We start from the raw sequence: 144,179 nt of genomic DNA on the forward strand, positions 1-144,179 counted from the left end.
GGACCTAAGAGCAGTCAATGAACGGGTTAAGACTTTGCACCCTCTTGTTCCTAACCCGTATACCTTATTGGCTTCTATAGGGGGACAGTATACCCATTTTTCAGTCCTCACTCTGAAAGATGCTTTCTTTACCATCCCAATTGCCACCCTGTCACAGGAGATTTTCTCCTTTGAGTGGGAGGACCGCAAAAGGGTTAAAAAGCAACTTTGCTGGACAGTGTTGGCCCAGGGATTTAAAAACTCCCCCACCCTCTTTGGCCAGGCTCTGGCCAGGGACCTAGAGGAGTGGGATAATGAGGAGGCCCTCCTTCTGCAGTATGTAGATGATTTGTTAATTGCCACTGTGGGCCAAACCCCCTGCCTTAAAGCCACCGTGAGCCTCCTGAATTTTATTGGACTCTGGGGATATCGGGTAACATGGAGTAAAGCTCAAATCGCCCTCCCAGAGGTACAGTACCTCGGGTTTCACATAAGGCAAGGGGAGCGTCAGCTTTCAAGCGAAAGAAAGGAAGGTATCTGTCAAGTTCCTACCCCAAGTAATCGTAAGCGGCTCAGGGCATTTCCGGGTATGGCAGGCTTTTGCAGGATATGGATCCCACAGTTTGGACTGTGGGCTAAACTCCTGTACGACTGTGTAAAAGGAGCAGATCATGACCCCTTCTATTGGACCCCAGAGGCTGACAGGGCATTTAAAATCCTGAAAAGAAAATTGATGGAAGCACCAGCTCTGGGCCTGCTGGATCTCTGTAAGCCGTTTCAGTTGTATGTACATGAACGAAAGGGGGTGGCCCTACGAGTGCTCACACAGCTGTTAGGAACATGGAGTCGTCCCGTGGCTTATTTTTCTAAGCAACTGGATCAGATTGCAAAGGGTTGGCCGGCATGTTTACGGGTGGTCGCAGCTACTGCCCTAGTGCTTAAGGAAGTCGAGAAGCTAACATTGGGAGGGATTATGCAAATCTATACTCCCCATATGGTCCGAGCCTTATTGGATGCAAAGGGAGGGCTTTGGCTCACCCAGGCTCAGATTGCTCGGTATCAGGCTAAGTTGTTAGAGAACTCTGAAGTCACCTTACAGTCTTGCCCCTCCCTTAACCCAGCCACCCTCTTGCCAGAAACAGAGGAACAGAAACATGACTGTTTAGAGATCATAGATGTCCAGTACTCCAGCCGTCTGGATTTAAAGGATGTACCCCTCCCAAATGCAGATCATGAGTGGTACACTGATGGTAGCAGTACTGTAATAAATGGGCAAAGGAGGGAGGGTTATGCTGTTGTGACCCTCCATGACACTGTGGAAGCTGAAGGTTTGCCTGCTGGGACCTCTGCCCAGCTTGCCGAACTAACAGCCCTGACTCGTGCACTTGAACTGTCAAAAGGAAAGCGGGTCAACATTTTTACTGATTCAAAGTATGCTTTTGGTGTGCTACATGCTCATGCTGGCCTATGGAAGCAAAGGGGAATGCTGACAGCCCAAGACTCCCCAGTCAAGTATGGGCCCCAAATCCTCCGGCTCCTAGAAGCCGTACAACTTCCCTCGGAAGTGGCGGTGGTACATTGTAAAGCCCATCAAAGGGAAGATCAAGATGTGGCCAGAGGTAACGCCCGGGCAGATAGAGAGGCTAAGCATGCTGCCACCCTGCCATCCCCTCAGACTGAAAACGTCCATATGCATGCCCTTATCCCATCAGTAGGGGAGCTTCCAACCCCTCAGTACTCTGGGGAGGAGAGACAGCTAACTGACAAACTTGGTCTCCAGGAAAAGGAGGGATGGCTCCATTCCCCGGAAGGGAAGGTCCTCTTACCAAAGGGCCTGATCCGGCCAGTGCTGCAGAAACTACATCAAACCACTCATGCTGGCAGGGAAGCACTTATCCAGCTAATGGGAAAATACTTTATCACTTCCGGACTCCGACCCCTGGCTGCCCAGGTACAAGCGGACTGCTTAGTCTGCCAAAAGAATAACCCCCGACGGGGACATCCTGTGCCACCAGCTGCCCTAGAACCCACTCCGGACCCCGGACAAGTGTGGCAAATAGACTTTACTGAGTTTCCCCGGACCCAAGGGTTCAAATATCTCCTTGTCATAGTGGATCGGTTCAGCGGATGGCCAGAAGCCTTCCCATACCGTAACTGCACCGCCAGAACAGTGGCCCTCAAGTTTGTTAAGGAGATCAGTCCTCGCTTTGGACTCCCCCCGTGGATGGAATCTGACAACGGGACACACTTCACGTCAAAAATCATTCTAAGCATCTCACATGCCTTACAGATCCCCTGGAAACTCCATACGCCCTGGAGACTGCAAGCCAGTGGGGTAGTGGAGCGTACCAATCAGACCCTTAAACGGCATCTCTCAAAAGCGTGCCAAGAAGCCTCACTGCGATAGCCTGATGCTTTGCCCCTCGTCCTATTTCATATCCGTGTTCTCCCTAAGGGTAGATTAGGGCTTAGTCCCTTTGAAATTATGTTTGGAAGGGCATGGCCTATGAATGGCACCCCGGTTCTGTCAGGGGAATGGAAGCTGGGTAATGGTTTTTTGTCACAGTACATGTGTTCCCTGTCTGCTGTTCTCTTGTCTCTTCACAGGTATACTAAGGATTCCCAGCCTCTCCCCTTGGACTCTCCCGTCCACTCCTTACAGCCTGGTGACTCCGTGCTTGTTCGTACCTGGAAAGACGAGCCTCTCCAGGAAAAATGGAAAGGACCCTATACCGTCCTGCTGATCTCCCATACAGCAGCAAAGATCGAGGGACACAAGAACTGGATCCATCACTCTCGTCTGAAGGCAGTACCCGCCCCCTCGTCAGCAGAACAGTGGACCGTCCAATCTGCTGACTCCTCATCTAGTGACGATCTTGGGCTAAAGCTACTATTTAAAAGACACAAATAGTGGGCACCTTTACGCTAAAATGGGCCCACCCAGGTACTGGAGACCCTGGGTTAAAAAGACTCTGGCGATAATTAATTGGGTAACATTGTTATTCTATGTATTGGTATTTCCAAACTGTGCATATCGGGAGCATAACTCCTTTGTTTCGCTTGCACACCATGTTGCTACTTTAACAAACCAGACTGATTGCTGGGTATGTGCTCCAACTCCACTGTCCCCCAAAACGGGAATGCCCCTTGACATGCTGCCCTTGACCCTAGCAGAATTAGCCGCCACCAAAGAGTAGGAAAGAACGGACTCGCCGTTCTGAAATAAGACCTCTTTACAGCAAGCCACCTATCAGGACCAGGAGTATTCAGTTGCAGTACTCACTGAGGGAGTGTTATGTTTTACCCAAAACCAATCTGATCACTATGGGCGTCCTGTGGGAAAAAGCTCCTGTGTTATTACACAGTGGGCTGATGGGTATTGGATAAAGACCAAAAGGGGAAGACAGCAGTGTGGGTGTAATGGTTCCTCCCCTTTTAGGGAAACTCTTACAAATAATCTTACCACAAAAGAAAGATTTGGAAATATAACTTGCCATCCACTTAATATCTCCAATGTAGCAAGCCAATGGTGGGTTTGTAGTGGTCCCTATGGTGAGTGTAATTTGAACGGCACAATTAGAAACGCCCCCACTTGTACCCAATCAGGAGGATAGGATGCCCCCTTAGGGGCATATGAACTGTTTGAAAAAGCACCCAAAGCAGCTTTAAATATCCCAGGAATCCCCTTAAGAAACAGTCCTTACTGGGCCCTACAGGGTCACTATTTTGTATGTGGCCGAAAGGCTTACAAGGTGCTGCCAGCCAACTGGACAGGTAGCTGTTATATAGCTCATGGAGTTCCTCATCTGTCAATAACTGCCACACTGCCCAAAGGAAAGATTAGAAATGCCCGAGACACCTCTGTTGAGTCACGAGAAAAGACCCTGCGGCGACTGACTACGGCATTGGAGGGCAATATGAAGAATTCCCTCACAACCGAGAAGCTTGTAGGGTGCTCTGTACTGGGAATAGCGCCACTGTTTACCGGGCCAGCCATGGCATGCATAGGCCGCTATACTGTAAGGCTGCAAATGGTACTTGAGAAAGTGGCCTTAGAGTTAGAGGACTCGGTTAGCGATTTAGGATCAGCAGTAAAAACATTAAATAAAGAGGTACAGCAGCTCAGGACGTTTTCCCTCCAAAACAGGCTGGCTTTGGACTATCTCTTGGCATCCCAAGGAGGGGTTTGTGCCCTCGTCGGGCCCCGATGCTGTGTATATGTAAATGATAGCAGTTATGAGATCTATGAAAAGGTGGTACAGGCTAAGGCCCATGCCGGAGCACAGGTTGCCTATACTGCCCCAGAGAGCAATTGTAAGTAATGTCCTCCTCCCCGAAACTGGTTAATTGCTTCTAAATTGCAAACCTTGTTTTCAGGCTGGGATTTGTCGTTTTGGCTTGGTGGTTTACCACCCAGTAATGTCCTCCTCCCCGAAACTGGTTAATTGCTTCTAATTGCAAACCTTGTTTTCAGGCTGGGGTTTGTCGTTTTCACTTGGTGGTTTATTTAGCCTGTTATTGAAACTTCTCTTTCCTGTATTGCTTGTATTACTGGTATTATGCTGTGGAGTATCATGTGTTAGGGCTCTTTTGCAAAAGTTAATATGTCATTCTCTTCAGAGCTATCACAAAGTACTTATGCAAAGTCCTATTGTAAAGAAATAAGTAGCTCAAGTGAGAAAACTCAAAGCCAAGGTTGTTGAGTGTTCTCAAAGGAGGGAGTTGTTGGGGACACTGAGGCATGGCCTCTAGGTAACTCGAGGGGATGGAAGACCATGAGTGTCGATGAAGCCCCCTCGCACTAGGCCCAAGTGTCCTTAGCGCCCCCCCAACCCCCCCCCCCCCCGCCTGGAGTCACTCGCAGCAGCTCTGCGTACTAGGCCCAAGTGTCCTTGGCCCCCCCGCCTGGAGGCACTCGCAGCAGTTATGCTGAGGATCTGCAACATGTTGCAGCGTGAGACTGCCTGAAACTAAGTAAGGCGAAACAGGGCAGATATGGAAGAACAATGCTGAATAAAGCAGCTTTATGTATGGTTTAACAAATGATACAGAGAACAAGGGAACTAGCTGGGAACTGGATTGGCTGGCTATATGGATACTTGGGGCAGCTTGCTATTGGATAAGTATGCTGGGAAAAAGGATGTATAAAAGCCTGTGTAACTTCCTGCTCTGTGTGCAGGATCTGAGATTCTATTCTCCCTGTACCTTTTTGCAGCTGCAAATAAACTTTTCTGCTTCTCCACCCCGTTGTGATTATTGGGTGTATCATACCGGGTAGCGAACCAACTCCAGCTGTTGTTTAGCCTCTCGGCACTGGGTGCCGGCAACAATCTCTATTCATTCAGAAACACAGAAAAGGTCCCAACTAATCAAGCTGTAATCTATTACCAAGCAGAATTAAAAACAAGACAAAAAACGAAAATCACATTTACTTCTCCAGAGTAACAGCCTGGATAACACCATCTCCCTCTCCACACATGCCCAGCTTGCAACACCAGGAGGAAAAAAACAATCTCATTAGCAAAAAGAAAAGGAGTACTTGTGGCACCTTAGAGACTAACCAATTTATTTGAGCATAGGCTTTCGTGAGCTACAGCATCCGATGAAGTGGGCTGTAGCCCACGAAAGCTTATGCTCAAATAAATTGGTTAGTCTCTAAGGTGCCACAAGTACTCCTTTTCTTTTTGTGAATACAGACTAACACGGCTGTTACTCTGAATCTCATTAGGACTCCTGTTAGCACTAGCTAAATGTCAGGTTGACATTTCTAGTTGTAGAAGTGCCACAAGGTGCTTCTTCAGCTACCCCAGTGAGCAGCGCTGCTTAGCCTGTTTTCGTGGTCTCTCAGGCTGTTTTCTTTCCAGCACCCATGTATTTAACCTTCAGTTTCAACACATAACAAATCATATGAAAAGTATACAGTTAGAGGAGATTTCCACACAGCTTCCCTCTTCTCCTCAGCTCACCTTCTGAACTCTCCAATGGCTATTAGCCAGGATGAGTAAGGAATGGTGTCCCTAGCCTCTGTTTGTCAGAGGGTGGAGAGAGATGGCAGGAGAGAGATCACTTGATCATTTCCTGTTAGGTTCACTCCCTCTGGGGCACCTGGCATTGGCCACTGTCAGCAGACACGGTACTGGCCTGGATGGACCTTTGGTCTGACCCAGTGTGGCCATTCTTATATGACCAGATGTCCCGATGTTATAGGGACAGTCTTGATATTCGGGGCTTTTTCTCATATAGCATCAGGACAGGTGCCTATCTGGTCACCCTAACTCTCCATGACTTTCTCTCCCCCAAATATGTATCTGCCCTGTTACTGAGTGAACTGTCTTGTTATTAGCCTAGCAATTACCACCCAGTAATGTCCTCCTCCCCGAAGCTGGTTAATTGCTTCTAAATAAGCCTGCAGGCTTCTCTGTGCTGCAGAAATGTCAGTGACTAGGTTGCTACTACAGCTAGCATTGTCACAAGATGTCAGTTCATAAATACCTTTGTCCGGAGGAGTTAGCTGTCTGGGTGTTGCTTACCTAAACTTTCTTCTATATATATAAAGGGGTAATTGTTGATTTAACGCTCCCAATGGGCCCCATACTCCTTACTTACACCTTCATCAGCAAAACTGCAATTTCCCACAACTTTGAAAATTTAAATAGATAAAAATATAAAAATGCTTTAAAACATACACCTATATTAACCATTTAAATTAAATTAAATTATAAAACACCTACATTAACCATTTAAATCATAAAACAATTAAAATCTAATTCTGCCAAGCCTACTTACACTGGAATAAGTGTCTACTTGGCTGGGGTTTACAGATATAACAATATGGATTTAAATTCACTTTCCCATGTAGACAAGTCCCACATTTTCAACCAAACTCTGGTAATAAAAACAAACAAAACAAAACAAAAACAAACAAACACTCACTCGACAGGCACCCAGCCACGCTAATAATGAGTTAGGTAATCTCTCCTGCTCCAGAAACTGTCCAACACACAGTTTACCTAACTAGTTCCAAGGCTGCAAAGGTAATTAATCAAGTTAATATTGCACAAAAAACTGCTAATTGTTCTTGATTATGACTCTCCTTTGTGCTGGAATCTTCATTCTCATCTTAAATGCTTCTTAGCTATTTAAATTCCTTCATCTAGGGACTTCCTGAAACTCTCTCTCTGAACTTCAGTGCATCCTGAACATGCTACTTCTCTGACCCATCCTTCAGCATCTTAACCAGAGATGGGTCTGAAGTAAAACTCACAATCCAGAAACCACAGTGGGGGAGGAATTCATGGAAAATTTCATTTCACTTTCATTTGGATCTAAACTTATGGGATCAAGCCCACCTATAATCTCTGAGGTTTCCTATCAGGTATCCCGATCCACTTGGTTTTGGTGTTTAAAGTTTCTGCATAGGCCTCTTTCTATCCACTTTCCCATCCAGAAAAGGAGTACTTGTGGCACCTTAGAGACTAACAAATTTATCTGAACATAAGCTTTTGTGAGCTACAGCTCACTTCATCGGATAAATGCATCCGATGAAGTGAGCTGTAGCTCACCAAAGCTTATGCTCAAATAAATTTGTTAGTCTCTAAGGTGCCACAAGTACTCCTTTTCTTTTTGCGAATTCAGACTAACATGGCTGCTACTCTGAAATCTTTCCCATCCAGGTATCTGTGTAGTACCTGTGTGTGTGTTGGGGGGCAGACTTTTAAAATTATGCAACCTTATCTATTGCAAACTCTGCTCTAGTGGATACTTCCCCTCCTCAGAAAACCTTTTAAATTTTAGTTCCTTTTAGTGCTGTTTCCTCTGTGACCACTTCTTACATCCAATCAAATTCTTAAAAGGAGGTGTGACTAGAGTGGCTACTGGCTCATTGTTCCCCTTTGGAAAGACAGCATCAGCTTTTAAAGATGCGATGATATTAAGGGCATGGCTACACTTGCAGATGTAGAGCGCTGTGAGTTAAACCCGCCTTTGTAGAACGCAGTAGGGAAAACGCTGCAGTCTGTCCACACTGACAGCTGCAAGCGCACTGACGTGGCCACATTTGCGGCACTTGCAGCAGCATTGGGAGTGGTGCATTATGGATAGCTATCCCACAGAGCACCTCTTCCCATTCTGGCACTGTGGCTTGTGGGAAGGGGGCGGGGAGTGTGGGGCATTCTGGGTCCTGTCCCAACGCCCCGTGATGCATTGTTTTGCATCCCAGCATTCCCTTTGCTTCTGTTCACGTTTGGCGCCATCTTTCAACGTTTTTTGTACTGCGCGCTCTGTCTTCCCTTCCGGTCTGCGGGAATGGAGCCTGAACTGCTGAGGAGTATGCTGACGAGTCTCGCCAATGCATCACATTTGGCAATCGAGTTATTCCTTACGATCCAAAGTGACAGTGAGGGCTCCGATGATATCGACTCAAGTAACACATATGACAGGAAGGGATTTTTCAAAATTCCCAGAGAATGTAAAGGACAGATCTGACGGTTGGTCACCTGAGGGCAGGGCAGTAGAGTTCAAAGTGATGACCAGAGTGGCTAGCACAGGCATTGTGGGACACTTCTGGAGGCCGGTCAGAGTGCACAATAGGACCAGGGCGTCCACACTGGCGCCGCAGCGCTCCAGCGGAGGTGCAGCAAACGTTATTCCGTTATTTGCCGAGGTGGAGTACCAGCAGCGCTGTAGCCGCAGAGTCAGAGTGCTCTACCTGCCTTGCCAGTGTGGACGGGGAGTGAGCTAGTGTGCCCGGGGCTCCTTCATTGCGCTGTAACTCGCAAATGTAGCCAAGGCCTAAGTTTTGTCAGTCAGAGCTGGGCTACAGTGATCATATTCCTATGTCCAGAATCTGAAAATATTTTTCATCTTTATAAAGAATTACTCTATCTATTATATAAGCACAAACTGTGATTTTGTATTAGGAGAATTGCACAAAGATCGTAGAGTAAAAAATATGTAAGTCATTTTAAATATTGATAGTTAATGTGGTTTTCATTGTGGTTCAGGATTGTAAGTTTGCTTCAGGCCCATCTCATCAGAGTGCTTTATAAAAGACGTACAGCACCACTGAAATGCAACCACCTCTGGAATGGCCGGAAGCCTTCAACAAAGGGCACACACACAAAAAAAAAAATGCTGCAAAACTGAGAGGGGGGAGAAATTTTGACAAAGGACATTTGCATGAAGTGTGATGGGATCTTTAATTCACAAAAATAAGACAGAACCTTAGTTATATATTGATTTTGTTTTTAAATGAATCCTGACTCACATCAGCTCTCCTATAGAATACTATAAACTATTTTGCGCGTTGAAAGAAAATAGCAGCTGTATGCAAGAGACTCATTCAATAAAGATTAATGGATCATGGATGTTTAACTAAAAACCATGATTAGCAAAACCATTGTTACTTGCCACCAGTCTTGTATGTATTAAGCAGAGGAATTGTTTAGCATGTCATACAACAACCCTCCCCCCCAAAAAGAACACCCCTACATAAAGCTTGTCTGTTTATTACACAACAGTTTAATCTTCCAGTTTCTTTCACTCTTTCTTGCTAAATGCTATTTTCCCTTCCCTCCTAAGGACCAATATGGGTTCGAACATAATATTTAACAACAAAAACCATACAGTGTATGTGCAGATAAGTCTTTAACAGATCAAGAATCAAATAGTTCCTGCAAGCATGAAGCTTGTTTTACACAGTGATCAGTTTGTATATACATTTAAAACAGAAGTTGCATAAACATATGTTCTTCCAATTTCCCTGTAGAAATCTAAGACCAGGTAGCACATCTTTTCCAACACCAGTTGGGTAAGAAAGGTCTCTTATTCCCTTGCTGTATTGCTCAAATTGCTTTATTTAACTCTGCAAACAGAATATCTGCTTCACAAAAAAAAAAAGAAGCTGTAATTCTCTATCAGAATTGGAAGATGTTGTTAAAAGGCAAGGCAGAGAAAGGAGGCTGCAAAAACAGCCTCACAATATGGAGCAGACTGCCACCAATTCAGAAATAAACAGCAATGCAAAATGGTCACATTATAAAGGACCACAGCTACCCCATTTCTAGCGCAGGTCAGAAAACTGGATCTAAGACAGAAATTGAGGAAATCACAACAAAAATCGTTTTTTGGTGGTCAAATTTTCATTTTTGTCCATGTTTTCTAACCCTATTCTATCCATTATCGTTATGAACCTCTTGTAATACATTTTGCAACACGTATATGCATACTGTTGCTTAAGACAGGATTTATATAACTGATTATCTGATTTACTTATTGACTCTGATCTGTTTCAAATCTATGTTTCTATTCCAATTAGAAACCCGATTATAATATAAATACTCCTTACCCCCTTCTTTGCTTGTGGTTCCACCCAGCTGAACTCTTAAAAGTACCAACAAAACAGGCTACTTCAGGCTGGTTAAAGTTCTTTTTAGTCTTTGCCACTCCCTCAGGAGTTACATATTAAAGCTAGTGTCCAATCACCTGCATGTTCTCTCAAACATCACATGGTGCTACACAGCTGGATTGGTGCAACTGTTTCAAACCACCAGCGAGCTCATGAAATAACCATGACAACCACCACCCTATGAATATTTTACAGAAAAAAATCTAGACAGACAGGGATGCTGGAACAATTTGTATAGCGGGGGGATGGGGGGGACTGCTGGGAGCCATTGAACCAAATTGTAAACCCTATCCCAGCAGCACCCTCAGCACTCCGGGTTCCAGCACGTACGTAGATAGATAAAAAATGAACTATTTATCTTTTAATCTGAGCACTCTATCACTTGCAGTATTAAGGTTAGTTCGAAGTAGTGCATTTGTGTCTGTGCCATTTATGACTGCAGAAGAGATCTTTGCCTGCGCATTGTGGTGCAAATTTTAAGTTAATGATTACAGGAATAATCCATTTAATTTTTGAAGTCATCATACTTTGCACATCTATAGCACCTTCCATCTGAGAATCTCACTGTGATTTACAAACAATTAAAAAAGTCTCACAAGACACTTAACTATGAATAAAAAAAGTAACATAAAACTACATTGGTGTTATTAACCAGTTGAATCACAGAGAGACTAAGTCCTACATTTTATGAAGTGTTCATTAAATTTGGGCACCCAACTGGTGCCCAACATTAATGGACATTTTGAAAATGCTGATCTTCACATATAAGAGATTGGTGACTAGGGAAGCTGCTGTTTTCTGTGTTCATCCGTGACATTTTGTGCTTCACTGAGTCCCTTGCAAGCTGCTATGTTCTTTCAGCCTGCAAAGTATTTTACTGTATTCTACTGGATAGCAGATTTGATTCAGAATTATTTAAACAAACCCTCAAAATCCAAGGATGTGTCTGCTCTGTGTGGATTAAAGATCCCATAGCATAAATCCCAGTCTAGCTGGCCAAAATTTCCACTGCCCATAATCACTCAGTTGTGCAGCATACTTTGTGCTAGTTGGTTGTTGCCCTACACCCTAGAACTGGCTGCATTTCAGTGGTGCAGTTTCAGTGTTGCTACTTTTGCAATTGTATCATGAGCCCTGCGACATTTGGTGTTTTTCTTAAAGTCACAACTTCTGAATTAAAGTGATTGCATGAGATTCTCAGCTTTCATTAAAAACCCTAGTAAGTTTCTAGCCTTTATAGTTGCAGAGAAAAGTCTGAAAATGTGACCTGAAGAGTTTTCAGCCTCAGAAGGCAAATATGAAGATCTCCAAATTATTAATTTTAAAAAATCTTATGGTTTTTACAGTAATCTAATGATTTTGGGGGCACAATTCATGATTTTTGAGTGCTTGGGTTTGGCAACACTGTTTGTATGTAATTTATAAAGTGCTTTAGGATTCTTTGGGAATGGATACCATCATATAAATGTAAAATATTTTTAAAATAATGTTTACATTGCTATTATTATTGTTGCTATTATTACAGTAACATGTATAGGTTCCAACTGAACGTATGTGTGCTAGGGGCTGTACAAACACATAGAGAATGTCCCTGCCTCAAAGAGTTTAGATCAGAATCTAAATTGACAAAAGAGAGAGAGGAAACAGAAGTGAAGTGACTTTCAAAGTCACATAACAAGGAGAGGCAGAGTCAATTAGACCTCAGTTCCCTGACTCCCTCTCTCCTGACCTATGTAATTGACTACAGCACACTGACTCACTACAAAAAGAAAAGGAGTACTTGTGGCACCTTAGAGACTAACCAATTTATTTGAGCATGAGCTTTCGTGAGCTACAGCTCACTTCATCAGATGCATACCGTGGAAAAGTCTGCTGCAGTTTCCACGGTATGCATCTGATGAAGTGAGCTGTAGCTCACGAAAGCTCATGCTCAAATAAATTGGTTAGTCTCTAAGGTGCCACAAGTACTCCTTTTCTTTTTGCGAATACAGACTAACACGGCTGTTACTCTGAAACCTGACTCACTACAATGTCTTTTCCACTACAAACTAAGTTGTGTTCAGAAGGTCACTCAGCTAGGGAACCAGGAGAGATTACTTCCATATCAAATGAAGGGTGAGATGAAAACATAAACCACACCAAACTATACCATTTTTTCACTGGACTGTAACTATGAAACTAACATAACTTTATAATCAGTCCATACCTAAAAAAATCATAGTTTATACTTTTGAAATAAATAATGATGCTGCTTCCAGATTTGACGGCTGAGCTGATGGCCACTACAATCCTACCATCCACAGAGTTGGCACATTACAATACAATGGCTACCTTAAGGGCTTGATTCAATGTAAATAGCGGTCAGAGGAAAAAGCACTGAAAGGCGCAAAGGTTTTAAGAGGACAGAAGTGATAGATGGGACAGCACAATGTAGGGCTTATCTATGGGGTGGGGGCAATGCACTCTACAAGGGTGTGATTCCTAAAGCGCACTAATGAGTTGCACATTAATTGATCTGTGCAGACCCTGCTGATGCACACAAAAACTTCCCTAGTGCACTTCAACATACTATGGAACCTTCAGTACACACCAGCAGGGTCTACACAGATCAATTAATGCACAACACATTAGTGCATTTTAGAAACCACTCCCCCATACAGTGCATTACCCTACCATGTGGACAAGCCCTCAGAGTGACCCCCAACTGTAGAAGAGAGGATGATAATGAGATCTGTGGGGGCTTTGAAAACCTAGTGGGCAACTGGACTGAGAGACTGATTAGAAGCAACAAAATTAGTCTGGGCCTAAGCCCCAAACTTCTGGAATCTTGAATTGCTCCCAAAATCTGGAGCCTTTGGATCTTAGGTTTTGCTTTGGGTTCATCTCTATTAAAGAAGCTAAAGGACAAGACAATGGAGTAGTATTGTCAGTGTTCTGGGCCCAGTGGACTCAGGGAGCCCCTATGTGAGGGAATTACAATAGCTGAGAAATAGTTAACACATGAATAAAGATTCTAGCAGGAGAAGAAGTCGCACTCAGGATTTTGGCTGCATTCTTCAATAAGGTGCTATTGCACAAACCACTTTAATACCTAATAATTGGTCATGTAAACTGCGTGAGAAACTTCATAGAGCAAGGTGTGAGATGGGAGTACAATTAAGTTTAATAATTCTGTGATCTTCTGAACACCCATATCAACTGCCACTTAACTTAGTGAGAATTGGGTATGTTCAGCACCAATCAGAGGGCACACAAAAGAAAAAATGGACCCAATCCTGTTCCCACTGAAGTCAAAGGGGACTTCTGTCTTTGATTACAATGGGAGCAGGATTAGATTTAGTATTTTCAATCTTTCACCTTCATTTTATTTGTTAGAAATGTAAATGTCAGTGGCCACCACTAAAGCATTTAGGTGCCTTACACCTTATATTTTAAATAACAAAACATAAGCTTTTTCAGTTGAAAAGCTCTATAACAGAACCTTGTATACACTGAATGAATGGCACAACCCCAAATATTACATGGATTGGTAAATCAAGCAAAAGCATGCTTGTTTTAAAGGGGCCCCCTAAAATAGTTTAGACCCAAAGCAGTGGGAATGGGTCATTTTAAAAAAAATTTACTAAAACCTACTATGAATACAAACGTTTTCATGAACACTCCCGCCCCTCCCGATACAATGTGCTTGGAATCCCTTGCGGCGTTTAGATCCCTTCCCAAACATTGCAGCCTGCTGCTAGGGCATGAGAGCTGGAAACTGACGCGAGCAGCAGGGGAAGACAAGCCCGACAGGGCCCCTTGGAGGCTGTGCTCTGATCTGGGGGGAGGAGGGAAGGCAGGAAGGAAAACGTCAGCCTTGCCGGAAGCGCTTAGGGCTGGTGCAGTGTGTTGCTGCTGGCCGGGCTGGAGCCGCTTCGCGTGCGGCCAGCTGCAGGGGAGGAGCGGCGCCCCGGGCGGAGCTGCAGCCATGGGCAGGACCGTGACAGTGGCTACCTGTGCCCTCAACCAGTGGGCTCTAGATTTTGATGGCAATTTGGCACGGATTTTAAAAAGCAAGTGGGGGCACGTTAGGGGCAAGGCTTCAGCCATCACCTAGCGGGGAAGCGGTGGCTCCCTGGCTTTGGGGGCGGGAGATTTCTCTCAACCTCTTGGGGCTGCAGCTGGTGCAAAGTGGGTGGTGACTAGAGAACTGAGCCCCACGCAGGCGGTCCATGAACTCTTGAGCCCCACTGGTGTCCAGCTAAACTCAGCGCAGGGGGTGATGTTGTTGCCCTGATTGAATTAAAATGGGATATTTTTTTTTTTTGAGCCAGAGTGGGTCAGCCGACAGTTTTAGGCTTTTTGGTCCCCAGTGTGGCTCCCTGTGTCCCTTTCCCATGACAGGGAAGAGAGCCATGGGAAAGTGACACCAGGAACTGCTCTGAGGACCTGGAAAGCCTAAGATTGTCCTGCCAGCTGACCCACTCTGGCTCAAAGTGGGAAAGGAAGAATGGGGGGAAAAGAGGAGGGTGCTGCTTGGAAGGAGAAGAGTGAAGATAAAAGCCCAGTCCCTTCCTGACCAGGCAGAAAGGACCCTTTCTGAGCAGCTCAGAGATTGCCTCTATGATGCCCTCCTTTGTGGCAGTGCACAGAGGCAGCTGAAGCTCTCAGTGGTCAAGCCAGCATCAGTGTTCGCACAGTAGATTTTCAGCCCTGCTTTTCCAGGAGTTGATCTGTTGTGCAAGGCCTGTTTCCTTGTTCTTGCACCTGTGGAGCTCTCCCAGTATGGTATAGTTGTGAGGAGGAGCTGCTGCAGCCTCACGTGTGTAGAAGTCACTGAACCGAACCACTGCTTCAGTTTGTACAGCCCCTTCTGACCCATTTCCTTTTTTCTTAGCTTCCCTTTGTCATTATAAGGTTCTAATGGCTAGATTTTCAAAAGAGCTCTGCTCCCAGTTAGGTATGTAAATGAATGATTATTGCTAAGCACTTTTGAAAATCTGGCCATTTTGTTAAGGTGCTAAATGGAAACTGAGCTCTTCTGAAAAATCTGCCTCTAAATAAACTTGAGCCAAAAAGGATGGTGACACTTCAAAAGGACTAAAAGATTACAGGATGACACTGTTATATGGATGGAGACTATTAAAACCAACCTGAGACTTTATGTCCAATACTGGGATCCCCTCTGCACGCTGACAGGTTAGATTACCATTTAATGTTTTCTGTTTAGAATGGACTCATCTTCTCCCCCCCCACACCCTACCCTACCATTTTATAGGTATTGAAATAGCAAAATACAAAGGAGCAAGATACAGACTTGGACCAGAGCTTGAAATTTGGTGAGACCATCTTAATTCCTGTATATTTGGTATCTTTTCAAGGGGGAGAAGTGTATATTGCTCATCAACAGAATAACTAAACAACAATGAATGGTCAAGAACAAATCGTAATGCAGAATACTCTGTGTAATAGTATGCAAATTGCAGTTTAAACCCCAGGGTTGGCTTTATGAGCAAAAATGTATTAATGGTAGTGAAGGGTGCAGGATTGGGTCCTTTGTTTTACAACTCACAGTGGCATCAATTATTAAGTGTATTATAATGAAAATTCCAGATGGTAAATGTAATGTTCAGTTCTGTTCTTAGTTTAAACCATGTTATTTTTTTGTGAAAAAGAATACTTCAACAACAGTACTGTAGAATTTTAAATGCTGCCAATGTAAATGGTAAACTATATAGTTTGTTTGTACTCTGTGTAATTTCCATCTGTTTGAGAGTTGTTTTTATTTATTTTAAGTGGCAGTGGCTTACTGATCTCATCTGAATTTTTTGCTTTGTAACTTTTTGTACACAGTGGCTATGGCTGTTCAGATCACTATTATGAGTCCGATACACTCTTACATTCATTTGAAGTTCTGGCAAAGCTTTTGGAATCTCCTGCCACTCAAGACATCATCTGTGATGTGGGAATGTAAGTGTTGTGTACTTATTATGAAGAGGCAGCTGCACAGGAAAAAGGTGACCTGGGTGCCTGAGCAGACACTACTGCAGGGGTGGCCAGCTTGATCCTGAGAAGGAGCCAGAATTTATATGTCACTAGCTCCCGCCCCTGCTCCTAGCGCCTCCCACCCACCCACCCACAGCCCCACCAATCAGCGCCTCCCCCTACCTCCCCGTACCTCCTGATCAGCTGTTTCGTGGCATGCAGGAGGCCCTAGGAGGGAAGGGGAAGGAGCGAGGGCACGGCAGGCTCAGGGGGGGGGCGGGAAGGGGTGGAGTGGGGGCAGGGTCTGTGGCAGAGCCAGGGGTTGAGCAGTGGGCAACCTCTGGCACATTGGAAAGTTGGCGCCTGTAGCTCCAGCCCCGGAGTCGGTGCCTGGACAAGGAGCCGCGTATTCACTTCTGAAGAGCCGCACGTGGCTCCGGAGCCGCAGGTTGGTCACCCCGGCACTACTGGATAGTAAGTACTCTAGAGCTACAGTGGCCCAGCCATAGCATTGCTCTGCACTGTAGCATAGACACTTAATACATCAACAGAAAGGGGTTTTCAGTTGCTTTAGTAAATCCACCCTATCAAGAGGTGGTAGCTTGGTCGAAGGAAGGGTATACAGTGACGGTTAGGTTGACCTAACTACATTGAATGGGATGTGAAATTTTTCATAGCCCTAAATGATGTAGCTAGTTGACCTTAGTTGTAGGTGTAGATACGAAAATTTTTCAATAGTGCCTTAATGACTTAGACTCCTAAGCCCCAATTTTAAAAGTGATTTAGGCTTCAAAGTGCCTAAGTTATTTTAAAAATGGGACTTGGGCTCCTGAGTCACAAAGGCACTTTTGAAAACTTATCCTCTGTATTTAATGTTGTTGTCCAGTACTGTTGCGGTTCAATGACAAGACAGCACAAAGCTTTAAGCAAGCAAACAGGCTGGTCTGCCAACGGACTTCTGCCTGTCAGCTTTCCACTCTCTCCTTTATTCTTTTCTCTCCCCCCGCGCATTACATTCTCCAACAGATAAAAGGAATACACTGGCTTTGTTTAACATTCTTATTTACCAATTTCTATCTACCGCATTCCTTGCTCTCGGGCCTTGAGCCCAGTCCTGGGAGGCTTCCCACGGTTCATGTCATCTGGGCGAGATTCCAAGGTTCATGCCCTTGAGAGGAGGTGTGTGTGCACAGCTCCTATACAACACTCTGGGTGTGCCCTGAATGTTGCCAAGCGCATGAACCCTGTATGAATCCTACACAGTACCAGGAGTTTTGCTCCTGCACATGAAGTTTTTACATGGGAAGAGCTGTAGTATGAAAGTAAAAAATAAAAACCTGGGGTTTTTATTTTTCAAACTTAAAAATAGTGAAACGACCCTGTTTGTATCCAGAAGAAAAAAAGAGATTTCTGATGATTCTTTTTTTAAAGAGATTTGAGTGGAAGGATCACTAGGATTTAGAGCATACTCTTGGGAAACGAAAAGTCTGGGTTCTATTTCTAGGTGATCATGGACTCATTGTGTGATCATATACAATTCTTTCAATCTTTCTGTATCTCAGTTTACCCATCTGTCCAATGGGATTAATACTTGCATCTATCCCAGGAATGTTGAGGCTCTATTTATAAATATATGTCAAGGGCTTTATGATCCTAACTAGCTATCACAGAGAAACTACTTTCATGAGTAGAAGCAACCTTACATTGACATTAGGGAAAATGTTTTCAATTATGTGCTGTATTAGGTTAAGTGGTTCTGAATTGCATCATTTTAAAATTAAATATATAAGGTCAGCTTGTCTACTCTGTTGACACCGCTGGAGATTCCACACCAGTCAAATGTGGCAAAGGATGCTAAAATATATATCACATTTGCAGCAGATCTCCTGGAATGTGGTAGATATTTTTAATTGGAGTGTTTTTCAATAATCAGCTTGTTTTATTTAATAAACTTAGCTTCAGGTAACACTGATTCTTTTTTTGTACAGGCCTGTTATGTGCAGAAATGTTCGCTACAACTGTAGAGTGATCTTTTTAAACAAGTATGTATTTCTTATCTAGATAATACCTTTTATAGTCACAGGTTAGGTTAACTTCTTTGTATATAGTTATCAATCGAAAACAAATCATATGTGAACACATTTATATTTAAAGGGGCAACGCCAGCTTCATACCTGTTAATTTCAAAGAGATGGGCAATTTTTGTGAACTTTCTATTTACAATCACGTCTTACTTCTTAATGTAAACATCAAAGATTCCCACTGCTGTGTGATGGACCTACGAAGCCAAGAGAGGAAGCTGAAACAGGCCGACTATGCAAGGGGAAACAGTGAAAATGACTGTATATTAATTGCTGTCAAATATGCAAAGTAAACATACTGAAAAAATAAATAGAAACTTGGCATTTCTTAATACTCGTTTGCCTTTGTTGCAGTGTAAGTACTTAAACCCTCTCTCCCACCTTTTTTTTTTTAAAAGGAAAATTCTTCTGATCAGGCCAAAGATGATACTGGCAAATACAGGAAATTACAGGGAACTTCGATGGTTTACCCCATGGAGCAGAGCACGGTGGGCTGTGTACAATGTACTACTGAGGCTGCTAAAAAGCATGGATTTGCCATTGCAGTTACAGCAAAGGGATTGAAATCCCCATGCCAATTCATTATTTCCACTGCAGGTTCAGCAGCAAGGGAAATTCATTTAAGCCACCTAATGGTATTTCATTTAGAAAGCTCTTTAAATAGGACTAAACTTGTATCCCATACAGCCATGCATGGAGGGGAGGCTCTTTAAAGAATAGAGAATCTGCTGCCAATGTGGCAGTGTCCTTCCCCTCCATACCACTTCCCCTGACTGCTTTCAAACCAAGCAGAATCCTTTCCGTGGAGTCTAGGGTTGGAAGGGTCCCCAGCCTGTTTAGGGATCTAAACCCACCTCCAGCTGGGTATCTTCTCTAGATGTTTACAGAAGATTCTACCTCAAGACTGGAGCATGGATTTCTGGCCGCCTCGCGGCACAATCCACATGCATTGATATAATGGTCCCTTCTGACGAATTCTATGAAACATCAGGTTAGCATTGACTGTAGCATTGAGTTCAAGCAGAAAATTTATTTCTGAGCATTGCTGATTTGTATAATTGTTTTAGGTTTGTGGAAGAATATTTTCTCCCCAGGATGATACAGGAGGTGACAGGACAGGTGAGTTTAAGGAATATGTTTTCTGATTTTGTTTTAGTGTCAACTAGGCATAACTTAATCAAAAAGAACTTAATGACAGTAAAAACTGTTAGGCCAAATTCAGCTGTCAGTGACAATAGTGCAAATTCAGTGGTTTCAGTGAAGTTTGAGTTATTTGTGAGAATGAGTGAATAATTTAGCCTTATTTACTTAAATGTTAATGTTCTGCGGCAAGGCAAGAGGGTCCAAAGTTTGCCCAACAGAGGATCACATTGGCTGCTTACCAGGAGCTGGAGGATCATACCTGAATTTCCCAAAATAGAACAGATTTTTCTCCTTGCTTCATGCACAGGTGCAACCTGCAGCAGTTGCATGTTACAGCACAAAGTGCTCCATCTTGATCTAAGTAGACAGCTCTGACTTATTGCCGCACCTTTTTGTTAAATCTGAGGGTGGCTTCTAGAACTGCATGGGCTACCCCTGTTTTCCAGGATCTTTAATTAAAAAGAGATGAGCCTGAACCAAAACCCTAGCTCCTAACACCACTGGAACTCTGGGAGAGGTAAGAACCTGATCTGGATTTTTCAGTTTGGGCCTATCTCGAAGTAAAATCAGTTTGAGATTAGAGAATGTGCATTGTGCTTTTGCTTTGATACTAATTTTATGTAGTTCAATATTTTTATTTTTTGGGGATTAATTTTTTAACTCCTATAAGGCAATGCCCCCTGTTAAACATGCATGTCTGTGTTCTCTGTTTACTTCAGGAAACTGTTCCCTTTGGTGATGCAGTGCTAGCAACCAAAGATACATGCCTCGGGAGTGAAATCTGTGAAGAGCTGTGGGCACCAAAAAGGTAAGAAAACTCATGGTGATCGGGGGAGGCCCGGATGACTGGAAAAAAGCTATTGTAGTGCCCATCTTTAAAAAAGGGAAGGAGGAGGATCCAGGGAACTACAGGCCAGTTAGCCTCACCTCAGTCCCTGGAAAAATCACGGAGCAGGTCCTCAAGGAATCAGTTCTGAAGCACTTAGAGGAGAGGAAAGTGATCAGGAACAGTAAGCATGGATTCACCAAGGGCAAGTCATGCCTGACTAATCTAATTGCCTTCTATGATGAGATAACTGGCTCTGTGGATGAGGGGAAAGCAGTGGACATGTTATTCCTTGACTTTAGCAAAGCTTTTGATACGGTCTCCCATGGTATTCTTGCCAGCAAGTTAAAGTAGTATGGGCTGGATGAATGGACTATAAGGTGGGTAGAAAGCTGGCTAGATCATTGGGCTTAATGGGTAGTGATCAATGGCTCCATGTCTAATTGGCAGCCGGTATCAAGCAGAGTGCCTGGGTCTGGTTTTCTTCAATATCTTCATTAATGATCTGGAGGATGGCGTGGATTGCACCCTCAGCAAGTTTTCAGATGACACTAAACTGGGAGGAGTGGTATATATATGCTGGAGGGTAGGGATAGGATACAGAGGGACCTAGACAAACTAGAGGATTGGGCCAAAAGAAATCTGATGAGTGCAGAGTCCTGCACTTAGGACGAGTGCAGAGTCCTGCACTTAGGATGGAAGAATCCCATGCACCACTACAGACCGAGTGGCTATGCAGCAGTTCTGTAGAAAAGGACCTAGGGGTTACAGTGGACGAGAAGCTAGATATGAGTCAACAGTGTGCCCTTGTCGCCAAGAAGGATAATGGCATTTTGAGCTACATAAGTAGGAGCATTGCCAGCAGATTGAGGGATGTAATCATTCCCCTCTATTCGGCACTGGTGAGGCTTCATCTGGAGTCCAGTTTTGGTCCCCACACTACAAGAAGGATGTGGAAAAAATTGGAAAGAGTCCAGTGGAGGGCAACAAAAATGATTAGGGGGCTGGAGCACATGACTTATGAGGAGAGGCTGAGGGAACTGGGATTATTTAGTCTGCAGAAGAGAAGAATGAGGGGGGATTTGATAGCAGCTTTCAACTACCTGAAAGGGGGTTCCAAGGAGGATGGATCTAGACTGTTCTCAGTGGTGGCAGATGACAGAACAAGAAGCAATGGTCTCAAGTTGCAGTGGAGGAGGTTTAGGTTAGATATTAGGAAAAACTTTTTCACTAGGAGGGTGGTGAAGCACTAGAATGGGTTACCTTGGGAGGTGGTGGAATCTCCTTCCTTAGAGGTTTTTAAGGTCAGGCTTGACAAAGCCCTGGCTAGGATGATTTAGTTGGGGATTGGTCCTGCTTTGAGCATGGGGTTGGACTAGATGGCTTCCTGAGGTCCTTTCCAACCCTGATATTCTATGATTCTATGAAGACAAAGAGATGAATGAAAAACAGGATGAAACATGTCCTGAAGCTGCCAGAAGGAGAGGTGCCTCTGCAAAGCTCAGTTAATGTTCTTCTATGGAAAAAATCTTTCAGACAGTACCGGCATAACTTGGATTATCAAAACATAACAAGGAGCAAGAAATGCATGTGGGGGAGGGGTCTAAGTAAATGGGACAAAGAATTTTGTTGTCTTTATGTATTACAGTTTCAGTGTTGAGAACTCTGTGTGCCCAAGTCACTCCTTGGGATGACAGATAAACCTGAGAGTTTTAATTAACCAGTTTATGTATCAGGAGTTTCATTGTACTACAGTGTCTTCCAGGATAATACATATGGAACCAAACTTTTCCACTATGGTTTTGTGTGTCTTTTGAAGAATTAGGAAAGATACTCATTGCAACATTCCCACCTGGTGTTATCTAGATCGGTGATCTGCTAGGTCACTCCAATCCTTGACTCTGGGAGCCAGCCTTACCCTGCTTTGCTGTGAGAACCCCCAGTCCTGGGCTGTTCATGCACAGCCTCTGGCATGTAAGCTGCTCCAAGCTACTTGCAAGTGAATATCACTAGCTAATATCTCCAGTCCCAGAAACAACCATAGGAACCTCCGTCTTGCAGCGTCCAGTTATGCCTGCTGGACGCTGCAAGCTTATATAAGTTCGTCAATTTAACAAAGAAATTGATATGTACCAGGCTTGTTCTCCCAAGGGGAGTCTCTGACACGCTTCAAAACAAATGCACTGCTTCAGGTAGAATAAACAGATTTATTAACTATGAAGATAGATTTAAAGTAATTATAAATCAAAGCATAAGAAGTCAGAATAAATAATAAATAAAATAAAAGCAAAACGCATTCTTAATGCTGTTCTTAACCCTTTCAGTGTCCTTACAAACTTAGATGGTTCTCACCATAGGCTGGCTGCTCTTCAGCCAGGCTCTTCCCTTTGATCGGCGCTTCAGTCGCTTGGTGGTGCCTGTAGATGGAGGTGGAAGAGAGAGAGCAGCATGGCAAATGCCTCTCCCTTTTATCATGTCCTTTCCTCCCTCTTGGCTTTGCTGCTCCCTTTCACTCCCCCCCGAGTCAGGTGAGCATAAGGGCTTGTCTACGCTTACATTTTATAGCGCTCTAAGTTGCTGGCTCACGGGTGTGAAAAATGACCCCCCTGAGTGCAGCACATCTGAGTGCTTTAAAGCGCTAGTGTGGACAGGCTCTGAGCTAATCGCCTTGTGGAGGTGGATTACCAGGAGCGCTGGGAGAGTATTCTCCCAGCGCTCGTGCGCGACCACACGCACACTTCAAAGCGCTGCTGCGGGAGCGCTCCCACAGTAGCGCTTTGAAAGTTTCCAGTGTAGCCATGCCCTTAGTCTCTTCAAGCAAGGTTGATCAATTCCCCTGGTGTGGCCTCGTGCAGTTGAGTCATTGCATCGTAGCTCCCTTGCTTGACACCGCACCTGGGCGTTGGTTACTTTCCTTGCTGTTGCCTCTGGGGAGCTAATGTCTGGCTGATTCCCCAACTTACAGCATGCTTTAGTGACCACCATACAACACAATTCTCATAACTTCATATGAATTAATGATATACATATATGGATAGAGAAATGGATTGAGCAGCAGATAACCTTTCCCCTGATACCTTACAAGGCATGCTTTATACGTAAGATCACGATTATATGGAAATGAGGAATATGAGGGTTACAGCACATTCTCCCAAGGTATAGAATGTCACACTCGAATGATGAGCCTGATAGTGGTGTTACTTACATTGGTGTAAATCAAGAGAAATTCTTTAACATCACAGTGGTGTAAGTGAGATTACTATCAGGCCACTTATCTGCAAAGGAGACTCCCAATCATTGTACCATATTCAGAGAACCTAACTAATTTCCACACTGCAGAATTTTACCTCCCTCATGATATCACTTGCACACTCACCTACAGGTGTATTATTCACTCTTTAATTTAGGTTTTATTCATTTTTAATGATCAGTTTTATTTTTTTTAAATTTAATAGTGCAGGCAGTGCATAGCGAAATAGCTGAAGCTAACTCAGGACATGCAAAATTCAAGACATACTATTTAAAGGGTATTCAGTTGAGGCTCTGGAAATTTCTTTCCTGCTTATGGGGAAAGTAAATTCTAGTGCACAGTTAAGTGCCCTTTAAATAGTGTGTCCTGAATTCTGTTGTTTTAATTTTTAAATTCCTTAGACTTTTTTATAAGAGTTTTTTCTGTTCTCCTGTAGAGGTTTAAAATTCTTTACAAGGGAGAAACTACCTAGGGTCCAGGTCTTTTCAGATTAGCAGGCAGGACTGGGGAACTAATTGACATGCAGGGGAAACAGTGAAACTGACTATAATACAAAATGCTGTCAGATGCATAAATTAAACAAATAGGAAAAAAAATGTAAATGTTTCTCTAAACTCTTTCAGTTCTAGTCATCCTTTGTTCCTTGTAGCTATAGAAGGTGCAAAATTTTCAAACGTGTTTGATTGTCCTTTTAATATCAGTATATTTTCAACCAATTTCCTATAAAAATAATTTTTTAAAAAATGCAACATGCTCGTTTTCTCATTTCCATGTCATGTGACTGTAGTCGATCTATTTGTGTTGTGGGGTTTGCTGAGAAGGAGAGAGGAGATCTATGGACCTTGGAGGAATGCTTTAATTCCCTCAATGTTAGAAATCTTCTTTTGTCTCAAAGAAGGATCATCTTATCTTTTTGCTTCGCTGGGATCAAGATATTCAGATATAGGAACAGGTGACTTCCTTTGAATTAGAAGGATGGCATTTGATGATCAAAGCCCCTCCTTTTCTCTGGGAACCAGTCCATCCATGACAAAGGAATAGTGCTATGCAGGGAAATAAATATGATGCTTTAGCAAATATGTCCATTATTTGAACTAACCAAGACACATATTAAACTGGCAGTGGACTACTCTAGGCATGGCAAAGAGTTGTCATTAGTTGCCACTAATTTTAAGTGACACAGAGGAAATGCCAGATGAGTATTGTACTGTTGTTTATTTTTACAGCCCTCATATTGAAATGGGGCTTGATGGGGTGGAGATCTTCACTAATTCGTCAGGGAGTCACCATGTGCTGCGGAAAGCTCACACCCGTGTGAATGTGGTAAATTCTGCAACAGCAAAGGTAGGTCTTTTTAAAGACCAACTCATCTTTTCGTTACTTAGCCCAGTTTTTCAGGGTAGTCTCCTCTACTCTGACAGGGCATAGTGTTGCGCCTGTGCTAGTAATTAAGCTTGATGGCATTGGAAAGCTGAATCTGTCGTCCTCTTCTTTTCATATATATCTACCAAGGAGAGTCAGCAAAATCTTAAACCAGGATGTATTTAATTAAACCAAGCCCCAGGGATGTGAGATCCAAAGATTGGGCACCTTTGATTCTTCTCTATCTTGGTTCCTTTTTTAAAAAAACAAACAAACAAAAAACTATAACAATAAAGAGACAATTCAATGACAAGAGTAATTCAAAGTGACTAATTATTTTACTGTTGAAAGCATGAAATGTTTTATCCACTTTATGCCACCGCACCTTATCCTTTTGCCTTCAGAGGTTTATAACTGCCGTGGAGATGAGCAAGATGATGATTTTTTCTCAAGGAAATTATTTTTTAAAAATAAAGATGTTAAGACATTTTGCATTTTTTATATCTAAAACTCACCTTATTTTAAAAGAAAAAAGACATATTCAGTCATTAGGCAAAAACTAGATTTGTTTTTAATAGAGATTGGGGTGAGGGGGAAACAAACCCATGAATGGCAAGCTAAGCCATGAAAAGTGATTGCTATGTGTATGTGTATGACTGTCTCTTCATAGTAATTTAACATGCTTTGCTTGCTTAACAATGTCAGCTGTGCCCCAAGACATCCAAACATAATTTCTTCCTCATTTTGCCAAGCCCTCTGTTATAAAGAATTGTTGTTTTTGTAACACCCCCACATCCTGAATTTTGAATTTCAGTTCTAAAGTATAGGCCTCTACTGCTTGAACTAAAGGGGCAACTCCATCTGGCGGTAACAGCCATCTGAGGGAGATGTAACATATGTAGCCAGTGTGTTGTATTATTTGTTTTCACAGGGCCCTACAAAGTGCTGAGCACTTTTTTCAAATGAAAAGGAAGGAATGGTCCCTAAATTAGCCACAATGTAAAGACGGAGAGTGGACTTTGGGGGTGGGGTCAAAAGAAACCAGTAGTTTTGCCTTTTAACATTCCATAGTTTTCAAACTGTTATATTTTGGGAAAAAATATAATACATTTTTTTTCTTCTTAGAATGGTGGGATTTATGTCTTAGCCAATCAGAAAGGCTGTGATGGTGATCGTCTGTACTATGATGGTTGTGCCATGATTTCTATGAATGGAGACACTATTGCTCAAGGATCCCAGTTTTCACTGAATGATGTGGTAATAAACTCAGGCTGACTGACACTGTGAGATTCATTTCACTCCTTGGTCTCCCTCAGCCTGGCATTGCTATCCTTTTCTCAGACCTTGTTGCAAGGTGAAGTCAGTGGGACTGCTTCTATGCTGAGGCTTTTCAGAAATTCTCCCGCCATTGGTCTAGCACAGGTTCAATTCCATTGGTGCTAGGTTGGCTGGATGCCCTAATGTAGACCAAGCAAGTACCTTTTTACCAAGTTATCCAACCCTGCTCCAAGGGGGTCTAGATGTCACATTGGTAAAATAATTGCCTGCCCCCAATCCACACCAGCACTTCTTTTTTTGTCTGCAGTGATGGAGCTGCAGGAGGGGAAGAATTTCTGAAAAGCCTCATGTAGACGAGGCCTGGAGGTTTGGATATTGTGCTGAGGAGCAGGCCTTGTTGGTTTATATGTGCTTATTTAAGCAGTTGGACACAAAGGTGTCAATTAGAATGTAATAATTATAGGCTTAATTTTGCAAACCCTTATGCAAACAAGAAATTTGTTAAGTCAGTATGAACTTTCTCATGTAGAGATTGTGGGATAGTTTATTGTCCAGTGCATTCAGTATAAATTGTTCTTATTTCATTCATATGAGGAATCCTATTGAAGTCACTGGTCTTTCACTCATGAGTAGATTGAGCAGGAAATATCTACAGTGGAAATGGCTGTATCCCTTTTAAAACAGTTCTTTGTACCATATATTTGGGTTTGAAAAGCCATTCTGTACCTGTGTCAGAGGTCTAATTTTAAATGCCTTTCCCCAGGAAGTCTTGGTTGCTACACTGGATTTGGAAGATGTTCGAAGTTATAGGGCAGAAATTTCATGTCGTAACTTAGAGGTAAGCATTCTTCAAATGTGTGAACTTGTGCTCTTTGATGAATTTCAATAAGTCATTGAGTCAACACATTTTTAATTATTGAAAGAGACTGTTGAAATACTTTGGTTTCTGCAGTATTCCAGAATTCCAGTATTATCTGGGAACATGCTTTTATAGATAAATGCTACATTAAAACTGATGACTTCCCAAATGTTCTGTTCTGTTAATTAGGCAAGCAAAGTGAATTCCTATCCCAGAATAAAAGTGAATTTTGCTCTGTCGTGTTCTGATGATATATGTGTACCTACCTGTGAGCCAATCCAGTGGAGATATCATAGTCCTGAGGAAGAAATCTGGTAGGCATAAATGAGGTGGGGAAATGAATTTACTCAAAATAAAAATATAGTCTGTTGCATAGTTTATTGGTAAGGTTAAAAAAATTTGGAGACTAAAATTATTTCTTGATGGTGTGTGAAGTCCTAGTGGAGAAGTGTCTAAACAAAGGAGATCAATAAAGACGCATTTTTAAATATGAAATAGTTCTTATCTTATAACTGTTCTGGAATATTTATTAGGGCTGTTGATTAATCGCAGTTAACTCACGTGATTAATTCAAAAAATTAATCGCGATTAAAAAAGTTAATTGCGATTAATTACATTGTTAAACAATAGAATACCAATTGAAATGTATTACATATTTTTGGATGTTTTTCTACATTTTCAAATATTTATTTCAATTACAACAGAATACAAAGTGTATAGTGCTCACTATATTTTATTTTTATTACAAATATTTGCACTCTTAAAATGATAAAATAGTATTTTTCAACTCCCCTCATACAAGTACTGTAGTGCGATCTCTTTATCGTGAAAGTGCAACTTACAAATGTAGATTTTTTTTTTGTTACATAACTACATTCAAAAACAAAACAATGTAAAACTTTAGAGCCTATAAGTCCACTCAGTCCTACTTCACGTTCAGCCAGTGGCTAAGACAAACAAGTTTGTGTACATTTACAGGAGATAATGCTGCCTGTGTTTTACTTACAATGTCACTTGAAAGTGAGAACAGGTGTTCGCATGGCACTTTTGTAGCCCGCATTGCAAGTGTTTACATGTCAGATATGCTAAACAAGGGGTGGTGAATCTGTGGCTCTGGAGCCACATGCGGTTCTTCAGAGGTTAATATGCACCTCCTTGCATAGTCGCTGACTCAAAGGCTGGAGCTACAGATGCTAACTTTCCAGTGTGGTGTGGGGTGCTCATTGCTCAACCCCCTGCTCTGCCCGAGGTCCTGCCACCACTCCACCCCTTCTCCCAAAGTCCCTGCCCCTTCCCCCTAGCCTGTCATGCTCTCGCTCCTCCCTGCTCCGCACCAGAGCCTCCTGCGCACTGCAAAACAGCTGATTGCAGCGGGTGGGAGGGAGTGGGAGGCGTCGATTGGCAGGGCTGCTGGTGGGCGGGAGGCGCTGGGGGCTGGAGGGGGTTAGCGGATGGGTGTGGCTGCTGACATATTACTGTGGCTCTTTGGCAATGTACATTGGTAAATTCTGGCTCCTTCTCAGGCTCAGATTGGCCACTCCTGTGCTAAACATTCATATACCCCTTCATGGTTCGGCCACCATTCCGGAGGACATGCTTCCATGCTGATGACACGCGTTAAAAAAATAATGCGTTAATTAAATTTGTGACTGAACTCCTTGGGGGAGAATTGTATGTCTCCTGCTCTGTTTTACCCACATTTTGCCATGTATTTCATGTTGTAGCAGTCTTGGATGATGACCCAGCATGTTGTTCATTGGGTAAGGAATGGTGTCCCTAGCTCTGTTTGTCAGAGGGTGGAGATGGATGGCAGGAGAGAGAGATCACTAGATCATTATCTGTTAGGTTCACTCCCTCTGGGGCACCTGGCATTGGCCACTGTCAGTAGACAGGATACTGGGCTAGATGGACCTTTGGTCTGACCCAGTATGGCCGTTCTTATGTTCTTAAGAACACTTTCACTGCAGATTTGACAAAATGCAAAGAAGGTACCAATGTGAGATTTATGCAAAGAAGGTACCAATGTAAAGATAGCTACAACACTGGACCCAGGGTTTCAGAATCTAAAGTGCCTTTCAAAATCTGAGAGGGATGAGGTGAGGAGCATGCTTTCAGAAGTCTTAAAAGAGCAACATGCCGATGCGGAAACTACAGAATCCGAACCACCAAAAAAGAAAATCAGACTTCTGCTGGTGGCATCTGACTCAGACGATGAAAATGAACATACGTCGGTCCACACTGCTTTGGATTGGAATGGTGGTTGAAGCATGAAGGGATATATGAATCTTTAGAACATCTGGCAAGTAAATATGTTGTGACGCCGGCTATGACAATGCCATGCGAATGCCTGTTCTTACTTTCAGGTGACATTGTAAGAAGCGAAAAGCATTATCTCCTGCAAATGTAAACACGCTTGTTTGTCTGAGCGATTGGCTGAATGTGAAGTAGGACAGAGTGGACTTGTAGGGTCTAAAGTTTTACATTGTTTTCTTTTTGAATGCAGTTTTTTTGTACATAATTCTACATTTCTAAGTTCAACTACAATACTTTAATGGGGGAATTGAAAAATACTATTTCTTTTGTTTTTTTACAGTGCAATATTTGTAATTAAAAATAGATATAAGTGAGCAATATACACTTCGTATTCTGTGTTGTAATTGAAATCGATATTTTTGAAAATGTAGAAGACATCCAAAATATTTAAATAAATGGTATTCTATTATTGTTTAATAGCACGGTTAATCATGGTTAATTTTTTTAATCTCTTGACAGCCCTAATATTTGTATTTTGTAACTTTCAGCCTTGGCCCTGCATGTTGGCTTTGGGACTACTTAAGACGCAGTGAGCAGGTAAGAACTCTTTTCAACATTGTCTTTCTATGTTTTAACCATAAGAACAGTATAGGTAGCTTGCCTCTACCTAGATCTCTTTAGAGCAAGATTATTCTGGGAGACTTTTCACTAGTATCTTCAGTTCAAGCTTAAAGCACTTATTCAAGGTATGTCTAACTGTTCTCTTCAAATCTGTTAGTGCTCAGTCCTGCTTTCTTTAAATTCAATAACAAAACAAAAAAATTGACAAAGGGGGTTTTTTGGGGGGGTTTTTTTTTGGTAACCTAAGTTGGTGCTCCAGTTTCCTGCAAGCAACATACTTTTAATGGCATGATAAAAAATGGCAACCTTTCTACACTGTCCCCAGAAACAATACACCAGTTTCATTGCTGACTTGCACCCCGGCAATCTGATTAAACTCAATGGAATTGTGTAGGGTGTAAATCAGCACTGAATCTGGCCAGATTGTTTAGGATCCCTCAAGAGAAATTCCTTCTAAGAGCTTCATTCATGAATCTGTTTTCTTTGTGCATTCATGTTGCTGTTGATTTTTTTCTTTTGCTTCTGCTTGGTTTTGGGCCCTCTTTTCATCCCTAACCCTAAGCAAAAAAAAAAAAAAAAAAAAAAATCAACAGCAACATGAATGCAATCCTATCACACAAGTACTGAATTGTGTTGCTTGTATTCATGCCAGTTCTGGGCTTGCTCCCGCATCCATTGAAATCCAGTAGAAAACTCATATTGACTTCTATGGGAGTAAGACTGGGCCCATTATGGCTGTTATGGGGATAAGTGTATTACTCATGCTTTCCCTGTAACATGAAAATGGAGGGTGACTATCATGTAAACTATTGATGAATAGGACAGTGAATTTAAGATTTAACCCACATCACCAGTTTATTGCATCTGCAACCTATTCAACCATTGCTAACGTGCACACAGATGAAATCTCAGTAGTAGTTGAGAGCCTACAGAGACACAGGAAAAAGTACTAGCCAGTTACAGCTCTCTAAAAATAGGAGGTCCATAACTATAAAGAAAACATACAGCATCCATTACAAGGTAACTGCTTTTACCATTCCTTCTCAGGAATGGTAAAAGCACCTTCCAACTTCTCAAAAGCCATTTTAAGTAGATGGACAAAGAAAAGTGCCAAACACGCATACTAGCAGTTTGATTCCAAAGATCGTGTTTTGAAATAAGCAGAGGATCACATTAAGCAATGATCCAAATTAAACAGAGTGGATTGGATGCTAAGAACTCCATCCTTCTTAATTAGCTTTCCTTAACCACACTAGAGAGTGAGGACCTGTTCAGCAGCTTTTTCTAGCCATCAGAGTAAAGGGTTTAACCTGAGACTTGGCTTGGTTAGCCAATGCAAAGTGATAAGGGTGTGAAAGGGTGAAATGCTTTGCTAGATCTGTTTTCCAATGAAGTACTACCAGAATTGACTGGCCCTGCTGGCTGGAGCATGCATAACTCAGCTGAGGGAGGATGCAGGAATAGGCTCAAAATATTGTTTCTGAAGGGTAAAATATGTTTTTACAATGGCAGTTCTCACAGCTTTTCCATTGTTTGCTGTTTAAGGCAGGATTTCTCCTACCACTTAGTGGTGGAATTGACAGCTCTGCTACAGCTTGCATTGTGTACTCCATGTGTCGCCAGGTTTGCCTTGCAGTCAAGAATGGAAGTAAGTTGGGGTGTGTGTGTGTGTCCTTGTCAAAGTAATCAAGCTTGCTAATGGTTAGAGGTAAATGAATATTAGCCATTAGTACAGTACATAAGGTGCAACATACTGGTTATGTGCTTAATCAGAGATCAGGCCCTACCTTTTCAGTGGAGTGTGGTAGCTAATTGCCTTAGATGCCTTTTGAGAAACCCAGCCAAAATGTGGATCCAGATTTCAAAGATCTTCCAAATTGTATTTATGGGGTTTGGTCAGCTATGAAACTCAGGCTATGTCTACACTTATGGCGTGTGGAGTACACATGCAGCATGCCTGCTAGCGGGGGCATAAATAGCAGTGTAAATAGTGAGGCATGGCTTAGGTGAATAGAATAGAGTGCCCAGCATGCCTGAACCTTGACTCTCTATGTGCCCAAGTAGTGCCTCCCATGTCAACACTGCTATTTTTAACAGTGTAGTGTCCCACTGCCTCCCTGCTGCCAGAGCCTTTCCCTGCCATAGTGTAAAGCTGCAGTGGGGGCAGGGAGAAGGGGGAAGAGCAGCAGGGAAAGGCTTCAGCAGGAGATGACAGCAGGGAAGGGCTCTGGCAGAGGGGAGCTACCAGAGCCTTGCCCCACCGCCTTCCACTGCCAGGGCCTGTCGCTGCCGTGTGTAGCTACATGTGTAGTGCATGTCTTCACTTATGGGCAGTGCATAGAATACACAGCCATGGATCTGGATTATTCTTTGGATTTACTATCCAAACTTTGGGATGTTTGGGTCTGGTGTTCCAGTTTATTGTGGGAGAGTTTATTCATTTTGGGTGAAATTCAACTGTGTACGTCGGCCAGCACAGTTCTTAAGCAGCGCTTAAGTCTCACACATGTGCTTAAGGAAAGTTAAGCCCTGAAATTGTGTTGAAATAGTTCATAAACTTTGAGCTAGTCCTTTGTACTGGATTAGCATTTCATCCTTTATGAAGCCTCTTTGTAATACATGGGACAAAACTTTTTTATATTTATAGACGCAAAACCAGCAGCAAACTCAATAATTCTCTTTGATGGAATTGAGAACGTTTGAAATGCCAGCAAATGAAGTGTTACCTTATTTTGTGAGGGGCTGTTGTGAGGCTTAGTTCCTTTATGATTGTAAAGTGCTTTGAAATTCTCTAATGATTCATGCTGTGGAAGAGCAAAATATAATTAGCAGTAGTACAAAGTGTCTGTGATGGTTCATCTCCTTTCTCCTTTTACTGGATTTCCTGCAGATCAAGATGTGCTGGCCGACGTACGTAGGATAGTGAATGATGAGACCTACACTCCTGAGGATTCCCAGGAATTCTGTGGACATATCTTCACCACTTGTTACATGGCTAGCGAGAACTCCTCCCAGGATACATACAACAGGGCCAAATTGTTGGCTGAACAAATAGGCAGGTATAGAATAAGAAATGCTTGGATTAAATAATGTTGCAGTTAAGATTTCATATACAGCTTCAGGTTTTCTAAAAGACCAGTATCTGAGTAATAAGGGTGGTAAGTAGAATATTACAGCCTTAATACCTGAGTGTATGTGTGGGGGTGGGCATTAGAAACATTGGGGAAGAACAGGGAAACCAATCAACTGAACTTGAAAAGTCTGCGCTCCAGGCTCCCCAAGTCTAGAAGCCAGATATTAGGTGGTGGCAGGCTTTAGTGCCTTACCCCTGTGTCCTTGATTTACATGCTAGAGAATTGAGGGATTGCTTATTTTCTTCACATAAGGAAGACAAAGTTAAAATCATTTGTTTTATACTGTTTTACCTAGTCCGAAGCATGCAAAGTGATTTACTTGTGCTTGTAATCTTCTCAGCTATCATATAAATCTAAACATAGATGTGGCAGTGAAAGCCATTGTGGGGATTTTCAGTATGGTGATGGGCAGATCTCCCCAGTTTCGTGTCTGTGGAGGGAGCAGCAGGGAAAATCTGGCACTACAGAATGTGCAGGTATGCTTTTGTTTTCCCCAAAGGATCCAGCCCACATAATCCTTCTTATACTAACATTTGGGGATTAAGTGACACTGGGATGCGGTGTTCACTAGTCACCTGTGGAGACCGCAGTTCTACATGTGGCTTAGTTCTGAAGTATATTGGGCTCATCGTAGTTATTAGTGGATGTTTTAATTTGACTTTGAATTCTGTGTTATGAAGGAGAAAGTAGTTTGCTTTGTAAATCTGCTTTATTTCTCAATTTGATTTGTAGGCTAGAATAAGAATGGTCCTTGCCTACTTGTTTGCTCAGCTGAGTCACTGGGCTCGCGGGATGTCTGGCGGGCTTCTAGTGCTCGGATCAGCCAATGTGGACGAAAGGTGGGCGAATATTGGAAATCTATTAAGTCATCGGAAGTCAAATTCACTGCAGTCTTTTGTAACTCCACTGTATGCCAGTATATACCAATGCCCCAGGAAATATACTTAATTTAAGAATAAAATGAGTGTACTGGAATCAATGAAACTATGAACTGAACCAAATCAGTCGACATTTTTTAGATGCCCATTTGAGAATTGGTGCAGTCATTTGATAAAAAGAACAGCTGTTCCTTTCTCAGCAACCTTCAGTAGCGAAGGTGACCCATATAGTAAATAGAAAACAAAAGTGACACTAATATTTTGTGTCTTTTGATGACTTTGTTATTAGAGACTTAAAAAACAAACAAACAAAAAACCCCCAACAACTTTGGAAGCCATGCCATATATTTAAAAAAATCAGGACCAAGTTTAGTAGCTTGGTCATAGTATGGTGGGGCATCACAAAGGATAAAGGTGACCTGTGACCATGGGAGCCTGGAAAGGTGGGATTTTAGTTGCTATTGAGGTAAGTAAGGCAGTATTTTAGTTGTTTTTGTGTGAAATGCCCTGCTTCATTGGTTGGTGGAGGCATCACAGTTAGATTTACAGTTTGCAGATCCTCAAGTTGTAAATGTGGGAGTTGGGCGTGAATACACTGCAGTGTAATACAAAACAACAGTCAGACATATTTAAGTAAGCCCAGGGTTAGTGGGACTCACGTTAGCTGACTTGTGTTACAGAACCCTGGGCTTAAGTGTCTACATTGTATTTAAACCCTATATTAAGACTTGTCTACCCTATGCTCTAACCTAGGGCTCGGGCATCCACACTGCAGTGCGCAGACCTGAGTCAAAGTTACCATATCCCAAAGTCTCCTAAAATGTGGCCACTCTAGCACTAGGACTGTGCTGCACTGTGGGAAAACTTTACTGCCTGCCCTGCATGTTTTACATGCTGGAGAATTGAGGGGTTGTTGTTACAGGAATAGCCCACCAAACCCATTGCAAACCCAGGAGGCTCTCTGATGGTGTGCTTGTAGATGGGTGATCAGAAGAGAATGGGTTAATGCTGACCTGAGCTGCTACTGTTCGCTAAGGGTAGCGGGGAGTGGCTTCCCTTTTCAGTAGCGTGGACTACAGATTGTTGGGATAGAGAGGACTAAGGAAGTTGTCCCATGGAATTGTGGGATACTTTTGGATGAGTTCCAGGACCCAAGTCAAGCAGCCCTGCATCTACACTGCGAAGCAATAGGGCTTGGACCCTGGTCCTGGTTTGACTAGAGCTTTGACCCTAGAGCTCTGCAGAGTCCTGGGACCCTGGGTCAGCGTAATTGGAGTGCAGACACAAGGAGGCATTGGCTTAAGCCTGGGCTCAAGCATAGGCCTATGTTGCAGTGTAGACATTAGAGACCCCAACCAAGATCAGGGCCCCTTTAGTCCAGGCTCTGTACAGACACACTGTGCATTGAAACTATCCCTGCCCAGAGAGTTTACAGTCCAAACAGAGGCACAGAGACTTTCCCAAAGTCATGGTGAAGCTCAGAGGCGGAGCCCCCAGCTCCCAAGTCCTAGTTCAGTGTCCTATTCACTGGACCATCTTGCCTCTCCACAGAGTAGCCTGTAAATTACTTACCCCACTGATTTCCCAAGAAGGTGAGATCAGGTGAGTCTCTGAGTGGTTGGATTATCCAGGAAAGTTGAGACCTCAAGAGGGAAGGGCCCTAAGAAGTGGCTTGTGCTAGTCCTGGGAGGCAGTCAGCCTACATTGCTTCAGAAAATACAGTCTTCATTTTGTTTTTATTTTATTATTTTATTAATACATACAATGCTAACTGCGGTTGCAGTAGGTATTAAAATATTATCACCTCCCTGCCAGAGACCTAATGATCATTAGAGTAGCACTACCATGTCCGAACATTAATCAGTTTACCCCTTAATGTCCCAATGACTTTAAAAAACGGATAGCCTTATAAATACACATGAAAACATAAAAGGCCCTATTTCTAGGATTTTGGTTGTTATATAAAGTTCCTTATTCTCTTTCAGTCTTCACGGATACTTGACTAAGTACGATTGCTCCAGTGCTGATATAAATCCTATTGGTGGAATCAGCAAGACTGACTTGAGAAATTTCATACAGTATTGTATGGAAAACTTCCAGCTTACAGCACTCAGAAGGTGAGTGGTAAAGTAATGATTTACTGGTTACTGGTGAAACTGTGCTAGCATCCATACTCCTCTTCCTCTCCTACAGTGTGTGCTCATCTGTAACATAAAGGAACCCCAATTCTGAATCTCTGATGCCACTGTAATACATGTGATAAATAATAATAACTTCCGTGTTTAAATGTGGTTGCAGCTAGTACATTTTTCCTTATTAGTGTGGACAGAGATTTTTCTCTGAAACCCAGGCAGCCTAGTAGCACTATTAATATTGGCCATCTATACCTACCAAATTTCTTTTGTCTTTAGCATAGCTTTAAAACAAGGATATATGATGGTTCTTGCAAAATACATCCAAGTGAATATTTGTCAAGGAAGTTGTGTCATAAATGTTCTAGAAACTATATTTAAACATGATTGCTACTAGGGCTGTGTCTACACTAGGGTTTATTTTTTGGCAACTTTTCTTCTATCATTGCTAACGCCAACTGGTCGTAACACCATTGGGGGTGCTAGTGGAGACAATGCTGCCGTGACGGCCTAAGTTTTTACACGATGTTATTTAAATGGGACGGTGTTAATGTGGTCAGCTTCAGGAGCTGTTCTATAATAGCTTTCCCAATGTTGTTACCATCAGGGGAGCTTCAACCGTGAGAGACTCTTGGCAAAAACTCATTGTAGGCAAGGCTAAGCTCTTTTTCAGCATAGCCTGGACAGGGATTTAGATGGATGCAAGACTGTTTGCTGTTTCTGTGAATGTAGCACAAACTATTGAAAACTTCAGTTGCATAACTGATTGTTGCTGTGCTTGAATCCTGAGGTCCTTATTCCATTTATACTCAGATTTGATTCAGGCAAATATATGATGACTATGATTTTACTATAGGCATCACCCTGTGCACCTGGGAGAACTTTTGGCACAAATAGCAGTAGTCTAGTAGATGTCCCATTTTCTTTTCACGGTCATTTTGCAGGTTGTGCTCCCGAAATGGACTTAAATAAAGCACTTGATGTTTAGCAGCTAACGTGATTGGTTTGAATGAATGCTTTTTCCTACACAGTATTATGTCCGCTCCACCAACTGCAGAGTTAGAGCCCCTTGCGGATGGACAACTGTCTCAAACTGATGAGGTAATGGGCAGTGACTTTAAAAAGCTCTGGTAAGCCTTATTCACAACTTGTATTTTTTCAGTAGTGGAGAGGGGCAGCATCGCCGGACTATGACCAAGATAAGTTTCTCTCCCTTTGAATGGTCTCATAAGCCATTCCACAAAACAGCTCTGTAAACATTAATATCTGGCAGAAGACTTGTTTATACAGGCCAAGAGTTTCAAAAGTAACTGGTGTTTTTGGATGCCTTGAGTTTTGGTGCTCCACTCAAGATATCTGTAAGGGGCCTGTATTTGAGAGGGTGAGGGCATAGCCCTTTCTGCAAATCAGTCCGCTTTAAGGCCTCTCAAGGCCCCCCAAAAATGGGAGTCTCTCAAAGTCACTAGTCACTTTTTGGAAATATTGGCCCCAGAACTTTGTTTCCTCATTTTATTTATTTAGTTGCATATGAGATCACTGTTCAAACTTATGAACACCATTGAAATCAAAGCTGGTCTAAATTCTAGGGAACTGTACTGTGTTTCTAGGACGGTGGAAGGTAAGTCACGGCACAATTTAGTTTCTTGTTTTCAAGCAGAAGGCCAACGTCTAGGTTTAGCTTGCTGATATGAAGCCTGTGTTCAAATACCACAGAAGGAAAAATCCTTTTTATTCAAGAAGTGCTCTTGCTAGCTAGATGTAATATATTCCCATACAACAATTCTGAAATTCCATTGCAGTCCTTATTTTAAATGGAGATTGGTTTTTCAATTTAGTATTTCTCTGATTAACTAAATGTATTATAGTCTCCTCTAAAATAATTCATTCTGACTCATGTTATACATTTTCAGTGCCCTTTTTGTGTGTGTGATTTCAGGAAGATATGGGGATGACATACACTGAGCTCTCAGTCTATGGAAAACTAAGGAAGATGGCCAAGGCTGGACCTTACAGCATGTTTTGTAAGCTGATCAATATGTGGAAGGAGATCTGTACCCCAAGAGAGGTAAAAATTAAAAAAATCTTGCGTTTAAAATCCTCCATTAACAGAATTTACGCTTGGAAAAAGATCACATGTAGTTTTCATAACTTAAGAGGAACAGCTTAATCAGTCTCTTGTATTTAGAAATACCCTAGAGAGGTCATAACATGTTAAAGGAGAAAAGACCAAATTTCAAGAGAAATCTCTCTGTGGAAACCTGTCCACCGACACTGATCACACGCTCACTGCCCACTCTCTGTGTTACATTTTGCTGTTTTCTGCTTCCCAGAAGATGTTCTTCTGCTTGTACAAGCTGGCACAGATCCTAGAGTGATTCCAGCCTTTTGTCTATACTGCAGACTATTAGATCAACACTTAGGTATTCTGAAGGGAACTGTTTGTTTAGTTTTAGATCTATACATGCATGGCCAAATTCTGCCTTCCCTGATATGTGCCCAACCCCCATTGAAGCTAATGGATGTGCCATGAATATATTGTAAGAGAGAAGGTGGCTCTTGATTTTCAAAACACCTAAAAGAAATCTACATCCATATATCCTGTGACAGAGTTGGTTGGAGGGATGTCATTTCCATGACATTTCAATGGGCACTTGCTTTTATCCTGGCAGTGCCCTTTCTGGGACCTCTGTGAGGTAGGAAAGTCCTATTATTCCCATTTTACAGATGGGAAGCTGAGGCAAAGAAAAGCTAAGTGACTTGCCCAAGGTCACACAGGAAGCCTGTGGCAGAGCAGGGAATAAAATTTGGGTCTCCTATGCAGGCCAGTGTCCCAAACCCTGGGGTATCCATCTTCTCCCTTATAAGAAACATTTACAGCAAAATAGTATAGATGTGTTTCATTGTGACACTTTTGTGCATTCTGATACTTTAAATGCATATTACATGCCTCACTTCCTCTGTGGTAACATACATTAGTAGTGCTAACTGATATATATACATTTGGATTTGTGAATTAGCTCACTCCAGAGTAACTTGCTCATCTAGAATTGTGTTTCAGTTCTGAGACATTTCAGTTGACCTGAAACTATGTGTTTTGTACACCAGGTGGCATCCAAGGTTAAGCATTTTTTCAGGATGTACTCAATTAACAGACATAAAATGACCACCCTCACACCTGCCTATCATGCTGAAAACTACAGTCCTGAGGACAACCGATTTGACTTGAGACCTTTTCTTTACAACTCTACCTGGTCCTGGCAGTTCAGGTCTATAGATAAACAGGTATGCATGGTTCACTTCTGCTCTAGGTTTATTTTAAATCATTTGTGATATGATAAGCCCAGTTCCAGTATGTCTACATAGACATAGATTCCTATGATCTAATTCTTAGGAGATCTTACCTCTGTCCGGGTATCCCCACCCCAGAGCCTTGCCACAGCTCCCAGGGGGTAAGATGGGGAAGAAGAAACAGGGTGAAGGGGAGACACAACTGTGAAAAGTTTGGGGACCACTGATCTATGCTTATGAACTCTATGCCCATTCAGAGCAACGGGCCAGCACACAGTAACAGGAGTCCATCTACATGGACCTCATTGCAGGATTGGGACCTAAAATGGTGTGACAAATTCAGTAAGAGCTGGGAAATTCAGAGTAAAGGTGTCTGCCCATCTTCCTTTACAGCAATCCCCTCTTTGAACCTTGAAGTCAGTGGAGTTACACCGGGGATTAATTTGACTTTGCATGCTTGGATATAGCAACTGTTTTTAGACTGGCCACTGTGAGGTGTGTAAAGGATCAAGTGGTAGCTGTAACTATGGTTTTGTTGGCTTTTGGGGGGCTTCAGTCACAACCTTAACATTAAGAAAAGGAGTACTTGTGGCACCTTACATTTTCTTTTACCATAAAAGTGCTTGGCTGAGGAATTTTAACACATGGGAGTTTTCACTGCCAAAGATTTTAAATTTCAGTTGCTTTTAAGAATATGTTTATATATGCAATAAAATATTAATTCCCATCTCTATGAAATGTTAGGCATGCTATAATAGTATCTGACTCTCTGGAAACCTAGGATAAAAGGTACCATATGCTGCATTCCCTTTTTAGCCCCACCCTACAACTCATAATTTTGGGCCTTTTCCCATTAAAGTTTAGGGCAAAACTCCTTTTGGCTTCAGTGGGAGCTGGATTGGATATTTCTGTAGGAACAGACTATAAAAATCTGGCCTCTCTCTTTGTGCCTGTAAATATTTATGGGCACAGTGAATATCACTTAGACTTGTAATGACCCAGTGTATTGGCATATGCTTCCTGTGATATTACTTGGGCCTGCAGGTATTTGCCATTGCAAACTGTGTGCAAAGAGGGGGGCCAGTTTAAAAAAAAAAATCCATTCCTTAAATTTTTGTTTATCCAGTAGGTTACAGCAGCAGCCTGTGCTGGTGACTGTTTCAGAAAGTTTTTCAGAAGACTCAAAAATAAGAGCATGTAACAGGGATCACGCCGCACTGTGGTACCTCCTGCTGGCTGTCCTGGGGATTAGCTCTCTTCACCAGTGCACCCTCCTCTGGTGGTGCCTTGCCACTGTCACGTCTGTTCTAGGACCCACATCTCTACAAGGACCACGGCGTCCTCTTTAGTGGCACAACCCTCTGGCCATGCTGTACTCTGTGCTTCCCCCTTCCGGGGGACCTGCAGTCCACTGTTCAGCCACTTCCTTTAGTGGCTACTGCAGTATATTATCTGGCCACTTCCTCGTGGCCACAGCATCCTCTTTATCCTTACCTCAGGCCCTCCACCTGCAAACCTCAGCAGCTAGCCAGGAGCTCTCTCTCGCTCCCCTAGCCCAGTCTAGGGTGCTGGCAGTTCTCTCAGCCCTCCAGGTACACAGTCCTTCCTCCCTGGGTTCCCCGTAGAGAACTGCCTTTCTGGGCCCTGCAGTTCCCTTTTCATATGGGCCTGCTTGGCCCTGATTGGCTGCTCCCTTCAGCCCTTCTCTGATGCAGCCTCCCAAGGGCTCTATTAACCTCTTAGAACCAAGTGTGGGGCAGATGTAATACTGCAAGGCAAGGCTGGTCTATTTTGGGAAGCGAGTGCACTAAGGGTTTCCCTTGGCCTGGAAACTCTGCACTCGCAGGCCACGCAGCTGTAATTCCTAAGAGAATCATCCTTCAGGACAATGTCATGTGTTGACTGTTGTGTTCCTGTATTTGTAGCACAAAGTCCAGAGATAAGATGATGTTAATTGGAAAGAGCTTGAGACAATGGTTTTATTCAGATTTGCCAGACCTGCAGTTACGGCTTGTTTCATCGTCCAGCACAAAGGGGCTGTCGCCCTGGTAGATCTACCAGTGTGAGGGAATTCCCAGGTGGTGCAGCTATGATGCCTCCCTTCTGGCTTGGGAAGAAGGCTGTGTGTCCAGAGCTCTTCTGCACACTACTACTACCTGGCTTCCAAAATGGCCCCTGGGGTCTTGAGCAGCTGGCATAATTTAGAGCAGCTGTGAGGTGATTGGGGCATGGCATGGGCTGATACAGAACCGTCGGAAGGACCAGGGACTAAAGGTGGATGCAAATCCTTTGCATCCGCCTTTCTCTGCTTTTTTTATTGGGCACAGCTGAAAATCTGACCTATGGCTTATTGTTCCTCTGTTCATTGTTGACTACCCCAATTCCTTGTGAGAATCTAAATTTAACAGCAGAAATGAAATGCAAATTTGTTTTTACTTCTGTACCTTGTTTAATTACAGGTTTCCAATCTAGAAAGGAAGGAAGGGAAGCCTGTACTTGAAGATGTGGACTGACTACTCTCCACTCTTATACTACTGACTTAATATGGGTCTACAAACACAACATTCAAGGATAGAGTATATTCTGAAGATCAGCACGGTTCCAGTGTTTGAACAGACTATAGAGCTGGTCTATCTTTTTGTTACCAGTTATATTTGTAATTAATCAAACCCAAATTAGTTTGGACAAATAGTTTCAAGCTGTATTATTCATGATTCTGAATGGTTTGGTTTGCTTCAGCTATTCACTATTTGTTGTTCACGGTGTGTGATTGGTCACAAAATTCAGATGGTCTTCGCTGAAACTTTTAAAATATAAAAATGAAGGTTGGACTTTTGTGTTTTAATTTTTGGATGATTAATCATTCGTGATTCATTAGTATTTTCACATATACCTGAAGATTGTCTGAATATTTGGAAATAACAAGTGATATGACCCCTCCAATCATAGAAACCCAGCTCAGTGCTTTTGTGTGGAAATATGTGTGCACATATAAAATTTGATTGGGCCTAATGAATGGTCTGCATGTGATTTTTATCTAACATGTTGAACTGAAAGCAAAAATCTTTTTAGTCTCTGGCACATGCTGCTGTGAAAAAACTAAATTTTCATTTTATTGTGTAATAAATTCACATTTTTATAATGCTAATTGGCTCTGTTCTTAACATAGTTAATTCTATGTAAATAAAAAATAACTTGTCTGCTTTAGTGATTGGAACAGCAGAGTAAGATCCTAATTCAACAACGTATTTGAGCACTGGCCAAATTGTACATACATGAGTAGTTTCTAATGAGGCCCAGATTGGCACCCCTAAGGTCTGTTTCTGGCTTTGCCATCTTCTTGCTGAGTAAACTTTGAAATTCACTTTAATCTCTGTGAGTTTCAGTTTCCTCATTCCTAAAATAGGGATACTGCCTAGTTGATATAATGCTGAATGTGCTCTGAGATCCTCAGATAAAAGGTACTCTACTATTATCTGTAAAACATTATTTAAAGGTGAGCTGCATATAAAATTGGGCTTGTACCCTTTTTTCCTTCTTTATGATTTATAAAGAAAACTTTGGTATATGTGACATGTAAAATGTTCGCTCAGTGCCTGGCACTTTTTGAAAAGAGATGGGGATAAGCCTGGTGTTCTGGCTAACATTTCTGTTCCCATTTAACCTAGTACTACTGTCCAAGACTGAGCATGCACTGTCATCAGTGAGTGAATAATGGCTGCTTTTACTTGCCTGTGTAGTCATTATGTTATTGAAACTGAGCTTGCTACTCTGTAAAACAGTTGGGGACAGAATGAGCATAGGAGAGATGGATATAGAACCAGCTTCCCCTTAGCATTCAGTAAGGTTGCCTTACCCACTTTCCTCTTGCTCTTCGCTTATTTTAAGCTTCACCATCTCAGAAATGTGTCCTAACTTGTAGACAAACACAAAGGGAATGAAGGCAAGAGTCTTACTGCCACTTTTAACCTGTTGCCTTAATGTTTAGCCACTTCTTACTTGCATTCACTGAAGTTACGTATGATGCCCTTTTATTAGGGCCTTTGTCCAGCTCTGAGCATAACAATGTTGTGATGTTACAGTAGGGAATTCTAAATCATGTCTGGATTTCTGCTGTTGAAATAGACTGCAGGCAAGGTGGTGGATGGACACAGGGCAAGTTTCCCACCATTCCCTGCTTCTTGCAGCCCCAAAAGAGAGTGAAGCTATTCATGGAGACAGCAGGAGTAGGGGAGGCTGGTCAGCCTTTTGGCAAGGGTCCCATAAAATCCTGGTTGGAGTCTAAAGCTGACTTCCCCATTCAGAGTCAGGTGTCCTTATTGTAATCCTGGGAGGTGGGTGGGCACAAGCCCATCCACATCTAAAGGCCCCTCCCCCAGTCTTGCAGGAGCGACCACTGGACCCGGGAACCTACTGAATATGGGGGACAACGAATGAATAACAGGGTCAGGAGTGAAGGTCACAGGTTCAAAACCAGGGATCCAGAGGGGCACACAAAGAGAACCCCTGCTCCTCGAAGCTGTCTAGAGCACCAGCAGACCCAGAGGAACTCTGCCTGGATGCATGTGACCAGGGAGGAGCAGAAATAGGCCCCGCAGATGCAGAGCACCCCCTCATCGAGCATCCTCCTCCTGGTGTTGAAGACAGCCACTTTGGCCAGTTCCAGGAGGAGGTTGACGAGGAGGTCTTGTGAGTTTGTGGAGCCACAGACAGGGTGTGCGAATATAAACAGGTGTGGGGAAAAGTCAAGCCAGAACCTCAACAGGAGGTTCTGGAGGAGCCGGAATAGGGGCTGCAACCTGGTGCATTCAAGATAAGCATATGCCAGATTCTCCCTCACGTTGCAAAAGGGGCAGGCGTCACGGATGAGGGTGAACCGCAACAGGTACATGCCTGTGTTCATGGCTCCATGGAGGAGCTGCTAACAGATATCCCTGGCGGGCCGTGGGCCCAGGGTGGAATTGAGGCTGGCCCACCGGGGTTCCTCACCCTCCACAGGTGGTAGACGGTTCCATTTGGTATCAGGGTGGGACATGAGGGTGAGCACTACTGCCACCTACTCTCCCTCTAGGGGAGAAACCTGGTTTGGATATAGCTGCCTCTGCAGGCATAACAGTTGACGCTCAGTGAGCCAGAAGCAGCAGAATTTAAAAACAAAGGTTCTGATCTAACTTTGCATTTTCGTTTTCATATGGCCAGGAACCTCAGTCAGAAATGAGAGCTCTTCTCCTTTCACTCTTTTGCCAAAGCTATTGTTTCCTGCCTCTTTTGACAATCATAGGAAAAAAGGAACAAGGAAGGGCTGTTGGCTGCAGGGGTCCTCAGTGTGTTTCCAACTTACAAAAGAGAGAGCAAGAACAGCCAGAATCACATAACTGAATACTGGCAGGCAGACTTTCTGCTGCTACTCCTATACTACTGAGCGTTTTAAACACTTAACAATTAAGATGACTCTGTCAGACTGTTCTTGTGTTTCCATTGTGGCATGAACACACTGCAAATGACCATCCCCTACCACACCACAGTCAGCTGCTGGTTGAACCAATCAGATTTATCATTTTAACATTTGTTTTTGAAATTCTCTCCATGTTGCCTTTTCAGCAGACACCCTTAATTCAGTATTTACCAACAGTTAGCCCTCAGTGCTGTTAGCCATAGCACCATTTCCCCCTCTGTTGTAAAGGGAAATAACTGTGGTCAGCTGTTGGCAAATGTCAAGTTAATCATGATCACTCTATCAGTAACTCACCAAAGGGAATGTCACGTAGTTATTTCCAATGTTTAAGAAACAGGTGGAGAAAAGTGTTAGGCCTGCGGCTGCTCCTTTGGAAGTCAATGGAAAACCTAATGAGAGCCAGTTCTGGCCCATAATCAGTGTGGGATAATGCTGTGTTTCTAGTGCCAAAATATGCCAACTCATTTTCCCCCTGGTGAAATGTCAAATTAAACAGAAAAAGATAACATCTTTCAAAATTCCACTAAGAATTTTTTTTTTCTAATTTTTTTTTTTTTAAATAAATGCCATGTTAACACCATGTCATCATTTCTAATAGTTGAGTTCAAGTTCTGGCTGGCCTGGACTTGTTCTGAGCTGATTGTGGTGGAGAGAAAAGAGAAACAGGAAGTTTTTGGAAAGCGTAGGGGACAATTTCCTGGCGCAAGTGCTAGAGGAGCCAACTAGGGGGGGCGCTTTTCTTGACCTGCTGCTCACAAACCGGGTAGAATTAGTGGGGGAAGCAAAAGTGGATGGGAATCTGGGAGGCAGTGACCATGAGTTGGTTGAGTTCAGGATCCTGACGCAGGGAAGAAAGGTAAGCAGCAGGATACGGACCCTGGACTTCAGGAAAGCAGACTTCGACTCCCTCAGGGAACGGATGGGTAGGATCCCCTGGGGGACTAACTTGAAGGGGAAAGGAGTCCAGGAGAGCTGGCTGTATTTCAAGGAATCCCTGTTGAGGTTACAGGGACAAACCATCCCAATGAGTCAAAAGAATAGTAAATATGGCAGGCGACCAGCTTGGCTTAATGGTGAAATCCTAGCGGATCTTAAACATAAAAAAGAAGCTTACAAGAAGTGGAAGGTTGGACATATGACCAGGGAAGAGTATAAAAATATTGCTCGGGCATGTAGGAATGAAATCAGGAGGGCCAAATCGCACCTGGAGCTGCAGCTAGCGAGAGATGTCAAGAGTAACAAGAAGGGTTTTTTCAGGTATGTTGGCAACAAGAAGAAAGCCAAGGAAAGTGTGGGCCCCTTACTGAATGAGGGAGGCAACCTAGTGACAGAGGATGTGGAAAAAGCTAATGTACTCAAAGCTTTTTTTGCCTCTGTCTTCACGAACAAGGTCAGCTCCCAGACTGCTGCGCTGGGCATCACAAAATGGGGAAGAGATGGCCAGCCCTCTGTGGAGATAGAGGTGGTTAGGGACTATTTAGAAAAGCTGGACGTGCACAAGTCCATGGGGCCGGACGAGTTGCATCCGAGAGTGCTGAAGGAATTGGCGGCTGTGATTGCAGAGCCATTGGCCATTATCTTTGAAAACTCGTGGCGAACCAGGGAAGTCCCGGATGACTGGAAAAAGGCTAATGTAGTGCCAATCTTTAAAAAAGGGAAGAAGGAGGATCCTGGGAACTACAGGCCAGTCAGCCTCACCTCAGTCCCTGGAAAAATCATGGAGCAGGTCCTCAAAGAATCAATCCTGATGCACTTGCATGAGAGGAAAGTGATCAGGAACAGCCAGCATGGATTCACCAAGGGAAGGTCATGCCTGACTAATCTAATCGCCTTTTATGATGAGATTACTGGTTCTGTGGATGAAGGGAAAGCAGTGGATGTATTGTTTCTTGACTTTAGCAAAGCTTTTGACACGGTCTCCCACAGTATTCTTGTCAGCAAGTTAAGGAAATATGGGCTGGATGAATGCACTATAAGGTGGGTAGAAAGCTGGCTAGATTGTCGGGCTCAACGGGTAGTGATCAATGGTTCCATGTCTAGTTGGCAGCCGGTATCAAGTGGAGTGCCCCAAGGGTCGGTCCTGGGGCCGGTTTTGTTCAATATCTTCATAAATGATCTGGAGGATGGTGTGGATTGCACTCTCAGCAAATTTGCGGATGATACTAAACTGGGAGGAGTGGTAGATACACTGGAGGGGAGGGATAGGATACAGAAGGACCTAGACAAATTGGAGGATTGGGCCAAAAGAAATCTGATGAGGTTCAATAAGGATAAGTGCAGGGTCCTGCACTTAGGATGGAAGAATCCAATGCACCGCTACAGACTAGGGACCGAATGGCTAGGCAGCAGTTCTGCGGAAAAGGACCTAGGGGTGACAGTGGACGAGAAGCTGGATATGAGTCAGCAGCGTGCCCTTGTTGCCAAGAAGGCCAATGGCATTTTGGGATGTATAAGTAGGGGCATAGCGAGCAGATCGAGGGACGTGATCGTTCCCCTCTATTCGACATTGGTGAGGCCTCATCTGGAGTACTGTGTCCAGTTTTGGGCCCCACACTACAAGAAGGATGTGGATAAATTGGAGAGAGTCCAGCGAAGGGCAACAAAAATGATTAGGGGTCTAGAACACATGACTTATGAGGAGAGGCTGAGGGAGCTGGGATTGTTTAGTCTGCAGAAGAGAAGAATGAGGGGGGATTTGATAGCTGCTTTCAACTACCTGAAAGGGGGTTCCAAAGAGGATGGCTCTAGACTGTTCTCAATGGTAGCAGATGACAGAACGAGGAGTAATGGTCTCAAGTTGCAGTGGGGGAGGTTTAGATTGGATATTAGGAAAAACTTTTTCACTAAGAGGGTGGTGAAACACTGGAATGCGTTACCTAGGGAGGTGGTAGAATCTCCTTCCTTAGAGGTTTTTAAGGTCAGGCTTGACAAAGCCCTGGCTGGGATGATTTAACTGGGAATTGGTCCTGCTTCGAGCAGGGGGTTGGACTAGATGACCTTCAGGGGTCCCTTCCAACCCTGATATTCTATGATTCTATGAAAGAAAAGGGGGAGAGTTGGCAACTCACCTCAGATGTCACAATCCCATTATCACCATTGGGTGTTTAGTAATTGAGTGTTCAGACTAATTGATTGTCTGCAGTTTTATCTTTCCTGCCTATTTACTCTTGCAGACCTGCTCCTTTGATAAGTCTCTCTCTCTCTCTCTCTCGTCCTATGAAATCAACCACATCTCCTCTTGGACTCATTAGGGATCATTGCTGAGGCTGAACAAACACAGAACAAACCTGGTAGAATGCCTGGAGCAGAGGTGTGGTTACTACTGAAGTTAATGAGACTCTGAAGTTAATGAGACTCAATAATGACTGCAGCATCAAACCAATGGCTGTTAGAAACCAGCACACTGGGTGGGAAATTGAGGTATACAGGTTGCAGAGTAGCAGCCATGTTAGTCTGTATTTGCAAAAAGAAAAGGAGGACTTGTGGCACCCTAGAGACTAACAAATGTATTTGAGCATAAGCTTTCGTGAGCTTCATCAGATGAAGTGAGCAGTAGCTCACAAAAGCTTATGCTCAAATACAATTGTTAGTCTCTAAGGTGCCACAAGTCCTCCTTTTCTTTTTTGAGGTATATAGGTCTACTTTAATTTTTGAGTTTGGGACTGTGTCCAGGTCAAGGATTTTGGCTGTCCCATTATAAAAACAGGTGATGTGAAAAAATGACATATGAGTTCAGATCTGAGCATACATCAAGGTTTGGTTCAGGAACAGCTTTCATTAAGCTAGAGAATATATTTCTGAAAAGTTACTGTTTCTAACTATAAGTACTTTGCAGTTGGAACACTGACTTCTACAACAGAAAAGATCTTTGTTGCCCAACATGCACTATAGCTGAACTGTTATTCAGTAATACAATCACATAATTTGTTGCTCAATCTTAAAAAGAAAATTGCCTAAATGATTACACAAATTTCAGTTAGCTTTAGAAAGGGGTTTTTTTTCATAAGGCAGTAACTTACATTTTAAAAACAAAATGAGCAAAACAATTACATCTCAAAAATGTATTGACAGTTCAATGATGCTCCCACACAAATAGCTATATTAGTACCATTGAGGATGAAAAAGCTACTTCTCACAGTAGGATTTTGGCTTAAAATTTTTTGATGCTGTCCGACATATCAAAGTAGGCTTTAAAAATTGAAAACATTTAAATAGTGGAAAAGTTTTTCTTTGTTAAAGCAAATAAACCATCCCAAACAATTTTAAGTGAACATTTGAGATGGTGAAAAATAGGGGCAAGATAATGCTAGAGACTGAAGTTGTTCCACTAACTAAGTACAGCACATAGTGACATTGCAAGCTTTCCCTTACTTCTCTGCAGATATACCTCAATTCTGTCCTGATGGAATTGCTTCCAAGGTTAGGGAGATAACAAGGACTACATGGGCATTGAGACTGAGTTGAAACTGCCAGCCCCAGTACCAATTACAACAGTAGTACCTGTCCACTAAGGATGAACTCAGACCATCAGTTAATTTCAGTGGAAGAATATTTTTAACATTGCATTTTTCAAAAACCAGTTAGGAAGAACTAAGCACTCTGTGTATGTCTTCACTGCAATAGAACACTCATGTCAGCTGATTCAGATTGCAGATCTCTAAAATTGCAGTATGGCTGTCTGGGCTCAGGCTGGAGCCATGATGGTTTCAAAGCCTGGGCTCGAGGCCAAGCCCGAAGGCCTACACTGAAATTTTATAGGCCTGCAGCCTGTCAGCTGACATGGGTCAGACACAGGTGTGTAACTGCAGTGTAGAGCTACCCAGAGTGTCACAGCTAAATACAAGGTTGAACAGATTGTTAAGCATAAGAGAATGGACCATTCAAGGTGAAGTAGGACTACTACTGCAGGGGTGTTAAATGTCCACTTCATTTATTTAGCTGTGACACTCTGAGTACCCTTCCCAGACCCGAAGAGCTCTGTGCAAGCTCACAAGCTTGTCTCTTTCACGATGAGACGTTGGTTCAATAAAAGATATTACCTCACTCACCTTGTCGCTCTATTATCCTGGGACCAACATGGCTACAACACTGCAAACATTAATACATTATCAGAAAAATTCAAATCACAGTTTGAAGATACTGAACCATGAAACGTATACAAAAATTTCCCCTAAATCTGTCAGATGAGCATTCCTCTAGGTGATGCTTCTGTCATCTTTGCTTACCATAGTAGACATCTGAACATGAATATGGAGGGCATATAGATTTAGAAAAATGGGCAGGTTGTAAAATGAATTGAGTATCAGCTGTGACTACACGGATTCATACTAACATTCCATCCTAAAAATATCATGGCTATATGTAGTCATTTCCCCCAACATTCTCATACAGCTGGAAGATTTCTCTTAAATACCATATTTTGTTTATGTAAAATCAGTTCTTTGCTGATCTTTCAATTCTTTTATATCACAAATTTACCTATATTTCTACAAATTAAAGTCTCTCAATCTCTGTTTTAAATCTTGGAGATACATTATAGAGTCCATCAGAACTATACTGAGTCAGCATCTAGAGAGGCATAGAACCTTGTTCAGATGAGACATACTGTTAATTTCATTACACTGGACATATTGCCCATGGATAATTTTACTATAGTTCACACTATATTCTACCCTTGCCAAACTGCACAGGAAAGAATTACAACAAAAAACTGTGTAATCCTACAAAGTCACCTAGAACTTTAAAGGCATACAATAGAAGGGAAATCTGATGCAACCTGTGGATGAGGAGTGAGAATGGAATGTTTAATTATTCTGAATCACACAGCCTGGTGGAAAATACTTGCTTCCATGAAAATAAAGAGAGGTTTTGATGGAAAGTGCAATTTCCAGTGAACTCCTTGGCTTCCATAAATTGTTCATTTCTAAAAACAATGTTGCAGGTAAGTACAGTACATGCTTCAAAACATTTTATAATAATAATGAGCATACACTCTTCAGGGCAGGGACTGTGTCATCCTATGTGTTTGTACAGTACTCTGTGGTCCTGATCCTGATTGGGAATTTTGGGTGATACTGTAATACAAATAATAATGTATATTGTGCTTTACATGTTCAAAGCACTTCACACAACCGTCACTAATTCTCAGAACACACCTGTGAAGAGTGTGCATAAGTAGTCATATCTTCATTTTAGACAGTACCAATTGAGACAGAAGGTGAAATGACTTGGCCAAACCTATACAGTGAGTAGATGGCAGAGACAGGACCTTCCAACTCCCAATCCAGTGCTCAGTCCTCTGGAAAAAATGTTATGGATGATATGACAGTTAATAAATGAGGTTCTTAATTCTACCTGTGGTCACGCAGTGTACATTAAGGCCACTCTTACCTCATATTATTGGATTCTACTCTAAAGAAGTTGGCCTAATGACAAGTATCAAATATTAGCCAAAGGCTTTCACAGAGGTCCAGATCCTCAAATATTTAGGCACTTAAGTCCTCAATAGTGCCTAAATACCTTTGAGGATCTGGGCCATATTTACGGCAAATGAATTACTGTGCTGTCTAGCTATACAGTGGTTTGGAGAGACCAATGGCACCAGAACTACGCCAGGAAATTGATTTGTACTCTCCAGTTAAGCAGATTTTTTAAAAATTGGATCCTGATTTTCTGTCTTGTGCAGCTGTGGCTATAGTGTTGCGATTTACAGACAATAATCACAGTAACGATGATGTGTTAGCAGTGTAGGCTCCAGCGCCTTAGGAGATTTATAGTTCTGCTCAGTGTGAACCAAGGCAGCAGGAGTGACTGTGGGATACTCTCCTGTGGACAGATGAAAGTGTTTATCACCTATGTCCTGACTCCCCTGCACCAGCTGAGGGAGAGAGCCTGGTACAGCAGTGATCACGCTGGTGATAGCTGGGAGTCAGTCAGGAAGAGGGGCTCCAGGGCGTCACAGCAGCCACGAGACCCAGCCTCCCTACTATGCCCCGCTTTCCCTGGCAGATCCCGCACCCCACTGCACCCAGGACCCCTCGGAGGCCCAGCCCCTCGCACACCGGAGCCCCTGCTACCTCTGCTCCTAGTCCCCGCGAGTCCCCCTCGAGCGCCCGCCAACCGCTCGCGCAGGCCGGGCCGCTGCACTGCAGTCCCGCAAGAGGCGGCCGGGCTGGGGTCAGGCGGCTCCTCCTCCCGCCGGCGGCCGGGTCACGTGTAGCGGGCGGAGCCGGCTCTCCCGGGGCAGAGCCCCAGACCAGCCCCGGCGGGGTGAGCCCTGCTGCCGCCTTCCTTCTCCCTTATGAGCCGGGCGGCCGCGGCCGGGAAGTGTTGCCGGGGAGCGCCTGGCGCAGCCGCCGCTGTCCATGTTGGAGGGAGCTGGCACCGAGAAGGAGCCCCTGCTGCCTGCCCGGACAGCGGGCCGCGGCCACCCGCACAGGGGAACCTTCGGGGCCGGCGACTGCCCCGATCCCGCGGCCTCCTGCACCGTCGAGGACGGTGAGTGGCGCCCGGGGAGCCTCGGGCATGGTGCCACGGGCTGGTGCCTCGCAGAGGGGTCCCGCTGGGGCAGGGAGATTATGGGGCTTTCCCGGCGTACCCAGGGACTGGGCTCTGTAAAGTGGCACCTGTATAAGCGCCTGCCCCTGTAGGGGAGTCCATAGTAGGTAGCAGATTTCAGAGTAGCAGCCGTGTTAGTCTGTATTCGCGAAAAGAAAAGGAGGACTTGTGGCACCTTAGAGACTAACCAATTTATTTGAGCATAAGCTTTCGTATTTTCCACTGAATGCATCCGATTAAGTGAGCTGTAGCTCACGAAAGCTCATGCTCAAATAAATTGGTTAGTCTCTAAGGTGCCACAAGTACTCCTTTTCTTTTTGCATAGTAGGTGGGTTTTGCCCCATAGAGCATAGGCACTGCCGCCCGTGGGTGTGTGGGGGAGCTAGAACATCTAGAGCATGGTGCTTAAAAGACCCCTTAGATCAGCGATCTCAGTGCCAGGGGGTATTGCCTATGAAAAACCCATAGAACATGGACTTCAGCGCCTGCTGGGCGGTGCTTATAGCATATGGACTAGTGCCTGCAGGACCTCGGCCTTGGTGACACTACGGTGGGTGGCGGCTGCAGAGCAAAGATTCAGGGCCAATAGAGTGATGCCGGTAATCATTCTAGACTGAGGGCTTGTCTGCAGGGGGAAACTGATGAAGTAGTTGATGGTGGAATAAAGTGCACTGGAGTAGCTCCCCATCTGGACAGTCTGTTCTGGAATAAAGGTGATTTGATTCTGGAACAGTTTGCTGTGCTTTGGAAGTGCACTGTTTATTCCAGAATAAAGTGATTGTTTATTCCTAAATAGGATGTCCACACAGGGAGCTATTCCAAATTAGTTGTCCTGGAATAAGATAGTTCTGTCAATTTCCCAGTGTAGACAAGCCTTGGTGTATCAGGTTTAATGCCCATAGACTGATAGTGTATATACATAGCTGGCATATGGATTTCAATTTGATTTGTCACATTGCATTACTTACCTTCACTATGCCACTGATTTATTTACTTACTTGTTTTGGATGAGTCTAGCTGACTGGGGATAATGAGTGAACAAAAACAAGAAGACTTGAGGTTTAACGTGTTTTCAATCGTCCACTCCTGCATCATGCTGTTTTCTTTCAGATTTATTTTATGTTAAGGGCTAAATACTCCGCCTCCCCCCTCCCCCGCCCCCCACAAGAGATGTAGACGTCTTAAGTGGGCGCTTAAGACGTCTTTATGTTGAAGGGAAGGTGTCATGGAAAATTGTATAAACTAAACTTCACACTGTCTTTAGGCTGGGATTTTCAAAGGAGCCAAAGGGAGGGAGGTGCTTATTTCCTATTTGAAATTCAACAAGAGTTGGGTGGCTAACTCTACAACTCTTATCAAATTTTAGTAGGAATCGAGCACCTAACTCCCTTAGGCTTCTTTTGAAAATCCCAGCCTTAAATTGCAAGGCACTTTACATACTCGTTTCTAAGAGCCCAATTTTGTCTTGAACTTAGTAGCACTCTTGAACTGAATGCCACTTACTCACCATTGTGTGACTTAGATCTTAGATCTCAGTCCATCCCGTGCTTTGCTGTACATTGGGTTACCCACATTTGCCATTCTTGCCTGTCAACTGCCCTTCTCTCCAAATCTTCCCATTTCATGTTGAGGTGCTTGATGTCATTCAGAACTGTTCATTTCCATGTTATTCATGATCTTCCTCTCTTTCTTCTTGTGTTTGCTGACATCCATTCAAGGATGGTATTTGGTAAGTGTTCTCTTTCGGTTCTCAGCACATGTCCCAGCCACTGATGTCTTCTTTTTTAGATTATTTGTGAGAGGGTGTCTAGTCATTTTTCTGAGTTCTTCCATTGTGTGACTACTCGTGTTAAATACTGCTCACTATAAGGGTAGAATAATTGGGCCCAATCATGTCTATGCTCTGGGCGCTATAGCTGTGTTGCTACAGCTATGGATCTGTAGCGCTGTTGTGTAGATGCTTCCTACATCAATGGAAGGGTTTTTTTTGGGCACTGTAGGTAATCCATCTCTCTGAATGGCTGTAACTAGGCTGATGGAAGAATTCTTCCATTGACCTAGCTGTGCCTACACTGGATGTTATGTTGGCATAGCTATGGTGCTATGGGGTGTGATTTTTTTCACACCCCGGAGCGCTGTAGCTTTGTCTACCTCATTTTGAGTGTAGACTAGGCCTTTGAGTAGCGCATTCTCGGTAGTGCATAAATCACACACAAATTATCTTTACTAGAACTGCAAACACATTTATTTTAATATAAAACCTAAGGGTGGGATTTTTCCAAAGTGCTCAGCATTGACTTAACACTACTTCCACTGAAATCTGTGGGAGCAGAATTAAGTCAGTGCTGGGTGCTTTTAAAAATCCCATCCTAACTGTTCCTCCCTCTTTCCCCAGTTCCTGACAGTATTCCTGTAATCAACTTTGGCATTATTATTCTGTGGTCACTTAAATGGGGAATCTACGATTTAAAAAGATAAGACTACTGAAGGCCTTTTCTGCAGTTTGAAAGCAGCCTCTGTTTTTTTGTAAAGCAATTTAATCTCTGTTGCATTTGTCTTCATGGGTGATGTCAGGGTCTGTTTAAGAAAGATGTGGTTGTTACACACAAATATGCGGTGACAGTTTTAAATTGTTTGCTAACCTCTTAGGAAATTGAATGCTATTCAAATCAGTCATCTGGGAATTCAATTCAGTGGTGCATATTGCTTAGTGATGCGTTATGCTTTTGAACCAGGGATGTGGGCAAAGCTATACTACCTATGGGATCAATTTTTTTCTCATAACGTCCCAGTCAGCCTCCTTGACTGCTATGTCCTGCAGGGATAGTTTGGAGGTGCTGGTACTGAACTTCTGTCGGCTATAGGAACGTCAGGGGAGATGGCATCTTCTCTTTTTAAATTCAGGCTCTAGAACCTGTTACTAGCGTGTATTATGTGTGTCTCTGAGCCCCATCGTCATTTGCTCTCTGAGGGAGAGACTTCTCCTCCTCCCCCACAGGCATGGACTGTTTCTGATTCCCTTTACTGGATTAATTACTGGGGCAATCAAAGATTCCTTGATGCCAAAGGCATATAGTCAAAATAAAGGTGGAAGTGCTCATTCTTCACTCTTGCTGTATATATAACTTACTGCAGACTTTGTTAATTAATTTTGGATTGATAATTTCATAATGGGCTTAAATTGCAGCAAGGGGGATTTAGGTTAGACATTAGGAAAAACCTCCTAACTGTCAAGGTATTTAAACACAAGAACAAATCACCTAGAATGGTTGTGGAATCTCTGTTATTGGAGGTTTTTAAGAACAAACCCTGACAAGCATTTGTCTAACCTGTCTAGATAATACTTAGTCCTGCCTTGGTGAAGGGTTCTGGTCTAGATGACCTATCAAGGTCTCTTGCAGTCCTACATTGCTATGATAATATAACGGTTATGTAGTGATGCTTTATTTTACTTCATTACTTGCTGTCAGTTTTTCCCTTGTTTTGGATCCTGCCCTGGTGGATGTAGTAATAAAAGCTGTGGGTAGATATAAAAAGAGAGGACCCAGTCCTTCTCCCATTTCAATCTGTGGCACCATTCCATTGAGTTCAGTGGGATCAAGGTCAGGCCTAGAATTTTGAAGCTATTTATCTTTTTAAAAAATGTAAATCTGCATAACAGACTGAAGTTGTGTTGGACTATAGATGCTACCAAAAAGGAATTTGGCTGAGACTCTATTAAATAGGAATTGTTCTGATTTTCTTTATCTCTGATTTTTGCTGACTGGAAATGCAGCCCTTTGTGCCTGTAATAACAACTAGGTAAGAGTCAGTCACTTAGAAATCATTCCAACAGGATTTATTTCACTTTTCCTTTTCTCTGATTAACCTCTCTATGAGCCCTTGCACTGGAGGGGATGTTTTTGTCAGCAAAACAGTAGGCTTCTGGGAATCAAATACTCAAATCCTGACAAAGAAATCCTGACACTGAGTGCTATGTAAGTTACTCAGAGCTTAATGTCTACATGGGGCAACTTACTGGCATGATACAATTATCAATATAATTTAGCAACATCAAGTAAACTGAAAAAAGGCCACTATTACTCTGAATAAGAGTGTCCAAATGGGGAATTATAACTATAGCAGTAAAGCTATGCCAGTATGTTCTGTGTTTTTACAGTGCCTAGCACAATAGGATACTGGCCCAGGACTTGGGCTTCCAGAGACTGGTAATAAAAATAATTAACAATAGTAATGCCAGTAAATTTCCCTTTATAGAGAAGCCTTCGATGTGTGGATGTGTGTGTCTTTTGAATAGACTTTGCAAATAGAAATCCTGTCTGCTTGCATAGACATTAAAGTTCTTTTTGAAAGAGGGGTTATCCTTGTGTTCTTGGCCATAATGTCCTCTCCCATTCCCCATACTGTTGTGGGGGGAATGGGAGTGTTCAGCTGATGGTGACCATCATTGTCAACACATGGCTGATTTTCAGTGAATCTCTGTGTATAGTTTGTGATAGATGTTGGTGTCCGTCCTTTGTTGTGAAAGGTGCAGTGTAAATGTAAGAATCTTATTCTTATACCACATGTGTGGGGGAGTATGTAACATTAATAGGGACTGAGATTATTCCTACAGAGTAAGTGAGGGTTCAAATAGCAAGTGTATTATAAACAATTTATCTCCCAGATTTTTTTTTTAAAGCCATGACTACCTATTTTTTATGGTTTCCTGCAGACTCTTAACTATGTAAGATATGGGAGGTAATTGTCCTGCTCTACTCAGCAACTGGTGAGGCCTCTGCTAGAGTACTGTGCCCAGTTCTAGGTGCTTTACTTTAGGAAAGATGAGGACAAATTGGAGAGTCCAGAGGAGAGCAACAAAAATGATAAAAGGTTTAGAAAACCAGACCTAGGTGGAAAGGTTAAAAAAAAAATTGGGTATGTTTGTCTTAAGAAAAGAAGACTGACTGGAGGGACCTGATAAGTCTTCAGATACATTGAGTGTCACAAGGAGGATGGGGATCAGTTGTTCCCCATGTCCACTAAAGGTTGGACAAGAAGAACTGTAATGGGCTTAATCTGCAGCAAGGGTGATTTATGTTAGGTATTAGGAAAAACTTTCCAACTATAAGGGTAGTTAAGTGCCAACAGAGGTTGTGGAATCCCCATCAGAACAGATTAGATAAACACTTGTCAGGGATGGTGTAGGTTTACTTGGTCCTGCCTCAGCTTAAGGGGCTGGACTTAAATGATGTCCCTTCCAGCCCTACATATCTCTGATTTTTATACTTTATTTTGAGCAGTATTGTTCATTTTGGCCCCAGGGTTACCAATGGTCCACACAAATTTTATGCCCCCTTGTTGAAAATGTTTACATCAGAAATAATGAAAAGGTTATAGAAAGAGCTATTTACTCTAAAGAACTGTCTAAAGACTGACAAAGCATTTTAAATTTCCTGAATTAATAATTTTTTCGTATACCTCACGTTGCCACACTGCCACACATTGCATTCCACATTTAGGCCTTGTTAAGTTGAGAGGCATTGTTCTTTGCAGGAGATGGGGGATTGTAGGGACACCGTTCGGACAAATTTTTTTCCAAATTTAAGTTTTGGAAACCTTTCTATTGGCCTTTGGTTTTGTAAAAGTTTATTTTTATATGACATCTTTTGACATTTTGATGGGGAAAGGTTGCTCTTTTCCTGCCCTCTCTTCCTGAAACAAATGACCTGTGAATCTTGTAACCCAACCACTTCATTTTAGAAACAAGCTACAGGAGGACCTGAAAGTGAAATTGAGTATATATAGACTAGTCTGTGTTTATGCTGGGTTTACTCACAGATTCTGCAGTGAAGTGTGAAAAGAAAAGTAGATTTCTTTATTTCATATTCACTCAGTTAAGGTAGTGTCTATAAGATAGGAAAGGAAGCTTCATCTCTTCATAATCCACATTCAAAAACACGATAAAATTTGACCATGGTAAGCAAGTTGGTGTGCTTAGATCTCTGCATATTGTGCTGACTTATATTATCTGATTTTTGTGTGCTCCCCTTTCCGTTGTTGTCTCTTGTCTTATACCTATATTGTAAACTCTTTGTGGCACAGATTATCTTTTTGTTTTGTGTTTTATACAGCATCTAACACACTGGGGTCTTGGACCGTGATGGGGATGCCTAGTTGCTACCATAAATAATAATTAATAATTGGTGCGGCAGGCATTGCCCAGGTAACATAAATGACCGCTGTTTCTTTTAACCTCACAGCTGCTGGAGCTGCCCATGATCTTTACATAAACCAAGCTGTAGTATTTATTGAAGATGCAATACAGGTAAATAGAATTTGTTTCTTTCTTACTGTGCCTACAGTGCTGCGTATTTGTTACATGTTAAAATTAAGGCTACAATTTAGTCATGGAGGTCATGGAAGTCACAGCTCTTAGGCTAGCTCTTATTTTCAGAATCTGTTTATTCCACATTTACTTTACTTAGGGTATCTTGAACAAACTTTGATTGAAGGAACGCTAAATAAGTGAGGGTAATAATTATTTGGTGAGAGTTTAATGAATAGAGCAGGAGACTACTGTCAGAACTCTTGAGTTTTATTTCCTGCTCAGTTATTGGCTAATTGCACGGGTTTAGGCAAGGTAATTAGCCTCTCTGTGCCTCAATTAACTGAGCTATATATGGCAGTAATGATGTCTACCTCCTATAGGTGCTGAGGTATAATTTATGAGAGTAACATGTCTTGAGGTCCTTGGATGAAGAGGTCTTTATAAAAGCAATTTCTTTCCCATATCATTTTTTCTTCACATATATGCAAGCTAAGGGGTAGTCATTGGTGGACTTCACTTTACATGAACAGTAATTTTTCTTTTTTCGTTGCCTCTATGTTTTAGTATAAAGCTGAAAGTGTCTCAAATTAGGTTTTAAATAGCTTTTTCTCCCTCTTTGAGGTATAGACCAAATGCAGTGTCTGAATTACTTTTCTGTGCTTTGTCTCCTGCCTCCAGTATCGTTCCATAAACCACCGAGTGGACTCCAAATCGCTGTGGCTTTATCGATGGTACTATTCAAAAATTTGCCAGTGGTGAGAACTTGGTATTCTGCTCTTTTTGTCTCTCTCATTTAGCAGTGGGTTTTGAAATGACTTCTTGTCTTTCTTTTTTGTTAGTTTGAGTAGCTAATATAATACTTGTTGTTTTATTCCCTGTCATAAATATAAAGGGAAGGGTAAACCCCTTTGAAATCCCTCCTGGCCAAGGGAAAGCTCCTCTCACCTGTAAAGGGTTAAGAAGCTAAAGGTAACCTCGCTGGCACCTGACCAAAATGACCAATGAGGAGACAAGATACTTTCAAAAGCTGGGAGGAGGGAGAGAAACAAAGGGTCTGTGTCTGTCTTATGCTGGTCTTTGCCAGGGATAGACCAGGAATGGAGTCTTAGAACTTTTAGTAAGTAATCTAGCTAGGTATGTGTTAGATTATGATTTCTTTAAATGGCTGAGAAAAGAATTGTGCTGAATAGAATAACTATTTCTGTCTGTGTATCTTTTTTGTAACTTAAGGTTTTGCCTAGAGGGGTTCTCTATGTTTTTGAATCTAATTACCCTGTAAGATATCTACCATTCTGATTTTACAGGGGGGATTTCTTTATTTCTATTTACTTCTATTTTTATTAAAAGTCTTCTTGTAAGAAAACTGAATGCTTTTTCATTGTTCTCAGATCCAAGGGTTTGGGTCTGTGGTCACCTATGCAAATTGGTGAGGCTTTTTATCCAACATTTCCCAGGAAAGGGGGGGTGCAAGTGTTGGGAGGATTGTTCATTGTGGCAGCGGTGGGATCATGTCAAGGTTCCTCCCCCACTCTGAACTCTAGGGTACAGATGTGGGGACCTGCATGAAAAACCTCCTAAGCTTATCTTTACCAGCTTAGGTCAAAACTTCCCCAAGGTACAAAATATTCCCCCCGTTGTCCTTGGACTGGCCGCTACCACCACCAAACTAATACTGGTTACTGGGGAAGAGCTGTTTGGACGCGTCCTTCCCCCCAAAACCTTGCACCCCACTTCCTGGACAAGGTTTGGTAAAAAGCCTCACCAATTTGCCTAGGTGACTACAGACCCAGACCCTTGGATCTTAAGAACAATGAACAATCCTCCCAACACTTGCACCCCCCCTTTCCTGGGAAATGTTGGATAAAAAGCCTCACCAATTTGCATAGGTGACCACAGACCCAAACCCTTGGATCTGAGAACAATGAAAAAGCATTCAGTTTTCTTACAAGAAGACTTTTAATAAAAATAGAAGTAAATAGAAATAAAGAAATCCCCCCTGTAAAATCAGAATGGTAGATATCTTACAGGGTAATTAGATTCAAAAACATAGAGAACCCCTCTAGGCAAAACCTTAAGTTACAAAAACGATACACAGACAGAAATAGTTACTCTATTCAGCACAATTCTTTTCTCAGCCATTTAAAGAAATCATAATCTAACACATACCTAGCTAGATTACTTACTAAAAGTTCTAAGACTCCATTCCTGGTCTATCCCTGGCAAAGACCAGCATAAGACAGACACAGACCCTTTGTTTCTCTCCCTCCTCCCAGCTTTTGAAAGTATCTTGTCTCCTCATTGGTCATTTTGGTCAGGTGCCAGCGAGGTTACCTTTAGCTTCTTAACCCTTTACAGGTGAGAGGAGCTTTCCCTTGGCCAGGAGGGATTTCAAAGGGGTTTACCCTTCCCTTTATATTTATGACATTCCCAAACAAACTTTTTCAGCAAATCAAAATGAAGAATAAGTGTGCAAGTGATGAGAATGGACAGTAAGAAGTATTGTAAACTCTTACTCCTGCAGATAGCTCTATAGAATTCCGTGGGGCTAGTCACATGAGTAAAGACTGTTTGCAGGAATTAAGGGTTTGCAGGATCATACACTACAGTTATTCAAACTTGTATTTGTTATTAGCATTTAATTAAGCAGCAGCAACTGTGTGTCTTCTAGCTCATCTGTTTTCCAGTGGGTGCTATTAAAAGTCCAACATTTTCCAAGCTGTGGTATTTGGTTTGAGGCCAGCCTTTTTATTCTAAATGCAGACAAAAGTCCTGTACTGCTTAGAGGTGTGATATAGTGCTTTCAGATGGTGTCCACTATATGCATTAAGCTTAATACCATTATGAAATTTGATATCCTTCTGATCTCATTTAATTTTGTCATCGGTGTCTGCGCCCTTTAATTCCTGTCTTTATGTTCCCCACCCTTCCAGGGTTTTGAGTCTCACCATTACTCTAATCCTGGCTCTGGCTTTCATTGAAACCCCTTCTTCGCTCACGATCACGTCGGATGTACGATATCGCGGCACAGCCTGGGAGCCTCCTTGTGGCCTGACTGAAAGTATAGAGCTGCTTTGTTTCCTCGTCTTTATAGCTGACGTCTCTGGGAAGGTGAGCAGAGTCATGGTCTGTACAGTATGTAAGAAGCATGTGTGCTTGCTCAGCATATTTATGATAGACTCGGTCAAAGTGATGTCTGTCCCTCCTTTATATTTTGGGAGATGGTGTGATTTGAAGGGATATTGAGGTTTGCAGTTTTTGAATTTGTGGTGTTTATATCTTAAATTTTGGAAAAAATGCAACTTCACATTGATGTATAAAAACAGTGCAAAAACACTTCAAAATTAGGGAGATACTAGTCATACATTTCCAAGAAATACAACCATATTTCCTTAAATTCAGACAGCTGTTCACTGACAGTAAATAAATTGATAATTGTGTTGCTAAGGGCCAGATCTGGCTGACCTTATTTGGCCAGGTATTCTTGCTATTTTTGTTCGGGTTGTAGAATTGGGCCCTAAATGATCCAGTTTGCTCAGATTCAGACTAATTTCTGAAGTTTGAACCCTTAAGTGCTTCCTGTTTTTGAAGGATCAGCATTTTGATCACTACACAGATATTTACCGTGTGTGTGTGTGTGTATGTGTGTATATATATGTGTGTATATATATGGTTTACTCAAAGAGGTGAGGAGCACCTGCAACTTCTGTTGACTCTTACTTAGCTCCGCTAGTAGAAGAATTCTAGGATTCAGTGTAAGGTGTTTTTGCCACATTCCGTGGGAAATATTTGCAACAAAGACTGAGGCTTTGTCTACACTGGCAAGTTTCTGTGCAGTAAAGCAGATTTCTGCGTTGTAACTCCCATGGTGTACACACTGCCAAGCCACTGAGTGAGCAGAAACTGCGCAGTTGCAGTGCTCTAAACAAACCACGCCGATGAGAGGTATACAGTTTTCTGCGCTGGGGATACAGCACCACGGTGCCAGTGTAGACACCCTGGTCAATTACAGTGCTGTGACTGGCCTTTGGGAAGCGTCCCACAATGCCTGTTCTCGCCTCTCTGGCCATCGGTTTGAACTCTACTGCCCTGCCGTCAGGTGACCAACCGTCATCCCCACTTCGTAAATTCCTTGGGAATTTTGAAAGTCCCCTTCCTGTTTGCTCAGTGATGCGTGCGGTGGTCTCAGTGCATCTTTCCAGGTGAGCAAGCCTGCTCCATGCACCAGGCGATCCCCCACTTGGAGCAATGCCAAGCTGCTGGATCTCATCAGCATTTGGGGAGAGGAGGCTGTTCAGTCCCAGCTGCACCCCAGCCGTAGGAATTATGACACCTACTGACAGATTTCACGGTGCGTGGCAGAAAGGGGTCATGACTGGGACACACTGCAGTGCAGGGTCGAAGTGAAGGAGCTGTGGAATGCCTACCACAAGGCGCGGGAGGCAAGTCGCCACTCCGGTGCTGCGCCCATGAGCTGCCGGTTCTACAAAAAGCTGGACGCAGTACTTGGTGGCGACTCCACCTCCACTGCGAAGGCCACTGTGCATACTTCGGTGGCTCGCCTGCCAGTCGAGAGTGGACCGAACCAGGAGGAGGAAATCTTGGACAAGGATGTGGAGGGATGGGGACCCAGAGGCAGAGGACGACTTGGAGGTCAGAGATGCATGCAGCCCAGAGCTTTTCTCTACCTCTCAGGAGGCTAGGCAGTCACAGCTGTCGGATCTTGGCGAAGCACAAACAGGAGAGGAGGCCCCTGGTAAGTGACTTTGATTTGGGAATCGCTGAAGCGAGTTGTTGGGGGCAGGAGGATTGCAGAAAGCAGGCTTGTGTCGGTATGATGCACATACCACCACATGCCTAGTCTAAGCGCTGGAACAGGGTGTTCATTGACTCCCTCAGTTCACAGGAATCTGCATCAGAGATCTCCAGGAAACGCTCATGGAGATACTGGGCAATCTGCTGCTGCAGGTTCTTTGGCAGAGCTGCTTTGTTTCTTGCCCCATTAAGGGTAACTTTCCTGCACCACTCTGCTGTCACTGGGGGCCTGGGGGGACACCATTGCTGCACACAGGCGAGCTGCAAAAGGGTCAGGGTGGAAGCCGCAGTCTTGGAGAAGACCCTCCCGTGATTTTCTGCTCACCAAGTTATTCCCTAAACTATAAAGGCAAGAAGAGTGCGACATTGATCTCGCAACGCATAGCAGTTACGACACGAGATTGCTTGTGGCATTCACGGAGGTGCTGACCACAGTGGAATGCTTCTTTTGGGCTTGGAAAATAAGCACTGAGTGGTGGGATCACATCGTCATGCACGTTTGGGATGATGAGCAGTGGCTGCAGAACTTTCGGATGAGGAAAGCCACATTCATGGGCCTGTGTGATGAGCTCACCCCAGCCCTGTGGCGCAAGGACATGAAAATGAGAGCTCCCCCGTCGTTGGAGAAGCGCATGGCGATTGCACTGTGGAAACTGGCTACTCCAGACTGCTACCAATCGGTCGCTAACCAGTTCGGACTGGGAAAGTCGACCGTTGGACTCATGTTGATGGAAGTATGCAGGGCCATTAATCGCATCCTGCTCCGAAAAACCATGACTCTGGGCAACGTGCGTGACATTGTGGATGGCTTACAAATGGGCTTCCCTAACTGCAGAGGGGTGATAGATGGCACGCATATTCCAGTTCTGGCACCTAGCCAGACCACCTAGCCACTGAGTACATTAATCATAAAGGGTATTTCTCAATGGTTCTCCAGGTGCTTGTAGATCACCGTGGGTGTTTCATGGACATTAACTCAGGCTGGTCCTGAAAGGTGCACAATGCACGGATCTTTTGGAACACTGAGCTGTTCAGGAAGCTGCAAGCAGGAACTTTCTTTTTGGACCAGAAGATCACCCTAGGGGAAGTCAAAATGCCCATTGTGATCCTGGGAGACCCTGCCTACCCCTTAATGCTGTGGCTTATGAAGTCATGCATGGGGCACCTTGACAGCAGCAAGGAGTGGTTCAACAGGCTGAGCAAGTGCAGAATGGGTGTTGAGTGTGCTTTTGGCTGTTTAAAGGCCTGCTGGTGCTGCCTCTGTGGGAAGCTGGACCTGGCCGATGACAATATTCCTATGCTTATAGCTGCATGCTGTACGCTCCATAATATTTGTGAAGGGAAGAGTGAAAGTTTCACTCAGGGCTGGACCGCTGAGGTTCAGTGCCTGGAGGCTGAATTTGTACATCCAGAGACCAGAGCTATCAGAGGGGTGCGTGTGGGCCATAAGGATCAGGGATGCCTTGAGGCAGCAATCTGAAGCTGAAAGCCACTAATATTTGTTGCTATGCTCGGGAATGCAGTGCTTGTAATGCTAGGAGACGATTGTGATTGGTGTAGATGATGCACTTTGAAGGTGTAAGAAAATTGCCTGTTGCTTTGCAGGGCTCTGTTTGCTTTCAATTAATGTAATAAAGATTACTTTCAAACCAAAAGAATTATTTTATTAAAAAAACAACAGCCAGAGGAGAGAGAAACAAAAACATACATCAGCACTGAGGGGGATGGGAGAAGGGAGGGTCCCAGCAGTAGGTGGGGTCCCGGGATGGTTAAAGATTTGTGTATGTCCAGGTATCATATCCAGCCTCTCCTTTGGAGTACAGTGCAGCAGGTACTGTACTTCAGCAGGGCTAAACTGCAGAGGGACGGGTGTTGAGTGCAGTGGGTACTGGGAGTCCGCAAGGCTGGACTGTGACGGGGCAGGAGTTGAATGCAGCGAGTACAGACTGGAGCCAGGAGGTTGATAAGAGGTGTGTTGGCAGTGTCTGGGGGGCGCATGGGAAAGAGTTTTGCAACAACAGCTGCCGGGGAGGGCAGGTGCGGAGCTGCTCAGTTTGCAGTGTTAGTGGCTCCTGGAGCATGTCTGCTTGGCGCTCCATAATGTGTAAGAGCTGCTCCGTGGCTTCGTTCTGGCGCACCACATTCTCCTTTCGGTCCCTCTTCTCGGTGTCCTGCCACTCCTTCAATTCTTGTTTTTCGGCTGCGGAGTGCATCATGACATCGTGCAGCAAGTCCTCCTTAGTTCTTCATGGCCACTTTTTAATTCTGCACAGCATTCAGCTGGCGATAACAGAGGGAGGCTGGGCTCCCCAGGTCACATCTGTGAAGCCAAAATGCAACATTTTACAGAAGTAGTATTATTTGCAACACACAGACCACTGATTTAAAACACGGCCACTATTCTCAAACCTGTCACTAACTGGCTGACCCCAGGCAAGCACACATGAGCCACAAGACTTCCAAAATGGAGAGTTGGGGCAGGGGAAATCAGTGTTCCAGGACCATACTGTACGTGGGGCACGTGGCTCTTGGGGAGAGCCAGCACTGGGGGGAGGGGGGGGGGCGCCTTATAATCATTCCTGTCCCCACATTTTCCACAGGCTGTGTTCATTATGGAAGATATCTCACTGCTGTTAGTGAGAGTGAGCAGCATATTGATAAACAGTGCGGGATCCATTCCTGCAGACCAAAGAGGCAGAGCGTGCAGTACACAAACTGTTGAAAGAATGTGCCAAATGCGGACGGAAGCACAGGGATTGCTGGGATGTGAAGCAATGCATCACAGGGCATTGGTACAGGTCCCAGGTTGCCCTGCGATCCCCTCCGCCTTCCCAGAACTCTTAGTGGCAGAAGAGGAAGAGAAGCTCTGTGGGATAGCTGCCCAGAGTGCACCGCTCCGAATACTGCTGCAAGCACCGCAAGTGTGAACTTGCTATTGTGCAGACAGCTGACAGCATTAACACGCAACAGCAGTTTCCCTTCAGTGCTCTCTGAGCGGCGCTGTAACTCTGCCAGTGTAGACATACCCTTAAAAATAACACATCTTTGACAGTGTATTTGGATCAGTTTCCTTTTCAGTTTACCCCCTACTCAACTTGTTACGGTTTAACAGATGTTTAAATTTTGTTTGCCTTCCAGAGTTATTTAATTGGTTGGGAAGAATTTCGGAAAACGAAATGGCTGCTGGCTTATATCCTGACACTGGTGGTTTCCCTTATCGACTGGACTGTGTCACTGAGCTTTTCTTGTACAGAGGTAAGAACTGTTGTTACTTCCATCCCTCCCCAAACTATCAGCAGGCTTGTGGCAGGGAGGGAATTACTGCAGGGAAGGCAGTTAGGAGGGCCTGGACTGTGTGGTGCCTAAAAATTTCAGTGCAGGGTGGGGAGTCTTGCTTTTATTGTCTTGTGTTTGCTGCTGGAGTGAGCATAATGAGACATTAGGAAACACCTGCTGTAGCAAAGCTAGTCTTTAGGGACTCTTAATTTGAGTTTCTCAATAAAGGATGTAATGCTTTCTGTAAAATTAAATAAAGCTTTGCCAGTATAAGTAGTCTTTGTGATAATTTGAATGGAATAGAAAAGAATCTGGCCATTAGCAGAAATTTCATTTTGCAGGAGGGAGAGGACAGAATTTTCCATTGGATTTAACTGTGTAGGATTTACGGAGGGTAGCTGCCCATGGCCAGCCCTCCATTTCAAAATGTCGAGATAAATATAGTGCCAAATCTTGCGTTTTCAGAGGGAGTTGCAGTCATTTTAACCATGTGACTTTACAAGAGCAATATGATCAAAAATCTTGTGATATGCTTCTAAACACACATATCCTAATGATAGTAACCTAGCTTTTCACTCATCTTCCTCCACTGTGCAACAGCTCCCCTGGCTGTAAGTCACTCGCACTGAATCATCATCAATCAGTGATTACAAAATATTCAAACGTACAGGAAGAGAATGAGGTTGGAGTTTTGCATTTTGTGTTAATGCAGATTCCTGTGCCAAAGCCATTGTCAAACACGACTCACCCACCCCCAGCAAAGCATGTAAACCTTGCTTCAGGTCATTTGCAGGAGTAGCCAGGGGTTGAATGCAGTTGGCACTGTTAGTGTTAAACTGTTAGCCTCACAATTTTGTAATGCATATTTTAGTGACTAGGATACTGGTGCAGTGGCAAAGAAAGAATTTTTAATGTTGAATGGACATAACAGCTGAACTTGCATATGAAGCAGGAGTGTTCTGCTGTCCCAGCTAGCTTCTTTTTTTATATTTTACCTGAGAAACAAGGTGGGTGAAGTAATATCTTCTATTGGACCAATTTCTCTTCATGAAAGAGATAAGCTTTTGAGCTACACAGAGCTCTTCTTCAGGTCTGGGAAAGGTAATCAGAATGTCACAGCTAAATACATGATGGAACAGATTGTTTAGCATAAATAGTTTACCCATATTGTAAGAGACCAAGGTGAAGTGCCAGTTAGCTGCAATCATAGGACTAAAAAAGAGGGGATTAGTGGGTTACAGATTGTTATAGTAAACTATAAATCCAATGTGTTTATTAAGTTTGTGATTTCTAGTGTCTAGCAAAGTTATGAATGAAAGCTCTTCTTTTGAAGATGTTGTGCAAGTTTACTTTGAGGATGAGGATTGAGAGTTCAGATATGGAGTAATCGTTCTGTGAAGAGTGTTCACCCGTGGGTGATAGTGTTTTTTGTCCTTTATCATTTTTTGTGTGTGAGTTCTATATCTGACTCATCAAACCCCATCTTCAGAGGAAACTTGCACAACACTTTCAAAAGACAAGCTTGGGAGCTTAAATTCATAACTTTGCTAGACACTGGAAATTAATTTTCCCCCTACTGTTACTCAGCCTTCTTGTCAACTGTTTGAAATGGGCCATCCTGATTATCACTACAAAAAGTTTTTTTCTTCCTGCTGATAATAGCTCACCTTAATTGATTACTCTCCTTAGAGTTGGTATGGCAACCTCCATTTTTTCATGTTCTCTGTATATATATCTTCCTACTGTATTTTCCACTGCATGCATCTGATGAAGTGGGCTTTAGCCCTCAAAAGCTTAGGCTCAAAAAAATTTGTTAGTCTCTAAGGTGCCACAAGTGCTCCTCGTTCTTTTAATGGACTTAATAAAGACACTGGAATTATGACTTATTACAACAATCTGTAACCCACTAACAGCCCCCCCCCCCGTCCCCTCCTGTGACAAGAGGGGTGTTAACGGGTCACTTCATCTTGAATGGACCCTTGAAATACGTGTTAACTACTTATGCTAAACAATCTGTTCCACTTTGTATTTAGCTGTGGCACTCAGGCTTTGTATACACTGGAAAGTGAGAGACAAAACTTTTGTCGTTCAGAGGTGTTAAAAAAATACCACCACCCTGAAAGACAAAAGTTGATGACAAGCACTGGTGTGAACAACGCTTTGTCGGCAGGAGAGCGCTCTCCTACTGACAAACAGCAGCTACACTGTGCGTCTTTTAGTGGCACAGCTATGTTGCTAAAATCTGCGTAGTGTAGACATAGCCTCGGAGTACGTTTCCCAGACCTGAAGAAGAGCTCTGTGTGTCTCACCAACAGAAGTTGGTCCAATAAAAGATATTACCTCATCCACCTTGTCTTGCTAATATGCTGGTACCAATGCTGCATACTTTTGAAGCAGGTTTAAATACAATAATAATAACAACAAAAAAGGCATCAGACCAAAACCCTGGTTGAGGGAATGAGGTAAATGTCTTGTTTTGTTGCTGCATCAAGTTAATGCAAGTTAGTCTCTATATTGGCTAGCAACTGCTTCTGAATCCAAACCATTGTTAATATTTAGGCCTGGTCTGTACATAGTTTTTGTACATTTTGTGATTTTTCTACTGAAAGAGTTAAATCTGCACATTAGTGCTCTATCTTATTATAACCTATTCTCCTCCTTTTATGGGAATGAGCTATACTGGGATAAGCTCCTTTATACCAATATAGCTGCATCCAATCTTCGGTGGTGGTGGGCTTGTACTACTTTCACTATATAGGTATAGTTAAAATGGTATAGTTTTTGTGTATAGAAAAGCTTTTTGGGAAAACCTGATGCACCCTAATGTACAAATCCTGGACCCAACTGTCTGTAAACTAAAGAAAACCGTGTGTGTCTAAAATGGTATGTTTACCTCCATCCCTCATCCTTGTAGTGATCCTGATGATTTTTCAGTGGCCTAAGGAGTCCTTCAGCAAAATCAGAGAAGTAAAGACTTTATATTTCTAATCTAAAAAAGGTCTGTAGGGGAGAGGGGAAGCAGAAGTAAAAGATAAATACAGCATGAAAAGTTACTGTGTTCATATATAATAAAAAAAATCAGATGACAAAACTATTTTCCCTTTTGAGGATCACTTCAAAAAAATTAAAGAATTTGTTTAAAAAAATATTTACATAAAGGCTGATTTTAAAAAAAACACTAGATTTTTGTAAGTTGCTTTCCCCTGTGTGCAATACAAGTTGCCTTTTGCTTGCAGAATAAAGCTTTGTAAAATCATGTACTTGGTAAGGGTTTGACAACTAATGGTTAGAACAAGGGACTGAGTCAAAAATCCAGGGTAATAGCATGCTCAGCCACTGATTCACTCTGTGTCCTGGAGCAGGTTATGTATTAGCTGCTTTGAAAATTCCACCCTTAACCTTTGTGAGCCTCAGTTTACCTGGCTGTAAAATGAAACGAATGATCAATAGGTGCCTTGCAAGATGATGGAAGACTAATTCATGAGTGTTTGTAAAACAATCTGAGATCCTTGTGTACAAGGGGCTTTAGAAGTACAAAGTATTCTAATCGCCTTCAGTTATTGTCTGAACTTTGGACTGGGTTTAGCTGTTGCATAATAAAAATTCCTTTTATGAAGAGTCATTATTTCTGGAAACCCATCTTTTTCTTCATCTTTTCTGACAAAAATGCCTAAAAAATTAGTGGTGTCTGCTGTGTGAAACTTCGTAGGGCTCAATACCAAATCCACTATTTTATTTTCACAGACTATAAGAATAAGACGAATTCTCCGGCCCTTCTTTCTCCTTCAGAACTCCTCTATGATGAAAAAGACATTAAAATGCATCAACAGCACTCTGCCAGAAATGGCAAGGTAGGTAACAGCACAGTAATTTCCCTCAGATCTGTTGCAGCCTTGTACCTGAACATGCTTTTTAGGTAGTCTCATTATTCTGGGAGTGTGGAGTCTGGACAGGTTCTATGTTGAGAGAGACCAGCTAGGTAAATGATTAGCCACTGAGCGGATGAAAGAAAATCCCTTACAGGAGCAGGCTGTGGCCTACCTATAGCTGGGAAAATTATCTATGCAGTAACTTAAATGTTACCCAAGTGGTGAGGTGAGCTAATTCTGTTCTGTATAGTTTCTCATACTGCGCTTATCAACGTAGTATTTGAGTGCCTTCCAGTAGTGCATTAAGTTATGTGACTAGGGGTTGGTCTACACTACAGAGTTAGGTCGACCTAACTCTGTCGGTGTCTAGACTACAACGTTGCTCCCGCTGATTTAAGTCACCCACTACACCGACCTAATAGCTCTACCTCCGTGAGGGGCATAGTGCTTAGGCTGATGTAGTTAGGGTGACACGGTGTCTGTGCAGACACTGTGTTACTTACTTTGCCTGTTGGCTATCAGCCCCACACATGGCTTACAGCTGGAGCCCCCTTACCCCAGGGTTAACAGTCCCAGCTGTCAGCCCTGCATGGGGGTCATAGTTGGAACCTTCTACCCTGGCAAGGGTGTGTGTGTGCTCCAGCTTTCAGTGCCCCACAATGTCCCACACAGTTAAGTCGATGGAAGCGCTCCTAGTGAAGACATGCACCACCAACAGAGGGGGTGTAGAGTGGACATGAACCATTGCAGTAATTACTGCAGTGGCTGTACGTCGACCCATCTTAGGTCGCCTTAATTTTGTAGTGTAGACAAGGCCTAAATCTGCAACTGTCATGTGTTGTTTGTTTTCTCTTCCTCTTCCTGGGGGAGAGGCATGAGCAGTGGAGTGTTTTGTTTTGGTAGGCTTTTAGGGTTCGTTAGGTTGGTTGCTTGTTTTAAATATGCATGTTACTATGCTTCCCATCACAATGGCCAAAGGTTCTCAAAGTTTCACTTCCTTTCTGGGAGCTTGAGGCCTGGTGATTGTGTACCTTATCCTGAGAGTTGTGGGTATGATCACTTCTCAGTATCAGATCACTTGTCTATTTTAAGTCTTGCCAGCAAGCATGTGGTGCCTATAAAACAAGTAGCAGTAGTGATGATTTGTGCATGTGAACGTGTTTGTCTCTCACACTTTTATATAATACTTGGTACTCATACAGATCTTTTTATACTGAAAGTACTATTGTGACTGGGGTCCTAGTGGGGAGCCAGCTGTGGTCACTCAATTAGAGGGAAATGGAAAGAATGGGACAGACAATCCCCATAAAGCTGGTGGCTATTCCAATACTTAGATTTACCAAGCCAGCATAAAACAGCTTCTTTATTACCTTACGGGTTACTCAGAAGTCCAAACAACACAGTTCCCTTAAAGTGATCCAGCCTCTGGTCTCCATCCAGGTACCCACGTCAAATATAATGAAAATTTCTGTAAATCTTATTTCATCATATAAAAGAAAAGGTTCTACCAATCCCAAAGTACCGGACACATTACCTCCTAGGTTAATGAATGTTTCAGATCTTACCCAAATACATGCTACAGCCAATTCTTATTAACTAAACTAAAATTTACTAAAAAACAAAAGAGAGAGAGTATGGTTAAAAGATCAGTATACATACAGACATGAGTTCAACTCATTGAGGTTCAGATTCACAGCAGGGATGGTGAGCTTTGTAGTTGCAAAGAGTTCCTTTAGAATTCAGTTCATGGGTCATCGTCCAATGTCCAAATCTCATATTCAGGGCGTACCAGCATAACTGGGACCTCAGTCTTGCAACTTAAACTTCCCCCGAAGAAGCTTATGCAGATCTGAGATGACAGAATCAGGATCCAAGGATCTTTTATACAATTTCATGTCCTCTTTGACAAGTTGGGAGTTCTTCGGGGAACAAAAGGTAATTAGGATGACTTTGAAGGAGGTCCATCACCAGTACTTAATCATAGAATATCAGGGTTGGAAGGGACCCCAGAAGGTCATCTAGTCCAACCCCCAAACTTAGCTATATGAATTAACATAAGGCCATTTGCTTGTTCCTCCACCATTCACAGTGCTTTTCAAAGAGAGATGAATACCGAGACATCCCATGTTTACAATTCATTTAAATGATATCAGAATACAGCATAGACAGGGACTGTTGATTACATTGTTGACCCTACTCATACATATGTAAATACACAAAAACACAAACATTATCTCCCCACATGTCTTTTGAGGGTTATTTATTTTGCAGGATGTTTAACCCTTTCTAGCCATGCGTCACAACTATGTACATTAATCCTTATAACCCCCTTGCATTAGGGGAATCAGACATCAACTGGTTAAGTGTCTTGTCCAGGACCCCTGAGAGAATCTGTTTCAGAGCTGTGAGTAGAACATAGGGAATTCTTGGGTCCCAATTATGAACTCAAACCATTAGGCTACCTTCTCCTTTGATGCATTTATTGCAGGGTGCTTTACTTCAGTATTTTCATTCTTGGGGGAGCATTATCAGTACAGATATTGATTCGTATGTTCTTATTAGAAGCCTTTAACTAGAAATCAAAGTAAGGGGTGCAATCACACGGCATGATGCTTTTTTAAAGAGACTTGTTCCTGCACATGCGTGTGTATGGTATATAGACTTTGCTATATCCCGTCACATCTCTTTGATTCAGACAGGGCATATTAATCTTAGAATCAAAGATCTATACAAACCCACTAAGACTATATATTTTTGCCAAAGGAGGTCATAAGGCCTAATGCTATAGAAACAATCCTCAGAATTTGGCTACAGAAGACTATGACCCTGATTTTGGAAAGCATTTAGATGCATACTTAAGTCCGATTGACTTCAGTCCTGCAGTCAGTTTTGATTAAAGTCAATGACACATGCTTACGGGTCCTGAATTGGGATGCTGTTCCGAATAAGGCCTGTATGATTTGTTTAACTACTTTGCTCTAGCTTTTTTTAAAAACATTGTTTTTGTTTAGGACTGCATCCTCTTGTGTTTTAGCAAAAAACTGATGTCGACATATATATTTTCTCTCTGATAGCGTTGTTCTGCTGCTAGCTGTTCACTTGTGTCTCTTTACCATGTTTGGTATGCTGCTGTTTGCTCGATCAAAGGTAACTAATAATTAACATTTATGCTGTGACAAATCCCAATATTGTTTTTTCTGGCCTGAGTGGCGGTTGCATATGTTGGTTGTATGACTAAGCCAGAGAAACCCGTTCCCCAGCCTTCTTTGCCAGAACTCTTGGGATGGATTTATAATCTCTTACAGGAGGGTTGGTTTTAGAAACTGAATTACAAAATGTACTCAATCTAATGATTACTGTACTATATATTTAAGAATGCATTGGAAGGTCATTTCCAAACCAGTTTTACAGTCTCTTCTTTCTCCATCTCTAAATGCTATGTCTCCAAAACTGAACTTTGTCTTTATTTCTGAGCTGTGACTACACTAACCTCCCTACTGCATTTTTTTTTATCCCTTTGCCTAGTTCTGTTTATAGCTATCCTGGCTGACATGGTGGTAAAAATGCCAGCAGCCTTATCCATGCAGGAGCTTCCAGTGTTACAGTTGATAAAGTTGTGCTGGTATTAGCACAGGTGAGAATTTTAAAGTAGGAACAGAAAGGCTAGTGTAGTAAAGGCCCTAAAATCACAACATGGAAACAGGGCCGTGTGTGTGTGTATATATATATATATATATAGAGAGAGAGAGAGAGAGACCAACTGACCGACCGACCTACCTACCTACCTGTCTTCCCTCCCATGTCCATAGCCTTTAGGAAGACCTAAATCCTGTATTAACACTTCTACATCTTGCTTGTTTTTAACTGTTCTTTGTTATGTTTTAATGATTGTTAATCAGTCAGATGTCTGCCTGAAGGCGCTACAGCAGCATAACTGATTTGATTGTATTAGAACCTTGCATATAAGTTGCCTACATTTTCTACACTACTCTCACAGCTCTCTTGGTAGACTTGGCTGTCTGTATTGTATCAAGCAGTGAAAAGTGTTCTTGAGTGATTCTTAACTGATTTTCCCTGGCAAGACAGAGGCTTGTTGACACCTTAGTGTTGCTTTGGTAAAAATATGGATCTCTGTGTCTAGGATAAGCAGCAGGACAAGGAATGGGTGGGATATTTTCACAATTTACCAGATTCACTGACTTCACTGCTGGTGCTGCTGACTACTGCAAATAACCCTGACGGTGAGCAATCCATTCCAAAGTCATTCTCATCTCCTCTCTCCTATTAACAATATAAAATAGTTGATGGAATGGATTCCATTGCTCTCCTTAATTTACTGCCTGACCACTATCAAATGATCCTAAATATTCTTACTATTCTTCCGTATAATGGCTCCTTCTGCAGTTAGTGAGGAAACTGCATGGACTGCTCCAAATTTGTGTCCTTTTTAACTCTTTAAAGCCTTTAAAGATTTCTCCAACTTCTGCCCCCATTGAAACAATTTAAACTGTCATAATTTCATTGATTTAAGCTATGACATTTACCCCAGATAATCTGTCCCTTGGTCTCCACCAATACTAGATCAGGATTTTAAGTGTTTGTTTCTTTCAGACACAACGTTACTAACTCCCAGTTGTTTTAAAACTTTTATACAGTGATGATTCCTGCATATTCTAAGAATCGAGCCTATTCTATCTTCTTCATACTCTTCACTGTGTTGGGTAAGTCACCTGTTCTCTTCAGTGACTTCGGGTTTGTACACACTACCACTTATGTTGGTATAACTTATGTCGCTCAGCGGTGTGAATAAGTGACATAAGTTACATCGAGCTAAGTGCTGATATGGACAGCGCTATATCGGCACGAGAACTTCTCCCGCTGACATAGCTAACGTCTCTCGTGGAGGTGATTTTTATTAGTGCTCTCCCATTGGCAAAGAGCATCTTCACCAGACATGCTACAGTGGCACAGCTGCAGCACTTCTAGTGTAGACTAGCCTGTAGAGTGCTAAGTTACTCGTTAATCATTTTACCACACCTTGACAGAGGAACCTTAGAATTGGAGTTTGGAAAAGCTGTTGTTGTTTTAATTTTTTTCTGGGATTTATAACCACAATAGTCTTTCTTTGTGTTTCTTTTTACTTAAACGCTGCAGTTTTATTTACCTCTCTGAAGTATCTTGAAGTATAGTTTTCATGAAAGATGTTTACAGCAATTTTACTCATTTTTTGGTAGGTTAGTCCATGACCAGTTGTTAGTTCAAACTTATGTAGAACCATACATACAAACTATTGGCAAATTGTATTAGTTGGGCTGGTGGGGAGGGCAAGAATCAGATATTTGTTGTGAGGAAGCTAATTGTGTTGAATTTTAGATTCACTTTACCAGTTTACTGTGCAACATACACAAATGTTGTAATTTAATTCTTATTTTTTTCTATCAAAGTTTTAAGATGTAAAGTTCTATTCAGTTGAAAAGTCTTCATTAGTTTCTGCATTTACAAATACTTCTGTTTTAAAACCTGACTTCCTGTTATAGCTCGGCTTATTACTTAAGGAATATACTTGAGTGAACTATAGAAATGTTAAGTTTGATTTCTCTCTTAGTGGCTATTGTAAAAGTGTTGTTGTAGGTCCTGTTTTATGAGTTAGCAATATTCGAATTCTATAGGACTGTTATTTCACCAAAAATGACTCTGTCTAGGTCCAAATTATTCATTGTGTGGCTTAGTCAGGCAAACATGATATGATTCAAAGAAAGTGAACTAAATGTCCAGCGGATCTCACTATATGTATTTCTTTTCTTTAAGGAAACTTGTTTCTGATGAACTTGCTGACAGCGATAATATACAATCAGTTTCGAGGATACCTTCTGGTGAGTAAAACATGCCTTTTTTGTGTGCTGATATGTGCTAATCACGCTATTGGTGAGCCATAAACATACAGCTTCTCAAGATAACTCTAAGTCTGAAATGCAGGGGAGTGGAGTTTGAAATTACCTTGTATTGTCAAAGCGGCACAACCTCTTTGATTGGGGACACAGTTACAATAGTATAAAGGCGTTTATACTAATATACCTTCTTCCTGTATGGGAAGTGGAGTAAGCTATAACCCAGTTTAATTGTGTTCTTGTACTAGAATTTGTACTGATTTAACTATTGTAAAAAATCTACACCCCAACCAAAATAGCTATATCAGAACAAAAACTATGTGGCTCAGGCCTAGGTGTATTACTGTTTATGGTACCTAGCACAATAGGTCCCATCTCTCGGTTGGGGCATTTAGGTGCTATTTTAATAGATAAAAATAACAATAATAAAAAAATCACTGTTATATATTCCTCCTGCATGGTACAGCATGTGAAATCCTCAAGTCAGAAGTGGTGACTGGTCCTCGCTACAAATCGTGTTGCTATAACTTCGGCCTGTAAAAAGAACCTTTTCTCTCTGTTTCATTTTTATTTTATGCTTAGACCGTATTGTGGCATGTGCTGTAATTTTTTAAAGTGCAAACCACTGAACTTGCTGCAGAACTTGAGTTCTGTGGAAGTGACTAGCCAGTAAATTAGAAGGAGACATTACTTTGGCTTGTTGCTGAATCTTCATTCCCCCTTTGCTACCATTTATTCATTTGGGTGGGGGAGGTGTTAAAGCAAGTTACTGCCTGAGCTGCAGATATATCCATGGATACTTAAATTCAAATAAAAGGAGTCTATGACATATAAAGAATCAGTTGTACACTTTAACTCCTCTGCCCCATAGTACCTTTCAGTAGTGCATTAAGCAACGTGGGGATTGTTCTCTCTTATCCTCTCCTCTAGGAGAGAGTTGTGTGTTCACTGTAGTGCTTTGTTTTGGTTTGCTTTAAAATGTACATGCTGCTCAGTGTTTATATTGGAGAAGGCAGGTCAAAGAAACATGCCTTGCCCATGGAGCAGGAGATAGTGAGACTTGTAATGGTCCTTAGCTCCTGGGGGAGTTTGTTGCACAGTCTTGGACTGACCGCTGAGCATGCTTTGTCTCCTGCCCAGATGAGCTTTACCTTATGTGTGTCACTGTTGCCCTCCAGTGGAGGTGAGCTTGGATCGCTTCAGCAGGAAGTGCTATGAGTGCTACTTCAGAAATGAAAAATCCTGAAACAGTGGATACAGGAAGAGGTTAACACTATAAAGGAATGAATCCCACAGCATTTGACATGTTAGTGTCCCTGATTTTTGAGTCTCTTGCACATTGTACCACATCTGGTCCTTGGTAGGCTGAGAGAGAGCTATGGGTAAGAGTGAGTCTGTGAGAGGAATTGGGAAAGGCTCTCCCTCAAACAGGATTGTACATGGGTTTTTACACTCATTGCCTTTCCAGGCTGAATAACTTTCAACAGTAAGTGAGGATGCCTGATTTGCAATGTAGGTAGTCTTGGGACTGTTCAACACTAGTGACATTGGAGAGAGAAGTTCTTACCTTATCTTAAAACTAGGGCTGTCAAGCGATTAAAAAAATTAATCGCGATTAATCGCACTGTTAATAATAGAATACCATTAATTTAAATATTTTTGGATGTTTTCTACATTTTCAAATATTGATTTCAATTACAACACAATACAAAGTATACAGTGCTCATTTTATATTTATTTTTATTACAAGTACTTGTACTGTAAAAAAACCAGTATTTTTCAATTCACCTAATACAAGTACTGTGGTGCAGTCATGAAAGTTGAACTTACAAATGTAGAATTATGTACAAAAAACCTGCATTCAAGAATAAAACAATGTAACACTTCAGAGCCTGCAAGTCCACTCAGTCCTACTTCTTGTTCAGCCAATCACTCAGACAAACAAGTTTTGTTTACATTTGCAGGAGACAATGGTGCCCACTTCTTCTTTACAATGTCATCTGATATTGCAAGATTTTTACGTGCCAGATGCACTAAAGATTCATATGTCCCTTCATGCTTCAACCACCATTCCAGGGGACATGCATCCATGCTGATGATGGGTTGTGCGCGATGACAGTCCAAAACAGTGTGGACCGACGCATGTTGATTTTCATTATCTGAGTCAGATGCCACCAGCAGAAAGTTGATTTTCTTTTTTGGTGGTTCGAGTTCTGTAGTTTCTGCATCGAAATGTTGCTCTTTTACGACTTCTGAAAGCATGCTCCACACCTCATCCTGCTGAGATTTTGGAAGGCATTTCAGATTCTTAAACCTTGGGTCAAGTGCTGTAGCTATTTTTAGAAATCTCACATTGGTACCTTCTTTGCATTTTGTGAAATCTGCAGTGAAAGTGTTCTTAAAATGAACAGCACATGCTGGGTCATCATCTGAGACTGCTGTAACATGAAATATATGGCAGGATGTGGGTAAAACCGAGCAGGGGACATACAATTCTCCCCCAAGGAGTTCAGTCACAAATTTAATTAACGCGTTATTTTTTTTTTTAACGGTCGTCATCAGCATGGAAGCATGTCCTCTGGAATGGTACCCAAAACATGAAGGGGTATACGAATCTTTATCATATCTGGCACATAAGTACCTTGCAGTGCCAGCTACAGAAGTGCCATGCAAATGCCTGTTCTCACTTTCTGATGACTTCGTAAGTAAGAAGAGGGCAGCATTATCTCCTGTAAATGTAAACAAACTTGTTTGTTTTAGTGATTGGCTGAATAAGAGGTAGGACTTAGTGGACTTGTAGGCTCTGAAGTTTTACATTGTTTTGTTTTTGAGTGCAGTTATGTAACAAAAAAAAATTTACATTTGTAAGTTCTTTCGTGACAGAGATTGCACTACAGTACTCATATGAGGTGAATTGAAAAATACTATTCCTTTTATCATTTTTACAGTGAAAATATTTGTAATAAAAAATAATACACACTTTGATTTCAGGTGCAACACAGAATACAATATATATTAAAATGTAGAAAAGCATCCAAAATATTTAATAAATTTCAGTTGGCATTCTATTATTTAACAGTGCGATTTAAAACTGCGATGAATCGCAATTAATTTTTTTGAGTTAATCGTGTGAGTTAGCTGCGATTAATCTGCAGCCCTATTTAAAACTGCTACCACCACCTTCTTGAGCATAGATCTTGGAAGATGGGTTTTCCAGTGTCTCTGAATTAACCTGGGTTCTTGCTTTCGTTACCATAGAAGAGCTTTTCCTGGGACTGATTTATTGTATTTTGATGTATATTACTCTTTTAGGGGGAAAGAGGCTGACAATTCTAGGCCATTAATTAAGAATACTCTAAGTGGGCACTGTGGGGTTGAGGAGAAGGAAGAATGAACAAGAAATCACAGGCTGGAAGTGACTAAGATCAGTTCTTGGAATCTCCCACAGCATTCATTCTGCTTCCTCTTTCCCCTACCCACCCTCTCAGTTATTTTTCTTTATAACTGCAGGAGGAGCTCCCATGTAAGGTGAGTGCCTCTTTATATGAGGTGGTTGAGTGGGCCATTGTATTGCCCACGCTTCCTCGATATTTCTTCCTCAGATCATGATCTCTCCTCCCATAGGCACAATCCTATCATTTAGACATAGCCCTGCTGAATTCTTCCTGGAGCTCAGAAGTGCACAGTGGGAATGTTTCTGCTTCTTTGCCCCTTGTGGAGTGCAGTATACTCCCTGCGATACCCCGCTCACTCCAGGAACCTGTACAGAGGGGATATTGCTCCCAGGCTCCCACACCCCTTTGGAGGCAATGTGCACTCTTTGGGGTGCAATCTTGGACTTTCCGTGTGGGAAGGGGGTCTGTGAATGTGACAGATACAAAAAGTGGGGAAATACCATGCATATTCCTTTCCTGCTCACCACTCCCCACCTGTCGCAGTTTGGCCTGCAGAAAGATAGTGGAGAGATGCACGCACTGACCGTGATGGTCACTCTTGTGAAAAAGTCTTATGTAAAAAAGTACAGATAAGACAAAAATGACTGGGGGCCTGCTTTTTGTGGGATCTTAACTGACCCTGCTCTTCTACATGGATGGTGGTGCACATTTATGCTTTTGGATACTCTAATACCACTCATCACCTGCACATTCTGGGGTTAGTTCCTCCAAAAGTGTGCTCACACTAATGGAGGCCAGGGCTTGAAAATCAGGCCCTGGATTTTTATGTGAACTCAGACGGTCCCCCATTTTCTCTCCCTTTTACTTTTACTGCCCTATCCCAAGGAAGAGGGGGTAGGAAATCTCCAAAACCATCCATGATTTCTGGGGATGCCAGAAGGCCAGTGTGTTTTCTGGCCAGAAGTCTTGGTCCTGTAGGGAGATTGGGTGGCATTCTTCTTCTCTGTACCCTGTCTTCTTGCTCTCTCCTAGCAATAGCAGGACTCGTATGTCGTCTTACTCTCTCCTAACAATATATCTTCTCTTGGACTCCACTGATCTCAGCCTCTGAAACTTTTTAAAGTTACTCTTTCAACTGCAGAGCAAATATACAGTTGGACCCTGTAGATGGACTGCTGGTGGCTAGTGGTGGGGGAATTGGCAGAGAGTGGGTGACCTGCCCTTCCTGAAACCCTTAACTGAACTGAAATGGCTCTTGTTGAGGCTTGCAGTTTGCTTTGGTTTGATATGGGCTATGACTCAGGCCACTCTTCACTTCAGCTACATGAGTTGCCTCTGTAATAGCTACTGAAAGGTAACTTCTCTCCTCTGTGTTGTTTTCACTGTATAGAAATCGGTTCAGTCCTCGCTCTTGAGGAGACGTTTAGGAATCCGGGCTGCATTCGAAGTCCTGTGCTCCCTGAAAGAGTGTCCTGTCAGTACAAATGAGTAAGTGAAGAATGCCACAGTGGATGTTGCTGTCAGGGAAGAGAGCAATATTTTTCCTCCAGTTGTGTCTGTTACTGCTCCATCTGTTTATTTAATGGGTTGTTTTTCCTGCTGCCTCCTCTCCTGCCCCCTATTATATTATAGCCATATCATTTAAACACAGTTCTGAGGCTCTCATTTGTGTCTGTATTACAGGTCGGGGAGGATGGAAGCTGGTTCTTGCTTTCACACCTAATCTTCCATATCTGTTGTAATTGCTTTAACAAATAAGCACTGGGCTGGAGTTAAGAGCAGCAGTTTGATGGTGCCTTCATGAGAGGCAGGAGAGACAGATTATGTTTCAGGATGTCTGTCAGAGTTAATTGTCTTTTTTTTTTTTTAATTTTATTTTTAAACAGATTGTGTGTCAATGCTAATACCTTACTACAAGTGCTTCAAAAAGTTGAAATGGATTTTTGCTGCAAGCAAGCCATCTTGAGGGTAGGAATCTGATTTTGTTTGATTACATTCATGTCTGTGCTTGTTAAAGATTCTGGCCTGATAGCCCTGGAGACTGAAGTCTTCTGTTTAACCACAGAGCAGGTCTGAGAATGGTCACATCAACAGAAGCTTCTTCCCACTGCCCTGCCAATATCGGAATCCCCTCTGAGTGTGAGAGCAGAGGTCAGGTCAGGCTGCAAGACCATTTATTTCTTGGCCTTCTTGCTGAAACTCTGAATGGTGTTGTGGAAACGGTCCAGCCTGCTCTCAGCTGGTCTTGGACCACCAGACGCATTTCTCTAATAGGTTAGTGAGCAGCTGTCTGATAAAAACAACTTTTGGTCACTGCTGGCAAACTCTATTTGAACCAGTGACTGAGGGTAGAAGGTGTCATTTCTCATTATATCCCCCCAGAGCCATTCAGTCACTTCTTAGTATTGGTCTATTTTGTTTTCATTAAACATTTTTGTTGCAAATTCTTTTTTTAAAACCCTGTCTTATAATATCAGTTTTTTAGGATTTTATAATGGAAAAGGGCAGCTGTGTAAAAATGGTAACTAGACCAGTTGAGCAGATGATTCTCAGTGTAATGTGGCTCTCAAATCTTCTCTGAAGCCATGACCAGATGTTAGGGTTACTGCAGCGGGGTGGCTACACTGCTCCTAAAACAGAAGGGGTTAAAAGCAGCCCTGGAGAGGGCTGTGGCTGGGGATGGCTGATTGGGGAAGCAGCCGCAGCTGGGCCACGCCCCAGTCAGGCCCCAGCTGGCCTGTATAAAAAGGCTGTGAGCCAGAGGCCCAAGGAGTCTCTGTCCAGTCTGGGAGAGAGCAGGGCCTGGCTCCTGCCTGACAGGATACTGAGGGTGGTGCAGTGCTGGGGAAGGAGAAGGCTGAGCAGGGATGCTCCAGGCTGGCAACTCCCCAGGCTGTAGGGCCTGGTCCAAGGCCCATAGAGGTACTGGGAGTTAGAGGAAGGCAACAGGTCTGAACTCCCTTTCCTATGATGAGTGGTCTTTACACTGCAGTCTGCCCCAGGAAGCGGGGGCTTGGTGATGACTGGCAGTAGCCCAGACTGAGGCAAGGTAGGGATAGTGGGTTGGGGGTTCCCCAGGAAGGGGAGACCCAGAGGCAGAGTGTGGGGGTACTGCCAGGGGGCAGAACCCCAGAGAAAGGGGCACCAGGGTCTGTGAGGGACACGGGGGCCAGAGCTGTGCAGATCACCGGCCTGCAGAGGGCGCTCCAGTCTGGAAAAGAGCTAATTCCCAAGGACGACCAGCAGGAGGTGCCGCAGGGGTGAGTCCGCTCCTTTACAGTTACGCACTCTTCAGCGTAGTGGGCAGGGAGGGAGGAGTTAGTGTTGTCTCTCCCATGTGAAGGGACAGAGAAAGCAAAGGTCAGTGAAAGATAATGATGGGTCAGTGAAAGTAATGACACTGTCCTAGTGTCAGACTTGCTCATTTGAATGCCTCAAAGCACATTTTAGCTCTAGGAGAAGAGCAAACCTAGATGTGCTAGAACATGGCTTTCTACAGTATTTTTTTCTAGCATTTGAAATGCCCTAAGGAGAACCAGGGCTAAAGTATAGGTGATAGCATGCCCATGGTTAGCTCCTTTTTGGCATTAGTAAGGCTTGTTGGAGGCTTAAGTTTAAGCAATGAAGTTGAAAATCTACTCTGTAAAGGCCTGACTTCTGTCACAGTTCAAACGCCATTTTTTAAGAGTGGAAGACGTAAACTCTGATCCAGTGATGGTCTTAACAAACCAGCAGTGCATGTATTCTGTCACAGGCATTGTCACAACATCCTTAACAATGTTACCTGGTAATGCTTTTGTGACTGGGTGCCTGGATGGGCCATGCTGAGAATGGGCAGACTGCAAGGAATAGGGCAGACAATCCCCAGAACTGGTCGTTTATTCTATAATTAGATTCACCAAGCCAGTAACAAAACAGTTTCTGTAACACCACATTGGTTAACAAGAAGCTGTATACAGTCCCCTTTAAGAAGTCCAGCCCTTGGTCCCCATTTAGACAGGCAAGTCTGATATAGTGAGGGTTTACTGAAAGCCTGATTCGCCCTATGTGATGTTCACCAATCCCAAAGGACGGGACACTTATCCCCAGGTCAGTATGAGTCTCAGATCTTATCCAGTATTCACGCAAATGCCAGTCCTTTAGTAACTAAAAGACTAAAGGTTTAAAAATAAAAGGAAAAAGAAAGAAGAGAGTTGCAGTGGTTAAAAGATCAATATACATACAGATATATGTAAAGTCCTTAGGTCAGTTTCATACCAGAGATGGTGAGGCTGCCGAGTTGTAAAAGTCTTTCTGGAATCAATTTAGAGGGTTATAGTCCAATAGGCAGTCCAGGAATAGTCTGTTCAAGTTCTTCCATGAGAATTCCAGGGTAAACCTGGAGACCTCAGTCTTATGGCTGAGACCAAGGATCTCAAACACGCGGCCTGCGGGCCGCATCCACCCCTCTGCCTACCTCCAGGCCAGGGGTGGGCAAACTACAGCCCAAGGGCCGGATCTGGCTGGTGGGATTGCCCCCCGTGGCGCCACGAGCCCCGCACCGCTCCCTGAAGTGGCCAGAACCATGTCCCTGCGGACCCTGTCAGGGGGCGGGGGGGGGGTAGAGGGCTCTCTGTGTGTTGCTGTTGCTTCCAGGCACCCCCCCTCTCCACATCTCCCATTGGCCAGGACCAGGGAACTGCGGCCAATGGGAGCTTCGGGGGAGGTACCTGGAGGAGTGGCAAGAGCAGCACATGGAGCTTCTCCCCCCACCCCCAGGGATGTGGTTCTGGCTGCTTCCTGGAGCGGAGCAGAGTGGAGCTGGGCCAGGGCAGGAAGGGAGCCTTCCCTGGCTCCGGTGTGCGCCGCTGCCACCCTGGAGCCGCTCTCGGTAAGTGGCGCCGGGCTGGAGCCTGCACCCCGAACCCCTCCTGCACCCTCTACTCCAACTCCCTGCCCTTAGCGCCCTGCTGCACCCTGCACACCTCTTGTACTCCCTGCCCTGAGCCCCCTGCCGCACCCCTCACCCCTCCTGCATCTCACATCCCAACTCCCTGCCCTTAGCCCCTGCCATACCCTGCACACCACCTGCACCCCCTGGGGGCAGGTAGGGGGCAGAGTTGGGGTGGGGACTTTAGGGAAGAGGTTGAAAAAGGGGGACAGGAAGGGGTAGGAAGAGGCAGGGCAGGGGCGGGGCCTCATGGAAGGGGTGGAGTGGGGGCGGGGCTGGGGTCAGCGGGGGTGGGGTGTCAGTGATGTGGCCCTCAGGCCAATGCACTAGTCCTCATGTGGCCCTTGTGGTCATTTGAGTTTGAGACCCTTGGCTTAGGCCTTCCATGTTAAAGTTTTAAGCAGATCTGAGATGGCAGGCGAGCCTCTCGTCACAGCAAGACCTCCCAAGATAGACTAGGCAGTGCAGATTGTTGCTTTGTAGCTAATCTTCTATTCCATAGGCATACACGGTAAACTAGTTACATATTTCATTCAATTAAGGCAATTAGCTGGTACTTCATCATAGCATAGATAATTCAGTTGAAGACAATATAGATAATATTATTAGTTTCCTGCAGTATAGTAAAACCTCAGTGTTATGAACTCCAGAGTTATGAACTGACAGGTCAGCCACAGGCCTCATTTGGAACTAGAGTTACGCAATCAGGCAGCAGTAGAGACCAAAAAAAAAAAAGTAAATACAGTACAGTATTGTGTTACACGTAAACTACTAAACAAATAAAGGGAAAGTTTAAAAAAAAAAAAGATTTGACAAGGTAAGGAAACTGTTTCTGTGCTTGTTTCATTTAAATTAGGATGGTTAAAAGCAGCATTTTTCTTTTGCATAGTTAAAAGATATATAGCATAGTTAATCTGCTGTATCTTGCATCTTTGATCTTAAGGTTAAACTAAACCATCCACATGCATAATATAAAGCAAGTAAGACATGAAAGGGAAGTAGCCTCTACAAGCTAATCTGGTGATTTTGTTAAATTTCTTACAATATATAGATAAACAAGTACACTTAGCATCTACCCTTGATTCCCATTACTACAAATGAATGGGCTAATGATTGCCGGTTTAGTACATCTCTTTGAAATTCACATACAAGTAGATTGTCTTGATAACAGTTTAACAAGAGGCGTTGAAATGTAAGGGGTCATACCAAGTTGGCTTTTCTGTCAGTGTCACAGCCTTTTCTAGGGACACACTCTTGCAACAGGTATTGCATGTGACATCTTAGGAAAGTACGTTGTATATGAACATATGTGTATTAAACTCTACATAAAACCAAATTAAAGACTCTTGAAGTAGGTTTAGTTAAAGAGCAGCAGGAGCCAGATGGCACAATTAAATGAAATGGAGGTTGTTTTAAAAAAAAAAGTATATATATTTTGTTTCCCTTGGTTGTCCATTCTAGTCTCAGTTACTCAGAGCAGGAGTACGTGGGGGAATATAGAACAGAAGGTATCCATAGTCAACCAACTCATTCAAATGGGAGGTCAGCATCAAAGTCAATCACACTATTGGTTAAGTGTTTTAGACACCTGTGTTTTGAAAGTTCAGAGTTGAAGGCAGTGGTTCTCAACCTGTTTACCATTGCGGGCTGCATATGCAGCTCTCTGTGTGTTATGTGGGATGCATCCAAACAATATATACGCTACCTGTATGGCCCTGAGGATGTCACATAGGCTGCACAGCTGTGTGCTGGTTGGGTCGCAAGCAGGTTGCAGGTTGAGAACTACTGGTCTAAGGCTATGTCTATACTAGACAGCTTACAGCGGCACAGCTGTACCAGTGTAGCTGCACCACTGTAAGATCTCTAGTGTAGCTGCTCTATGCCAAAGGGAGAGAGCTCTCCTGTTGTCATAATTAATTCACCCCTCAGTGGGGGGCCCCTCCCTACCCCTTCTGTCTGCGGCTCCACTCCTCTTCTGCCTGTGGCCCCGCCAATAGCCCCACCCCTTCTGCCCTCCCCACTGCAGTCCCGCAACCCCTTTTGCTCCTTTCTCCTCCCCTCCTCCCCCCCCCCCCCGCACTGTGGCCCCAAGACCAGAGAAGCTCTGTCCTCACGCCACGGCATGGGGACTACAGCAGGGAGTGAGAGCTTCTCCAGTCTCAGGGCCGCAGCGGGGGTCTGGGTGCTGGGGCTTCTTCTGCCACCCCCACACCTCCCCGCGCTTCTGCAGGGGACCAGGGTCGGGGTGCTAGGGCTTCTCCCTTCCTGCCCGCCCGGCACTACTGCTGGAGAGCAGGTCGGGCATGGGGGCTTGCCCTGCTGCCCTGCAGCTTCTGACAGGGATGGTGGGGGGGAGACGCTGGGGGGCGGGGACTTCTCCCACTGCCCTGCAGCGTCTGCCGGGGACTGGGTCAGGGGCTGCTGGGGTGGGGAGATTCCAACATCTTGGGGCTTCTGTCAGGGACCAGGTTGGAGGCCAATGAGGGCAGGAGGAGGCTTCCCCCATCCTGTGGCTGCTTCCAGGGACGGGGTTGGGGGCCGCTGGAGTGGAGATTTCTCCATCTCGTAGCTGCTGCTGTGGAGTGGGGATGGGCTTGGGAGCTTCCTCTTCCCCACCTACTTGGTGGCCAGAGCCCTTGGGCATGGGCGCAGTGGCTAATCCACCACTGCTCCTAATCCAGTGCCTTGCCTACTGGAGCCTGCTGCCTCCCTGAGTACTGATATAGTCTTCAGGCATCTGCCCTCCCTGCAGATCTATTAAACACAGATGTTGATTTGTGTTTCTCTTGTATGTAAAGACAGTTCGGTCATGCCCTCATGGCATACTGTCAGCTGCCCTGTTTCAGAAACTCTTTGATGAACTCGACAAAGATCCTGTTAAACAGGTATGTACATGACCATTATTTATATAGCACTGTTAATCTGTGCAGTTCTGCACAACAGTAAATAGCAAGCTTTGGCTGTGAAGACATGAAATTGAGCAGACAGTACATATATATGGAGCGGTGAAGAGTCATCGATTACATGGTGTGTTCACTGTTGTTCGTAAATGGTTTTTATAGTGGCAGATTCCATTGATTTTCAGTCAGATGGCCACTTTTAAAACATTAAATGCATCCCCCCCAAAAAACATATCCAAATAAAAGCCAAACAAAAATGTTTGTAATACTTCTTATCTTTGGAATTCTTAAGTGATTCGACTAAGCAAAATGGGTGTAAATTTTCCTATATTAGAAGATATGATTAGTAATAAGCAAATGGAAGATGAGTTGGAGAGAGATTTTGCATTTCCAGCACTTATAAGAGAGAACAGCTAACTTACAAACAAACTTTTGGGGAAATGTAAACTACCACATATAAACTTTATGTTTAAGTGACTGGACTGTGCTAGAAGAATTAAACCATTTCACATTTTAAAAAAATAATCTGTCAGTAGCATTACATCAAAGAGCATTTATTCAGTCTCCTCAGCAGTTGGTCTCTAGACCAATAAATACACTAGAAAGGAACAATGCTGCAAATTTATAATTGTTGTTTCCAGGGAGGATTAACAAGAAGATGAGCAAATGGTGCACCATTTTTGATCATTAGAAATACGTAGGGGGACTAACAAAAAACACACATGGTAAATAGGTTTGTGATGAAATGTATGAGGCATTTAAAAAGTTTTACCACCATGAGAGAGTCCCATTTTAAGGCAATTCATTGTCCCCATATGTTTATCTTTTGGAGGACGATGTCAAAGCCTTCTTCAATAGAAGTCTTGCCTCCCAGTTCTTGAATGAAGTCAAAGTTTTACTGGACTGCCAGTGAAACATACAGTCTTAAAGCTTGTCTGCACCCAGCTGCATTGATTTTAACTTAAACTGGTTTTAAAAACTCATTATAAACTCTGGTGCAAACCCTTGTCTGGACACTCGTATTTCGGTTTAAGGTGAGCTTACTTTGGTTTAGGTTAAACAGATTCCTAATCAACATAAAGTAAATCAAAACAAACTTTTCCTAAACCAAAATAACAGCATTCACATGGTTTTTGGCACCAATATGACTGAACTGGTTTAAAAAATCACACCTTTAGTTAAACTGATACAACTTTATGTATAGACTGGGTTTTAGGAACAAATTCAGTCCTGCCATAAACGTATACAATGTCTCTGAAATTTGAGCTCAGTGGAGTTTTGCTCCCTGCTTACACTGGGGCTGAGTTTATACTTTATTTTTCTCTTAAATTGGGCCTTTCTCCCTACTCCTTCTAACAAAGGATTTAGACTCTGAATCTCAAAAATGACTGTTCTTCTCTTTTCAGCATCCTCCCACACCAGAGTACCAGTCTACTTTTCTGCAGAAAGTGCAGTTTGCTTTTGGCCATCACTTCTTTGGCTACTTAGGGAACGTTGTAGCACTAGCAAACATTGTTTCTATCTGTGTAAGTATTGATTTTTGCATCAGAAACAGAACAGGATTTAGTTTTGTACATTACTCTGCATTCCTACCACCACGTTGTGTAGAGGTCTCTATTATGCATTGTTTAATCTTGCCCAGAATATTTAAAACTGAGGAATAATTTCTCTGTTTGGAAAGGAGTCTGCAGAGTATAATAATAACTAGCTCTTGCATAGTACTTCTAATTAGTAGATCTCAAAGTGCTTTACAAAGGAGATTAATATCATTGCCCCCATTTTACAGATTGAGAAGCTGAGGCACAGAGAAGTGAATAAGCAATTGTATTTTTTTCCCCTAGTGTTTAAAGTGCCCTACTATCTCAGGGCCAGGGCGGGGAGCTAGTCTTGATTTGATGTGGTGCATTTTTGCTCTCTAGGGTACAGCAGCCAACTGTTGATTCACCAGAGGTTTTTTGTTTTTCCAGGTCATCTTGGTAATGGATGCAGATAAGCAGCTTTCTGAACGGGATGACTACTTCTTGGGGGTAAGAAGTATCAATGTCTTATGTGGTTGCTGTTGCTTCTCAAAGCTTAATTCTAAGGATGTTCTTCATTTTACACCTTTTAGGCTATAAATTGTTTTTTTATCCTGTACTATCTGCTGGAAATGCTGCTGAAAATACTGGCAATGGGATTTAAAAGATACATATCGTACCCAAGCAATAGATTTGATGGATTTCTGACTGTTATTCTGCTGGTAAGTTCCTGGGTAACTTCCACTAAGTTCTTGAAAGTGAGTTTCTAGGATGACCCAGCTCTAATGTCAACATTATTTGTTTGAGTCAGAGAGATAATGATTTATACAGTCTTGGCATATGTGAGAAACTGATCAATACATTTTCATATTGAAATTAAATTTTTGTCGTGATCCTTGTCCGCTAAAGGTTCTGCATTGTTCTGAGATACAACATTGTGGAAGCATTTTTCACTACTACTGGTTGGCATGTAGCTTTCACTGGGTCAAAAATTTACCCTTCAGTGATGAGATCTACATATTTAATACACTCAAACCATATTGATATTCCAGGATATCAATAGATATATTTTACCACTCATTTTGAATAGATATTAGGAGTTGTGAGCTTCTCCATATGCAGTCTCCTCCGTGTTAAATCTGAAAAGCTCAAGTCTCTCAAACAAAAATAACAATGAGAGGAGGTATTGCATTTTACATAATCTGTAGTAACCTTACCATTTGGGTGGGGAGTAGCAGACTAATCATTCTTATAGTTATTTGATGAAAGAAGGGAATTCGCTGGACAGCTGAGACCAGATTCAAGCCTTGTGTAATACAAGGATTTACACTTTCTTAGACCAGATCTAAATTTGGTATTCTGTACCCACTTAAGAGCCACCTTTTGCTTTTTGCCCAGCTAGCAAAGTATGTTTGTTTAGATAGTTTTTGCCCAAGAGGCCAACAGGTTGGTGTTTAAACTTCTGGCTTTAAAACAAGAAGCCTTTTAGTTTAATGTGGGGGGAGGAGAATTGTTCATGCACACTGGATTTAAATGGAGAACATTTTTCAGTTGCCCTTTGTAATCACCCAGACCGGGGAGCTGAAGGACGTTGGGGCATAAATTCCATTTAAATACAATAGAATGTGGGCACCTTTCTTAGGCGCCTCTGAAAACCTCCAATTCTCAATACTCTATAAGATCTCTTAGTAGAACAGTAGTAAAAGCCTTGTTTTGTTTATATTTTCAAAGTTGTTTCACAAATGGTATTCTCAAAGATTAGGTGAAAAATTCTAATTTATTCTAAATTCTAAAACTTGCTATTTCAACTTGGATTCCATAGAATTAGTTTCTCTGAAACTGCTGGTCTGTCTGCTGCTAAGTCCTATGCCTAAACAAAATCCCTGCATGCACTTTAACTTATTTCTGTACAAGAAGTAAGGTTTACTTCCCACCACTGGACTTGGGTGGGGAGGCAGGAGTAATTTTGTGATCTGCTAGCTGAAACTGACAATTACCTAGCTTTATAGCAAGTCAAATTACTGACTAAAACTGCTGTCACTGTCCGTTTGGAAGAAGTTTGAGGTTTTTTTTTTGAGGTCAAAGTTCTTGAGACTTTAATTCACAAAACAAACATCAGAGTTGCTGCAGTTTTGCTTCTTTTCTTTTGTAATAAAAGGTTTTGGAGGTCTCAACTTTTGCTGTGTATGGATTTCCTCATCCAGGCTGGTATGTATTCTTCATAAGCATTCATAGCTCTTCTGAAAATTGTAGCATAAGGTGTTGGGACTTAAAAGATCCTGGTCAAAAATTGCATGGCTCACATGTACTCTCGTTGGTACAGTATCCAGGGACAACTATTTATAAACATGATACACATTAGGTATTTGTGTACATATGGCTGCTTAACTTGCCAGACCTACTAAAAAAAACCCAAAAACAACGCTACCTAGCATAAGGTGCCAAACCTGTTAAAAGCAACTTCAATAATTCACTTCTGCAGTCACTAGAGGTCAGGCAATACAGAGAATTGGGAGAATACTGTTCTGTTAAATCTCTGACAGAATTTGAAAAAAGCTATTCTGCTGTTCTGATAGAAGGATGAATATACGTACCTTGAGGGCTGGCTTAGAATGAAAGCAGAGTAGATTTGGAGAAATAGCTTGTGTCCCTTTTTAGTGCTTTTCTAAAAAGTGTATGAAATGAAATTTAATGTAGTGCAAACATTAACTGGTGCTAACCTTGTTCTGTTTCTGTAACAGGCTACAGTTAAACCTAACTGTGTAGACTCTTATCACAACTTTCACTGTAGCTTTAAGTTTGACTTTTGTTGTAGAAATAAGTTGATGTAGATACAGAATTTCTCTTATCTCTCATCTGTTGGAGTAAAAGATTTTTAAAATATATGCACACAGTAACCAAGCAGTGGTGTAATTACTGCTCTTTGCTTCTCATGGCTCATGAGCTAAGACTGTTCAGTGACTCTTTTCGCTTAAGTAGAAGAAAAAATCATAGATGCTCCTTTAAAAATTGCATGCTACTGCAGCTGACTCTTGCTTTAAACAGTCATACTTGTGATCTGCTTCCACTTACTTTTGGAAAAATAGTCTGTCCCCATCTTATTGTGACAGTCATTTTTAATGGACTCCGGCACTTACTTACTTCCCTCTGAGTTGAAGGGCCAACTTTTAAAAGAAATTTTCATATGAATTTTATCCCACTTTAGTGTAGGTATTTTCAGAGTCTTATTTCATATAGCAGTCTTTGAGTGGCATTAGGTAACTGGTAATTAGCTGTCAGAGCTAGAAAAACTGTTTGGTTTGGAATGCCTTTCAAATGACATATCGGAGTTAAACGTGATGATTGAATAAACTCTGTCAGAAGGATATTAATAGCTGTGAACAGGCTATGTACAGTGGCTTCTCTGAATTTAATGGAGTACTTGTGGCACCTTAGAGACTAACCAATTTATTTGAGCATGGTGAGGGAGTGAGAGAACCTGGATTTGTGCTGGAAATGACCCACCTTGATTATCATACACATTGTGAAGAGAGTGGTCACTTTGGATGGGCTATTACCAGCAGGAGAGTGAGTTTGTGGGGGGGGGGGGGGGGTGGAGGGTGAGAAAACCTGGATTTGTGCTGGAAATGGCCCAACTTGATTATCACTTTAGATAAGCTATTACCAGCAGGACAGTGGGGTGGGAGGGGGTATTGTTTCATGGTCTCTGTGTGTATATAATGTCTTCTGCAGTTTCCACGGTATGCATCCGATGAAGTGAGCTGTAGCTCACGAAAGCTCATGCTCAAATAAATTGGTTAGTCTCTAAGGTGCCACAAGTACTCCTTTTCTTTTTGCAAAGACAGACTAACACGGCTGTTACTCTGAAATCTGAATTTAATGAATTTCCCACACAAATGCATGTGATAAATTTGGGCTTAATTTTGCCCCTTGATTTGTGAATGCACATCATTGTTATTTGTAGGGCTGTCAATTAATTGCAGTTAACTCACGTGATTAACTCAAAAAAATTAATCGTGATAAAAAAAATGTATCGCGATTAATCACAGGTTTAATCACACTGGTAAACCATAGATTACCAGTTGAAATTTATTAAATATTTTGGATATTTTTCTACATTTTCATGTATATGATATTCTGTGTTGTAATTGAAATCAAAATGTATATTTTTATTATAAATATTTGCACTGTAAAATGATAAACAAAACAAATAGTATTTTTTAATTCACCTCATACAAGTACTGTACTGTAATCTCTGTCGTGAAAGGGCAACTTACAAATGTAGATAGGTATTTTTTGTTACATAACTGCACTCAAAACCAAAACAATATAAAACTCTAGAGCCTACAAGTCCACTCAGTCCTACTTCTTGTTCAGCCAATCACTAAGATAAGCATGTTTGTTTACATTTACAGGAGATGCTGCTGCCCTCTTCTTATTTACTTCACCAGAAAGTGAAAACAGGCATTTGCATGGCACTTTTGTAGTCAGCATTGCAAGGTATTTACGGGCCAGATATGCTAAACATTCGTATGCCCCTTCATACTTCGGCCACCATTCCAGAGGACATGCTTCCATGCTGATGACACTTGTTAAAAAGAAATGCGTTAATTCAATTTGTGACTGAACTCCTTGGGGGAGAATTGTATGTCCCCTGCTCTGTTTTACCCGCATTCTGCCATGTATTTCATGTTATAGCAGTCTCAGATGATGACCCAGCACATGATATTCATTTTAAGAACACTTTCACTGCAGATTTGACAAAATGCAACAAAGGTACGAATGTGAGATTTCTAACGATAACTACAGAACTTGACCCAAAGGTTTAAGAATCTGAAGTGCCTTCCAAAATCTGAGAGGGATGAGGTGTGGAGCATGCTTTCAGAAGTCTTAAAAGAGCAACACTCCAATGCGGAAACTTCAGAACATGAACCACCAAAAAAGAAAATCAACCTTCTGCTGGTGGCATCTGACTCGAATTGTGAAAATGAACATGCGTCCGTCCGCTCTGCTTTGTATTGTTATTGAGCAGAACCCGTTATCAGCATGCACGCATGTCCTCTGGAATGGTGGTTGAAGCATGAAGAGACATATGAATCTTTAGCGCATCTGGCACCTAAATATCTTGCGACGCCGGCTACAGCAGTGCCAGGAGAATGCCTGTTGTCACTTTCAGATGACATTGTAAACAAGAAGGGGGCAGCATTATCTCCTGCTGTCAACAAACTTGTTTGTCTGAGAATTTTTCTGAACAAGAAGTAGGACTGAGTTGACTTGCAGGCTCTAAAAATTTATATTGTTTTATATTTGAATATAGTTTTTTTTTGTACATAATTCTACATTTGTAAGTTCAACTTTCATGAGAAAGTGATTGCACTACAGTACTTGTATCTTTCAATTCACCTAATACTATTCCTTTTGTTTTTTTACAGTACAGATACTTGTAATAAAAAAATAAATATAAAGTGAGCATTGTATACTTTGTATTGTGTTGTAATTGAAATCCATATATTTGAAAATGTAGAAAACATCCAAAAATATTTAAATAAATGGTATTCCGTTATTGTTTAACAGTGCAATTAATAGCGATTAATTTTTTTAATCGTTTGACAGTGCTAATTATTTGATATCCTATTTGTATTGCAATAGCATCCACAGGCACAAGTCAGGGATCTGAGGCTCTATTGTGCTAGGCACTAACACACCCACCCACCACCAGGTGAAAGGAATGTCCCTGCCCCAAAGAAAATGCAACCCAGGTGGATCAGAATGAATCTTGAGATGTCCGTTACAGTGTGTTAGCTGATTGATGGGACTGCATGGGTATATCTACATTGCAATAAAAAACCTATGGCGTGGCCATGGCTGGCCCAGGTGGTCAGCTGACTAGGGGTAAGAGAATATAAAATTGCAGTGTAGATGTTCGATCTCAGGTTGGAGCCCAGGCGCTGGGACCCTCGCCGCTCTTGGGGGTCTCAGACCCCTGGCTCCAGCTTGAGCCTGAACATGTACACTGCAATTTTATAGCCCCACAGCCTGAGTCCTGTGAGCCTGAGTCAGCTGACCAAGGCTCTGAGACTTGGTGCTGCTGCTTTTTTATCACAGTGTAGACATAACTGGAAGTGTATTAAAATATTTCCAGAATATGCCTTCTGTGCTGGTATTTCTTAGTTCTTGCTGTAGGATTTGGATTGAGTATCTTTGCTACCTGAATCATGGCTTTGGAATTTTCACTTATTTGTTGGAGAGTTTTCCATTTTCTAGTAGCCTTTTTCCCTCCCAGCAACAGAAGCACATACTGTTCCAATGTAAAAACCAACTATTATTAGCACTGAGTTTTCAAATGTGACCCTGTAATGCGCAGAATGCTGTTTTAGTTAAGCAATAAGGCATAGTAGGATGTATGAATTTAGTGTGTAGTTTGAAGCCTGAGTGCAGCAAAACCAATTATATTAATGTATTAGTAGCCAATAATGCACATCCCTCTGCAACTGCACTATCATACTCTGGGATCTATTATATGCAGAGCACTCTTCATATTTTTCATTGCCATTCATCAACTGTGAAAGTCAGTTACTACTTGGAAGGATAAAAAGAAATCCTTATGAGTAAGGAATTATCACTGAAAATAGAAGAAGAGTTTGAATGTGTTTCTTGGAGTATTTTAATTGAAATATCCTATAAGATCCTATGAGGTCTGCTTGCTATCTACACACATTTTTAACATGGACTTTAGAAAAGGAATCTAACTGGGTAGAGCATTCTGCCAGTCTGTCAGTAATGAAGTGCAGTGCCGTGACTCTAACTTCTCTCCTCCCTCACGAGTTAGTAGTAGCTGGGCTCAGCATGGATGCAGCATACTCCTCGGCAGGTTCGGGTTTCCTAAGGGACTTGCATCCAACCTGTTTCTTTCACTTCCATCCAGAGGATTCAAACTACACAAAGTCAAATCTCCTTTGAGGAGACAGGAGAAGGGCTGTCTGGTAGAAACAAGATCAGTTGACCAGGCATTTCAATACACATTGAAACAGCTGGAGATGCTTTTATGTCATGTCCACATTTAAAATTGTAGCTTAAGTGATGGCAGCTATCAGTGGATCTCCTTCCTCCTCAGTCATTAATATTTCCTGTGGCTGAGACTTCTGCCAGGTAAATTCTCAGCCCTGTAACTGTCAGCATTAGGTTTATAAAGAGGTTGTACATGATGAAATAGAACTTCCTTTTTCTAAAAATTATTAACCCACAAATGCTGAGCAAAATTTGTGAAGAACAAATAAAAAATTATCATCAGTTGCTTCTCTGATGGTTTTTTTTTATGTCACTAGTTGTTCTAATTTGTTGCATTATTCATGTGTCTTTTGTAGGAGACCTGAAATAATGGGGTTGCTGTCTCTGTGGGATATGGTGCGCCTGGTGAATATGCTAATCGTATTCAGATTTCTGCGGATTATCCCGAACATGAAGGTGCGTGTACCTTGCTTTTTCCCACTTCCTGAATTCTCGACTAGTCCAATTATAAAACTTCCTAGAAGCTTCTCAGAATAATAACCCTTTTCATCGCGGATGGATTTGATTGCATTGAAGAGGCATCTGAGTTGGGTTTACAACTTGGAAACTCCTCACTCTCAGTCCCCTTCCAGCATGTGGAGTGATGTGGGGGCGGGCTATATACAATGATCTGGTGGTTTGGATGTGGACCCGCAGCCACCAGTCGCCCATCTCTTTTTATGCCAGCGATCGGGGGCCCTGCCTAAGATGGGGGCCTTTACAAGTTCACCGAGTTGCCCATTGATTAATCTGGACCTGAGTGTAGCTACGGCAGCATGGGCTAGTAACTCAAGTACAGTCCTGTGAGAGAGCCTCTGTACTAGGGCAGCTGCCCGAGCTGCCACCCAAGTTGCGGTGGCCACAGTGCTATTTTTAGCACACTAGTTGGATGAATGCTAGTGCACACATGTTTACCCAAGGTGGAAATTCCAGCTGCATTGTATATGTACCCTATAAGTGACCTTTTGCCTTATGTTCCCACTCTTGAGCACCTGAGTGGATACAACTCCAATGAGGAATTTATAATAGTTTCTAGGTGCTATGTTGGCTCCCCCACCTAATTTCTTTAACAGACCCGGTGTTTGAGGGCCTTGTATGGGGATTTTGTCGTTCATATAAACAGCAACCTAGATGAGACAATCACTTTGTTTTCACTTGCAGTCTAGGTCAGGATTTGAACACAGATTCGCAAAGGTGAAATGCCTGTGCACTGATCCTTGTAACTGAAATTACTTCCCATATCCTCATACCCAACCCTACTTACTTACAACCCAGGCCCAATTTCACCTCAGGTTCAAAGAGCTGATTCAGTATATGGAAATTTTTCCATTAAAAGTGCAAATCTTACTTATTTCTGGCTTGCAGTGACTCTGTAGCTGTATGGGTCCCAGGATATTAGAGAGACAAGGTGGGTGAGGTAATTTCTTTTGTTGGACCAACTTCTGTCAGTGACAGAGGCTAGCTTTTGAGCCACACTGAGCTCTTCAGGTCTGGGAAAGGTACTCCGAGCTGAAGAAGAGCTCTGTGTGGCTCAAAAGCTTTTCTCTCTCCAACAGAAGTTGGGCCAATAAAAGATAATACCTCACCCACGTTGTGTCTCTTATTTCAGGTTTGTATCAAGTGATGCCAGGATTAACCATTGATGATGATATAGCGTTGCTGTAACATTGAGTCCTTCTAATTCTCTCAGCACTCTGGTCAGTTCAAAGCTTTGGTCCTGGACAACAGAGGGTAGTACATAGCAAACGAGCCTGCTGTAGAAAGGCAAAAACAGCCAATATTTGGAGCTGTACACCTGGAAATAGTGAAGCTGCTTATAGCAGTGGTGAGTTCATATGAGGGACAGATCATCCAGGGAACAATCTGGCTCAGCCTTGTTGCTTGTCATACCCATATGGTATGCTGAGCTAGTACCAGACTGTAGACTGCACCTGGGAAGAAAGCAGGCTTGGGTAGTTCCAAGAGAGACATTACCCTATTCAGAATTGGGTGAGGTCTGTCTGGCTGCCTAGGCTGGGAGATCCCTGGAGCCTTTGCATGACAGCTGCTGTGGAGACTATTTTGTACTTGCATCCCAGTTCAGTAAAACAAATGTTTAGCTAATGTCAGGGTGAAGTGCAAACTGGAAAGTGAGGAAGTGTGGTCTAATGGTTTAGACATGGGACCAAGAGTTGGGAGTTGTGGGCTCCATTCCTGGCTCACCTACGGTCACCGTCTGACTTTGGGTAAGTCACTTAAGGTGTTTGCCTCAGTTTCCCAGTCTGTAATTTTGACAGAAATGACAATTTCCTGCAGTATCCTTGGTTATGAAATTTATGTATTATTCTGGGCTGGGATTGTCTAAAACTCTTTGGAGTGTGGGGGAGAGGTAACCTGTGTAACTCCTGGGAGTACAAAAGACTATTGAAAATGTGCCGGACAAGTGTGGACTTTTGGGACAATAAATGTTAAGTGGATTTTCTTCAGATTCGCTAGGGAGAGGTTAATGCAAATTCCACAACTCTGGTTATGCAAAACCCCAGCCTTTTGAAGTTTTGCCCTGAATTGGTGTTTGTCTGCTTATTTACCTGTTAATGAAGGCCGAGATCACATGTCCAAGCCATTTAAAGAAACGGCTGTTCTGCCCAGTCCAAGGGAATGGGGGGGACCCAGTTGTGGCTGCCCTTGGCTGGAGCTGGGGCGACCTATGGTAGGGTTTTTCGCATGTGTATAGGTTCTTTTATTGATTCAGTATGTTTTCTCTGTAGTCTGTTTACCTTAAGAATAGGTGTGTTTACTTAGATGGAGCTGTGTGGTAACATAACTGGCAACACACTTCAGAGAAAAAGCAAGTGCAGATATGCCTGTTAAGGCAATCTGGTTTGCTGGGGATATCACAGTGTAACCCAAGGAGCTGTGGAACCCCCAGTCAGGAGGGAGAAAGACAAGGGTCTCTGCTGAAGACAGGTGATGGCTGGGAGCTTGAAAGCTTTAAGTAGATACCCTGGAAGGACCACAGAGGGGGAATAAGGTGCAGTCACTGTGAAACTGTGACAGGACTATTGTAATAGCATCCACCTCACAAGAGTATATGACTTCATTCATTAACTGTACTTAGTATGTGGAGATTGTACCGTATGACTGGAGAATTGCTAACATAGTTCCCATTTTTAAGAAAGGAAAAAAACGTGATCCGGGTAACTACAGGCCTGTTAATTTGACATCTGTAGTCTGCAAGGTCTTGGAAAACATTTTGAAGGAGAAAGTAGTTAAGGACATTGAGGTCAATGGTAAATGGGACAAAATACAACATGGTTTTACAAAATGTAGATCGTGCCAAACCAACCTGATCTCCTTCTTTGAGAAAGTAACAGATTTTTTTAGACAAAGGAAATGCAGTGGATCTAATTTACCTAGATTTCAGTAAGGCATTTGATACGGTGCCACATGGGGAATTATTAGTTAAATTGGAAAAGATGGGGATCAATATGAAAATTGAAAGGTGGATAAGGAATTGGTTAAAGGGGAGACTACAATGGGTCCTACTGAAAGGTGAACTGTCAGGTTGGAGGGAGGTTACCAGTGGAGTTCCTCAAGGATCGGTTTTGGAACCAATCTTATTTAATCTTTTTATTACTGACCTTAGCACAAAAAGTGGGAGTGCACGAATAAAGTTGGCAGATGATACAAAGCTGGGAGGTATTGCCAGTTTAGAGAAGGACTGGGATATCATACAGGAGGATCTGGATGACCTTGTAAACTGGTGTAATAGTAATAGGATGAAATTTAATAGTGAGAAGTGTAAGGTCATGCATTTAGGGATTAATAACAAGAATTTTAGTTAAAAGCTGGGGACGCATCAATTAGAAGTAATGGAGGAGGAGAAGGACCTTGGAGTATTGATTGACCTCAGGATGACTATGAGCCGCCAACGTGATATGGCCGTGAAAAAAGCTAATATGATCTTGGGATGCATCAGGCGAGGTATTTCCAATAGAGATAAGGAGGTGTTAGTACCGTTATACAAGGCACTGGTGAGACCTCATCTGGAATACTGTGTGCAGTTCTGGTCTCCCATGTTTAAGAAGGATGAATTCAAACTGGAACAGGTACAGAGAAGGGTTACTAGGATGATCTGAGGAATGGAAAACCTGTCTTATGAAAGGAGATTCAAGGAGCTTGGCTTGTTTAGCCTAACCAAAAGAAGGTTGAGGGGAGATATGATTGCTCTCTATATCAGAGGGATAAATACCGGAGAGGGAGAGGAATTATTTAAGCTCAGTACCAATGTGGACACAAGAACAAATGGATATAAACTGGCCATCGGGAAGTTTAGACTTGAAATTAGATGAAGGTTTCTAACCGTCAGAGGAGTAAAGTTCTGGAATAGCCTTCCAAGGGAAGCAGTGGGGACAAAAGACCTTTCTGGCTTCAAGATTAAACTGGATAAATTTATGGAGGAGATGGTATGATGGGATAACATGATTTTGGCAATTAATTGATCTTTAAATATTCACAGTAAATAGGCCCAATGGCCTGTAATGGGATGTTAGATGGGGTGGGATCTGAGTTACTACAGAGAATTCTTTCCTGTGTATCTGGCTGGTGAATCTTGCCCATATGCTCAGGGTTCAGCTGATCGCCATATTTGGAGTTGGGAAGGAATTTTCCTCCAGGGCAGATTGGAAGAGGCCCTGGGGGTTTTTCGCCTTCCTCTGTAGCATGGGGCATGGGTCACTTGCTGGAGGATTCTCTGCACTTTGAAGTCTTTAAACCATGATGAGAGGACTTCAGCACCTCAGACATAGGTGAGAGGTTTATCGCAGGAGTGGGTGGGAGAGATTCTGTGGCCTGCATTGTGCAGGAGGTCAGACTAGATGATCATAATGGTCCCTTCTGACCTTAATATCTATGAATCTATTAATCTGTGAGATCCGTGGATGAAAATCACTATTATTTATATTATCGTAGCAGCTAGGAGTCCCAGGCATGAGTCAGGACCTCACTGTACTAGATGCTGTAGTAGAAGTGCAAAGTATTTAACTGCACTTCATTTTCCCAGCCTGCCATCATTCTATATCATTTTAGTTACAATAGATTAGTGGGGCTTAAAAAATGTATAATAAAATATTGATAAGAATTCTGTGTTTTGTTTTAGTTCATGGCTTTGGTTGCCAGTACATTGCTGGATCTGGTGAAAAACTTAAGAGCCTTTGCAGGGCTGCTGGTGGTGAGTTACAATTCGAGATTGTCAGTCTTTCTATAATATGCTGCAGTCTAGGGTACGCTTTCAACAGAGTAAACCAGCGAAGGTACATGCATTGCCCCCACTAACAATAGCAGAAACTACATGACTAATTTTCATGAAACAGCACATCAGATATTTGCTTCCAAGTGTTTATCCTGCCCCCTAGCAGTGCAACCCTTCCTTATGGGATCAACAAACTAGCTGATTATTATATGTGGAGCTGGTAGCAACTTTCCATTATAAAACCCTCTGTTCAGTTACTTATAACTTTACAAAACTTTAAGCATTCAGGCTGAAATTTCCTGTCTTGGGTTTCTGCATCAGGCTTTTTAATTTTTTTTTAAGTTTCAGCTGAAACAGTTCAGCCATGTCCAAGAAGAAGGTTAAGGAAATATACGTTATCCACATTAAAAACCACCCTAACCAACTAGAGCCCTGCGCAGATACAAAGTTTATATCTGTGGATATAAAGCGGATATCTGTGGTGTTGCAGGGCTCTACCAGGAACCGCAGCGGCGAAAGCAGCAGCACGTCAGGCCTCGGTTCACAGGAGCCAACGTTCAGCCCGGGCAGCTCCTCCCGCATGGCCGTAGCGTCCCCAGCCCTGCCCACTGGGGCTGGCACCAGGTTCACCAGCAGCTGTCCCTGGTTGCGTTAGAGTGTGCAAGCAGCTCGCATGCTCTCGGCCAGAGATACACGCAGTCTCTGCCCTAAGGAGCTTACAGTCTGAGACTGATCTTGCGATAGGCTGAGCACCCTCAACCATCATTAATTTCAAATATTTTTGTTTAAGTTGGAGTTGAGGATGCTCAGTTGATCTCCTTGGATGATGAGGTCTTATTACATTTGTTGTTGAGTTGAGACTTATTTTTCCAACATTAGTCTGCAACATATACTGTTAGTATCATGTTAATTATTTTTTGGCCCGTTTCTCTTTTGAGTGTTTACTGTATATATTAGAGTTAATTTCATAGCTGGTGTTACAGGGAATAAAACTGATTTATTATTGCTAAGCCAGATGCCCCACCTAGTGGCAGACTGTGGATGTGTAGCATCAACTGGATCCAACATGTTTAAAATCCTCTTGTATGTAGCTCAAAGTATAATATCCTTTTCCTTCCTGGGACTTTTTAAATAACAATATAGAAACATGAGAACTGAAATTATCCTGGCATTTTCACTAGAAAGCTCATGTTGTCTCAAGCCAGCCTAGTAGCAAGTGATGCTTTCTTCAGTAAGAATTGTAAAGCGTTGACAACTCTCTGAAGGTTATTTCTAGGGCAACTCCTGACATAAGGTAAAATTTTCAAAAGTACATGAGTGATTTCAAAACATAAGTCCCATTTTCGAAAGGCACATAGTGCTCATTGATAATCAGTGGGAGCTGGTCCTTTTTCAAAATGGGAATTATGCTCTGAAGTCACTGAAGCACTTTTGAAAATTTAACTTTAGCACGATTACAGCGGTGCTTTTACAGAGGTTTCTGATTAAATATAAATAGCTGATTTAAATTTGGCCATAGCTTAGGTTTGGTAGAAGCTTGCTTTTAGGAAACCTAAGTCCAACAGCAATCTTCCCATAACTTTTTAAAAATCGCAATAGAAATTGTTTTTAACTGCCACTCTTCTGTAGTGTTTGCAGTTCAGCCATCACCACACTGAGAACCAGAAGGTGAAACTTTTCATAAAGAAAAGTGACTTCATCAGTTTTTTTTAACAATTCCCCACTGAATGGACTATAGAAAGAAAGCATACAGCATAGAGTGAAAAATAAGTGTGCTTTAAAAAGTTTTCACTTTTAATAACCCATGGCATTGTTTTAAACAAATTCCGTTACCTCCTTTACTCCATGAGTTTTAAGTTGATTGTATTCCTTTTTAACATTGAATGGTCTCTGAGTAGCTTACCTTACAACACCCTAAGTTAGTTTTTGAGTATTTTAGTGACTAATGTTAACGTGTATTCCTTTCCAGGTGGTTTTCTATGCGTTTGCTATAACTGGCATAGTGCTATTTAAAGGTGCTGTTGTTCCTATGGGAAATATCAGGTAAGGCTTTACTCTAAATGTTCAGTATTTGGAAAGATCCTATTGGTTTTTGAAACCCCACTGTATACCTCTGTTCTTATCTCCCTGAACTCTTTGATAAGTACCTCCATCCTCAGTCTCCTCTTCTGTACGCTCCTCACTATTATAGTATAATTTTTAATTTGTGGTGGGCCAAGAATCTTTGACTTTCTTACTGTGAGCCCCTTGATTTTCCCTCCTTATCTTTCTCTTCCTTTCTCTCCAGTCTGTCACTAACCTCTTAAATCTTGCAGGTTTTCCTCCCCTGCTCACTATTCTATCCTTCCAACTTCCCATCACTGTTTTGAGTCTCCAGGAATGCTCATCCCCATCTTGGAAATTTCAGACCCCTTTTCTGCTTTCTCTCTAACTAGTGCTCCCTTTCTGCCTGTGAGAAGGTACTCAACTCAATGGAAGCATTCTACCTATAGAACAGTGTCTAGCATGTTATAATAACATTGCACTCTAATTTCATTGTAGTGTTGTCAATGCAACATCTGGTAACAGCACCTTGCAGTGTGGGACCTACGAGCAGTTGGAGTACTGGCCAAACAACTTTGATGACTTTGCTGTGAGTCTGGTTGCTAGTGGAATATGTTCTGTGTTTTCTGAAGATGTCTAAATAGTGACAGTTAGTGCAATAACCACTCAACCTCTGTTTCATCTTGTTGCTTAGGCTGCGGTAGTAACTCTCTGGGATATCATGGTGGTGAACAATTGGCAAGTTTTCCTGGATGCATTTTCAAGATACTCAAGTCCGTAAGTAATAAAACTGGTACCTAAGGAGACCCTCCATTGGGAGTATTATCCTGTGTTCTATTCAATATAGTTCTTCAAAGTAAATGGGCAGAAACTATAGACAGAGTTCACTTCTTATGATCTGGGAACAGGAATTACATATGAAATTACTGCCTGCCTGCTGCTATCCCGAGCTGCATCTCTTCAAATCCACCCAAGTATCTAATAACCAAAGCTTGTCACTTAATGGACAGCTGTTTATTTGTCTATGTAAATTCGTAGTCTCAGTCCAATGTCCAGTGGGCATCACATTTAGCAATAATTTGGAATCTTGGTTGGCAGTTGACTTGACCCAGAATTGAATTGACCATGGAGATTGGACTCCATATGAGTTTGCTTCACCCACCTGTGCTCCTTCATGGCCAACCTTGAGATGTGTTGGTAGATCGCTATGGGGAAGCTTGTGTTGCTGCTGTATCAGTTCTGTGGATAAACGGAGGTGTTCAGTCTTGTGTGTTGTCAGTCTAGCATCTTTCATTTGCATTAAATAAACATAGGTAAAGTTTAAGAATCTTGATTTTTCTTTAAGTTAATTTTCCCTTCCTTTGGTGTCCCAATTGGTTAAAGCACAATGCACTATACCGTGGTAGATTTGCCATTGACTTTGGTAGAGCCAAGATTTCACTTCATATTTCATTTTCAGAATTCAGACTCAGAAATTGATGTGATATCAGTGTGTGTTTGTGTGAGGGGTGGTTGGGGATGGATTCTGATGAAGGACAGTACATTTATCTCTCAACTGATTGAGATCCAAACTTAACAAATGGTTTCTCCCAGACAACTGTTTTATTTATGAAAATGGTGCAGCTTTTCACAGGGAAAAATGTAAGTCCACAGCTATGAACTTTCATGGCTTTTTAAGGGATGGAGGCATTGGATAATCATTTTCATTATAAGATGGAATTGTTAGTCTCATAATATTGTACACATCTTTATGTTTTGTCTTTTTAATATCCTCCTTCTCCAGGTGGTCAAAGGTCTATTTTGTAGCCTGGTGGCTAATTTCCTCTGTCATTTGGGTCAATTTGTTCGTAGCCTTACTTCTGGAGGTAAGGGAATGAGTTTTATCTGTAGATTCTTGAAAGGTGTGAGAATTTTTATGCAGATCTATTGGAAGTAGAGTTTTTGCCATTATGTGAAGTTGAGCACTCAGTGATGGAATAAATCCAAAGCCTGTCCAGGTGTAAGAGGACATCTAGTGATAAGAGTAATTATGGACATAATTTAATTAACTTTAGAGAATATTGTCCATCCAATATCCTCTAATGGGAATGAAAAGAGAACAGTTATTATTAGCATGAATTGTCCCAACTATTCTTGTGTATGTCTGGTCACCCTTGGCACACGAGAACTGTATTAAGCTGGAGGGTGTATTTTCTGGATGGGGTCATACAAACCAAGGTCCTGTTTACTTTGTGTAGATGTTAAAGACTCCAGAGCACTCACTGCAAGAGTAAGTATTTTTCCTAGAGTCTTTTGGACTGCATTTTTCATGCTCCCTTGTTGTATGATATACTATTTGCTGGTTGGTCATCACTATCTGCCCCAGAGCTGGTTTGCATTTTATTGGTGCTGAATGATTTCAGTTTGTAAACAGCTTTGAAGGGTATAAATGTACGGTGTTCTTATTTACTATATAAGTGCCACAGACTTGCCTGTGTGCTGTACTGTACTGTGTGTCTCTAGTACTAATCACCTAGGCTGCAAGTTTGTGGTGGCCATGCCCATTGCAGAGAGAGCTGGCTCTATAGGATTCCAGAAAAAGCTATTCCACGTTTGAAGAGGCTGTGCCATGATTTTCCACTCCTGCAGAGGCACTGAGGCCAAGTCCAGAGAGGCTGGCCTGATTTAAAGAGGTTGCCCTCTAAAGCATGGTGATGATGAAGCAGGTTTTAAAGATGGTGCTGAAATCAGTATATAAAAATATTGTCATGACAAGCTTGCAGCTTTACCAGTACTTGCCTCTGCATCCTTTCTGGAAGGCTAAATAGCTACAAAGTAGACTCTGGACTGCCGACATCAAGTCCGAGCCTTATCTGCGAGCATACGGGAAGGTATTCTACCCTTGGGGACCAGCCCTGCAGAGAGATCCATTGACCTTTTTTCTGTGGATTTGGGGCATAGATCTGGTGTAATGGCTTGGATGTGGCACTGTGTGGCAGGAAACTTTGTTTCTGCATGAGTTGTCCATCTACCTCTTGTCATTGTGTAAATCAAAGCAAGCAAAGAGACAAGCCAGAAAATCATTCCTTCTTTGATAAAGCTGTGACATTTTAACTTGAAGTAAGTCAAAGAAATTGCTTTTCAGCCGGGGGGAACCTAAGCAGGTGAACGCTAGCAGGGACATTTTAAAAATGTGGATGTTTAAATCAGGGAATGCAGTTTGTACAGTGTATAGAACCCAGGAGACCTTTAGTCCCTCTGCTCTATTTTTACCTCCACCATCTCTCTGTGTGACCATGAGCAAGGTACTCATCCCTGTTTCAGGCACAGAAACGTAAACAGTGATTTACCTCGAAGCGTTGTGTTGAAGTGTTAAGTTAATTCAGTGAAGTGCAGAAGTAATATTTTTATTATTTGGTATTTTGGTTTATTATTATGTACCTCATATATATGTTTAACTGGCTCGAAGAACATTTCTGTTCTGGGCTTTAGGGGGATTTATAAAAACTAAACCACGGGGAAAATATAAAACGTTATGTCTAAAGATGCTAAAACTAGCCTTTTATTTTCTTTCTCCTTCCAATTCCAGAACTTTATTCACAAGTGGGACCGTCACTCCCATCGGCAGTCTCTCTCAGAAATTGAATACCAGACAACGGTGGAATTAATGTTCAGGTGAGTCACATTAGGACTAGGTGGATAATAGCCTATTTTTAAGGATGCTAATCTCCTTTTCAAAGACAGCGTTCCAGGTGGGAACAGGGTTTGCTTCAAGCCTGGTGAGTAAGAGTACAAATCTTTTAGCTATTAGCCAGGAGCAGTCCTGAAAGTGCTTTACCTATGCCTGCCCTGCCCTCTCTTAATAGCCTAACCTTTTGGAACATTCCATAATATGATGCTGGGAGAAGAGGTGCTAATAATGAAGGACTACTCTGGGTGGGAAGGGTAAAGCAATCCACATTCTTGGCTTTGTGTTCGACTGTGGGTGGAGAGTTGATCGTGTTGCATAAGTAGAACTTGTGGTACAGATTTAATGTGCAATGGCTTCACTGGGAGCATGTTCTCATTTGACAAGTTTTTTTTCAGGAAAGCACATCCATTGACCTCAGTTATGTTGTACTGCGTGCAGGAAATTGCTTTCCTTCTCCTTATGGGAAAACAGCTGCTGGTTTCTATGACACGTCTGTAGTGTAGAAGGATGGATCACTTGGAACTGGATGCATCATTAGGAAGCATCAGCCTGTTGTAATTGTAATTCTCTTCTTCAGTCTTGAAATAAGGATGTTATATCTCAGTAAAAAAATGTTGAAAAATCCCCTTTGCTGCCCTAAGCAACTTATGCTTTTTTCTTTGTAGGGATGTTTTGGAAGAACCTACAGAGGAAGAGCTGATGGAAAAACTGCACCAGCATCCACACCTGCAACTGTGTAGATGACAGATTGGTGGGAGGACCAGTTTATTTATGCCTTTTTTTGCAATAAGGTTGTCAGCTGGAGGACTGATTATTGCAGTGAAATTGAATGTATTTTCTGTAAAGTGCTGTTAACCTGAAAGCTTACAGGAAAGCATGTAACATTTTAGTTGGCATTTTGATTTTACTCTTGAACACCACCTACAATGCAGAGAACTGCAGGGAGAACTTTTTTTTTAAAATAATCTGCTCCTTTTTTAAAAAAAAACATTAAATTCTTCTAATGTGACTTGATTTTAGAGTCATTTTATGGGAATATGCAGCTGTTATTTTTTTAAGTGTCAGGACAAGGAGTTGTAGACCATTTTATTTGATTTTTTTTTTTTTAAGAAGGAAGAGAGTATTAAAATGACAGTGCACTTTAATGCAAACACTTCTAACCACTATGCTTGCTGCTTTTTTGTACCATAAATAATGGAACTGCCTATTCTGGCATTCAGTGTGTGCCAAGGACCGTACTTTGAAATTCTTGAATGAATTAGGCAGAGTCATGCTCTAGATTCTCAGCCTTTTTGTAATAAGGGAGATCGAAACACTATTTTTATTGAAATATGATGCCAGCATTCTTTTATTTACTAAATGTTCATAATTGTACAATCCTGTTCAAAAGTTCAGGTCGAAGGTGGAGATAGTCTGTATCACAGTTTCCTTTTTTTGGCCGGTGTTAAGGGCTGTGCCCATGTGGTGATTGCATTATATTGATAACATTATCAATGTCAGTATAATTTTGGATGGAACAAACGTGCCCTTGTTTTACAATCTGGAATAATTAAGCTGAACTTCAGAGAAAATATGCTCATGTTGTTTTGAAAATGAGCTCTTCCTTTTTGCATTCTGACAAGTCTTGTTTTCCCTGGATTCATATTGAGCCACAATTTGTTTACTTTTGCAAGAATTTTAGTGGAAATCCTGTGCAAAATATAGCCATGTATCCACCTTGGGTGGATGGGGAGCAGGCAGTAATGTTCAGGCTTCCCCCTTATAATCTATACCTGTATAGAATAAATTGATTTTTAATTCAGGGGAGTGGATTTAGGATAGTATGTGGTACCAAAATCATTTTTTTTGAGCTGGATGGGACAAATCCTGCAAGGTACTGGGCTGCCTCATTTCTCACTGTAGTCCATGGAAGCTTGAGGGTACTTAGAATCATGCAAGATCATATCCTTTGTGCTAGCTGTTTTCCCCAGTTCTGGTTAAACATTTATTGTATCATAGACGTCAGAGATGGGGGGGGAAGGGCCTATTAGGTCATCTAGTCCATCACCTTGGAATCAACACAGGATTGTTCCCTATTTTCTAGCTTTTTTTCCAATACAGTTCCACAGCAAGACACTCGCACAGTTGAACAGCTTCCACTATCTGATGCATCTCATCAGTAGGAAGTTAGCCTAATTTTTTCTTATTTTAGTGTAAGCCAGTTACTCTTGGTTATCACTCTTTAACCGCATTAAGCATTCCTTTAACTCCGTCTTGTTTCTATACTCTGTATACTTGGTGAATTATGTATGTTCATCCTGCCAAGTGAGCCTGTCCGTTCCTGTATGCTTGGGATGTTCTATTTTGGCTCTTCATCTTTTATTTGGCCATTATGTTCCATTGTTTACCAAAGTAGCATAACTTGGTGTGATATTTGTATAATCTTCATAAATCATGTCTCTTGTATGCAATCCTTGCACATGGACAGATGTGCAGAGAACAGTCTATTTTAGTGCTTGTTTGTTTGTTTATATATTGGACTGGGAATGTAATGCAGAACTACATACAGGAAATAGCGTGTCTAATATAAATTGTACTGTAAGAGGTAAATTACTGTGTGATACAACTTTTATGCTTTAAATGCACAGAGACTTGAATAGAAGTAAAACAGAAGGCTTAATTGGTAAAAATGTCCTTTTTATTCCTTTCTTCCATTTACGTGTTCTAAATGTTGAAGGACCTCATGTGTGGTTTGATCATCTGAAGGGCTGAGCTCTTCCCATGACATATTGAGCACCTTCCACTCCCATTGATTTCAGTAAGAGTTGAGTGCTCAGCACTTCTTTGGCTCGAACCTATATAGAATTGCTATTTATGCTGTGTTGCATAACCTGGACATAGGTGGTTATTCTTGTTAAGGGTGGGTAGATGAGACACAGACACACACCTGGAAGAAATGACCATTTGAAAGCTTTGGAAAAATGTATTAAAACCATAGTTTGGATTCTCATATGTAAATACAGCAACAAATTTGGTTTTCTATCTTCAGATGATTTTTTTTCTTCTGGTTTGCTTTCTAGTAAGTACAAAGCTGTTCTGTGGAAATGGCAAAAAAAAAAAAAAAAATTCATCAGCTCCATTGTAACAAATCCATGACCAAGGGAGAACTTTGACGTGTGATTACTTCGCTTGCTTTTGCCACACTAAAAAGCTTTAGTGACAGCAGGATTGTACCCCAGATCTTCCTGTTCCAAAATCAATAGCCCCTCCCACTTCAGCTTAAGGAAAAACATCTATGCAGCTATTGCAGTATCAGAGTTTAGGGAATAAAGCTGAGAAGTTCTGACTCCATTCAGTAGGAGACAGCACAAGCACACTGCTCTATGGAGACATGTATAAAAGAGATTCTGTTCAGAGCTGCAAATGAGACAGGCGGTATAATTCCCGTTACTATGCACATGTTACAATGCATAGAGAAAAGCCTACCATTAGCAGGTAAAATCATAAGGGATCGATTGAGATGGGGGAAACGGACTTTATAGTTTCTCCACATTTTTATTAATATCTGTACTGTGTTGCTGTGTGTAAATTTTTTTCAGCTGCACAGCTTGCTGCTTTTGGCGAGCATTTATTTTCTAGGTTTTTAGAGCAATATTAAAAATGATTCCCAGTATCCATTAGTTATCCCCAAACTGCAAGGTCAGGTTGGCTTAAACACTTATGTGCTATCTTTTATCCTGTGTAAATTACAGGGTTTATCTTTTCACTTGCTGATAGACCACATGTGCTGGCAGCTGTGCATACTGTTATGGTTTTAGAAGCTGATACTACGGCTTAAAATTCCTTAATCCAAATAGAGCAGAGGTTTTCAAACTGTGGGACATACCCCCTTAGGGGGTGTGGAAGAACGTTTGGGCGGGGGGCAAGCGGGGTGGGACCTGGGCCAGGCTCCGCGGGGGAGGGAGTGCCACCTCCACCCCGACTCACCTCAGCAGGCCGCTCAGCCTGTGGGTCCATGGCAACATCTGCCATGGCTGCCGATTTCCGCTCCCGGCAGCCTTTGCATCCAACACTGGCTCCACCCCCAGAGATAGTTGCCCCACCCTGAAAACACGAGTGGGCAGGGGCAGAGGGGCAGGTATTGGCCCTGCCCTAGCAGTGCAGTCTGGCTGCAAGGTAAAAGTAGTCCGGCTGCTGAGGAAGCCTTGGCTGTGCCATTGGTAAGTATCTGTGTATTTGAAACTTGCAGGTGTACATAATTTAATTAAAGCTATGTTAAGGTCTCTGTTAGGTGTATGAGTAGGCCATCAGTCTTACCTTTGCATGTGTCTGTTTTTGTCTGGGTTGCCTTTGAATATGTCTGTTTTTGTCTGGGTTGGGGGAGGCAACCAAAAATTGAAACTCAAAGAGGGGCTCAGCTCAAAAATTTGAAAACTGCTGAAATAGAAACTGTTTCAAGTATTCCACCTGCCTCACCTGCATCTTTGCTTTTTATGAAAACCAACCAACCACCTAAAATAAAAGTAGAATGTGTCAACCTGCTCTTCTACTTTTCATAGGGTTTTACCATCTTAACTTGACTGTATGTGGGCCCAATTCAAAGCCTGTTGAAATTGGTGGGGGGCATTCCGATTGATTTAAAGGGCATTGGCTCAGGTCCTATATCTGCATTCCTAGGCAAACACTTTCAAGCTTTCAGTGTAAACCTGTAACTCTGAGGAGGAGGATTTGGGATGTATGTGAATAGGATAGTGTGTGGGGGGTGGTGTGGGGGGAAGTAGATGGTGCTTTGTGCATATTTCCACTCTGAGCATCTTAATTCAACATTTAATTTTCCTGGTTATTGCTGAATGAAATCCTAACTGCTATAAGCAAAGCAAGCATTAACTGGTAAGTCATTTACTTTTGTTTCTATCTCATATTTCACAAAGTTACACATAAACCTTATACACCAACTGTCAAGAGCAATGGGTGTGCCCTAAATGGTCATTTTCTCACATCCTTCCTTAATCCTGTTGTGTATAGTTGGGTTATTCTGCAAATTTGTTTTGAATAGTTTTTCTGTTTTGTCTTCTCCTCCCCCAACCCACTCTCCCAATTGTTCATTGGCTCACCAATTTATTGATGTTTGTTTTTTCTAACGTGAAATGTCCATATTTGTACACAACGGAAACCCTACAAAAATCAACAGGCATTTGATGACAATAACCAAATTAAGATTTAGGATAAAACTGTGTTTCCTAAACCGGAAATGAGAACTAAGCACTTAGGAACCTGAGACGCTCCTGAAAATTAGTCACATAGGCATTTTTGAAAATTTTACCCTTAAAGCTTTTTTTAATTATGTGCAAATTTTCTATGTTTTTCGGTTAATACGTATGAAAAAAGATACATAAATCACTAACAGTAATGTAATATATGATGTTTTGGATCATAACTGTAGAATACTATAGTTTTTTTTTTAGTAAGGGTTTAAATAAAACATTTTTTCCACCTGCTGATCTTAACAGCCAAGATTTTTAAGAGTGACTAACAATTTTGGAGGCCTGGCTTGAGATACCTTAGACTGGGGACCTGATTTTCAGTAAGTGCTGTGCATATAGCCTCTGAAAATCACTCCCCATTTATAGTCTCTCAAGTTGAGCGCCCAAAAGTTGAGGCACTCAAAATCGTTAGTCATTTGTGAAAATCTAGACTAACATGTTTCACAATCATTAGTTGAGCGTCACAACCTCCCTGTAAGCTATTTCCCCCATGTTACAGATAACATGAGGCATGAGAGATTAAGGCCTTGTCTACACTGGCACTTTACAGCGCTGCAACTTTCTCACTCGGGTGTGAAAAAACACCCGCCTGAGCGCAGAAAGTTTCAGCGCTGTAAATCGCCAGTGTAGACGGTGCACCAGCGCTGGTAGCTGCGCCCCTTGTGGAGGTGGTTGGTTTTTTGTTTTTTGTTTTTTTTAGAGCGCTGGGAGAGCTCTCTCCCAGCACTCTGCCGGGACTACATAAGCCACGTTAAAGCGGTGCTGCGGCAGCGCTTTAACATTGCCAGTGTAGACAAGCCCTAAGTAATTAGCCCAAGGTCACATGGGAAGTCTGTGGCTGAGGTGGGAATAGATCCCAGATCTCCTGACATCCTTAACCACAAGCCTAGCCTTACACTCCAGTCTACAGGGAGAATGTGCCAGAATTATTCTCTGTGTCTGCAGAGCTGTTGTTTTCCCAACATGAAGCTAGGGAAAATGTTCAGAAAACACAAGCCTAAGAGACTTTATTTGTTTTTAAGACTAAATATATAGTGATGTATGTAGCAAACTGTTTAAATGGCCACCTATAATTACCTCCTTTGCAGAGTATGTGAAGAATTTCAAGACTGAGTATAAAATGTAGTTGCTAGGTATAATAAGTGTGTGGGTTTTTTAAAAAGTGCCTTAGTGGGCTAATAACCTATTGCATTCCTGGGGGAAAATGATGGTGTGCAGTTGCCACCACTGGGCATGCATGTGGCTGCCAAAGATGGAACTTATGCTATGTCATGAATTACCCATGTTACTTACTACGGGGGAAAACCAAAATGTCTGCTATTGCTCACAATTATGATTCCAACCAACAAAAATATTTACTTGAAAGTACAAATGAAACACACAGGCTCGAAAACATTCCAGAGCCATTTAGATTTCAGTTCTGTGGTTTCAGTGAGACAGACAATACAGCAATCCTAAAGTTACATTAATGCAAATGCTAGAAGAAACAAGCTGGCAAGAAATCAGGGTTGTCGGTGGTTTTATTAAATTGGACTTGTCAGAATCTCAGGTTTTCATGAAGTTTATTAGCGTGGACTCTTGTATCCAATTTTAAACTTTGAAATTTTCATACCAAGCGTATTAAAAAGTTTGCTCTGAATTTGAGACATGAATTTTTGTAACTTAAAACAGCGAATGCACAAAGACAGGTCCCAGGCTGTCCTGTTACTTTTATTTTTTTTAAAAGCTCAATATTAAACATTTTCTTAAAAAATACTGGGTCCTCTATATTGCAGTGAGCTAGCAGAGATCTTGGCTTTGTTCTGTGTGGATACTTGGATGGCCCCCTTCACAGTAATATTGCAGCACTTCCCAGCTACTTCTGGATTTTCCTCAAAACATCCCTGTGAGGTAGGAATGTATTACTATCCCTCTTTTGCAGAGGATCATCCAAGATATTTGGTGGCCTGCCCAGGATGACGTTGAAAATCCATGGGAGAGCTAGGAATCGAACCCAGAGTCCCAGTTCACAGCCTTAATCCAGGAGAGAGGCCTCTTTCTTTCTTGACTATACCTGTGAATTTCAGGTGTATGTTGTAAAAAGATGTTGACATTTCCATCTTAAGTGGTTCATAATTTTGCCACTATGCATCCTTAAGTCTTCCATATTACTCTCATTTGTTTTTGTGTAGCATTTTGTTCTATTTTAAGTCCTTCCCACGACGAAGCTTGGTTTTTAGACAATACACCTCTAGCCCAATTATAACGCAGTCCTCGGGAGCCAAAAAATCTTACCGCGTTATAGGTGAAACTGTGTTATATCAAACTTGCTGATGATCTGCCGGAGTGCACAGCCCCACGCCCCAGAGTGCCTCCCTTTACTCTGATATACCCGAATTTGTGTTATATCGGGTTGCGTCATATCAGGGTAGAGGAGTAGAAGGAAATCTGGAATAAATATCTTGGAACCTCCAAACTAGTTGTGTCTGTTCTACCAAAGGGAGCATTTTAAAGATTTACCATCTGATTTACAAGCATTTAGGCTTTTGACTGCAGATGGGCTGGGATTGGCACACCAGATCCCCATCTCCTATAACTTAGCGCATATCCAAGATTCAGTCGCTTGTGCAAATACTGTATTAAGAATACACAAAAACTGAAGGTTGAATACCACCCAACACAAATACTTGTCAGTCTACTCTCATCCCCAGCCCACACACTTGCTTTAGGAACCTTTAGATCCACTTCTACAGGATGTGGGCCAGGCTTATCTGCACTTCATTCGGTTGATATTCTGTTACATTTTTAAAATATAGCTTTCATATTCTAACACATGGGACATAAAAGCAAAGGATCTGATTTTTTTTCAGAAGTGCTGAGCACCTACAATTGCAAATTGAAGTCAATCAATGGAAACTGTGGCTCTGTGCCTCTGTGTGTGCTCAGGGCTTGCATCCAAATTGTTGAATTCTTCTGCAGAATCTAGCAGACATAAACATAACAAGATCCCATGGCTGGAAGTTGAAATCAGCAAAGTTCAAACTAGAAATAAGATGCATGTTAACAGTGAGGGCAATACACCAGATTGGATATCTTTCTAAAATATATGCTCTAATTCAACCACATTTATGTTGGGCTGGATGCAGGAACTACTGACTGAAATTCTAAGGCCTGTGTAATGCAGAATGTCACACTACATGATCATAATTGCTTCTGGTGTTACCGCAGGCTTATGGTCGACAGTGTGGGTTCTGTTACACTCCTGAAGAGGAGTCTGATTTTGTTCTATCGAGAATTGTGGTGCAAATCTGTAATGCTATGGCATCGAACTGCTGCAGCGTTGGGCCATGTCAGTATGGCAGGGTTCTCTATAATAAAGATCCTATTGAGGTGAGCAGGAGAGCCAGTCTAACCTGAATTATTTTGCTTAAGTTTCTTTTCTGCGTTTTGGGTTGAATTGGTTCCAAATCTAATGTGCTGAGCTGTTGCCAGTGCTCATTTTATTAAGTAATGGTCTTAGAAAACAAAACCTGAGTCTTTAATGTGGCCTCTCGTACCTGTTTTAATACTGTTGAGAATAATCTTATATTTCACCAAAACTACATGTATTTAGTTTCCAGCATCCTGGATAATTGATGGTTCCTATTAAAAGACTTGAACAATCGGCTGCTATAGAAAAACAACTCTAAAGAATTTCAACTTTAATTTTACAGGGAAGGTGTTAAACCCAGACAATAAAACTCAGATCAAAGTAGCCAACAGAAGGGGTCATAAGAAGAGCAGATTGTCCTTTAAACTTCACCATGTTGTGCAAGGTGCCACCTCTCTCTCTTTCTTTAATCAAATTTCATGAAAACGCAAAGCTATTCTTTCCTAATGTAATTCAATCGGCGCCCCTGGCTGGATCAGCAGGAAAAGCACCTGCCTTGCTTGCTTTAGGTTTGGATGACAGACCCTGGTTGTCTGATAGCAGTTGGTTAATCCATAACCCAGGCATGTGGCCCCAACACCACCTGTCATCCAGGTGTGCGCTTAACCATATTAATACCAAATATAATACACCTTCTTGGCTTTTTTTATATTAAACACACACGCAGGCCCAATGATGATCATCATGAATAGGAGTATTTAATAAAATGAGATCATAAATGTCTAATGTGCTTTTTCTTGAGCAATAAAATTGCTCACATGCTGTAAATGAGGTTTGAAGTTAACTTGCTCTCTGGGGCTTCTCTTAGGTAGATTACATAGGCTAATAGAGAACACTTTTAAAAATTTTCAAAGGCTTTTTCCCTTGTGTTTATCCTTCCTTTGTACACTGGCCCTTCCTCCTGCCTCCATTCTTGTTGTAATATCTACTGCCATCAAGCACTGCACTGTTAATTTAGGCTCACATTTGAAACAGCTGCATGTTTGAGACCCTCCACAGTGCCTGTTAAACCTTTGTCTGAGACATTTTCCAAAATCCCTGCTTCTTGTTTAGTCTCTTGAGTGACTTTAATATAGTCCTCCTGGGATCTGTAAAATAGGCTCCTGTACTACCTAATTGTGTGGTGATGTTGGAAAGTGAAGTGTAGCTGAGAGTTTAGATCCAGAATCAAATTTTCTAAAGCTTTCAGCATGATTTGGTGGGGCTTGTATCGTAGTATGACACTGCTGTGAAATTAAGATTTGAACTTCTCCAACATTTAGAGGTCTTCAGTGACAGGAACTCAGCTGGCTCCAGGCACAGGTGCCTGGCAACCCAGTGCTGGGCCCAATGAGCGCTCACTAAGTGGCTGTGCTTCCTGATTGGACAGCAGAGACAGCAGATCATTATTTAAGCCTCATAGCAACAGCAGCATAGCAGCTGCTCAAGGCCTGTTTCCTGCATTGGTCCTTGCTCCAACCCCCACCTATTCCCGCTCCATCCCTAGTCTCTACGTTCTTCTGAATGGCCAACTCCTGGCTCCAACCACTGGCTTGTCTCCTGACCACAACTCCAGTTCCTCCTTCTGGCTCTGCTCAGACCTCTAGGCCTGACTCCTTTTCCAAAACCTAGATTGCACCACCTAAATCCTGGTGTGTGACAGTTTGAGCAGCCCACTGAAAGATAAGAAGGGACATCATCCTGTGGCATGGAAATCCCCTCTGGAAGGGTCCTGGTAGGAACCCAACTCACCCTCTCGGAAGTTGTTGGGCTCATGCAGGAATTGCGGGCTCAGGTTACCATGCTGTGTGGTCAGAATGTAGTCCTTCAGGTGCAGGTAAAAGCCCAGACAGTAGCTCCTGTTCCCCCAACTCTTGCATCCACATCCCACGAGTCCAACATGCTCTTACTCAATATGTTCGGTGGGGACTGTGTCTAGTGTCATGGGTTCTTTAATCAGTGCTGTCTCCTGTTTATGTTGCAGCCACAGGTGTACCACATGGATCAGTCCTGAGTGGGATTAATAATGAGTCTGCTCTGTGGAGTGACCCTGAAATGGGTGTCCCTGCTGCTGGAGATGTCCAATCCTTTTCTTGAATATTTTGAGAACTTTGTACAGGCAATGGTGGGTATCTGTCTTGACCCTAATTGGGAATGTACTGCAGAAGCTGCTCTCCATGCCCTCTGACAGGGTCCCCAGTCCATTGCTAAGTATGCAGCTGAATTTCCATGTCTGGTCGCAGACAGCCACTGGATTGAGCTACACAGTGACACCACTTTGGGCAGGGTCTCAATGACTCAAAAATGAACTAGAACAGGTGGGACATCTGCCTAACCTGAGAGCTTTAATTGATCTTTGCATTAGGATTGATGACTGGCTAACTAAGTGGACCCCAAGTGTTCCCCAACTTCTGTCAGTCAGAACTCCATCTCCCAGAGCCTCAGCTGTCTTACCAGATCCTGAACTGATGCCAGTCGACGGAGTCTGGCCCCATCTCTCTGATGAAAAGAACCATTGCGAGGTGTTAAGGTTGTGCCTGTAATGTGGAATGCCCAGGCATGTTGCAGCAGGATGCCCGGCCCAGAGCTGGCCAATCCCTGAGTTGGGAAATGCCAGGAGGGTTGGGTCAGGCCAATTCCCCACTCCTCCCCATAGTGAAGCGTGCCACTGCCCATCCACCAGAAACTTAGCAACATCTTTTCTGAACACTACCACTCTTCATCTCTGGCATTCTACCCTACCCGATATTCACTTAGAAGCCTTGGTAAATTTGAGTGCCTCTAACAATTTCATTGACCAGAACTTTAGGAGGCATCAGATCCTAATCTTCTACAAGGATTTTCCTGAGCTCATTGAGGCTATTGACAGTCCTTTCTCCAGGTCCCATCACACATCAAACAGGACTCTTGGAGGTCATAACCCTTGGTGGTTGTCAAGACATCATCGGGTTATCCATGCTCCGCATTTGCAGGTTGTCCTTCGTGTGCCCTGGCTTGTCACCCATGACCCCTGAATCCACTGACAATCATGGTCTATGCTCTTCTGTTCCCTGTGGTGCCAACGAGCATGGCTTGCCAGCCAAGACTGATCAAGCTTTGTGAGGTGCTTGCTCCAGCCTCTGAAGGATACAGAGCTGCAAAGTGTGGGTTCATCAGCAGTGCCCCAAATTCCTGCCAATACAGGGAATATCTCAAGGTATCTGACAAACAGAAAGTGGACGTTCTACTACCTCACCGTTGTTATGATTACCCCATTGATCTCCAACCAGGAATGGAGGTTTCTTTTGGACGCACTTACAGCCTATCTGAATCAAAGTGCAAGTCCTCGGAATATCTGGTGGAAAATCTGCAGAAGGGGTTCATCCACCCCTTCAACTTCCCTAATGGGGGCACCTATCTTCTTCCTGGCTAAGAAAGAGGCTCGCTCTGACCTTGTGTCTATTATTGAGCCCCCAACAAGATCACTGTCCACAATCAATACCCCTTCCACTCAAAAACTCATGGAAAGACTCTGTTCGGTTAGGTCTTCACAAAGGTAGACCTGCATGGAGTATACAATCTGGTCAGAATCCAGAAGGAGGATGAATGGAAAACAGCATTTTAAACGAGATATGGCCATTTTGAATACCTGTTCATGGTGTTTGGCCTACGTAACTCCCCAGCTACCCTCCAGCATTTTATGAAAGATGTCTTCAGAGATATCCGCAACCAATTTGTGATCTTCTACTTACATGATAATTCTCATTTTTTCCAAGAATCAAGAGCTCCATGACCATACGTTTGTATAGTTTTTGATTGGCTTCACCAAAATCAACTTTATGCGAAACACAAATTTTAGCAAGGATACAGTGGAATTTCTGGGCCATGTTATCTCTCTGGCAGGATTTGCCATGGCAATAGCCTTGTTGGTGGTCTATCACTGAGTGATAGGTGCCCTTGAATGTACGTGGGGTGCAATGGTTCCTCGGGTTTGCAAATTTTTCCTGGTGTTTCATCAAAGGCTTCTTCAACCTTGTCACTCCTCTCATGTTCCTACTCAAAAAGGAGGCTAAGGTCAGCTGGTCCATTGACATACAAGTGGCTTTTGACTGCTTGGAAAAAGGCATTCACTTCAGCCCCATTTTGACTCAGCTGGACCCCACAAAGGTCTTCATAGTTGAGATTGACCCTTTGGACTTTACAGTAGGCATTGTTCTTTCACAATTCACAGGTCCTTACCAGTTGCTCCATCCCTGTGCTGCCTTCTCTTGGAAACTGACTCCTGCAGAGGAAAATTATGACTTATGGGACAGGGAGCTCCTGGCCATCAGGGCTGCCTTTTGAGGAATGGCATTATCTTCTTGAAGGGGATGAAGCCCCTGTCTAAGTTTGGACATATCACAAGAATTTGAAACATCTATAGACAATATGGCAAAACCAATGTCCGATTCGATGGGCCTTTTTCCTCTTTCGATTTGACTTCACAGTTATGTCCAGGGACTAAGAAAGCAGATGCCTCGTCCTGCAAGGACGAGTACTTTGAAGTGGAGCAGGAAAACTGCCATGTTTAAACCCTCCCACTTTGTCTGTGGAATCATCAGTGGTCATCTGACAAGTACTATCCATTCTCTTCTCCCAAGTGGTCCATTTGCAGCCCAAATCTCATGGGCTGTAAGAACCACCAATGTTTCCTCAGATGCAAGGTTCTGCCTGCAACAAGATTTCCTCTATTGTGGGGATCACCTCTACATTTTAGAGGGCAGCTCTGGGCTCCAGGTGCTAAGGTAGTGCCATGACTCACTCATGGTGGGACATTTTGGTCAATTTAAAAACTAAAATCTGATTACTAGGTACTTCTGGTGGCCAATCTTAGGAATTGTTTTTAAAAACAATGTTAGGTTGTGCAACCTCTGCGCCTGCATGAAGAAACCGTGAGCAAGGACAATGGGCCTCCTTCAGCACTTCCATACCCATGGTTCACCTTCTCTGTGGACTTCATTGGGGAGTTATCGTGCTCCCAAAGATACTCCGTTATCCTGACTGTGGTGGACCTCCTGACAAAGATGGCCCATATTATTCTCTACTGTGTCATTCTGTCTGCCCATAAAATTGCACGTGTCTTCCTGGTGCCCATCTTCTGGTATCACGGCATGCAGACACGCATAATTTCAGATTGAGGGCCCCAATTCATTTCTCAGGAATTTCTCTATATTCTTTGTACCAAGCGCCTCATTTCAACAGCATACCATCTGCAGACAGATGGCCAACCTGAAAGAGTCAGTCAGACCTTGGAGCAGTACCTCTTCTGTTTTCTGAATTGTCATCAGGATGATTGGCTTCCATTGCTGTGTTTGGCTGAGTTTGCATACAACAATTCGCCCCATGCTTCAGCTCAACAGATTCCATTCTTTGCAAATTTTGGTTTTCACTCCTGGTTTTATCTGGACCTACCAGAAGACTTCTAATATCTTGGCAGCTATGGACTTGGTCTTCCACCTTCAATAAATACATCAGGTGCTCAAAGAGCACTTGCTTATAAGACTCTTTAGCAGTAAGTATTACATGGACCACAAGACACAAGCTGCCCCTAGCCTTGCCGTAGGGGATAAAGTTTGGCTCTTGACCCAGAACTTGAGAATGGACCACCCTTCTGCCAAGCTCGATCATCGGGGGGAGGGATAGCTCAGTGGTTTGAGCACTGGCCTGCTAAACCCAGGGTTGTGAGTTCAATCCTTGAGGGGGTCATTTAGGGATCTGGGGCAAAAATTGGGGATTGGTCCTGCTTTGAGCAGTGGGTTGGACTAGATGACCTCCTGAGGTCCCTTCCAACCCTGATATTCTATGATCAGTATGTGGGTCCTTTTGGATCACTGAGAAAGTAAACCCAGTGGAATTCAAACTTTAACTTCCAGAATCCCTCAAGATTCACCCTGTCTTTCATATTTCCTTTCTCAAGCCTCAGTGATGACCCTTTTCCTGACGGGGTAGACACATCTCCACCCCACCCCCCCAGTAATAGTCCAGGAGTATGAGGAACGTGAAGTCCATCAGTTCTTTGATTCCTGACAGGTCAGGGGAAAATATCTCATAGACTGAAGGGGCACAGGTCAGAAGAGCAATAATGGTTTTGACCTCCTATGGGAATTTCACCACAGATACCCCAAGAAGCCAGGGCCCCTAGGAGCAGTCCTTGGGATGGGCGCTAAGGAGCGGTACTGTCAGGAATTCAGCTGGCTCCGGAGTCCAGGTGCTGTCGCCTGGAATCCCGATGAGCTTGGCTAGGTCCAATGAGCTCTCATTAAGTGACTCTGCTCCCTGACTGGACAGAAGAGCCAGCAGATCATCATTTAAGCCTAACTGCAACAGCAGCACAGTAGCTGCGTGATGCATTCTATGCCTGCAGCTGCACCAGTCCTGCTTCCCATTTCCTGTACCAGTCCTTGCTCAGTTCTGCGTCTGTTCCTGCTCCAGCTTAGTCTCTATTGTCCTCTGAATCCTGGCTTTGACTGCTCCTGGGTTTGTCTCTCAACCACAACTCTGTTTCTGCTTTCTGGTTCTTTTCTAACCACTATGTAATACCGCCTACCCTGGTGTGTGACATTCAGTTCTGTCTATTTGTTCAGTTCCATCCCTCTATTTCATACGTGGGATTTCTGCTTTATGCACTCTGGTGTGTTACATAGGTTCTCACCCAGGAGTCGTGAACAGATATTGGGGCAGAGTTCGGAGGGCCATCACCACCCTGCTAAATGGGAGGGAGGTCCTGGTTAAGTCCTGGCTAGATGGGAAAAGGTTCCATGTAACTGCTACATGGAGAAGGTTAAGAACCACTGATGTATGTATAAGGGGGACTTTTGCATACTTTCCCCCTAGCTATATAACATTACTATCTTAGCTCTGTTTTGAATGGTTACTATAATGTTAGTGCAAATACAGCTGTCAGGAAAGAGCCCATTTTATAGAAGAAACTCCTGATATAGTACTTGCAGAGTTGTACACTGTATCACCTAGTTCATGCCAATTACCACCCATTGCAGCCATAAAGTTGGAATCTCCGTCATCGTTGTGAAGTTGTCCCCAGAACTGGTGCCATCATGTAAGAGTCGGAAAGGGTGTGATCGTGTCCTGTGAGGATGAAAAGTATGCAGTGGCAACACAAAGAGGCCATTTACTCCAATAAGAGCAGCTGTTCTCAGTGTGTCTTAATCTCACTGTTCTAATTTCCTTATCTAGAGTCAACTGCTTCTTTTAAGAGCTCAGAACTGGGAGCCATGTGCTCAAGCATTTCAACCCTGCTCTGTCACTGATTTTCTATGGCCTTTGGCAAATCAATTCCTCAGTGTCCCCACCTGTAAAATAGGGATAAATGCCTGCCCTCGTTAGGATTATTTTGTTCCTGGGCCTGATTCTCATCTGCCTTGCACCATATCTTGTCACTTGCGCCTGTGCCAGGTATGTGTAAAATGATGCTGGTCTAAATAGACAAAAGAAAGGGAAGGATGATTATTCCCATTTTATAGATAGGGAATTGAAGCACAGGAAATGAGTTGATTTACCCAAGATCACACAGGAAGTCTGTGGCTGAACTGGGCATTGAACCCAGATGGCCTGAGTCTCATAAAACTCCTTGAGAAGAGATCAGTCCAAGCTTGTGATGTGAGGTCCCCACCAAACGTGTCTGAATTTTCTGTCAGTTCTACGCTGGTGTATTTATTTCCAACATCGCTCATGCTTCCTCCCTTAAAGATGTGCTCAGTGCATGACTGACTGTCTGGGCAAGGAGAGCTGGGCATGCTGACCTTTGGGGCCCATCAATGACTGGGTGGAAGAGGCTGCTCATGAGGGACTGACCCATTTCCAGTGTTTAGCAATTTCAGGCCTTTTTTGAGAGCATGGGAGGTTTTTGCAAGAAATCAGGAGGCTCAGGAATGTTTCCTTTTTTGGCCACTAGAGGATGCTGTGCTGCAGACAGATGAAACTGCTGTGAGAGCCTGCCAGAGGAGTAGGTAGGTGCAGCAGCCTGCTAGGGGGATCAGGGGGTTGTGTGAGCCAGGACCAGCATTTGTGTGTGAACATTTTTGTGTGTATTTCAAGGCTGAATTTCAACCCTAGTTGTCCCACACATGCTGGAGATAGGCAAGGAGAAATGAGAAATTGGAAGACACAGTACACACCAAATCTTAGGATTTTCCAATTTTAGGATTTTTTGGATTCTGGCTCATGATTTTATACTCTTGGGGTAGTCAAGACTTCACTTCCCTGTGCATGTTGTCTGCAGAGAGTGTTTCAGACCCCAGCTTAGACCCTCCACAAGCAGTGTATTCCGCTGCTATTAGGCTGTTTGATCAGTCCATCTGAATACGCTTAACGGAATGCTGTCAACACTGTTAAGTGCTGAGGTCCAAACTGAAGTTCAGTGTAACACAAGATTTAAAGTTTTACAAAGCCAAATCTTAATAGAAATGTTTTCACACAGTTCAAAAAATATCAGTACGAAGTGTCTGTTTCTGCTGAAGCATTTCTAGCCCAAATACTGCATTTGTGCTTGCAGCATAAAAACCAAAAAATGAACCCCACAATCAACAGCCCAGTATAGTTTCACTATCCCTAGGAGCACGGCTACACTAGAGAGTGTTCAGCAACGTAGCTGCACTGATGGAGTTGCGCTGCGGTAAACTCTCTAATGTAGCCACTCTAAGCTGACGAGAGACAGCTTTCCCACCAACATAGTGCTGTCCACACCGGCACTTGTGTTGGTGTAACTTACTTTGGGGGTGATCAATTCACCTCCCCTGAGTGACATAAATTATGCTGGCATAAACTGTAGTCCAGACATAGCCCTAGCTGAGTAAAATGTAAACAAACAGTATAAACTCTGAAAAGTAAATGAGACTTCAAAACAATCTTCACTTTCAAGAATCTAAGGTATTAGCATCACAGATAAAAGAGTAAACGTTCTTCACACCTTTTGTGGATAGTTTTAGAGAAACGAGCAATTTTATTTTGTTTTTTATGGGTATAGATTTTAATTCACACTTTTGGGAAAAACACAGCGAGCACTCTAGGGACCCGGGCTCTCTTTTACATTGGGAAATTGCCAGCATATTTTAGTTGCTACTGAAAACAGCAGTCATGAAAAATCTGCTTAAAGATGAACTAAGCCCTTTTAGGCTCTATTTAAATGTACTGGCCTAAACTTTCCAAAATAACAGATTTTTGTTGCATCAGGTTTTGGATACTCAACGTGAGGCTACTCAGCTCTTGAGCACCCACCCTCTGAGAATCAAGCCCCTTAAATGTGTCTCAAGCTGAGCAGCCAAAAACAGAGACCCCGAAAATCATAATTCACTTTTGACAATTGAAAACTGTTTTCTAAGAATTCAATATATAACCTTGTACATTTTAAAGTCCACTAATTTGAGCAGATATACATGTCTGCATTTTACAAACATGCCACAAACCTTGTAAAAAGAAAATTACTTCACATTGGAATAATTTGTTGGTTCACTTTCTCTATGTGTATACCTATGTATTAAGATACATATGTATTACAATAGCATTTCTTTGCCATTTACTTAGATTCCTTTAAAATATATTTTTCATGAGTACTCTAATTTTCTATGTGATTTTTATTATTAACAAAGCTGGACTGTTAAACTGTTTCACAACAACTTTTGAAGACTGCCCTTAAAAATGATTGGAGGTGGGGTTAATCCCAAGATTCAACCAGTGGTGGTTTCCTTTTGTCCCTTATATCTGATGGGGTATTACTTGTATTCATATAACATTGCCAATTTAATTTAGGTGCAGTAATAAGGACTCAAACAAGTTGTGCTTTGTAAAGAAACCAAAGAAGGAAACTGAACAGGGCCTAAGTGAAAACAGTGAGGGAATCAGTGTGTCTGGCATTGACATAATACTGCGAAATCAATGCTTTGATCAAACTATAAAGCATAACAGCTGTGTGCAAGGTTTGCTGTGGTTAGCTGGCATTATCTCTTGTGTAAAGTAAGTACATTGTAAACCAGTAAAAATTAACTGCCAGAGTACAATGCTGTTTTTGTGACAGGGGATTCAGATGAAGTCTTCCTTCTGTTGGCAGATTGATAGAAAGAACAGACGTATTTGCATACAGGTGAAGAGAGGCTGCAATGTGCCATGCAGTCCAAGTCACTGCAAGTATGCAAAATGCCTCCAGCTGTGAGCACTGTCTTTTAATTAACTTGAGAGAAGGTCTTACCTGGCCACTTACGGAAGTGGGGGAGGCTTAAGAAATGGGCAATACCAAGAAAAGTCATTGGATGGCAGCAAAGCATTTATCAGTTTGTGTTGCGAGTATTAAAGCTCCTACAGGGTTAAGCTAAAAGGATTGTAGCTCGGCATCATTTTAATGCAGGTAGCTGGGAACAGTCTCATGTTCTAGGACAAGATTTCAGCATGGCCTATGTGCTGAGAGAAGCCTGAGGAAGAGTAAGAACCTCTCTTTCCCACCCCCACTCCCATATGCGCATGCACCTCCTTGTTCCTACATGGCCTCAGCGCTTTAGGTTCCCGGGGCGGTGGGATAAGCAGGTACTGTGTCCCTGCTGTGGCTCCCACTCCTGAGCAAGCGGGCAGGGAGAGGGGAAGGAAGTCAGCCAATCAGGGATTTGATTTGTATAAACTTTTATTGCATAATTTCAAATGGACAAGTTATTAACAGGGAAAGGACTACTAAGGCCTTGTCTACACAGGAAAATTGTCTGGCATAGCTGTTGTGGAATCAGCTTTGGGAGTGGAGTAATAATTCTGGAATAAAGTGATTTCTATTCCGGAATAGGGTCTGTATGTGAAGCTAATCTGGAATAGCTACTGTGGAATAGTTTATAAATTCTTCCTCACACAATAAGAGCTCTGTGTACGCTCAAAAGTTTGTCTTTCTCACTGATAAATTTGGTCCAATAAAAGACATGATCTCACCCACCTTGTCTCTAATGTCCTGGGACTGACATGGTGACAACTACATTGATTATTACAGAATAAGATATCCCAGATAATTTTTCTCAAGTAGATTAGGCTTTAGAGGGAGGTCTAGGCAAAGCATATGTAACAAATGTCAGCTGAACTTGTTTAAATTTCCCTAGCTACTGAGCTAGCTTGCCAGTGTACCTAATCCTGTTTGTTGCCCCAGGTGTTACAGTCCTGGATTGCATCTCCATTAGAGAGAATCAAGTTTTGAGGTGGATTTGTGATTATGACCAGCATTTGCTAGTTTCAGTTCCCAACTTCTACTCATATTTTGAACTGAGTCTAGTGTGAAGTTTTCTACTTTATAGAGCTGAGTCTTTTGAGAGGCAAGAACATTTGTGCCCTTAGGAAGTAGAAAGACAACACCAGCACTTGTTATGCATTATAAATATCAAGTCTCTCTCTTTGCTGGAGGACTTTGCCAATGTTTGGAAATCTTGGATAATGAGATCCTCCATCTTGTAGCTGGAAGTTAGGAGCTTATACTTCTAACTTGTATGTCTACTAGATTTATTTTTAAAAGCAAACAAAACTTTTAGGTCACACTTATATATGATACGGAAAAAAAAGGCAGGAAAGAATCTCCCTCCCCCCGCCCCTTTTTTCTTTGTGTTCACCTTTAAAACCTTTCTATTTGTACATACTGAAGAATGCAGATGCTGTACCCATCATAGAAAGGTAATGTATTACAGGATTAAGGAGAACACACACAAATATAGCTCTACAGTGTATAAGATACAATAAAGATCTCAATTTATGGCTGCCCACCGTTTTTACTGTGAGGAAGTGTTCAGCTGAGTCCTTTATATGCACCACCACTATAGGTGTTGAAGCTGCCTTCTTAATGGCTGGAAACTCAGTGTCTGAATGGATTTCATTTAGCTTCTCTCTCTGCTGTCTTACTGGCCCAAAAGCTATAAGCAATGCGACAGAGGAGATGCAGTTTGCTAGAGGGTTTTGGATTTTGGTCTGGTTGGGAGGCCTAACTTAAAATTCATACATTAAGAAAAACAGTTCTCTCTGGAAACTATTTAAAAAAGGTGTCTGTAAAATGATTCCATTGTGTTATCTCCATGTATTATTGTAGAAGATTATTATAATAATGCTGTAAATTAACACCACAATTTATAAACAAGCAGTAAGACGTTCCCTGCCCTGAAGAGCTTACAAACTAAGTCAGACAAGACAGGGCACAGCAGAATACTTCAGATAAGGCATGGTATGATATTATTTTGTTTTCTTAGATGTATGCACTCATCCCAAGCAAGTAGGAGTTCATCCTGTATAAACACCTCAATTAAAACAACTATTCAGTAAAACTCTATGAACAATAGTAGGCTCTTCATATTCCACAAATTCTCACCCAACAACCTAATATTTCCTTCTCATCCAGAAAAAGCCCCGGAGAACAAATGGAGCCTTGCAGTGTGAACCAAAGGTCAACAGATTCAGACTCTGGAAAACCTAGGCAGGAAGCAAATTGCCCCCCACCAACTACACCTTGTCCTGCTCCTTTGTGATTTAAATTGTGTGGAAGAGGTATTAGCTCAAGTGTCTCAGAGGATTGCAACTGTCATGGTAATACATGGGGAAAGGCAATCGCTGAGGCATCAAGGACCCAAGCTGTTAATGTTCAAAGCCAGTGCAGCTCCTGGAGCAATGGTGTAATATGCTTCCTACATGAAACATAGGCTGTCACACTGAGCATGAAGTTAGGAGGTGGAGGGGATGCTAGTTCGATGTTTTAGTCAAGGGAGCTGCAGGATAGAAGGCAAAAAGCAGAGAGAGGGAGAAGGAGACAAAGGCAGAATAAAAGCAGCCATAAATTTATCATGTCACTTGTATTACTCAGTGAGCTTATACACAATGTACAGAGCTGGTGGCATCTGACACCTTTGGATTTCTTAGGGTATGTCTACACTGCAAAGAAAAACCCATGGTGCTGGGTCAGTTGACTTGGGCTTGCAGGGTTGGATTGCAGGGCTAAAAATAGCAGTGTAGGCATTCCTGCTCAGGCTGAAGCCTGGGCTCTGAAACCAAGCAAAGGGGAAGGGTCTTGAAACCCAGCCTCCAGCTCAAGCAGGAATGTCTACACTGCGATTTTGAGCCCAGCAGCCCGACCCCTGTGAGCCTGAGTCATTTGACCTGGGCTCTGAGACTTGCTGCTAGGGGCTTTTAGTTAATTCTACAGATCATGGACAGATTTGGTCCCTGATCTTCAGTCCATTGAGGCCAATAGAAATACTCCCTCTGACTTCAGTGGGCTTTAGATCAGACCATTGATGAAATGTGAAAATAGTAGTGGACTTCACAGGTTCAAACTTCATGGAAGAATAAAACAAGTTGGCAATGTACCCATCAGATAGCTCTTTACAATCCCAAATTACCGTGCAAACAAAATTAATGTTAATGGTAAAAAATTATTTAAAGATTTAACACTTTTTAAAAAAATTATAGAAAACTTTTTAAATTGGATTTTCAAATTTGTCTTCCAGTCATCCTAAAAACAGCTAGTTTGGCTGAATCTTTTGGATTCTTGGAATCCTATTATGTCCAAATATGACATTTCTCATTAGAATCTAGCAATTTTGGAGGAGTGGAATGCTTTCCCACTTTAAAACCCTTCTTCATTTTGAAGTTTATCCAGACATCTCTGTGTGGCGAATGGGTGAACGTGGGAAGGTGTAAATCAGTGTTCAATGGAGCTACATTGATGTATAGTCGTTGAGGATCTGACCCAATACCTATGATTCCCTGAGCTGATAAAAAAGAGCAAGTCTTTAATAAAAACACATATGCCACCAAGACTTGCTATTGCAACTGTATAATTAATGAAAATATAAATACATTGACTAATGTTCCTTAGAAAAGCATCTATCCTTTTTTATAATATTTTCAAAGGTAGTGGTAGTATATTTCATATTATATTTTGCATGTATATAATGCATTTCTTTTAAGGATTTCATTAGCAAAGTGGTTAAGTTGTTCTCAAGTAGGATTATTTCCATTTTAGAGAGAGTTTAACTGCAGCAAAGGTAGCGTAATTCATTCTTCGCTTCTTGTGAATTGCGTGTTACTATTTTCCTGATTTCTAGGTGAACACATCTGTGATGCTCTGTACCTCAGGGGAACACCCTTCACCCCCATGTTCATCTTTATAAAATGATTGTGTGGTATCCAATGCAAAGTTTGTCATGTTGGGTGTCTTCGGAAGGCTCATGATGCACTGAGCATGGTTGTTATACTGATGTTATAGTAATTGTTACAGTAATGTTATAGTAAGGTTATAGGTTATAATTTCATGTATATAGTTATGAGGCTGAAAATAGTTTATAGATTCATGGCTTAAAGCAAGCCCCTGCAAAAACTCTCCAAGAACAGAGAGGCAGTTCACACCTCATCAGGGCATAGATGGGACAAGCCCAGCCCAGCCTCATAGGAACAATGGACGCTGGCTTAGGCAGCAACAAAAGAATCTGTTAGACCCTTGAGAGAGTCACCCCCCTTCCTTTGGTCAGTTTGGAACTGCGATGAGGTAATGCTCACCTGACTCTGAAGGGGTGGGAGCAAAGCCCAGAGGGAAGAAAGGACATGACAAAAGGGAGAGACATTTGCCATGCTCTCTCTCTCCCACCTCCATCTACAGACATCACCACCAAGTGACTGAAGGGCTGATCAAAGGGAGAACCTGGCTGAGGGGCAACCAGTCAGCCTGTGGTGAGAAGCATCTAAGTTTGTAAGGGCATTGAAAGTGTTAAGATCAGCTTAGAAAGCGTTTTGCTTTTATTTCATTTGACCAAATCTGACTTGTTATGCTTTGACTTATAATCACTTAAAATCTAGCTTTATAGTTAATAAATCTGTTTATTCTACCTGAAGCAGTGCATTTGGTTTGAAGTGTGTCAGAGGCTGCCCTTGGGATAACAAGCCTGGTACCTATCAATTTCTTTGTTACATTGATGAACTTATGTAAGCCTGCAGCATCCAGCAGGCATAACTGAACACTGCAAGATGCAGGTTCCTAAGGTTGTTTCTGGGACTGGAGATATTGGCTAGTGTCATTCGGTTGTAAGCTGCTCCCAGCTACCTGCATGCCAGAGGCTGTGCGTAAACGGCCCGGCCCAGGAGTGGGGATTCTCACAGCAGAGCAGGGTAAGGCTGGCTCCCAGAGTCAAGGATTGGGGTGACCTATCAGATCACTGGTCCAGATACCACCAGAGGGGAATGTCACAACATCATCTTTCTAGCTGTTGACTGTGCCATGCATCATTGTAGCATGCGTATTAAATCTTTCATATCTTCACCCTGTAAAACTCGCAAAGACAGAATAAATAATATCTGAGAGGTCCAACACATCTAATCATAGTTGTCAAAAGTGCATCCCTTCCTCAGCACTCTCATTCGCTGCTGGTCAAGGTGAAATTTTGGCCCAGGGAAATCAATGGCAAAAGTCCTTACAATCAACATGTCAATGGCAAAACACCCCAAAGTGTTGGGGTGAAATCCTGGTTTTATTGAAGTCAATGGGAGTTTTGCTAGTGACTTCAGTGGGGCAAGGATTTCACCCTAAGAATATTAAACTAACCCAGATTTCCTGAGTTTAGCAGCAACTTGAGCTCAAAAAACTTGTTAATTTTTGTGTGTGTCATCATATGATGTCCACCTATAACTGTTTATTTACTGGACGTTTTTCTTCATTCAGTAACAGTTTAAGGCTGTACAAGGTTAATGCTTTCAATATCTCATCAGTGTTATCGTCTGACTGTGTCACAAGTGTTTTTAATTGCTTTTTCCTTCATTTGGGGAAAAAACAGGTAATTTGGGAATTTTCTTGAGTTTCAAAAACCAAAACTCACAAGGGCCTATTCTCCTCTCAGTAAATATCTCCTATCCAGCACTCAGATAAAACATGAAGGCATGAAATACTAGATTTGTTCTGCAGATTGGGGATGGGGAGATGGGTTTGGCATTTTTTTCATCCAGCCAGCAAAGTTGATTATCTTTAATAATGCAACCTCTAATGTTTCATTGTAATCTCATTTTAAGGAAATGTTTGAGCATTAAGCATTTTCCCACAGCACTGAAACAATGTACCTTTCCCTGCCAAAGATCACATTCCTGTAGCTTGAAGGTAAAGTTTGGAATTTTTCCAGAAGACTTGCTGCCAACTTACCATCATTGATCATTATCAGTATTCATTTGACTGAATTATCTGATGTATAGCAAGGCATGTTCTTGGCTGTATGTAATATTTTAGCTGTTGCACAGTTGGGACCAAATTCTGCTTTTGTGTGTTTTGTTTCCCTTAAGGCTTTTCTTCATGATATATTTTTCTGAGAGAGGATAACTCCTATAATGCAATTAGGGCATAGCATTGTGATCAGTAGAGAGGTAAATTTCTGCACCAATTCTATAAAGAAAAGTCTTATCCTGTTTCTTGGAATTGAATGAGCCTTCAGTGGGCACAAAGAGAATGCCTAAGTACTCTTGTGCTTTCTTATAATTCACTGATTTTTTTTTAACTCTGTGGCTATTTTGGACACCCATTTTGTTACATTAACTTCTAGATCACTTGACTGGAAGATACGGTCAAAAGCAAAGCCAACCTCCTTGCCAACCAGAATCTCCTATGATTAGCGCTATTTGAGGAAAAACAATCGTTATAATATAATAGCGTCTCAGAGCACCGAGGAATCCACACAGTTGATAGACTGGTGAAGGGAGATCATAACTTATTATTTAGTGTTAATGAAGAAGGTGCAGCAAAGGTTCTGAAGATTAATCTGGATCAATAAAATCCAAAAAACTACAATTAGCAATAATTTATTCCATAACAATTTAGCATTCCAAATTACAAGGTCACTGTCATCTTAAATCATGTGTTGTAAAAACAGTTTGTTTTACCTAGTTACTAATAATATTATAGAGTATTAAAACAGAAATTTAAAAATACAATTTACTTCTTGCTACTTTATGCTATCTTTATTTATTTATTTTTATTTTTCTCTGCCTGGATGGTGAAACTTAGTGATGTCCGTTTCACTGTGGGGTTCTCAGTTCTGTAAACAATGTAGGGAAACTTTTGAAACAGTTTTGGTTGGAATTGAAGAAAAAAAAACACACAGAGAAATATTTGTTGTTCTCAGATTTTACAAAAAACTTGTTTTTCCAAAATCTACATTTGAGGCCAAATACGAGTTGTCCTTTAAAGCAATAATGACTTCTGGGGAGTTTGCTAACTGTTAATGAATGGCCTGGAGGAGTTTTCAGCACTCAGACAAGTGGCTTGAAAATACTTGATTTGTCCTTCATGATCTTCCCACCCATGGGGTTATGGGTCTAGAATTTTAGGTCCTACATCCAACCTAATAGATGTTTTAATAGGTTAGTCAATTGTTAGTCTAACAAGTCAATAGATTGCTAATAATCGTGGCTTATATCCATCCATAACAAATACTATTAATGTATTTCAGCATCTATTAATCATTTATTAACCCTTTATAAACCATTTATAAATGTACCCTTAATAAAAGAAAAAAAAGTGACCATTTAATTTTTCCTTCAAGGTTAATATTAAAGACAAGTCCAAGGTCAAGATGGGCACAGGCAGGCTTTAGAAGTTGGAGTAGCTTATATTTTGGCAAGTCAGCTGAAGAACCACGTGGAACTAAAATTAGTAAAGTGAATGCAGTGAAGAAAGTTCACACGGTGTAATGTCCTGTGGGCAGTATTAACGTTGATTTACCCAATCTGTTAATGGTGTGGTCCATCTAGACCTTTGGAACATTCCTTAGCTCCTTATTTAATGTAGGAAGACTCATTTCTGAAATTAGCATATAAATTGGCCAGAGTCAGCAGCCCTTTTAAACAGTATTTTACCCTTGCGTCATGGCACGATAACTGTTGCTGTTTAAAAAAACAACAAACAAAAAAAATATAACGAGGGGGTAATCAACTTTCATAGTCACTTAACCTTTAAATGATTATTGAAATGAGAACATAAAATCAGTGAAGTTCATTAACTTTAAGAGTTGGGATCTTAATAAGGAGTTTTGGTAAATTTTACGTGTTTCGTGATGAGAAATGCATTATGATAAACTAACAGCTGGCAGGGCTGTATTAGGATTCAAAGATTTGTGTATGCAAAATTATAAGTGGAGGTTTTTCTGTTTCACACCTACAATTTCTCTTTCTCTATTCTGTGATCTTGTACACAATTCAGACCATATCACTTTCTCTGTCCATTACGTTCCTTCAGGGATCCAATCTGAATGAGACTTTTGTGGGAGTTGGGCCTGATCGTAGGAGGTGCTGAGTATCAAATCCTTGAGGAAAGAAGGTGCCAGACACCTTTCAGAAGCAGGTCCTTAGTCCCAGCTATTAATTTTTGTCAGCCTGAAATTCAGTACTTGATTGTTCCAAATTTATTTGCCCGGAGTAGCATCCAATGCCCTGTTCTCAGGATATCTTGTTAAAGGAAAACTAATTTAACAGATTCAGCTCATTCATTTGTTAAATAATTAGGAATTTGCCTCTGTGTGTGTGTGTCTGTGTATATACAGAGAAAGAAAATAAATGATGGTATGGTGTGATAGAAAGGTTTTCTTGGCATGAGTCTGAGATGACCCCATTATTGTGGTGAAGCCACAGTAAGTTATATGTGCCAATAAAATCCTTATGCAAAGCCCTCATATGTTCTGTACATGCCACATATGCTACAGAAATACTGTATTAGGAATGCTGCTAGACAGTGTTATGAATTTGCATGGGACTGTTTTCCATCTCCCTCCAAAAGGCAGGTGCTTCAGTAGCAATAAGTCCTACTTCTCCAGGCCTCAGAGAGAAAGAGAAATTGTAAATAATATATTTACAGAAACCTCTTAAAAATAGCCTGAAATAACTTTTGTATAGCTAACAGTGTCATGATTGTAAGGTTTGATACCTTTCAAGGCTTAGTTGCTGTGTGACCTACTGAAAGATTGGGAATATCTCCTTCCAGTGCTATCAAGCTCCAATTTCTAGCCATGATGGGTTGCAAGATGGACCTTAAACATGTCATGGTCCATTTCCCTGTCCTGTGCTTCAGACAGTGTAAGTTTGGGGATTGAAGAGGAAAGGAAGTCCTTCTTTAGTAGTTTGCTTGAAAACAAGTCTCTTTGCAACATTAGAATAATTTCAGCCCTCCTCACTGGCCCCTGTACAATTGACTTTAAAATTCCTTTTAACCTGGACAGTCAGTGTCCCCAGGCAAATTCTGATAGTTGTCATGTTTGCACTTATATCACCTGACATCTGAAGATCTCAAAGCACTTTTACAAACCTTCATTAAAGACTCCCAACCCAGATGGGGAACCGAGGAATAGGCACTTGTTCAAGGTCAATGTGAAGGAACCCTATTTGTGATATCTTTGTATAGCTTCTGGCACAATGGGGCCTGGATCCATGATTGGAGCATGACAAGAGGGCAGTACTGCTGGGACTCAGAAATCCTGGCTCTCTCTCTCTCGTAAAATCTTAAATGGACCAGGTGGGTATGCTAGTCCTTCCTATTTGAACAAACAATAGCCGTTCTTTTGTGATTATGAACCTGTGCTGGTAACTGAACTGCAGGAACTGCATTCATTTCACAGGCTTTAAAGATTATCTGATCCAAAGATAATTTCTGACACTTTGAGACTAGTCACCGGATGAATCAGTGGATGTTGTTGTTTATGCAAGTGAAAGACTGATTGTATTGCTTTTGGACAGGCACAGTTTCAGATAGATACTATGCAAGTTTCCCAGAACACCTCAACCCAGACCTGCCACATTTCTACTATTGCAGTTCTTGGCCTTTGTTTAGAACACAGTGCTGTCTCTGCCAGATTTGCAGTGGTAGCTGTGATTTGGACAAGTACCTTTTAGGGAGTGGGTTGAGATTTTTGCTCATTGCATTCATGGCCCAAGTCTAATTTGAACCTATGACATGAAAAGCTAATGCATTTACAGAGGGGGTGCATAGTGTGAGGAGGGTGAAGTGTGGTAATGTATTCATAATGTGCATCTCCTCATAATAACTGGAGTTTAAACCTGCTCCCAAAGGAGAAAGGCCTTTCAATTTCTTTATCTACCTACTTTGGTGATGTTTTGTGCCATATGGTAAGTGACATATTTTTTCTTTTGAAACATTTCTTGCTTGAATGGCATCTTAAATGTTTGGGTTTTTTGTCCCTTATTCCTCAGTTTAATTGGAATTATGGTGCCCATCAAAAAGTATTACTGCATGGTGACCTGGAAATAATCATTTCCTTTCATCTGTACCAAACATTTGTAAGTAGTTAAAATGTCACAAACCAGAAAGGCCTGAGTCACAAAGAAATGGCTTTATGTGAGCATAGTAAAATATGAGAATTCATTAGGTAAAAAAAAGGCTATGAATTTTAGTCCACAAAGCAAACGTCCAACACATGTGGAATGTATAGCAGGATGTGGGTCCCTTTAAGGGCTGTATACAGATCTGTGAAGAAAAGCATTTGTGGGTCTGTGGAAATAACCTCTTTCAGTAACAAATGGAGCATGTGCTCTGGGCCTCTGGAAGGATTTGTGTTGAGATCTTACTCTCTGAGTGCACACATTCCTCTGAGTCAGACAGGTGTTAAAGTGAAATGGTGCCCAGAGGATGAAGGCTCCTGATATGCTATCAGTAGCCTCACCACATGACAGATGCAAAAGCTGCCAGCACAACTGCTGAGGAGCTTGCCAGGAGTTTAGATGTCAAATGCTGGGAGAAGATCTTTGCCAGCTTGGCACCTCTAGGACATGTGACTGCTGTCTGGCAAAGAGCTGTCTTTATAATATGCTGGGGAGAATGGAACCATAAGCTCCTTAATAGTTCATCTTGAACAGGATGTCTTGATATTGCAAATATAAAATAGTAAGCATTTTACAAGTATATGTGCTCGGCACCTGTGCTGGATTTACAGAGGCAGTGCCATGGCATTACATTTCTGGTAGTGGAATTAGTTGGCACCATCCCATTACACTCCTGGTAGTGGATAAGGTGTCTGATTCAAGTCCACTGAGTGGAGACTTCCATTGACTGCAGTGGTGGGGTTCGGATCAGACCCTTAGCTGTGGTTATAGAATTGCACTCCTGGCAGTGGATTTAGCTGGTGCCTTAACTTTTGACCCCTGGTGCATTTTTTGGCAGTGGCACAGTGATGCACTGATTGCATTATGACCGAAGCAGACAACATAGGGCTAGTGGCCATCCCCATAGACAACAAAGCATCCCATATTCCTGTCCCGTTGACTTTCTTCCCACTTTCTCTCCTTCCTTCCTCTTATTTGTCAAACGGTCATTAATGGTGGTTGTTATATGTGAACAACGTTGACCAACATCTTCAATGAAAGCAAATGAAGAGGCAAGGCAAAAAGAGAAAAGGGAACAGATTGCCAGATTTTAACTAATTTTTGTAACTGAGCACAAGTGCTTCATCTCACTCTGAATTCTAAGAATTGCAGTAAACTAAGGGCTGCTGGCAAAATGATACACTTGCAGGCGGATGAATGGCAATCAGAGGAGGATATTTGTGTTTCATTTTGGAATGACCTTTTAAAAATTCATTTTCAAGCAAGGAACTCAGTGTGACCATCACTGAAAAGCTCTGCCTATATGTTCCTTTACTGGTTGTATCCCTGGGTTATGGCCCCAGTCTGGCAAAGCACTTAAGCATTGTAAGCATGTGACTAATTGCGCCGTGGTGATATTCACATGTATAAAGTTAAGCACATGCTTTGCTGTTTAGGGTTTAAATGGCTAGTTTCATTTCCACTTGTGCTCACTGTTCCAGCTGAGGGGATCACAGAGCACAGCCAGTCCACCAAAATCATTTTGTTCCTGATCTGCCTATGGAATTAGGGCTGACTGGAAGCACCCCCAAAACCCTTCTCCATTCCTCTTGAATTTTTAAGGACAGTTCCAGTTCTCGTGGATCCAAGCCACGCCCAGCAAGACAATTATAGTCCTGAATTAATTGCAGATGCTGCACTGCAGCAAAACAATGTCACATCTTTGCATCACGATGTGTCAAAATAGAATGATGGACGTTATTAACAAGGGGATGAAAGGCTTAGATTTTGGGTTGGGGGAGGGGGTACAGCAGCCTTGATGGTGATTCCTGAAACCCTAACATGCTGCTTGAGATTCCACATTCCACTGATGTTAGGGCTCTCTTATGCAACCTGTGTTCATGTCATATGAGTAGTCTTATTGACTCTTTCAGAATAATTATGTAAGTGCATACCAACATGAGCAATGGCTGCCCAGTTGAGCCTTTACAGTGCAATTATTAGAGCTCTTTGATGTTGGACATAGAGCATCTACCAACTTTTGAATATAATGCCATGGTCATAGTGTAACAGATTAAATCTGACACTAAGTAACTTCAATGTCTGACAACAGCATACCATGCAAAAGGAGAATACAGAAGGATATGAGAAATTCCATCAGTAACAAACAACTATATTCATAGGTAAAGTCCAAGTGAGTGAGCCCTGCAAGATATTCTAGCATGTGCTGTTCAGAGTCCACACAGATATTTTCGAGACTACCATCCGCATCGGAAAGCTGCTGGTCAAATGACTCTGATTCTCTCCAGTAGTTTCATGGTATGCTTGGGGTGGGGTTCCAAAAAAGGAGTGACTGGCTGTTGTTTTCTTCGCAATAGCCTGTTTGTCTGATTAGGTTCAGAATGCATCCCTGGGGTTGGGTATTTATTTATTTTTTTTTAGAAAAGTCATTTCTTAACTAGCCAGAGCACAAAAGGTATAGGTGGGAAAAAATCCTTCTCTGAAGAAAACCTCATCTTCCACATTTAAATACTTTAAAAATGGCTTCTGAAAGAGGCCAAAGAAATATACTTGTGGTATATTGAGATAATTTGGCCCCAAGGACCATTTAAAAAAAAAAAAAAGGTAAATGCCAGAAAATGTAAGTTTAAAAATAAAGAAAGATAGTTTAAATACATCTACAGGAAGAGAGAGAGATGGAAAGTACCACACATGACAAATAGTAATCATGATGTTTAATGCATTACTGAAAGATGCTCAGATACCATGGTGATAGGGGAGAGTATAAGGGTTATTTAAACATGAAAAATAATCCAGAATAAGGTAGTGTGTGAATTTTAAAGATTAACTATTCCTTATTAGCTCCATGTGTGGATATTTTTATTCCTGAGTGCATTATCTGGAATATCATCATCCAGAGGTGATTAAAGTAAATTGGAATAAGGCACTCTTATTCCAGAATAAGAGCGTCCACACAGGATATTAATCAAGACTATTTATTCCAGAATAAGTTCCAGTGTAGACAAGATCCTGAACAGAATAGATCTACTGCAACCTTCTCTATAACCTTGCTACTTTCATACTATGTAATGAGTTTGTAGAAGGGTCAGCAAATTGCTCCCCTACACCTTGAACATTTGGGGCTAACTTCCTGGCTCTTTGAATACTGCAATTCCCCATAGCTACCACAGGATGATAATTGCAGGGGAGTAGAGAGAAAGGCAATGTACACTCATATCACTTTGAAACCAAATTAAACCTTTGACTACCCACTTCTATACCAGCTCCACACAGGCATTTCTACAGGCTCAGTTAAAGCCAGCCTAGAGGCCATGGAAAAGGTCTTACAAAAGACTAGCCAGGAAGCCAGTTGCAGACCCAGATCCTGCTGCTACAAAATACAATCTGTCTCTTGGCACCTAGTCTTGCAGCTGCCAGGCACTCTCCTTATGTGGTCACTGGTATTGGCTCTGAGGCTGGAGCAGATAGAGGAGGAGGGCTAAGGGGAACACATTCATCATTGCCAGCAGCAAGTGGAGGCAGTGCCAAGTCACTATGTAACTAGGCACTTTGTGCCAATTTGCTTGGTAATTGGATTGCTATTTGAAAAATTGAAGTGGTGTCTAGAAAATTCGAACCTTTGCATTAATGTATGAAGTTTGCAGTTGAGTAGGCTGAGCATGCAGAATGTAGGTGACCAAACAGGCTGTTTGCACAGGAGTTTGGAAGAGTGACTTTAGGAAGTAATTTGATTCCTTTCAAGAAGATTACACTGGTTTCAGAACCAGCTCCCCTGCGCTGGAGAAGGGAGAGACAAAGAACAAGATACAGTATGATGGAAAGCTGAAATGTCACAGGCAAAATGTAACCCACTGCTCACTCAAGGAAATTCATGCAAAGTTGCCATCTGAAAGTGAACTTTTGAATTGAAAATAAATACTACCTAAAAAGCTAGATATAGTTGTTGTCGTATTTTCTCCCCAAAAAAGAATACAAATTAACACAATTGCATAAATATCAATATTCTGCACTGTCAAACATTGTTCTTCTGTATCAGTACAGTGCATATTGCACTCAAATGCATTGGACACCGCTGGTATTTATTGAATAAAGTATATATGCTAATACTAAATTGGAATATTGCATTATGTTGGACTATCCAAGTCCACAAAGCCATTCCTGTCCAAAAACATGCCGAGGCCATGAATTCAATACTGCTCCCTTTGAAGTCTGATTCAAACCACGTTTTGACTGCAGAGCAGCAGCAGGGTTGTGCCCAGTAATGTAGTTACCTAAATTGTCCATCATGCTTGTCATTATTCTTTGCAGTTGAACCAGCCTCTAGTTCAGCTAAAATTTCTCACCATATACACAAGGTGGATTATTAATCCACAAAGATAAATTGTTGTAGTTTAAAATAGAATCCATTTGTTGGTAGACATAAAAGTGTTTGTCTGTCATCTTCCTAAATTAGAGGAAACCCTCTGTGGCTTTTTGTGTGTGTCTAAACTGAGAACTGTGTATTTAAAAAACCCAAACAAAACGCTACTATAGGCTTGTACTGAAGAAGAATTTTTTGGAGCCTCTGTGAAATGTCTGATTATTTCTCATGCACTCAGTCCTGCTAGAATGAGGTTAACACATGTCAAAGCAAAGGCTAAGGAAACTTTGGATGAAATTTCTGCCCCTAGATGGAGTATTCTGCACACTGGTATTTTTGACATTTTGGGAGAATGGAGCTGTGTGTTAGAAGCCTTGAAATGTCTCTTGTTCTGAATTCCCCTTACTGTTTACTAAGCACTATCTACTGGGGCTGGAATAACTGGCTCCCTCAAATCTTTGAGAAGAGGAAATCCAGAATAGGGCTTGTATGTATAATAAATTTGAACTAAAGGGCATTGCAGTCTTAGTGACTCTTATTATTTGGTATGTAATATTGTTAAATACTGCATGCAAAAAATACAGAAGCCTATAACTTAGTGAATGTATTGGTGATGAAAAAGCTGACTTTTACTACTTACATATATTGAATGTTGCTGCGATATTTATGGTATTCTCAGTGCACTGTGAATATTGTGGCAACATTATCTATTTGCAAAACATTTTAATAGCGACCACTGTAATATAGTGGGTGGGTGCTGACAGCTCCACCATTGGCTCAGCAGTGTTTGTTGCTTTTTGTCATCACAGTGATCAGAATAAAATGTCAGTTTTCAAGAATCCAGCTTTAAATGTCCCACATATGAGGCAGAAAGAAGATTTCGCCATCTTACAGTTTCTGTGGTTCACGACCTCTAGCATTTTCACCTATCGTGATAATAGAAGCCCGATGTCAGACAGAGGTGCCTATACTGCGTTCACAAATTAGGTGGACAAGAGCTCCAGGAAGCAGAGAGTTGTACAGGCAAAATGGGTGCTTTTGAAAATCTGGCCTTCGTCTGTTGTGCTTTGATGGATGAATAATACAGAATTCAGCTCTGAACTTTCTCAAAGCCCAGGATGTTCACATTATAACAGGAGGGACCAGCTGCAAAGCTTTTATCAGGACTAGGAGCCAAATGCCCCCAGAATCTAGGGTTTTGGTTTGGGCCCATCTTTTATACGATGTAAACACCAGCAGGGTTTAGGGTAGGAAAGAGACCAAACCATTATGTCTTGGGAGCAGTCGCACAAGCTTTTTTCTGAGGATGGAAGAAAGAAAAGGAGGGGGGGGGGGGAGCACTAAACCATCTGACTAGAGTCCTGGAAAATACTTTCCAACTTTCAAAGAAAGAAAAGGGGGTCTTAATTCAGATTTGCCGGAATCGTCTAATTAGTCCCTTTAGTGCCATGCACCTTACAGTCTGTGCCACCGGATTCGTCCTATAAATGAGACGATGGGCTAATTTATCTTGGCAGTGGTAAACAGACCTTGTGATTGCCCTCCTTACAAATACTGGCCTGATTTTAGGAAAACACTTTGACCAAGTCTGTTTCGCCTCCCGCTCCCTACTTTTCTGAGCATGGCCTGTGCTTCTTGCCCTACTTCCTTGCCACCAACCCAACCCACCCCGTCTCGCACACACTGACATACCTCACACATTTGCCACTGCTAACAACAACCTGTCAACTCTTTCTTTGCACCGTGCTAGGCGCCCTTTGTTTTTGCAGCCCAGCAAGCCTTGCAGCTGTTGTCCGGGGCCTGCTCCGACAGCCTGTGATCAGTCAGCTGCAAAATCCTCCCTGAACAACTCTGTATTCACAGCTCTAATCGGGCCAGCGGACTGTTTCCTCCTCTCTCGCAGTAAATCTTTATCACTTGCGCTCTGCTCGTCAGTTAGTGGCGCCAGCTCTTTGGGCTGCTCTATCCCTTTCCCATACTCTGCTGCACTGTGTGCTCTGAATGCTAACTCCAGCCTTGTTTAGACTCACTGCTGTCTCAGTGCTGCAATCCACATACTGGGAAGGTCCAAATTCCTGCTCCTTTCCCCCCCATCCTTAGAGCTGCATGTATAGCAAATTTATCTCTCTCCCAACTTAAGGGCTCCCTCTGCTTATTTCATATTTTACCCATATAAGTTAATTACTTGATTCTCTTTCCATTTCTCCCAGGCAATCTGTCATGCTTCTATTGCATAGCTGTCTTTGGGAGAAAGATGAGGATGAGCCATCCAATTCAGGGTGACAGCAAAGCAACCCCTGGCGGGAACTGGCACAAAACTGAATTTGAGTGCATGCCCAAAGCGATTTAACCTACCTCTCAACGGTTACTCATGGAGGGAAGGAAATTTCCCTCCACCTCCCCATGACTTGCTGCCATCCCGCTCCTTTAAACAATGTACATAAAAAATGTTGAATCATGAAACAGATTCTTAGATAAAGGATCAAATTCTGCTCTCTCAGGGCCCCCACTGAAGGCTGTGGGAATTGGTGATGCCCAGTTACTTATTGGTTGGGATATGTGTAAAATTGGAGTGGCTCCATTGAAGACATTGGAGTCAGGCAGCATTCGCAACAGTGCAACTCAGAGCACAGTTTGGCCTGTTGCTGTTTATACAACAGAATGAAAACCTCTTCTGCCTCCTCTACCTTTACCGCTCATTGTGGGTCTTTGTCCCCTCACATATTTAGGCTAAGTATTCTGGAAATGGGTCCCTTTCAAGTGAAGGAGAATGATTAATACAATTAAACAGCAAGTTTCTTACCATAGACTGAACTAGCTTTGGGCTAGCGCTCATGTGGGATTAATTTTAAAAACAAGCGATTGTGAAATGCAGATGAATGTCTTCAGTTCATAAATAAATTGCAAGAGGACTGGACTGAGCACTGCATTGGGAGCCAGGAACTACTGAGTTATAATCCTGGCTCTGATGTGGACTCCCTCTTTGGCCTTGGAAAGTTCACTTAACCTCTTTTGCTCAGGCCTGCATTCCCCACCCCCCAAATTAGGGATGATAATACCTCAGAAGGGCAGGGTTGTGAAGATTAGCCTGTTAATATTTGTATAGTGCTTTGGTGAGTAAATGCTAATTATTATTAAGGAGTGTTTGTTTGTAACTGGTCATTGTTAGAGGCAGTTGTGAAATATTGACACAGGTTATGTGGGGAAGGATGGTCTTGTGGTTAAAACACTGGACTGGGAATCAGCCAATCTGGGTTTAATTCGCAGATCTGCTACAGGCTTCCTTCCTCATCTTTGGTAAGTCATTTAAACCGCTGTGCTTCAGTTCTCCATTTGTAAAGTGGGGACTACGTGTATCTATCTCCCAGGAGTGTTGTGAGGATAAATTCATTAATATATGAGAGAAGTGAAGATGCTGTGGGGATCATATAAGAGCTGAGAGAGAGAGACATTCATGATAAACATAATGACAGTATCAGTCCATTTGACACACAGAGTA

The 144,179-nt window shown here is 42.3% G+C and overlaps 2 protein-coding genes across 4 annotated transcripts; both read left to right on the forward strand.

The window, feature by feature from the left end:
- Positions 1 to 14,302: 14,302 nt before the first annotated feature.
- Positions 14,303 to 43,291, forward strand: NADSYN1 (NAD synthetase 1). Its single transcript, XM_077818501.1, has 21 exons — positions 14,303 to 14,436; positions 15,642 to 15,702; positions 16,217 to 16,333; positions 18,337 to 18,390; positions 18,828 to 18,917; positions 19,497 to 19,548; positions 20,292 to 20,380; positions 24,875 to 24,992; positions 26,136 to 26,267; positions 27,052 to 27,126; positions 27,337 to 27,461; positions 29,949 to 29,997; positions 31,567 to 31,669; positions 32,912 to 33,080; positions 33,496 to 33,631; positions 33,888 to 33,994; positions 36,019 to 36,150; positions 37,197 to 37,266; positions 38,102 to 38,230; positions 39,271 to 39,447; positions 41,913 to 43,291. Exons 1-21 carry the CDS (start codon positions 14,352 to 14,354, stop codon positions 41,964 to 41,966), a joined length of 2,124 nt encoding a protein of 707 aa, XP_077674627.1. The 5' UTR covers positions 14,303 to 14,351; the 3' UTR covers positions 41,967 to 43,291.
- An 8,878-nt stretch (positions 43,292 to 52,169) lies between these two features.
- Positions 52,170 to 110,284, forward strand: TPCN2 (two pore segment channel 2). 3 transcript variants are annotated; one of them, XM_077818503.1, is made up of 26 exons: positions 52,170 to 52,405; positions 58,708 to 58,772; positions 59,454 to 59,530; positions 61,706 to 61,883; positions 66,726 to 66,842; positions 70,608 to 70,714; positions 73,807 to 73,879; positions 74,874 to 74,973; positions 75,388 to 75,453; positions 76,541 to 76,605; positions 81,406 to 81,503; positions 81,902 to 81,983; positions 87,744 to 87,830; positions 89,252 to 89,371; positions 89,813 to 89,872; positions 89,956 to 90,084; positions 91,521 to 91,570; positions 96,727 to 96,826; positions 101,547 to 101,618; positions 103,609 to 103,682; positions 104,181 to 104,271; positions 104,377 to 104,459; positions 105,466 to 105,547; positions 105,920 to 105,951; positions 107,251 to 107,336; positions 108,018 to 110,284. In XM_077818503.1, exons 1-25 carry the CDS (start codon positions 52,273 to 52,275, stop codon positions 107,327 to 107,329), a joined length of 2,220 nt encoding a protein of 739 aa, XP_077674629.1. In that variant the 5' UTR covers positions 52,170 to 52,272; the 3' UTR covers positions 107,330 to 107,336; positions 108,018 to 110,284. The 3 variants fall into 3 exon arrangements, with proteins under 3 accessions (XP_077674629.1, XP_077674628.1, XP_077674630.1); XM_077818502.1 differs by lacking the exon at positions 105,920 to 105,951; XM_077818504.1 differs by lacking the exon at positions 105,920 to 105,951 and having other exon boundaries at positions 52,335 to 52,405; positions 59,454 to 59,541.
- Positions 110,285 to 144,179: the final 33,895 nt, after the last annotated feature.

This window comes from Eretmochelys imbricata, chromosome 6, assembly GCF_965152235.1.
Source record: "Eretmochelys imbricata isolate rEreImb1 chromosome 6, rEreImb1.hap1, whole genome shotgun sequence".
NCBI lineage: Eukaryota > Metazoa > Chordata > Testudines > Cheloniidae > Eretmochelys > Eretmochelys imbricata.

Excerpts from the sequence above, each read along its gene's own strand:
- NADSYN1 (XM_077818501.1), top strand. The coding sequence starts at position 14,352 with ATGGGCAGGACCGTGACAGTGGCTACCTGTGCCCTCAACCAGTGGGCT. Across the intron at positions 15,703-16,216 it reads GGACCAGAGCTTGAAATTTG|TGGCTATGGCTGTTCAGATC; the intron begins GTGAGACCATCT and ends TTTTGTACACAG. Across the intron at positions 19,549-20,291 it reads TACAGGAGGTGACAGGACAG|GAAACTGTTCCCTTTGGTGA; the intron begins GTGAGTTTAAGG and ends TGTTTACTTCAG.
- TPCN2 (XM_077818502.1), top strand. The coding sequence starts at position 52,273 with ATGTTGGAGGGAGCTGGCACCGAGAAGGAGCCCCTGCTGCCTGCCCGG. Across the intron at positions 66,843-70,607 it reads TGAGCTTTTCTTGTACAGAG|ACTATAAGAATAAGACGAAT; the intron begins GTAAGAACTGTT and ends TTATTTTCACAG. Across the intron at positions 76,606-81,405 it reads AGTTTCGAGGATACCTTCTG|AAATCGGTTCAGTCCTCGCT; the intron begins GTGAGTAAAACA and ends TTCACTGTATAG.